The sequence below is a fragment of the Schistosoma mansoni genome, chromosome 2 (assembly GCF_000237925.1).
Source record: "Schistosoma mansoni strain Puerto Rico chromosome 2, complete genome".
NCBI lineage: Eukaryota > Metazoa > Platyhelminthes > Trematoda > Strigeidida > Schistosomatidae > Schistosoma > Schistosoma mansoni.
Window position 1 is genome coordinate 20,380,744 of NC_031496.1, and position 144,179 is coordinate 20,524,922.

The 144,179-nt window shown below is 34.9% G+C and overlaps 5 protein-coding genes and 1 non-coding gene across 6 annotated transcripts in view; 3 read left to right on the forward strand and 3 right to left on the reverse strand.

The window, feature by feature from the left end:
* Smp_046740 (dihydrolipoamide dehydrogenase) overlaps nucleotides 1-1,313 on the forward strand; it is an 11,157-nt gene extending 9,844 nt beyond the window's left edge. Inside the window, exon 10 of the mRNA XM_018796032.1 lies at nucleotides 912-1,313. Coding sequence (XP_018650285.1) covers nucleotides 912-980 — 69 coding nt within the window. The 3' untranslated portion in view covers nucleotides 981-1,313. The remainder of the gene's footprint in view (nucleotides 1-911) is intronic.
* On the forward strand, nucleotides 304-370 carry Smp_tRNA_02162_Gln_TTG.1.1. The gene has a single exon. It is a non-coding gene (tRNA).
* Nucleotides 1,314-9,195: 7,882 nt separating the features above from the next.
* Smp_147240 (putative wd40 protein) lies at nucleotides 9,196-101,731 on the reverse strand (the record flags this gene model as incomplete). Its single annotated transcript, XM_018796033.1, has 26 exons — nucleotides 101,687-101,731; nucleotides 101,038-101,136; nucleotides 98,265-98,368; nucleotides 96,505-96,625; nucleotides 87,259-87,468; nucleotides 72,230-72,325; nucleotides 66,897-67,063; nucleotides 62,092-62,187; nucleotides 57,642-57,993; nucleotides 55,485-55,551; nucleotides 53,043-53,069; nucleotides 46,834-47,131; nucleotides 37,508-37,599; nucleotides 36,383-36,585; nucleotides 34,905-35,193; nucleotides 33,246-33,551; nucleotides 32,750-32,846; nucleotides 31,568-31,793; nucleotides 28,669-28,887; nucleotides 25,156-25,614; nucleotides 23,698-23,873; nucleotides 17,040-17,214; nucleotides 16,185-16,242; nucleotides 12,441-12,571; nucleotides 10,074-10,628; nucleotides 9,196-9,201 (listed from the first exon to the last, which is right to left on the reverse strand). Exons 2-26 carry the CDS (start codon nucleotides 101,089-101,091, stop codon nucleotides 9,196-9,198), a joined length of 4,584 nt encoding a protein of 1,527 aa, XP_018650286.1. The 5' UTR covers nucleotides 101,092-101,136; nucleotides 101,687-101,731.
* Nucleotides 68,979-69,338, reverse strand: Smp_188290 (hypothetical protein; the record flags this gene model as incomplete). Its single annotated transcript, XM_018796034.1, has 1 exon — nucleotides 68,979-69,338. The coding sequence occupies one exon, from the start codon at nucleotides 69,336-69,338 to the stop codon at nucleotides 68,979-68,981; it is 360 nt and encodes a 119-aa protein (XP_018650287.1).
* Nucleotides 101,732-109,503: 7,772 nt separating the features above from the next.
* Nucleotides 109,504-109,770, reverse strand: Smp_201800 (uncharacterized protein; the record flags this gene model as incomplete). The annotated part of the gene is made up of 1 exon (XM_018796035.1): nucleotides 109,504-109,770. One exon carries the CDS (start codon nucleotides 109,768-109,770, stop codon nucleotides 109,504-109,506), a length of 267 nt encoding a protein of 88 aa, XP_018650288.1.
* A 30,445-nt stretch (nucleotides 109,771-140,215) lies between these two features.
* Nucleotides 140,216-144,179, forward strand: part of Smp_147230 (hypothetical protein) — a gene marked incomplete at both ends in the record, with an annotated part of 17,210 nt that continues 13,246 nt past the window's right edge. Inside the window, 3 exons of the mRNA XM_018796036.1 lie at nucleotides 140,216-140,726; nucleotides 142,400-142,657; nucleotides 143,509-143,903. Of these exons, the coding sequence (XP_018650289.1) occupies nucleotides 140,216-140,726; nucleotides 142,400-142,657; nucleotides 143,509-143,903 (1,164 nt within the window). The remainder of the gene's footprint in view (nucleotides 140,727-142,399; nucleotides 142,658-143,508; nucleotides 143,904-144,179) is intronic.

Consider the following 144,179-nt stretch of genomic DNA (forward strand, 5'->3'; position numbering starts at 1 on the left):
TAAGAATATTTATTTCAGTTATAGTTATTAAAATTACAGTACATGTTTAATAATTAACGAATAATAATGGCGATGATAGTTTTGATAAGAATCGTTCACCCGTTTTTAGTATAATCATTAATTTATTAAGACTTGTATGTGTTTATGGAATGGTGAAGAATGAGTTTTGTCGTATATGTGAGAAAATGATAGAATTAGAGACTGACCAGTCGCAGTCCTAACACATCGATGGGAAGATTCAAACAAAAAATACTAAATGAATTTAAACTTCACCACATCGCACAAGCAAGTGGCTATCAGGACTCAGTGGCCGAGTGGATAACGCGATGGCGTTTGAAGCGAAAGGTACTGGGTTCGAGTCCCAGAGTGAACACGAACTCTACATCCAGCTGACGAGTCCCAAATAGGACGAAACGCGCGTCTTGGATTCCACTGCTAGTCACTATCCATCTTTGCTTAAAATGATAGAATAGTTGTTAACTACCTAAAATACACGAAAAAAAGTCAAACTAAAATCAGAGCTAATATTAGCACTAATAAAAATAAAAAATAATAAAGATGAAATCATGACATTAGTATCCACTCCTATTCCATCTGAGTGGAACAAAGAATAACTATTATGACCCCAGTTTAGGGAATGAGATTGAACAAATATTTTTGATGGTGCATAAATTTGATCGTAAAGTTCTAATCTCTGTTTCATTTGATACGTTTAGTAAACAAAAACATGCAAATTATCATAAATAAATGTTCGCTCAAACTGTTTTCTAATCTATTCATACTTTGATCCAAATGTTCTAAAATCATAACAAGTAGTAACAATAATGTTTTAATTATTATTCTCAATCTGACTTCTGCAGTTATAATGTGTAGTCAATTAATGTTTCTGCTGTTTTTATTTTCTCGATTAGACGGTGTCTGAAGCTCTGCGTGAATCTTGTCTCTCTGCATTCTGTGGCAAAGCTATCAATTTCTCATAACATCCAATAGGCAATTAATCAACCTATCGTATATATATAGGTTATTACAATTTAGAAGATGGTTGTTTTTTTACCACATAATACTCTTTTTACTGATAAATTTCATTACAAATGGCTTTTATATCTTAAAGTCAGGGTGGCAACTACTATTCTCATGTGACTTTTCTATAAACACCTCATTTTTTCTGTTATTTTTGTTTGTTTGCTTGTCTATCCCTTTCTTTTAACTGATAGTTTATTTGATTAGATTCATTTTCTTTAGCATGTTTGTAAAGCAGAATTTTCTTCTTTCGAGGAAAAATAAATTAGTTATTATAATGAATGTACTTGAGTATCAATTATTATTCGTCTTTAAATTCATAATATAACCACAAAATTATTTATTAAAAACACTAGTGTATGTGCAGTATTTTACGAAACAGATAGGCCAAAACAACAATCTGAAATCTCACACATTCTTAACATTTTTTATTTAATAAACATAATTTTTTGTACAACTGGCCAACAAATAGAGTATGAGCCACACAGATGGAAATAACATCGTGAAGAAGTGAAGAACGATGGAGGTGTGCAGTCTAAGACAGGTGAGAAAAATAGTATACAACAATTGACTCATGATCTCAACTCTATAAAATTACTAAAATCTCCACCAAACCCCTTCTGATAATGATCATGTGCTCACTAGTGACTTATTATCTTTTTGTTTGATAGATGTGTTAGATAGATATGTGTGCACACGCAATGAGAAAACTGTTATTTTTATCATAGTTGTTAAAAGTGTAAAATGGATTTACTTCAATTTCTTGAGGTTTTCACCTTTTATGGTTATAATTTAAAGTCAACTACTCATAAATCTTATCACATTCAGTTCTAATTTGATCGGTTTCTATTGTAATGTAAGCCTGCTGAACTGATGCCTCGATATTGCCTGCATTTATATAACGAAATTGTAAATCAAACTAATACCAAGTCAGTCATAATCAACATAAAGTCTAGTATAAGCATGAGTTAGACCAACTTGCCATATTTCATCAGTACAATGGAATGAAATTAATTAAAGGAATAGCAAAAGAGTCGAGTTGATAGTAGTATAACTAATAGTGGGAAAAACGAAACTGAGGAGTATTTTTCGAAAATGTCAAGGCTTTATTCCATTGTATTTTCTATGGAACCTTATTATAATCAGTCGAGTAAAAATAAATCAAACGTTTACACTTTGCTCAATTAAAATTCATTTAAGAAGCGAAAATTCCGACAAATAAATGCTTATATTCTTTAAGTATTTGCCCCCAAATGCCCTGGTACGGCCGAGAGTGGGGAGAGTCCGCTCTCCCTCTGGAAATGCTCTCACATGGCCACGCGTATATAGCCCCTGCCAGGGAAGTCCTACTCACTGCCTTCTCGTGGCACCAGTGTTGTTTACGAAAGTGAGAGAACGAAAAGCGAATGTCTGGCGCTTTAACCGGGTTGGTGGATATGAAGGATCCACCTAGGGGAGTTGGAAAGCCCTGATTCCGAACCAATGGTGCACATGGGCTCCAGTATCCTGAAGGAACGAATGGTGAATGAACCAATTATTGGTCACCGGCTACCATGGGACTACATCTCTTCACGATGCTCCACTGCCTTATGGGTTAGACCTCTAGGTCAAAGGCTCGGGGTGTGGCCCCCTAAGAAAACCACCTGCTTCGGTTTGAGCACCTGGGCAGTATCACAGCCCTCTCGCAAATAAATGAAATAAAACATTCAACTGACAATTATATTCTCGTTCATACTAGAAACAAAACAATTTGCATTATTACTATTATTATTATTATTGTTATTATTATTATTTTTTACCATATCGCTAATTCACCCCCTTTTATCCCCAATTTGTGTAACCTTACTTTTCAACTTACGCAGCAGCTCGCTCTTGGTGGAAAATCTGTCCTATCTAAACGATCTCCAGTCACTGTCTGGTTGAAAGTGAATGCTTCCACCGATTACGAATACTGAAGCAGTCTTTCTGAAACCACGTACGCCGTTCAAGCTGGCTTCCTTCAACGTTCACACACTAATGCAGATCAGACAACAGATAGGGCTGGCTATGTCTTTAGAAAGTCTTAATGTTGATGTTTGCTGTCTATCCGAGACCCGTATTCAAGACTCTAGTGAAGTACTACAAATTCGCTCTCCATCTGTCGCCTCGAAAAGCTTGTTTCACGTGCGCTTATCCGGGGACTCTATGGCATCTTCGTCTGGTCTTGCAGGCGTTGGTGTTGCACTAAGCGCTAGGGCTGAGGCAGCACTAATCGATTGGATCCCCATTAACAGTCAGTTATGTGCTGTTAGATTAGAAAGTTCCATCAAAGTGAGAAGAAATCGGCGTGAGAAACGGTGTCTTTTCGTCATCTCCGCCTATGCGCCGACAGATTGCAGCCCGGATGCAATCAAGGATGAGTTTTACCATCAGTTAACAGTTCTTCTCCAGAAAGCGCGTTCGACAGATATTGTAGTATTAGCCGGAGACTTGAATGCTCAGGTCGGGCGTCTGGGCACAGAAGAGAGTCGTTTAGGTGGCCGATGGGGACTTGTTGGTCGCAGGACAGATAACGGGGACCGTTTGCTGCAACTGTGCACAGACCACAACCTGTTTCTAGACAGCACTAACTTCCGGCACAGTCATCGCCGGTGTGCCACCTGGCGTCCTCCCTCTGCATCCCAAGCCTGGACCCAGATTGATCACATCGCGATCAGCTACCGCTGGCGTGGTTGTGTACAGGACTGCCGCTCCTTTTGGAGTACCTATCTGGAGTCTGATCATGCCCTGATCTGCGCCAATCTCACCTTACTTTTCAGTGGCCGAAGGATTAACCGCCATCAACGGATCGATGTTAGTAAACTGGCTGCAACTTCTGTTGCAAGTAAGTATCGAGCGGAGCTAGCTTCTAGGCTAGCTACCATCCCACCGAAAAGTATAGATGAGCATTGGTTGCATCTTCACGACGCCATGAAAATGGCGAGTAAAGCCGCTTGCGGCTGGTGTGAGTGAAACAATCTACGAGGATGACGGGATGCCAATCACTAACATCTCTCGACGTCTTGGACGATGGGCGGAATTTTTCGAAGGGCAGTTCAACTGGCCTGCTGCTCCGGCAACATCAACCAGTTTGTCCTGCCCCCCATGGCCGGTGACGACTGATCCACCAAACGAGGCGGAAGTCCGCAAGGAACTCCAACTCTTGAAACGTTACAAATCACCGGGCCCAGATGACTTACCTCCAGCTCTTTTTAAAGATGGTGGTGACTTTCTGACTAAGGAATTGACTGTGTTGTTTGGAAAGGTTTGGGAGCAAGAAAGTGTTCCAACATCATGGAATGAGTCGGTAGTCGTCCCTATCTTTAAAAAGGGTTCACGTTGTTCCTGTAACAACTATCGGGGGATAAGTCTACTTCCGATTGCGTTAAAACTATTGGCTTCTATCATTCTTCGTAGGTTGTTTAAAACCCGAGAACGATTGACTCGCGAGGAGCAGGCTGGTTTTCGTTCTGGTCGAGGATGCATTGATCACATCTTCACCCTCCGCCAAATGTTAGAACACCGTCATACTTATCGCGTGCCAACAATCGTAGTGTTTCTTGATATCAGGGCTGCCTTCGATTCGTTGGACAGGACTGTTCTCTGGGATTGTCTATTGAAGAAGGGTGTGCCTGAGAAGTTCATGAACATCTTAAAGGCCCTGTATACGAACACCTCAGGCAGAGTGAGGGCATACAACCACCTTTCTCCCTTGTTCCATTCGAGCAGTGGGGTTAGGCAGGGTTGCCCAATCTCACCATTCCTCTTCAACTTTGCCATCGATGACATCCTGGAAACAGCTCTGATGGATGTAAGTAATGGCGGTGTGGATCTGTTGCCTGGAGAACGACTCCTCGACCTCGAGTATGCGGATGATATTGTCTTACTGTGCGATAATGCCCAAGGCATGCAATCCGCACTTAATCAGTTGTCAATCAGTGTCCGCAGGCACGGCATGTGCTTTTTACCCTCCAAGTGCAAGGTACTCCTACAAGACTGGCACGATTCTCATCCTGTACTCACCCTGGATGGTGAGCAGATTGAAGTAGTTGAGAAGTTCGTGTATCTAGGTAGCTACATAAGTGCTGGTGGTGGCGTGAGTGATGAGATTGATGCACGTATAATGAAAGCCAGAGCGGCTTATGCCAATCTGGGCCATCTTTGGCGCCTTCGTGATGTTAGTCTGGCTGTAAAAGGTCGGATCTACAACGCGTCGGTGAGAGCAGTTTTGCTCTATGCTTGTGAAACCTGGCCTCTCCGAGTTGAGGATGTTAGACGACTCTCTGTGTTCGATCATCGTTGTCTCCGAAGGATTGCTGACATACAGTGGCAACACCATGTTAGTAATGCAGAGGTTCGGCATCGTGTGTTCGGGCGCAGAGACGATAATTCAATTGGTGTCACCATCTTGAAACACCGACTTCGGTGGCTTGGACATGTTTTACGAATGTCGTCCCAGAGACTTCCACGTCGTGCATTATTTGCCGACTCTGGGATTGGTTGGAAAAAGCGGAGAGGAGGTCAGTGTATGACATGGTGTCGTGGCATGAAAGAAAGCTGCACAGGGCTAGCTTCTGTTGGTCCTTCACGACTCCCTTGCTGGGGTCCGAGAGATGGTGCAACACAGTGGCTAGAGACGTTATCAGATATGGCTCAGAATAGAAGCCAGTGGCGATCCTGCTGTAACCTTCTACTTTCTTCATAAAGAGTGGCTATAACTTTCCTAACTGAGAGACCTCTTCTGGTTGTACATTTCAGTTCCCCCCATCATTACTCTTCTCATTTTCTTTTTTTCCTTCTTTTATATATACGCATCTTCTTCCTTCTCCTCCCATTCTCATTATTTTGTGTGGCGCATATGTATCCGGTGCCCTTTGTACCAATATATATGTGATTAAATAAATAAAAAATTTAGCCTCAGGACAAAATCGTCGTAGAATTCGATACGACCAGTACAAGAAGTGATTAGTACTGTTTACTTTCATTCGATTTTATTCACCTTTGAAGACATTCAGTCTCAACTGCTAGTAAATAGTTCATGTTCGCTTTTGATTAACCCTTTCGCATAAAAGCGACGGTTTCATTCTATGAACAAATTCTTAAGTAAATCTGTACAAACTTCTTTCATCACTCACAAAGTATTACTGTAATTTTATGCGTGCTTATAATTGATATACGATAGTGAGCAGTAGGTTTAACGAGTTCTTGAGAGCTAAGAATAGATTACTAATGAACTGAAAAGAACACTGTCAGTGTTTTCCATTTAATGAAACAACTGGCTGATAAAATGAACGAATTCTGTTCAAAATCTCACACGACTAAAGTGGCTTAAGTAATAATCCGTTAAAGAATCATAGTCCGGAATCATAATCAATACCGGATGTGAAGATCACTAAGGTAATACGAATAATTGATTTGAAAACACTAATCATTTTGTGTCCATATGTCACGATGCATCACCATCTATTCAATAAGACTAATCACTGTTGATTAATATTTCGAAATTTTACCAAGCAAACATCAGTAAAATAGCTGTATCAAATGTTCGATCAAAGAGTATGCAATATATGAAATGTATTAAGTAGGAGGTCAGTACAAATTAGAGTTCTCTAACATATATACAAACAAAAGCAGTTAATTCAGATAAATTCGAGTTAAAGAAACATAGGGAAGGGGAATATGCACGTTAGATGTATATAGGGTAGTAGAGCCAACTATCGCTTTGAACCAGGCCAATGTTAAATAAGTAATAGAATCTGCTTTTTTGGATTCTACCACATATATGTTACCAGACGAAAACTAACTCCATGAACTTTATACTCTTCTGACTTAAATGTAGCACTACTTTATATTTCATTAAGTTCAAGTAAACAAGTAATGATATAATACGTTTATTTTTCAACTTTCTGTAAATCTGTTCAGTTTACTTTTCTACCAGTCAATCAATTTATATGTAGTTGGATTAGTGTAATTTTATATTGTTATAAAATTATTTATCTTACTTAAATTTGTCTTTTCATTGATATGCTACATTCACTTATATATTTGCAAACATTTCAAATATATAAACTCACATATCTTAAATTTATGTAGTGAAAATTGTGAAAACTAAACTGTTATATCCGGACAAAGAATTAATGAGTTGTAACCGCTAGGATCTGTTTGTGAACTATTATTTTATACATTCTTATTATATAAGCATTAAGTAACTATATTATGTATATTCATATTTCTTTTATTTGACCTATTGACTATTATTATTATACGATTTACTATTCTTAAGATATTTCTAATTTATTAGCAACAGTTTTTCACAATCACAGCCACTTTTGGCTTGATCTTGTAAAATTGTTACTTTTTATTTTATGGCACGATGAGGTCTAGTTTGTTGAAATATATGATTCACATAAGGGAGGCTGAAATTTGCGTTCTGGACTGAACCGGCTGGTTTAGGAGAGAAACTACTATCTCAAAGAACCAATAAGAAATCTAGGCTGCTCATACAGATTTACGCGTCATTGGTTTGGTCGCATAAGTCCGTGTCTCTAAATGGCGATATTATCTCGTGATACATTAACAGGCCATAAGCCATATAACAGTACTACTTAATTCCTCAGAGCAAAAACAATAAATTCAAGTCAATAAAGATGATTTGAACAGACTGACTAGCCAACTGATTTAAATTCAGGGTAGCTCATTCATTGATCACAGCTTTTTGCATTTGGCTTTAAAATTAAACTGACCTAGATCAAATCAAAATCGGTGTTCAAAACTCACGTACTTTTGTAACTAGATCATCTAATCTTCAACTAAATAACTAGTGTTGAAATCATAATTTCATATGAGAAATTGAGACTACCTTTTAATAGCCTAAATGCCAAACTTTGAATAACTGAATCTCTGATTCTAGCTATTTGAATTATTACTTGTAACCTAAAATCCAGTAAGTGAAGCATGTACTCAGTTACTGAGTTATTTTAACCTCTAACTGAACTCAATAATGTATATCGCTTCGAATACTATCTCAGGTGTACCAGATTTTATGTTGGAGTCTTGAGTGCGAGGTCGTGGATGAGCACTGCCGTCCAGTACTTCAAAGTTTTCAATGATGGTTTAGCTTAGATCCATTCCTGATTTCAATTGTGAAAATAAAATGAATCAGGTAAATAAATAAATGTATTTGTCTGACAATTTCTTTCCAAAAATGTTCATTTCAATAATCATAATAATGTGTGTTAGATGAAATTGTTGGGGCGATCCTGAAAATTTCTCACAATAGACATGACAAGCTCATGAAACATTATAAAGCATTTTATCCAATAAGCGTTTGATTAGAAGTTTTACTAGAAATATCGCGAAAATGAAAAATCACATGTAAAGGTTCTGATTGGCTGATTACTACACTGCCACTATGTTTAGTAGTATTCTAAAATTTTCAGGTAAACCCAAGTATTTCTAAAATACTATAAAAACCCTTTATTTCCCGTACATAAATGAACATTTGGAGTAAATTGCTTCCCGCATATTTTGTACCTTTTCTCTCGTGTTCAAGTTGCTGTGTAGTTCTAGCTTGGGAGTACAAGACTAGCTTAAGATCCGAATATAGCGTTCAATCAACAAGACGTATCAGAAATCCAGGACGTTGGCGAAGATTATACACTTAGTAATATTCAAATAGAGGAAATTGTTTCTATACATATATATTTATTATCATTACTATGATTTTCACGAAATAAAACATATCTCCTATTATAATATGTTTTTTTTCCTTTTTAATGTATAATTATAAAATTACTAACGTATACGTATACATTAGTAAATTTTTTTTCGCTACAAATTTTTTGATAAATAAAAAAACAAATCAATTATCATTGAGAAATAAATCCCCAATAATTTCAATGAATAGATAGTTATTATTAAGTAATTAAATCAGAAACAATGAAGAATGGATAGAGTAAGCAGTGGAAGGAGGTTTCAATATGTATATGCGATTACATATAGTCAACTTACACATATACACAGATACAAATACGAAACGGTAGTGTACTGAAAAAAAAGTTACTAAATATATACATACACAACAGTATTCAGTTCGGTTGAAAGTTTAGGTAAAGAAAACTCTTTAAAAAGAGATAATAAATAAATAAAAATAATCATTTAGAACTAAACAAAATATAAGAGAAATATACATATATGTATACATAACAGAAATAATGGCAGGGTATATTTAACATTTTGTCTAGTTGATTAAACCGACGGATGTAAGTTGGTAAACATGCAAAGATAAAGATTATTTGTTAACTGTGTACATAATGTACTTTATCAATTCACAATAAAATGCATCCAAAAACAACTAAGAATAAACATAGTGAGCATTACAGGAAGAAAATTAAAGGCTTTTTTTGACGACAAGTTGAGAAAATAGTAAGCGTAACATTGTGTGCATATATATATATATATATATATATATATATATATATGAACATGTCAATGAATAGGTAAAAGGATTGTGGATTTTGTTATTATCATTAATATTATCAGTAGTAGTAGTATGGCCAATCAACAGTTATCCAGTGAAACGCGATATTATAGGTAAGACTATACTTACATACCAAAACAGCTTATATTCACTATTCACAAATTACGCTGAATAAGATTTTGAAAAAAGGCGCTAAATGCATATATGTAGTATCCGCTATATTATATTTCTAAAAGTGTTTGTTTCCGTTTGTTCAATATTTGATAATTAGAAAAAATTCAAATGGTGAAAAGTTTATTGAATTCAATAATAAAATGAAAAATAAGTAGTATATACACACCATAAATAGAGTTGTTATTTCATTAAAAAAAAAACGTCGAATAAAAACAATAAATACAAAATTAACAGAAAAAAAACAAGTACAGAAAGACCGAAGTATGGTAACTTTTTTTCAGATAGTTTCGAGAGTCTTATTTTCTTGTATAAATGTTTCATGAATATCATCATTGTCGTCACCATCAGCATTATCATCATCATGTTCTTTATAATGAGTTACGTTCTTCATTTTCCCGTCCCTCGCTTTATTATTATTATTGTCAATATAACCATCGCGATTAATAATATTCACAGTTTTATGATTGGTGATAGTTGAATTGTCATTCATTTCGGCCATCTTATATCCAGAAGTATCGGACAAATTCATTGCTTTTTGGAATTGTGATTTATTTTCAATGTTTACTTGATTATCTGGATTATCAATATCTACATTGTCAATATTAGTACTGTTGTTTAAAGCGTCTGCACTGTCTAGCATTGAAGAAGCTGATTTTAACTCTGGAATTAAGCGTTCTACAATATCTGCAATTAATACACGAGCCACTGGTGCTTCAACACAAACTGGTGATAGACCAAGCATAGCGCGTAAACGTGAAAATCTCCATTCAAGTTGTTCAGTAACAATTTGACATAGATTTGTGTGTTCTTCACTTTTATGATTATAACAAGATAATTTAGCTAATCGACTAATAGCCAAATCCAAGGCTACACGTAGGGCATGAAGTGATTCGACAGCTGACCTACTTGAATCCAATTCCTCTGATTGAAACTGAGACTAAAATTTTAAAAAAGTCATAAGATAAAAAGTCAATATTGCCACCAAATTTCTTTTTTAAAAAAGGTAACGAAGAAAAATATCAAATTTTGATATATTTGATACGTAGCTCGCAGTGAAATCCATGGTGTGCATGTCATCTTACATGGGACCAGTTAGCTGGATGAATCTATAATAATCGATGTGTCAAAGTTCTTTTTCACTAGAACTGTGAGAAACCGTTCCTAGTATATGGAATTCGAAATGACTGAACACTTACATAGAATACACAAGACATAATACTAAGAAATATTTGATTATATATTGATCTGCACGGACATATTTTATACACAAGTTCTAGTCAAATCTAATCAACAACGACTTTAATAACAAAATGATTTGAACAAGATCAACATATATGAATTAAGTTGTATGGAGTTAAGTGATGAGGGATAAATACTTCACTTGATCGAATAAAGTAAATCTGGCTTACGCGATAACCCCGATTAGTGGTTGGTGAAGGCAAATGACACAATGTCCCAGATGCATTCCCTGTTTATATTTTTCTAGATTTTCAGTTCCAGTATTCTTATACAGATACCGTTTCATTGTCTTTTCGAATCATATGTTTAGCCTTTCCCACTATCATTTCTGATATATTGTTTTTTCTATTTGTTTCCTATTTATATTGTCGTGCTAATGTGATATGCCAACTTAGACCGACGTGTATGTATCCCAGGCTCTATGTAGATTATGACAAGTTGACTATTTAATCGGCATTAGTTCACTTTCAACTACGATAAAAAATGTGCCTACTTAGACAAATTGAATGCTAAAATTTATCCTCTACAGATTACTTTTAAGAATTGGTCAAGAAATGAAAAACGAAGAAAAACGTAATTACTTGAAATCCAATCCACGTAGTATATACATTTTCCTCACTTAAAATCATGGGTCAACACAATTAATCTAATTCAGGTAAAAACAGGTCAACAAATTTCATGTAGAGGATGAGTTAGCAAACTAAGGACTAAGTAAATTGAATTCGGGGAACCAAATAACAAAAACTACAACCCACTGCCTAATTCGCACTACTGAAGAGATCAAAAGACTTGATATTCGACTATGCATATGTTTGAAAAGATACACTATTGAAAAGTAGTCTAAAACAAAAACAAAACAGCTGTCCAGTGCTCTGTGATTCTATATAATTCCTCAGTGATGGAACGAGGGAAGTTATCTTTTAATCATTTTTATGAGTTTCAAACAGAGAACATATATGAGTAAACAAGAAAAAACTGTAGTTTAAAATATTATCAAATCATATTGAGCACTTTTAGGTTGATACATAAAACACGGAATGAATGGATATCTACATCCGACTATGAGGTGACAGATCAACAATTAGTTTTTTATAATGATCAATACGCAAATGCTATTTACAGTGATTTTCATGTTTGTTGCATTACATCATGATACGGTCTAAATAGTTGCAACTAATTTAAAGCCTGGAAAAAATATATCAGTCGAAGCCATCATTTTGTGAATCAACATAACCGGAGAGAAAAGAGATATGGGAAATCAACAGGGTATAAAGCAAAAATGTTGGAAAATCAAACAGAGCAAAGAACAGTAAGAAGTAGTATTAGAAGAATGTTGACATGAAGCATTTGAAGTCTTAAGTTTACCTATACTTATACTGTTAATTATAAATAAACATAGATGAAGTTATTTAAATTTTTATAACCGCTGACTACGAAAAACTAATTGATATGAATAAGATTATTATTGTTTATATTTTTATAATTGTGGAAAAAAACTATTGTGATTTACCAAAGTTGAGTTTAGATTATGTGTTGAGCTCCTGGGCACAGATTCACTGTTCATTCTGGAATTTGTCTCTTGCACGTTGGTAAGATATTGCGAAGAATATTTTTTGACAGCAAGTAAACGATTCTTCGAATCTGAATAGCAAAAAAGCAGTAATAATGACTAAAATTTACATATATATATATATATATATATATATATATATATATATAAGTGGTGCAAAGGTTATATGATAAAAAAAATTTGGGCTATCTTTTTTTATTGAAATCATGGACCGATTAATGTTAGACCATCGCTGAAAACCTGGAAGCACTGAACGACAGTTTTGCTCTACTATGGGACTTCTCAGAAAAGGATATCCACCATCCTGAACGCGGTATAGCACTCAAACATTTAACCTATAAAACAGTGAGTTGGGATACAACAGTGTTAACTACCAAATTCAATTAATCCTCAACATTGTATGGTCATCTTCTACGGTCTTCTGTGGGTGAATGCTTCTATCTTTTAAGTGTGCAAATATTACAATTAACGCATGTTTTAAATTTATTTGAACAGAATAGTTATGGTTGTTAACCGGGTGTAGACATGTTTTAACATAAAAGGTCTACAGTCACTGTGATGCTAGAAACCAGAAAACTCAAACGTAGACACTAAAGTTGTCTATCTTCTGAAGAAGCGAAAGACGAAACTACAATGAGATCCATAAATCTTGTATGAAAGACGAAAAAATAGTTGTAGCAACTGAACTGATAGAAAATTTCGGAAATTTTTAACAGTTAGTAGGTATTGAATATTAAAAAAAATCAATGTGAAAAATATTTTAGTATAACTACAATTTCAATTTATGTTAAACTTGAAATTAGTTGCAATATTGGACAATTGAAGAAATTTGCTTACTCTATTGAATTACGTTGTCATTATGCAACGATTAGGTCACGAGTGAAAAATTGAAAATTACTCAAATAAATAATGTTGTCACAGAAAATGAAAATAACGAGTCTACATATTTTAAATAATCTGTTACAGCGCTAAAAACGTTTCATCACTAAAATGAAAATGTGTCTTTGAGTTAAGTGAATATTCCATGAATTAGGATAAAATACATAGCTACATCATATGTAATTGAAGAAATAATTAAGATTTCAAGACAGATCACTCAGTGCTCCTTTCTTCAATGATATGTTAGTTGAACAAATCAGATCGTAATAAAAAGTTATGTAGATATTTGAAAGTAACTAAAAGTTTTCTGTGTAACGAAATTGAACGACAATCGAAATACAAAAGAATTATATGTGGGAAAATGAACTAACACAGTGCAATAGTAGGATAATGGAAAAAACATTTTGAAACAGGACGATCTGCAAGCGCAGAAATGATTGAACATAGACCTAACTACTTATTGTTCGTAATAAGTAACATGAAGCAATAGACGAAAAAAAGCAGGGAATGAAATTACGGGGCATGCACTCATAGAAAGTCGATAATAATATTTTTTAATGAGATACTCTGGTTTGAGTTACAAACATGCTGTGTAAACCCTGAAGACACTAAGCAACAGTAAGAACCGAGGTAAGAAAAGCATGAATGTCACGCTTAATCCAGGTTGGTACTTTCAGACTACAGACATTTGTGCAATATGAAGACTGAAAAATATTTTGTTATATTTAAACAAGAGTACAAAATACAGTCTTAGTTAAATCTCTATTGCATATATTCATCTGTCAGAAATTCGAAAAACGCACAAAACAATTAATTTAACTGTCTTGTCACATTGATTAATGCAGTGGCCTAATATCTACAATAACAATTGAGAGCCAAAAACGAAACATCAAATAATCAATACTATTTATCAAGAACGGAGAGAATTATAATGTTAATAAGACGATGAATGTAGCGTGCATTAAAATGTGTGCTAATCTGAGTTATTAAGAAATTCTTTACAAACAAAAACCTAATCGAGACCAGGGACATCTGAAATACCTTTTTAAAGAAGTTATCGATAAAATGTCAATGTGTGTAGCGTAGCTTAACAATAAATATCAGTATACTCTATAATGTCATAATATACAACATATAAATATAACCAATCGCAGTTGTTTTCTTGATGTGGTTATCAGGATTGTGTATCGTGAGAACTCAATCGAGCTATGTTGGTTGAAACACATGTATCTATCAAACTAAGCATTTCTGTTGGAGAACGGTTAAACAAAAGAAACAGTAGACGTCAGGTCTAAAAGAGAAGTGATACTGCCGGATGAGTACAGATGTAGTGGCAGTAAAAATTTTTTTAAAAACAATCAACGTCTCCAGTAATACTTTTTTGCCACAACGGAGAGAGGAGTTAGGAAAGGTCAAACTTAAAAATAAAACCTCACTTTGCCACAAAAATGTCCGAAACTGGTAGTAAAGTTGGAAATTATGTATAAAAAGGCTTCAAACGACTGGGCTCAAGCATCTACCTCCTAAATACTGTGGATATCATCTCAAGCCCACAAGACTACCATCAATCCAGTTTCCTTTCCACACTTCAAGAAGAACCGTACTTCTACGATGTAGACACCCTGGAAGTGATATATCACCACACACAGTCAACAGCATTTGAAACCATCTTGTTCAAATTACATGAATGGAGTGGTGCCTTATATTATTAAAGCTATGTAGTACCAAATGGTACAAGGGTTATCATATTACCGGTTGATGGAGAAACTCTAGAAGAAATGGAAAATTTACGTATCTGGGTAACATCATCGATGAACAATGAGGATCTAATGCAGATGTAAATGGTAAGGATTGGCAAAGCTACGACAGCATTCCTACAGTCGATAAACATATGGAACTAAAAACAACTTTCTGCCAACCAACATCAAAGTGAGAATCTTCAATACGAACGTCAACACAATTCTATTGTACGGAGCTGAAACTTGAAGAACTATTACGACCATCATCATAAAGGTACAAGTATTTGTAAACAACTATCTACACAACATACTCAATATCTATTGGTCGGATACCATCAGAAACATCCTACTGTGAGAGAGAACAAACAAGTTTCCAGATGAAGAAGAAATTAGAAAAAGACGTTGGAAGTGGATAGGAAATACACTGTATCACAAGATAAGCGCTAACATGGAATGCTCAAGAGAAAGACCAAAGAACGCACTACGTCGGAAATTGGAAGCGTACATGAAAAGGATGAATAGCAACTGGAAAGAGTTTTCCAGGACAGAGTTGGATGGAGAATGTTGGTGGGTGGCCTATGCTCCTCCACGAGGGTAACAGGCATAAGTAAGTAGTAATTGCCAGAACTATAAATGTATGCGCAATATTTTGGATCGGTTGAATTTGGACATTAACACGGAAGGTACTGGATTTGATACTTGCGTGAGGAGTCATGCTTAGTAGTTCCATACTAAAACGAAATGGCCTTTCAGTGTCGCCAGGTAGTCAAAGGTGGTTTAACTTAGGCCGTTTCATGACCTGAATGAAACATTGATTTTCACAGCCCTATACTTATAAATGTATAGGAAGTTCTGTATAATTTAGTATTGTAAAATTCTAGTCTAGAATGAAACCTTATATTAAAGGTTAGAATTTGACCAATCGATCTCAAGATGGCGTTTGTGTTTGAATTTAATATACCAATTAAAAAAGCATGCACAGCATCTATTTATTTGCATACACCTACACAACAAATCAGTGTTTATTTTTCTTAAAAAGTGCTTAAAAGAAAAAAAAGAAACTTACCATGATAACTTGATGATGATTTTGATGACATCAATAACGCCTTTGAAGTTATATCCACCTAGGTTAGTGAAGAATATTAAAAAAGAAAAAACAACGGAGGAACTAGAAACGTTTTGAAAAAAATTCTTTTTCCATTGAATAATGTGATCGTCTACAAAATAAGTATCACAAATATGAATATATAATGTTGTTAAGTTCTAGTAAGAAACCGTACGCAAACCAATCCAGTTTGGTCTAGCGACATTGTATACACTCCTTTCCCTCAAATATTGTCCTTACTTAAGAGTAGTTGAATACAAAAAATAAAGACATATAAGAGGTATGTTACTTTTTAATATTTCATTGTTTGAAATTAAACGGCAAAAACCAGTGTGCAGTATTAAAAATAAAAAAAACAATAAGACATAGTAGCCAAATACAAGTATTCTTGTGCTTAGTTTAACATCATGTTTACTAAGACAGCCACATATGAAATACTTTGTTGCCTGAACCGAAACAGAATATGACAAATGGTTCGAAATAATTGATTTAACTGTAGAAGAATTAATATTGGAATTACATAACCATACGTAGTATTCAAGCACATTTACTCTGTTTTACACTTTTATGCATCACAACTAGATCAAAACACTAATTATTCTACAGTGAACTGTTCAAAATGTTTAGATTGTTAGTAAATTCAACGACATTGTTAGCCATGCGACCCGCAGTTATCACATAAACATATCCAAATAAATCATTTTGACAACCACTAACAGTATTCAACTCATTATTTAGCCAAACAAATAAGGGACATAACTAATCAAAACTCGTTGATCTGTGATAATAATAATAATAAGTAACACAAAAACCTACAGAAGCACGTAAATCCTTCGACTGATTACGCTGTTGACAACGATCACCATAATTGTAATTCAAAGCACAATTTGCATTTGTATCATCAAGAAAATGATGTAAACTATTTGTTGAATATAGACTAACAGAATCATCAACAATTTTAGAAGGAGGAGGATTATGTTGTGTAGGAGAACTGTAATTTAGAAGGAAAAAATGTGAAAAATATCTATATTTATACAAAAGACAAGAGACTATGTGATGAATTTGACTTAATCTTTATAATAAAAATGAAAAAAAAACAAGTGAAAAATGAACAGAAAAGTTTTCAAAGTACAAAAAAGGGGAAGGGAAATGCAATAAGTAAAGTTTCAACGATATTAACTTCTCTTTATCTGTTAATTTTTCAGCACAAATAACTGAAACACCTAACTAAAAAACTGAGCTTGTAGAAATGAAAACAGAAAAGATTACAATAAAAATTAAATTAAAACACTGAGACAATGGTTAATTAATGAATTCCATTTATTGACTCATCATTGAAAATAGAAATGAAGGTAGATTGGTTAGAAGTATAGTAGTATACAAATACTAAGAGAGAGAACACGAAAGAGAAATGATTAGGTTATGTAACCCAGAATGAGATGAATAAAAAAATAGGATATCGTTCATCATTAACTGATTATCACTTCCGACAAATGATAAAATCCCAGTCGATTTAATTTAGTCAAACAACAGAAAAATGTGAAAGTTATCATAAAGATTCCTATTTATCTAAGAAATGTTTGTTACTATAACAAATCAACAGGTTGCTGTTGAATAGTACACACACATACACACACAAAAATAGTCTCCCTCTATCACCATTGTTGTGGAAAAAAAGACAAACTAACTCTATAGAGTTGAGATCATGAGTCAATTGAAGCTAGACCACCATGCAAAACCCTGAAGCACTGGACGGCCGTTTCGTCCTATTGTGGGACTCCTCAGCAGTGTTCATCCACGATACCGACTCGCGAGATTCGAACCCAGGATCTACTAGTCTCGCGCCAGAGCACTTAACCTCTAGACCACTGGGCCGACCGGCATCCAACGGTGTTAATGTCTAACTTCAATCAATCTACGAAATCGAGCAACCATTCACTAATGTCATCAGTGAGTTGATATCTCCCAACAGACCTGGTTGAACTCCACTGATTACTGCTTCTCACTAGAACTCCAGGAAATACCTCATGGAGCCAGTCACTAGTGAACACATGATTATTATCAGAACGGGGTTTTGTGGAGATTTTAGTAATTTTATATAGTTGAGATCATAAGTCAATTGAGGAGTTCCACAATAGGACGAAACAGCCGTCCAGTGTTTCCAGGTTTTCCATGGTGGTCTAGCTTCAATTAACTCATGATCTCAACTCTATAAAATTACTAAAATCTCCACAAAACGCCTTCTGATATATCATTCACTTTTTTAAAGTCATTATTTAATACATAAGTATATATAAACAACTATTATGCAACAAAATCATATGTACGTTTGTAATAGTACAGTTTGAATGGAGCTAATACACATACGATAAAATTGTTAATTATCGGAAGAAGTGTTTATTCATTCTAAAATTGTATTCAGGTAGTTGAGTTGATTTGTGGAATTTATGTTAAGTTTCAAATTAGATTTCTTCATAAACTAACATCAGATGAAAAAGATAAAGGATATCAGGCAGTTGGTTAACCCTAGTTTTGGACGCCTCAATAACATGCACAAATGATCCCATAAGAGTCTGAAACCGGGATCAAAAGATGGAGTGGAGAACAAGATGAACTTCAACACTTTTTGGTATGTGCGTGTGATTGTCACTTCTCGATTGTCCACACTGCATGAGGGTATTTTTTCTGGAGAAATCTGAAAAGGAAACAGGGTTTTCTGATCTAAACGACCGCAAAGCCTTGTGACCGATTGATGTGGGTAGTCACAAACGTCCTTTTTGCAAATTGTCTTAGATATATTGGCTCCGTACTGTCTACATTTTACCAACAGAATCGCAAATCTATGTAGTGAAATGGGATGTTATTTTTCAGGGTCAATCTTTGCTAGCTTCCCTCCTTCCATTTTGGGAAGGCAACATCACTGAAAACGCCAAAGTCAGAAAACAGTTAAATTTCATTATTCTCATCCATATAATTAGATATTAGTGGTCAATCCTGTCAAAGAGATGTATCAGAATAGTTAAAGCTAATTAGTCGTCAACTACTGTATACAACATTAACTCAACAAAAAGCAAAAACGCATCAATAATCCTTCCATCACTACCACAAGTACAGATATTCATTAATTGTGTTAATTTTTACATGGATTGAAAAATCAAAGTCCTACAATCTCATATTTCAACTATAAAAACAGAGATTAGATTAGTTTTCGATAGTATTTTCACTTAATGAGAAGAAAATTACACAATAAATCAATAGGTACTCTAAAATAACGAAATCGTATTCTCAATCAGTTTGCCAGTTAGTTATAAGCAATGTAGAATCTGATAAATATTTGCATCAGTTCATTTTATCAAACTATATCAGAACCAAGAGAAGAAATAACTTTGAAATAAGTCCTAGAGTGTTAAAGGCAGGAAGAGTATCACCAGTAGTAGGAATGATTAGATACAAATAATTTGATTTGAAAAGAAAGAATAAATTCATGGGATAAAAAGAATAGAATAGTTTTAAAACTCAAGATTTATAGCAAGACAGAGTGAATATGTGTGCGCCAATGCAATCTGTCCTAGGCCAGGTCACTTAACATCTTCAACTATTGGTAACAATAATCGTGCAGATGAACCAACAAGAATCAGCTTAACTCGCAATGACTCTATGAACTGATGCCATGTCATATTCTTGATTTATACTGTATATTGAATAATTAAGGAAAAAACACAATAATTCAAAAGCACAAAGATAAAAACATCTAATGATATTTTAGAACTTCCAAAATAGAATTGTTTTAGTATTCCAATGGTTATGAGTTACAAAAGATAAATTATAAACTGATGAATACACAACTGACAAACTCACTCCCCATTATTATTATTATTAAAATCAGTTATAAACAAATCAAAAATAGTGAACCAATCCATTGATAATAACAATAAAATAAGGTTAGTTAAATTGGTATATTAATGTATGTATGTGCGGTTACTGCATGAACACACAAACACAAATTCCAACAATCAGTATCAGAATATACCTAACGGGAAACCAACTGGCACGGGATCGAACATGACGTCGTTCTTGAAGTTTGACTTTATTTCTACAAGATATTTGGATAATATAGGATAAGAAAAATTGAGATCTTGAGATATGTTTACAGGCATTATTTGATTCAATATAATGGGAAAGTGACGGTATCATTTAGTAATTGAAAATCTAATCAGTTCGGATATTGAAACTTAATCAACTTTTCTTTGATCATTTTTCATGTTATTCGTAAATATGTGAAAATGGAGGTGGTGAATAAATAAAGAAACAAAAGTACTTCGATACTCCGTGAGTTTCAACGACAACTATTCAACTGGCATCAACACGTCAAAGAATTCATCTTTGAAAGTATCAGTATCCCTAGCTTCCGAGTGGGTATGTAATGAACGAAGACTTGGTTGGAGTAGACCAATTTACTGTATTATGAAAAAGCATACACCATATTTCTAAAATATGAGAACAACACAGTGAATAGACCATTTACTCATCTTTCTCAAATTGTCTCTTACAAAATCCATTGTTCTTTCATTCCTGTTGACATTTTGGTTGTTTTCTGTTTTTCTTCCACTTTTCATTTTCCTCTTCTGTCTACAGGAATCTTACTTCCGATTCCTGATACATAATATCTATATCTGTCTGTATAAGTAACAAAGAAAACAGTTATATAGCCTACCCACAAAAATCAGTTCAATGATTTTTTTTTTCAGGAAAGATGTAGACAGAAAGCCTCTTTCCTTTTCTGTTTCTTCATTTTAAACTTTAAAAAACTTAGAAAAGTTAAACTGATAGACATTTAGTGATGATAAGGTTTTTGATGATAAGATATTATTATGTACATTTAAACTGATTAGAAAATGAAAACTCTAATCGATTAATCAACGGAACTATAAATTATGAACAAATAAATATCTAATGTTTAGAAAACACAATGTTGTCACCGAATATGAATAATCCTTTAAAGAAAAAGACAAAGGAAAGCAGAAAATCATCATCAAACATCTTTTACTTCAAAGAGACCGATTTTAACAAGCGAAAAGCAAAACTGCCTCCACCAATGTATTGTACAACAAACTTTTCACAGTTAGACTAACCGTTAGGACAATATTAAGGTTGCAGGATACAAAATAACAAAAGTATGATGAAACCCTGTTTGGTAGTAGAGTTTAATATCATTCTTAAATTAACAAGAGCCATGAATTAGTCAACCAACTGACCAGATAAATTCGAATTAAATTAAAATTGTACTCACTACCCCCTCCCATATATATACGAAGAACTTGACTACAAATGATAACATTATATAAATTAACTAATAATTTTACTAATAAATGTCCCAGAAAACTGGGTAACAATCGCAAAATCTTGATATATTTATTCACCAAATAAAAAGTGCGACTGATAGCTATGACTATTCAGGTCATTGAAAGTAACACCTGAGATTTATAAGCTTGATACTATGTGAAACAATGCTACAGAATTCCAAAACAAAGCGAAAAGACTGCTAAGTACTCTGATTAGCTGAACAGTATTCCCTAGTTTTCCAATATTCTTTATTCATCAGGTTCATAATTTGAGTAAATTAAACATTTAAAACAGATGGGTGACGATGTTGAATGATGACTTATATTAATAAACAGTGAATAATCAAGAATGAAGATAAAGATCAAAATAAAAACCACAGATTCCTTACATCTTTTTGTTGTATAACATTAACTTGTAATATTTAGCCATCGTTATGATTATGCATTCGTGAATTAGGAAAACCTTCAATTACAATTGATTGTCATATAGTTCAGATGATAAATATCATCGAATTATAAACAAAGTAAAAAAAACTATTGCTTTCCATACATATACACGAAAAAATGGTCATTGTAGGAAGATATCCATGCACTGCATGATGTTTGAAACAGTTAAACCTAATTACGCTAGAAAAAAGTTATTACCGCTCAACAAAAGGTGATGCTGAATATTATGAAATACAGTAGCAGAAAAACAAAAAGAATAGGAGAGATGTAATGAAAGGAAAAGAACCAACGAAGGTACTATAAAAAAAGAACAAAAATGTGTGAACACAAGAAAAGAACTAAAAGTAATGTTTCTAAACAGAAAATAGGAAAGTTGGAAACTGAGTTGTTGGCTCAACAAAACAAAATAGAGGTAGTTAATTCCAAATATTAAAAGAAACTTTAATTTGTTAGAAAATAAAAACTATAAAATTCTGGATAATTAGAAATAACCACAATGAAAAGTAGCATAATTTAGTAAAGGTTTGAAATCTATTTAGCATCAGTTGTCTGTACATGTAATAGATGTATTCAAGTAAAGTTTGATTGATGCTACTACGTGGTCTGAATAATCCTATTAGGTAATTTATGATGTTATTGGACCAATCAGCATAAATCATTTGACGAGATTCACTCATTATAATTTAGATTAGTTAAAAATGTACATAGAACTATACTTTAAATAACTACCCTTCCCGATTACAGACCAGATGTTGTTTTCTGATATTTATGCAGCTCAGACACGCTGTGCTGATGATTAATTTATTCTTTATTATCAAAACAAGTCATTCGGTCATATCAATAAAGAGAAAATTCAGATTAGTCAAGATATCTCACTTATTCACATTTGTTGTTGATCAAGATGAATTCAAAGTGTACAAAAGTAACCAGTTCTTGAAAAAAATATTACATAAAATATAAGAAACAAATAAAAAACTACTTTGATCAATAAAGTGGGAATTTAAGAAAAAGTATTCACAGTCGCCTGTACCAAATATAAACCTGTGTGAATGAAGCTCCAAAAAAGTGTAAATATCATACATCTAGTACTTTTAAGGGATAAATCAAAGTGATTCTGTAATATGTACCTCATTCTTTTCACTATTGGTTCGATTACACTTCCTTTTTATCTGAAACTAGAATAGTATCGGCTAAGTTAGTTAATCATACGTGAGTGTCCTATACTAGTTTGTTTAAATATTGACTATTCGTAAACTACTCAGGTGTAAAATCGATTCAACAGTACAAAAAGTCAATCACAAAAAAGTTATATCGATAACAACGTCACTAACTACAATTGAGTTAAGTGTATTTGTCAATAGATGAAACAAGTTTTCTAAAGGTTCGACAAGAACCTAGCAGACTGAACGCTAACGAGAATAAAACGCAGAACATGCAATACTTTCTGCTGATTTCATTCAACCATCAATGTTAGTAGAATATATTCTAATGATATTGAGTGTAAATGGTTATATTGAAAGCTGGTATGTTTTACTGATCCCGTTTGTTGTTGAATGTGATTTTGTATTTTCCGTTAGGTGAAACCCAACAGATTGAAGCAGACTCAATATACTTATGAATGGTGAATCTGAGTATTAACTTTTTTTGAGAATATTTTTACTTGACAAAAAAACATGATCTCATACCTTGAGGGAATTAGTTGTGTAGCCGAGTAAGACCGTTGTTGAGATGATTTATTTTTAGGTCTGTTAAATAATGGCAATGCGTTCGGACAATCTCCACCAGCAATCGACTCATTTATTAATAATCGATTAGCACAAACTTCATAGGTATGTGTTGGTGGTGTGAACTGTTCTAAAGCCTAAATACAGATGAAAAAAAGAGACATTGAAAGAAGAAAGTTAACCTATTTCCAAATACTTTACAATTGATCTAATTGATGGGAACATTATTTACATTGTTTGATAAAACCGTTTTAATTTGAAATAGAGTAAACAACCTTGTGGGAAACTAGAACTCAATGATCAGGTAGAGATTTATGTCATCAGCTTAAAGCTACACTTTCTATATAAGCACAAGTGATGTTATAATATTGGTCGAAGTATAATATTTGAAAAATGACAACACTAAACATCAAGCACTTGTTCCCAAATTTTTTTTACTACGCCTTATACAGATTTTAAATCCAGAATAGAACGAAAAAATATATATATATATACATTACATTTGGTGGGTTTACGTACAGCCAGAGGGATTTATGAAGGCCGCAAAAAGTGTACTATCGAAAAGACACTTTGATTGAATAAAACTTTAGTTTTTACAAAATTTTTCGGTTAATTATAGATATTGATATGGTGATACTACCCCACCACACTTAATAAACAGTGCCAGACAGAAGGAACCAAACAAGCGTAAGAAACAACTAGGAAATGTTTTTGCGAAAAAATGGTTATGCTTAAGATAGTGGAGAAAATTAGTAGCTTAGGAGGATGGTGTTGATGAAGATGTATTAGTTGAGTTGAGTGGTTTAATCGTACAGCGTTATTCATCTTCCTAGACAACACCAGCAAAAACTTCAAAAAGAAGTAAGCTATTAGAATTTAACCATACATGACTAACAGCCGGTTTTGTCGACAATGAATACGACTGGTTGTTGCCAATACTTGTCATAATATTGTCTCCACCTTTATGAAAATATTTACTAGGCCGAGCCAGTTATTTATTGGTGTATGAACATTGACTTCTTCAACCTTTCGACTGTTACGTAATACCACACTAATAAGAACATAATCGAATATTTCTATGATAAATTAAAATCGATTTGTTTTCTACGTTTATTTTTTAGAATTACAATTTACTAGTTGAAAAGAATATAAGAGACTTTACGGATTATACTTCATTTATTATTACTTACAAATTAAGTTCGACATTTCTGAAAACAAAAATATCGCCAATAAACAGTGATGTTTATTTTGAGTAAATGAGCCACGTTTGCTTAAAGATCGCCTGCTGAAAATCCAGCCCTTATATAGTTTTATTGCTGTTTTTAGTATCTATTTTACATTAGTAGTAAAAACACTAATCATATACACAACAATCCTGAATCACTACACGTGGAATCAAATATTCGTTTAAAAACTAACCAAATCCTTAGGTCTATTTTGCGTAGAGACTCGATTGATGGAAGATGCTTCCACAGTTCTTTGAGTAGGATAAAGTTTTTTGGCAGAACTGTCAATTATCTTCCGTGTTCTTATAGTAGTAGTCGTTGTTGCTGATGTCACTGGTGTTGTCGTTAATCCTGTTGTTACAATATTTCGTTTATTATCTACGCTATAAGCATCCTTTTTCCAAGAACGAGGTGTGTCCGGAGCGGAAACAGCACGCGTAAACCAATTGTTTTTTCTTTCATGAGTTATTTGTTCGTTAGAATTGATTTCATCATTCGGATGAAAATGAAAATATTCTCTAGTGTTGTATTCTGATCGAGACATTTGTGAATGAAGTGTATGATTATGGTTATTGGTTGAGATTGTCGATTGTGAAACAGATGATGATACAACAGTAGTAGTGGTAGCACAAAACACTGGTGTTAATATATCCTTTTAGTAAAATAAAATGTGCATAAAAATAGGAAACTAGTCTTGAGAAAATAAAATTGAAAAATAACTCTTGCGATATTAATATAAGTGTAGAGGAAATACAATGATTATTGTCCAATAAATATTAACCATGATACAACGATTCTGTGTTACAATCACTAAGTTAGCAAACCTAATTTCAAAAACATTAATCCGTAAACTTACTATTACTTAATGTACAACTCACTAGTGACATTATTCAGAACAAAAAATTTAAATCATTCAGCATAGAGTAACTCAAAATCATTGAAAGCATCTATTTGGACTACAAATCGTCATCATCAACATTAGTTCATGTTTATAATACGAAGAAAATTGTGAAATTTCCTAATCATCTGAAACAGTTACTTATAATAATGAGAAATCCAAATCAATCCATCAAGGAACATTCAAATGATATTTTAATCCCAAATATACTTGATATATATATATATATATTAAAGTAAATAATGTTGTGTGAATATCAATACCAATGATTGACTTGACCAGTTCAAATGACTGAATTGAATATCAATGAAATATTCTGATGTGTTTGTAAGATCCTAATGAGTTGTAAAGTGAATTTTCAATATTTTATAACTCAGTGTAAGTCGTTCCTTCATAGAATAAATAAATAATCGAATTAAATTAACACAAGTTTAAATAGTACAAAAGAACAAAGAAAAACACATAGTACAATCACAATAAACCTGATCAACTCAATTCCATGTTACTCGGTCAAGGTGATCCTATGTAAGACATACTTGTATACTTGTATGTATGGTAGTGGGTGTGAAAAATGTGGTATTTGTAATATGAAAGAATAGGGTTAAATTTGTCTGTGTATGAGGTGTGAATAGAAGTAAATATGGTTCTTTGAATAAATAGTCCAAGTCTTCTATTTTTTATTGAGCTTAGTACAGTTTAGCAATAAACGAAAAGCTTCAGCGACTCGCCTTTCTTTGTAGTTGGGAAAAGCTTTTTGATATTTTGCATATGAATTAATTGATTACTAAAGAAAAATATGTACCACTATGGACGGTTTATTTGGAGCCTCTTATGTTCTATGTGATTATTAGGTCTTTTTTGTGTAGTTTAAATGTTTCTTGGTTGAAGTCAAAGTTTCACAAGACTATCCAATAAATGTGTCACAATCCGCACAATCTAATAAACAGACAAAATTCTGTGTTGAAAAGACTTGATTAAGCTTTTTTTGGTTGTACTATGTATTTTGTGGTGTTAATTCAATTCGACTATTTATTTAGTCTCTGAAGATATAACCTACACTAAGTCACGAAACATGACAAATTCAAATTTTTACTTATTAGGCCATTACAAATATCTTATGATTTTTCATTACATTCTTATGTATGATAAAAATCTTCAAATAATCAAATAATTCTTGATAATTCAATCAAACAAGTATGTATGATGGTAAAGTAATTCACAACAAAATGTATCAATTTTTGAGTCATTTCTAAGAGTTGTTGGTGTTATGAATTGTATCAGATTAGTCTCTTTTGGCATATGGGTGTAATCGATATCAATCCGAGCCACTAAAAAGCTCTGCTCAACAATCACTGTGACTTAATGATAGTATCAAGGCAATCCGCTAAGATTGCATATATGTTAAAATGATTGATCAATTACAATCCTTAATATAAACAACAGGAAGACTTAAATTCTCAGAAATGAGTAACAAATTCATGTCTGTTGCACAAGCTACTGGTTATCTAGACTCAATAGCTAAGTAGATAACGAGTTAGGTGCTTGGAGTCAAGGATACTGAGTTAAAGTCTCGATTACCACTAAGTGCAGACATATTCATCTGATGAGCTCCAAGCAGGATGGGACGCAAGTCGTAGATTCCGCTGCTAGAAACTATCAAACTCTGTTGAAAAACTGCATCAACATCTAATTAGAAGTCATAACATCAAGTGATACAAATATTTAAAATTTACCATGTTAATAACCACTTTCAAAAATATTCCATTTCACGAGTGAAACAAATTACTTTCAAATCAGGAAAGTTGGTTATTGTAATCTACTGTAAGTACTCCAGGAATCCAAACTATACTGGATCATAATTATGATTTTTAATAGCCAATAACAAAGAATTTGAAACCTCTTAGCAAATAAACAGACTAGATTGTGTTGAAAAAGGATTTATTTCTTAACAATTTCTCCAAAATCACTTGGTAAAACTTAACTGTCAAATAAGTCATGTTGGAATTTGTATGTCACATGAGAAAACTTTATTTGGCTCTCTAGTTACTTTATTGCTGTTAGATGATTGTCAAAGTCATGATAAAATATACCGATAAACTTTCTATTGTGTCATCAGATGTAACGACAACACATATTTTCCTCAGTGTTAATTTATCATTTCAACGTTTAGGCAAATTGGAGTAGAGAATAATACAGAGCAGTGTGAGCCTGAATTGTTGTTTATTGAAATACTCAATCGAATGAAATAGCGGTAGTACCATCGTATAAGAGATTCGTTAGTCAGTACTTTCAATAAAACCATCCGTCAAAACAATGTTACCGAGTGATAAATTATTTTTACAAGCACAAAATATCTCCTTATAAGGCTCTTAGAGGAGTGGTTTAATGATTCAGGTGTACGATTTTTAACCACTAAGTTCAACGTTCAAAACCCGCCCGAACTACTTCAGTTTGGGTAATCGGATAGTATCATAAACCTTCATACTCCAGTACTAGGCTTTGAATGTGAGCATTGAAAATATTATCCAACTGTCCAATAACCAAAATTATTAAAGTAAGTCGAATGTTTACCCAGCTACAAACCTACAATCTAAGTTCATATGTGGTTCAGGAATTCCTCTGAAAAGTTAAGCTTCAGTATAGAAAATCAAAAAGAACATATTACTAACTCGACCCGATTCCTAATACCAAGAGTAGCTACGACTCACAAAATTTAGTGGGAATCTACTGTTTATTGACCTTCATTTTAAAAAAAATTGACTAGAAATAATTATGCAGTGAAATAATAACGTCATTAAACCGACTAACTCTTTTAGAAATGTCGTCAGTTGATGTTTTGCCACGAACACGAGTAAATTTTGATTTTCTGTTTGCTGCTGTGACTGATGATGACAATGGATAAACATAGTTAGGTATTGTTTCATGGGAACCAGAACATCTAGTCGATACAGGCAATATTGGACCACTTCCTACAGAGGTTTGACTAGCTGAATCTGATCCATTCACGTCAAATTCACTATTCAAAACCTAAATAATAAAAAGAAGCTACTATACAGATAGATAGACCCAAATTTGAGAGAAAAAAACAAACAGTTTAAAATTAAGTCAATAAGGATTTACAAAAACGAATTTAAAAAATATAAAAAATTTTGTCATATGTGTAATTCGTAATCAAGTTAATGTACAAATTGATGTATAGCAACAACTAGAGAAAGCTTGTACAAAAAAAAACAGTACATGATCATAAAATTAACCTGTAAATAATTAGTAACTTTCTAAACTATGGGTAAGTAATATGTTGCTTAACCAAACAATATATTTACACTTTGTTATGGTCTGTGCTGAAAATGAGGCAAAATGAATAACCGATGCTTATACAAGTACAAATTTAATTGAACTTATTGTATATTAAAACAAACAACGATAATAATTATAACATTCCAATAATCATCAATAACGAACACGGAATGAAAAAGACTTTTTTGCAAAACAGAGCTTTTCATGCTGAATGTAATGTGTAGATGAACACTAAAAAGGATTGAAGGAAACTGTGATAGTAAGTGCATTTTTTATAATTTGCTAATCATAATGAGCTTTGTAAAGACAGGGTAATAATTTGGTTTCTAACAACGATAATAATATGATAGTTGAAGTTGGTTTGCATACGTACATGCACCATTTAATCGTAAGCATTAATAACGTAGTGTAAGTCTTATTGTTATTCTTATGCAGTTAAATTACCAGAAACAAAAAGTGGGAACAGTGAAGAAATATCTCAATAAACATGCAGAAAACAAACAATCTATATACTTCTATGCAACATGGGTCAAATCATTCAGTTAGTAACAAAACTACAAATAAGCAAACAATCCAAATATGTGTAACAAAGATCTCGGTTTGGTTACATAAACCCAACTGCAGAAGAAGAACGATAAAATGTCACATGATTGAAATGGACAACACAAAGCAAAAGAAACATAAAGATATGTTTATCACCTGTGTCAAAGAGGTTGGGGTAATGGTCACTGATTCACGACGACTCAGCTAAAGATATATATATTCAATGAATCGATAAAAGTTAAACGGTAATAGATTAAAATATGAAAGGCCTATATATATATATATATATATATATATATATATATATATATATATATATATATACAATATACTAATTAAATGAATTCAACAATAACATACACTGATAAGAGTTAAATATTAGCACCGTCGGATCCCGGCCCAGTGTTCTAAAGATTAGGAGTGCGTGCGCTAGGCTGAAGGTATTGAGTTCGAGTCCTGTGTTCGGGGTCCTGGCTGCGAACCGTTGAATAGTCCCACACTAAGATGAAACTGCCGTGTCATTTAAAGTCTCTAAGCATTAATTAAGATAATCACGCAGACGCCAACCAGGTTGTCTCCACTTATCAACACGGTCAATGTCTTCATTGACTGATGCTATGCCTTGGTTTGGTTACCCGTATCTTTCTCCCAACCTAATTCTACACCAACCAACACCGCGCTCGGAGGCAGTCGTTGAATGGGTATACTTGATATATGTCCTTATCATTTCAGTTGGTAAAGATTCACTTTCTCGTCGATTGACTAGCTATATTTATATAATACTGTGTCTAACCTCAGAATTGCTAACTCGATGACCCGAAAGAATACAAACAGCGCTTCGAAAACATCTATGATCGGATAATAGTAATCTACGAATATCTATTTCTAAGGACTATATTCCACAGCCATAAAGCAGAACAGAGAGAGCAACTAGGCAGTAAACTGGTCGTTTAGTTAGCAAACGGATTTCTCGCAAGTTGACAAAAGCTAAATAAGCTCTCTAATCTCGTGTTTAGATGACGTTTTTATCGAAATTAAATCTACTGTTCCCATATAGAATAGCAACAATAATACTGATTACATGTATTTATAAGCTAAAAAGTAAATGTTTACAATCATACACTCATATGATGTATTTTATATGAACTTAAAACCTTAAAATAGTTACAAGAGAATGATAGTTTCTAATTTTAATCCATCCAAAATGTCAACTTCAAGAATAACTTGAAAAAAACACCGTTAAAAAATTGATTAGTGGCTACAACTAGGAGATTTCCAAACTCTCTGGGTTATAAATATAGTGAATTTTACTGACTTGAAACGACCGATTAGAAGTTAGTTTTCACAACGAATTGACATCAACTGAGGAAAAAGATGGAGAATAAACACTATACGACAAATGCTTTATCCCAGTTTTGAACCTCTCAGATGTGAACAATCACGACTCCATATGTGGGTTTCAGCTTTAAGTCATCAAGTATGGTATATCGTTTGCTGCTTCTGTCATTATATTTCGGGGGAATTTCGGAAGAAAAAATTATGATGCAAGTTTATTGTAAGTTTCCCATTCCAATTCAGGTGCTACCACATAGCTGTAAGTTTACAGCCTTTAACAGGCTATTTCCATAAAGCTGAGAGAGCGGAAGCTAATAGCCAGCGACTGCATCAGATTAACGGATACACAGAGTTGAAAAACTCGAATCCGAGATCAATTGTTTTCGTAACATGATACATAGAATATTGATCTAGATTCTTTTGTTAAAACTTGCATTGTCTCTAAAAGTATGTCCATAAAACCTCAGTACCTAGACGATAAATATTGATTATAATTCAAAAAAATTATCATCATAAACACCATTTATATTACCTTTCTACGTGCCCAAGCTGGAAGTGCGCTAACACTAAAATAGAATTCCGGCTTCTTTCCCGCATTACGATTACTACTACTGCCATTAATATCATTGTCATTACTATTTTGATTGACGGAATTTGTAGCTGCACTACTACCAACACTACAATTAGTAGTAGTAGTGGAAGAGGAAACTTGAGATTTAATCAAGTGATTGGCAGACAAAATATTCTTATTATTATTGCTACAGCAATGTAAGAAAAAGAAACAAAAAGATGAAATATTTTAACGAAGTAAAATAAAATGAACATACAAAAGGGAAAAAACAAATTCATAATATACAACACAAAGAGTACCGACTAAATCACACTTGGTGAAGAAGTTCTGAGAGAAGTGGAAAGTTTTACATGCTTGGGCAGCATCATTGATAAACAAGGGGGGAGGTACTGAATTTGAACCTTCAACCTATTGTGACAGGAAATCATATATGTGTCAATGGTTAAAACTTCCTTATTAGATTCACAAGATCAATTTAAAAAACTACTGGTTAAATATTAAGCAACGGGAAAAAGTATGATTTTATTTAATTATTAAAACTTATAAATTAGCGTTGTTGATTTGTTCAAAATTAAGTTAATTAGTTACCATTAATAAAATGATCGTCTTTGACGAACAATCTTTTTGCGTGAATCCTAGTGATACTTTCTCTCTTTGTTGCCTTAACTGGATTAGTTGGAATGAGACTGGAAAATTGTGACCTCATAGTTAACAGTCAAGTGGTTAACCAGTAAACCAATATAAGTATTTTTTTTTTTAAATACTGATGAAGGAAGTAGTATGATTATAAAGTGATTACTGAAGAAGTTAAGCATAGAGTATTGAGTAGAGATGGTATATTAGTTACACAGGGAACTAGTGAGTTGACTTGCTGTTCGCGTATTTAACGGACATCTAAACTTGTGAGTTATTAGGATTAGGATAGAAATGAATCGCTAAAAATCTGAAGCTGCCAAAACAAGATACGATATCAGTTTGTAAAGTTACTTTTAGATCACAAAACTAGTAATTTGACGGATTCTTAGTATCGAGCCAATCAAAAAGCACTTTATCCTACACGGAAAATAATACAATAGAAGAGATCCAAAATAATAATTCCTTTGAAAAAATGATAATCAAAGAAAGTTATGAAAAATTACTTACTCGACAACAGATTTATGTTTCATTACAATACGCTTATTCATCAAATGATTCATTTGAAAAGTAACAGGATTTGTAACATTAACTGATAATACATCGTCTAAAGGAAACGCGTCAAATTCATTATCTTCCCCATGATTATCATCATCGGCATTCTCATCATCATCATCATCATCCAAGTTCTCAATTTTATCATATTCTGCGAGTGATTCATTCCATTCAGATGGAGGCATTGTTTGACTAAATGATGTTACCTCATCATCATCATCATCACCATAATTATCGAGATCATTATCATCGTCAACATCATTCTCATATTCATTCATTTCACTGTTGTATAACATACTGTTACAATCATTTAGAACACCGTCATCATTATTATTACTGTTGTTGTGTTTACTAGTATATTTTCGAGATGTCATATTTCGTTTAGTGTCAACATCAACATTATCATCATTAAGAATATGAGAATAATCGGAACAATTAATATTTAACAAACCATGACTATCTTCTCTACCACTTTTTAGTCTTGTATTCGTCATTTCTAATGGAATTCCATCTAATTGAGGATAACTAATGGAATTGCCCAATATATTTTTCAACATACATGATGTAGTGATACGTTCATGTAAATATTGTGCTAAATTTGTTGATAAACGCCAAACAAATATACAACTATCAGCGCTAACCGATATTAAATAACGTAAATTAGGCAGAAATTTTAAGCCTAAACACATTTCTGAATGACCGTATAATGTAGCGATTGATTCACCCGTGAGTAAATGAAATATATTCAACTGTTTATCTGAACCTATAATTTAAATAATAATAAAATTAAGTGGAAGTAAGATGCAATCAATAATTATGTTGATCAAATATATGTAAGGGAAAATGATTATAAATACAACATCACTTTTGAAAAATGACCACAGTTAACGAACAAACATACATGTTTGAATCATGAGCTGATGTTAGTTAGGTTAATGAATATTGCCAGAACACTGCATGGCTATTTCATTATAGCTCGATAACGGTGATGGTTTAATGTCCAAAGCGTTCGATTTTTGGTTACTAAGACCCATGTTTGAACTCCTGTCTACCTATTTCGGTTCGGGCAACCAGGCAGTTTTATAACCTTCGAAACTGGTACTTGGTGAATGATTCAATTTAGTTCAAGAATCCATGACAGTATATTCCATCGAAATCATATGAAATGGAACTCAAGGTCTTCCGTTAGTGTGATAAACCTAATTAGTATCCGAACTATTACTATTGTATGCATAGACAGTCAATCAATAATATACCATGACTAGAGTCTAATGATGTGAATTTATTGTATCATTCTCAATTTGTCTGACAATAACAATCAACGTTTCTTATTTGAACCTTGAAAAATTCATTTAAAAAACCAATCACCCTTTTACACGAATATTATCAAAACTAAGTACATTTTGTGTGGGCATCGTATAGTTTGAAGATAAGTTTTAGTTAGCGATGATTTATTTGAAAGCATAGGTTTTTTTCACTATGAATACACCCCAAGAAAAAAAGTAATAGGAACCGAACAAGTAATGAACAGTCTTTCTTGTACTACAAATACATGAGGTTCCCTAATGTAGAACTTGAGAACCTTCGGATTTGTAAACAAACTGTTAACTCCATCTTGAAATATGATCAGCTTTGAGTATTACCACAAACATTTCATGAATTAATCTGATATTATAATACCGAAATAAAACCAGCTAAATATTTATCACCACTGATCCAAACTAGTAAAATTTATTCGTCAGCAGGTAACTGAAAATAGTTAAAGTAACACCCAAGGATCGTATCCTTTGAAAAACAAATTTTTTTAAACTCTATCACTACAAAATTGGAGAGTGAAAGTTTAAATTTTAATATGTACAAAAGTTTTCAGCTGCTGTAACGATCCATTATTGTTAAATGAGAAAGAGAATAATATTTTAGGCTCAAACTAACAATTTAAAACCTCATTTCTTGTGAAATAAATATGATTATCATCAAAAACTGTTTATCACAGAAAGTTAAGATGATCTTTTTCGTTTCGCCAAACACAAACATTTGAAACAATATATTTACCAAAAAATCCTGGGGTGAAAAAAGTTAGTTTGAACGGACATGCCCTTGAAAAATTTACCTGAAGTTGCAATAAGTGATCCAGTTGGGTCAATTGAACAACGAACTAGAAAACCATCTTCAGTATAACTTCCACGATAACATCGTATAGGACGTGCAGTGATAACATTATAAATTCGTAACCTTCTATCTTGACATGCAACGGCTAAATAACGTTTTCGATTCGTGGAATTTATTCGATTTTCTATTGAACTAGGTAACATTGGTGTAATAGCAGCGTCTAATTGAGAATGACGTCCAACTAAATGATGTTCAAGTGCAAAATGTGCTGTTTGACCGGATTCATCAGGCTTTAATTTAGGAAAAAAGTTCAAAATAAATAAAAGATCAAATAATAAATGTTATATCCTAATGAAGACGTAAGTACAGTTAACTTCCAGGACCTAATAATGGACTGTTATTCTATATATATTCTTATTGTTTAACTATTGAGTAATTAGATTGTGTATATCTATATTCATCTTAATACAAGCTTCATTTTGACCTCTGGATTAATATTATACGAATTACTGTTCCTAAATTATACTCAGTTTATTGATTACTGTTTCCCACGTCCACAGCCACATTCGGCTTGATCTTGTACAAATATTATTTTCTATTTTATGGTGTAATGCGGTCTGTCTGTCTGGTATATAAACCCAGTATGCTTGAAATAAATGATTCGCATAGCAGAAGCTGTAATTGGTGTTCTGGACTCAATTGAAAGGCTAAGCGAATAAGGGACTAATAAGAACGCCAGACTGCTCATACCAGTTGAACGTCATTGATTTGTCACATTGTTAAGATTGGAAAAGTCGTATTTCGATTAGTGGATAATTCACCTGATAAAAGCCGGACACAAAATCATAACAATAAATATATATTCTTGATAATACTACTTTCATAATCAACTATGTGATATATTTTACCATTTCACATTAATTGTAACTATATTGTAATCACAAGACATTAAATATTCAGTTAAAATTATGTTATTCACTAAAAAGATCCATTTAGTTGTTCCTTTTTTACCGTACACTTAGTGTATATTAATTAAAATTTCGTAACACATACAGAATGGATGAAGTGAAGAACACAGTTCGAATTTTTTTCCACCTGTACATTGAATTTATTGATTGAGAAGCAATATAAATCTATATAATACAACAAAGATATAACTCAATGTAGATTAGATAAATAGGCACTTGGAAAGTAAATTACATCATTTTACTATTATTTCATAAAATATGAAATATCCCATTTTCAGTTACTCAGAAGAAATAAACGGGTTTTTTTCTACTGCATAGAATACTAAAGCTATAGCCCTATCTACTTCAAATCTTTTTCTAAATTCAATTATAAGTTTATAATCGAATTCACTATACAATAGAAATGTATTATCAACAGTTAGAAAAAAACACACTCAAATTGGCTGTATTTAGACATTACAATGTAGTTACATTTTACCGCCAGAATGCATGAATATATATGTATACTTACTTCAAGTATTCTAAATAATAATGATTTATCCATACCACAAGAGATTAAACGAATTTCACCATCATCTGTTTCAATAATTTTTGCAGAAAATATAGCACCTGAGTGATCAGATATTGTTTGTACACGAGAATATTCTTTATTCGGATCAAATATATGAATCATACGATCACGTGATGCAGAGCATAACAATAAAAGTTGAGGTACTAAAAAAAAGAAAGGACGATTGGGAGAGAAAAAAAACTACACAGTAATATCAAAGCATGTACACAATAGGAAAGGAAAGAATTAACAATGGAATGGTCTAAAACAGGTAATTCATTCACTATTGATTTTATCATATACAGTAGGTCAACAGTAATGAAAGGCTAAGTTTAGCTGAAAGTAATTATTTATTACTGGTTTTTCAAATACTATGTAACTGCAGAAGTCCATCTACAGAACAAATAAGTCACTTTACTATTGAAAAGTGAAATATTGTTTATTTTTGTGAACTAGTGTTACATTTGAAGAGATTACGATATCACCTAAACTGGCGAATGGAACAAGAGTCAGCAAGACAAAAGACAAGATAAATTATTCCACTGAGTCCCAGAAACCCTCCCCAAGGGAACATATATTCCATAAGCAGTCGGAAGCACAAACTAAGAAGCAAACGACCCATGTGTATATTTAGTACAAAAATGTCCTAGGAAAACACCCGAAATAGCATACAAAAAGAGGAAACGAACCAATGACACGTGAGGTCTTTTCAAATGGCAAATACAAACTGAAGGTAAAAGTGGTTTTTGGCGCGAAAATGAGGAACTCAAATTTCCAAGATAAAATTTAAAACACGGGACGTTTACGTGGTGGTTTCTGAAGATCTAGCATCCTTAACAACTAGTCATACTGATGATAGATAACCTTAATTAATAATAAAGTATCACTATGAAAAATAATAGGATGAATGCGTGGTAGCTAAATAACTAACTGATAAATAAGTATGCACAAAACTTTCAAATCTTATTGAGAATCAAATTGAATATTAAGGGAAAACAAAATGGAACAACATGTTCAAGAGAATAGTATTATTTTGGTAAATACAAAACAATTTAGAAAAGAAAATAACTCAAAATGATAACTTACCTGAATATGATTGAAAGAAATTCAACGATAGAATTTCATTGTCATGAGCAGGTATTTGATAACATAATTTCAATGTCTCCAAAGAGTAAACTCTAAAAAAACATTATACATATATATATATATATAAAACTTTATGAATCGATTAATAGGTTAATTAATAGTAATAGTAACAGTATTTATTTTAAGTTTGGAAACCTCTTTAATTCAAGTATCATATGACTTATTTATACAGTAAAATTAATAACGGTTAATAAATAGAAGATATATATGTAAGTACTACAATTATATGTTCATTCAGGCATAACTTTATTAATTATGTACATAGGTTTGTGTAGAAAGACGGTCAGTCATAATCAATATGGAGCCTGGAATATATATTGGTTGACCGTAGGTTGGCGCATTCCAACGAATTTAGATGAATGAGTATCAAGATAACCGAAGTAATAATGTATTACGAGTGATAATGAGAATGACTTGAAAACACAGAATAAAAAGGTATGTTTGAAGAAACACCTGAATTAAAAATCGACAGGAGAATAACAAGTGAATGTATCTGACTCATTGTGAATGATTCTAAATCGCCAACCACTGATCTCAGTTATCGCGCAGACCTCAACCTACTATTCTGTATTTACGAATATTGCTCAATTACTTCACAGACTCATCTCATGTCTTGTTTTGGCGGACCCTAGATTTTTTCAAACTCACTTCTACAACAGCGAGAATCCCCCATCAAAGTATGAGGTTTTAGGTGCACGTGAAGAAGACTGTTTGACCTAGACCTTAAAATCAGAAAAAGTTGACAGATCACTCAAAAATCTAGAAGACGGAGAGAAAATTTTAAATTATTTATAGTTTCCATAACTAACAGGTAAGTAGCCTTATTCAGAAAACCAAAGTTTAAAAACTTTTCGAATTAAACGTGAACACGTTAAATGTAGATTAAAAAGCAAAGATTTAACTGTGTAAATACTGGTTATAATAACCACTCTTTCAAATCAAATTTTTCGGAATTGAATTTCATAAAAGATTATACGAATTACAAAGTATTGTATGACTTTAGGAGAATGAAATCCAGTTCGGTAAGTTAAAGATTCAAATACATTTCTTACATGCCTTGAGCATGATAAGTAGGGGACTTAGGGCTATTCGAGGTTTTGTAGTTGTTGGATGAAATTGTAAGACAGATAACTTGTAACTTAGAAAAAAAACTGCGAAAAAACAAATCAGCCTTCAGGAATTGAAGAAGATATGGTAACTAAATATTCACCTTTAATAAAATTCCGTGACATAGATACACCAATGTACATCTAATCCAGACTCATCCTTCTATAAGAGGAAAAATCAATTAAAAAAGATCAAATACTATGCTTTAATATGTCGAACAGGAGTAGAGACAGCCAAGGCGCAGAGCGAATACATAGTAGTAAATAAGAAATCGAAGAGGAGCATCAGAGACGACAAGCATAAAAAATTCGGAGATCTAGCAAGGGCAGTGGAAAAAGCTACGAGAGAAGGAAATATGACACAACGTAGAAGCTTGCGGAAAAATATTGTGAACCAGAGTGACCACTCAAAGATAAATACGGCCAGTAGATCACTGAGATTCAAGAACAGAGGAATAGGTACGTAGAGCACTTCGCAGAACTCTTGAATAGACCATCCACACTGAACCCACCGGACATCGAAGCAGCACACACTGACCTTCTAATAGCTACTACTCCACCAATGATCGAAGGAATCAGCATTGCCGTCAGACAAATCAAGAGTGAAAAAGTAGAAGGTTGACTGGATTATAATGATCTCTACATCTCAGAGAAAACATGGAATACAATGAACAGCTTTGATGCAACTAGACGATATGAATTTCGCAAAAGACTTAGCTCTTCTATCCCATTTACACCAACAAATGTAAACTGAGACAGCCAGTGAAGCAGCAGTTTCTAAAGAATTAGGCCTCAACATACACAAAGGAAAAACCAAGATGCTCAAATGCAACACGGAGAACACCAACTCAATAACGCTTGATGGCGAAACTCTGGAAGAAATGGAAAATTTACGTATCTGGGTAACATCATCGATGAACAATGAGGATCTAATGCAGATGTAAATGGTAAGGATTGGCAAAGCTACGACAGCATTCCTACAGTCGATAAACATATGGAACTAAAAACAACTTTCTGCCAACCAACATCAAAGTGAGAATCTTCAATACGAACGTCAACACAATTCTATTGTACGGAGCTGAAACTTGAAGAACTATTACGACCATCATCATAAAGGTACAAGTATTTGTAAACAACTATCTACACAACATACTCAATATCTATTGGTCGGATACCATCAGAAACATCCTACTGTGAGAGAGAACAAACAAGTTTCCAGATGAAGAAGAAATTAGAAAAAGACGTTGGAAGTGGATAGGAAATACACTGTATCACAAGATAAGCGTTAACATGGAATGCTCAAGAGAAAGACCAAAGAACGCACTACGTCGGAAATTGGAAGCGTACATGAAAAGGATGAATAGCAACTGGAAAGAGTTTTCCAGGACAGAGTTGGACGGAGAATACTGATGGGAGACCTACGTTCATTCACGAGGGATAACAAGTGTAAGCAAAAAGGTATGTATGTAAGTAACTATGTTTTAATCAAAAGCCTTTTTCAAATCACAGCTTTAAAACCCAAGTAGCTGAATAAAGTAATATTTCACATATTAGATGATAATCACAGGAGTTAAATTACGTTATTATGCATCAAACAGTTTCACAAAAGAACCGACATTCTACGCATACATTTAAAACGTTACTTCAAAGTCCTCTTTTATGTCCAAAGTAAGGTGGACCCCAACAACGTAAAGAAATATATTTATACAAGTTATATCATGTAGTGTGTGACTGTTTCGATAAGGCTTGAGTCACTTGTGCCTGAATCTCATTTGGACAAGTGTAGATTGTGGCTAAGTGATTATCATGAGTAACAACAAAGATTAACTGAGACCACTGATGGTACCTAAAATAAGAGGTTAAAGTTATTATCGGTGCAACATTTATTTTCTATCACTGGTCCTGTCTTTGTGAAGAATATAAAATATCTATTACAGAACAAGATACATATTTGGGAAGCCCTGAAACGAATCTTTAGCTAATGCTAGAGCAAGAGTTCCAAATTCATATAATAAGATTGATTGTTGAGTCCAGAGAATATTGACAATACCATTAATTGAATGAAATTATTTTGTATTAACTTGCATTACTAAATTTTTATTTCAGTAATTAAAATATATAACATGAAAGTATACTGAAGTGAGAAAAAGTAGATCCTAACAAACAGTTAAGTTTAAAACTGACCCAAGCACTTATAAATGTATTAAAGTTGTAAATTTTCTTCGAAAACATTTGATTTATGGTGAGTATTGATATTTTAGACCTATTCTATAAATAATAATAACTAAATGACAGTCCGTCCTATAGCTTACGTTAATAGAATTCATGTGTTTCTTACTTAATTTCAGTTAACGGATATTACTTAACCGATTATCTAAAATTATCTAAGAGATTCAAATAATTTATTAATACAATGGGCTGATATTTTATGCCTAGGACAATGATTTTGGAAACAATAAGAAATTTTCAAATATTTATTATTAGTTTTATTAATTCCTAATGAAACACATTTCGAGATGTTGTGATTACATTAGCTTCATCGAACGTCCATATCGAACAAAACGACAGTGATTTTTAAATTTCTTTTATATTCTATTAATTTTACTGATGCTGATAGTTTGTAAAATCGAGCAGATAAAGAGTATTCTGAAACAGAGAGTTGCTCATACAAATATCCAATGATGGATGCCAATTAGTTGAATATATTCGCGATGTTCACCAGAAAATTATACTTATAACAACTAGACAGAGAGAGAAACCATGAAAAACATACCACAGGCGGTCAGTCACAACCCCCTTCCAAAATACCCTGGTATAAATGAGTGTGGGGAAAGTACACTCTACCCCTCAAAAATGTTCTCTCACATGGCCATGAGTATACAAAACTGCCAGGGAAGTCCTGCTCACTGCCTTCTCACAACAGAGGTTTTGTTGAAGAAATTGAGTGGATTTTCGGCGCTTTAACTGAGTTGGTGGGTATGGAGGATCCACCTAGGGGAGTTGAAGAACCCTGATTCGAAATCAGTGGTGCGCATAGGTTACATGATGCTGAGGAAGCAAATGGCATATAAGCCAATTGTTGGTTAACTGCTACCATGAGACTGCATCTCCTAACATCCCTCTATTGCCTTGTGGATTAGACCTGTATGTCGAGGGCTCGAGCACTGGCCTCCTAAAAAACCACATTCTTGGTTTAAGCTCCCGGGAAGTATTACAGCCCTCACACAAATCGAATGATAAAGTATGGCGTATATATATGTGGCGCCTCCTTGTACCAATTGCTCATGTTTTTAAATAAATAAAGCAATCACAATCCGAATAGTTCAATGGTAACACCTACGAATGGGAAGCTCAACATACTGGGTTAAAGTCTCGTAAGAAACCTTGTGCCCACAAATGCCCTGGTACGGACGAGAGTGGGGAGAGTCCACTCTCCCTCTCGAAATGCTCTCACATGGCCAGCGAATATATAGCCTCTGACAGGGAAGTCCTACTCACTGCCTTCTCGTGGCACCAGTGTTGTTTACGAAAGTGAGAGGACGAAAAGTGAATGCCCGGCGCTTTAACCGGGTTGGTGGACACGGAGGGTCCACCTAGGGGAGTTGGAAAACCCTGATTCCAAACCAATGGTGCACATGGGCTCCAGTATCCTGATGGAACGAATGGCGAATGAACCTATTGTTGGTCACCGGCTACCATGGGACTGCATCTCCTCACGATGCTCCACTGCCTTGTGGATCAGACCTTTAGGTCAAAGGTTCGGAGTGTGGCCCCCTAAGAAAACCACCTGCTTCGGTTTGGGCACCCGGGCACTATCACAGCCCACACACAAATAAATGAAATGATGAATTCTATTGACGATACTATTCTCGCTCATATTAGAAGCAAGACAATTTACACTATTATTATTATTACCATTATTATTATTATTATTATTATTTACTATGTCGCTTTTTCACTCCCTTTATTCCCAAATTGTGTATCCTTCCTTTCCAACTTATGCAGTAGCCCACCCATGGTGGAAACTCTGTCCTATCTAAACGATCTCCAGTCACTGTCTGGTTGAAAGTGAATGCTTCCACCGATTATGAATACTGAAGCAGTCTTTCTGAAACCACGTACGCCGTTCAAGCTGGCTTCCTTCAACGTTCGCACACTAATGCAGATCGGACAACAGATAGGGCTGGCTATGTCTTTGGAAGGTCTTAATGTTGACGTTTGTTGTCTATCCGAGACCCGTATTCAAGACTCTAGTGAAGTACTACAAATCCGCTCTCCATCTGTCGCCTTGAAAAGCTTGTTCCACGTGCGCTTATCCGGGGACCCTGTGGCATCTTCGTCTGGTCTTGCTGGCGTTAGTGTCGCACTAAGCGCTAGGGCTGAGGCAGCACTAATCGATTGGATCCCCATTAACAGTCGGTTATGTGCTGTTAGATTAGAAAGTTCCATCAAAGTGAGAAGAAATCGGCGTGAGAAACGGTGTCTTTTCGTCATCTCCACCTATGCACCGACAGATTGCAGCCCGGATGCAATCAAGGATGAGTTTTACCATCAGTTAACAGTTCTTCTCCAGAAAGCGCGTTCGACAGATATTGTAGTACTAGCCGGAGACTTGAATGCACAGGTCGGGCGTCTAGGCACAGAAGAGAGTCGTCTAGGTGGCCGATGGGGACTTGTTGGTCGCAGGACAGATAACGGGGACCGTTTGCTGCAACTGTGCACAGACCACAACCTGTTTCTGGCCAGCACTAACTTCCGGCACAGTCATCGCCGGTGTGCCACCTGGCGTCCTCCCTCTGCATCTCAAGCCTGGACTCAGATTGATCACATCGCGATCAGCTACCGCTGGCGTGGTTGTGTACAGGACTGCCGCTCCTTTTGGAGTACCTATCTGGAGTCTGATCATGCCCTGGTCTGCGCCAATCTCACCTTACTTTTCAGTGGCCGAAGGATTAACCGCCATCAACGGATCGATGTTAGTAAACTGGCTGCAACTTCTGTTGCAAGTAAGTATCGAGCGGAGCTAGCTTCTAGGCTAGCTACCATCCCACCGAAAAGTATAGATGAGCATTGGTTGCATCTTCACGACGCCATGAAAATGGCGAGTAAAGCCGCTTGCGGCTTCGCGAAACGTCCCGCTTACAAGCACTGGGTTTCTTCTGGCTCCTTACAACTGATGGAAGCCCGTCGGTCTACTCCAGGTGACCGTGAGTTTGACCACAAACGAAGGCTGTTACGTAATGAAATCGGGCAAAGCTTGCGTAAGGACCGAGAAGCCTGGTGGTCGAAGCGTGCTAATGAGATGGAAGCAGCAGCTGCATCTGGTAACTGCCGGAAGCTCTTCCAACTCATCCGAGCCACTGGCAGCAAGAAGTCTGGTGTGAGTGAAACAATCTACGAGGATGATGGGATGCTAATCACTAACATCTCAACGTCTTGGACGATGGGCGGAATTTTTCGAAGGGCAGTTCAACTGGCCTGCTGCTCCGGCAACATCAACCAGTTTGTCCTGCCCCCCATGGCGGGTGACGACTGATCCACTAAACGAGGCGGAAGTCTGCAAGGAACTCCAACTCTTCAAGCGCTACAAATCACCTGGCCCAGATGACTTACCTCCGGCTCTTTTTAAAGATGGTGGTGACTTTCTGGCTATGGAACTGACGGTGTTGTTTGCAAAGGTTTGGGAGCAAGAAAGTGTTCCAACATCATGGAATGAGTCGATAGTCGTCCCTATCTTTAAAAAGGGTTCACGTTGTTCCTGTAATAACTATCGGGGGATAAGTCTACTTCCGATTGCGTCAAAACTATTGGCTTCTATCATTCTTCGTAGGCTGTTTAAAACCCGAGAACGATTGACTCGCGAGGAGCAGGCTGGTTTTCGTTCTGGTCGAGGATGCATTGATCACATCTTCACCCTCCGCCAAATGTTAGAACACCGTCATACTTATCGCAGGCCAACAATCGTAGTGTTTCTTGATATCAGGGCTGCCTTCGATTCGTTGGACAGGACTGTTCTCTGGGATTGTCTATTGAAGAAGGGTGTGCCTGAGAAGTTCATGAACATCTTAAAGGCCCTGTATACGAACACCTCAGGCAGAGTGAGGGCATACAACCACTTTTCTCCCTTGTTCCATTCGAGCAGTGGGGTTAGGCAGGGTTGCCCAATCTCACCATTCCTCTTCAACTTTGCCATCAACGACATCCTAGAAACAGCTCTGATGGATGTAAGTAATGGCGGTGTGGATATGTTGCCTGGAGAACGACTTCTCGACCTCGAGTATGCGGATGATATTGTCTTACTGTGCGATAATGCCCAAGGCATGCAATCCGCACTTAATCAGTTGGCAATCAGTGTCCGCAGGTATGGCATGTGCTTTGCACCCTCCAAGTGCAAGGTACTCCTACAAGACTGGCAGGATTCTCATCCTGTACTCACCCTGGATGGTGAGCAGATTGAAGTAGTTGAGAAGTTCGTGTATCTAGGTAGCTACATAAGTGCTGGTGGTGGCGTGAGTGATGAGATTGATGCACGTATAATGAAAGCCAGAGCGGCTTATGCCAATCTGGGCCATCTTTGGCGCCTTCGTGACCGACTCCGGTGGCTTGGACATGTTTTACGGATGTCGTCCCAGAGACTTCCACGTCGTGCATTATTTGCCGACTCTGGGACTGGTTGGAAAAAGCGGAGAGGAGGTCGGTGTATGACATGATGTCGTGGCATGAAAGAAAGCTGCAAAGGGCTAGTTTCTGTTGGTCCTTCACGACTCCCTTGCTGGGGTCCGAGAGATGGTACAACACAGTGGCTAGAGACGTTATCAGATATGGCTCAGAATAGAAGCCAGTGGCGATCCTGCTGCAACCTTCTTTTACTTTCTACATAAAGAGTGGTTCTAACTTTCTTAACTGAAAGAGTCTTCTGGTTGTACATTTCAGTCCGCCTTATCTTTTCATCCCTTCTCTTCCTACTTTCATTATTTTGTGTGGCGCATATGTATCTGGTGCCCTTTTGTACCAATATATATGTGTTTAAATAAATAAATAAATAAGAAACCTTGTCGATAAGTGTCAGCTAGCAAGAAACCTAGGTCAACGGCTCTCTGCCAACCACCTCCGACCATCTAACATTATGTAAGTATGTCAACGTACAACTATCGACAATCTTTTCAGTTATATACGAACAAAAGGAACAGGCATAATAAGAACAAAATAGACCCAATACATATATAAGGGATTGCTTGTCTCACATAAAATTTTTAGATTTTTTTTCCTTTTTCAAAATGATGGATTAGTACGAAAAGAATATTCTAAAAAAACATTTTTGTAAAGTCTACACAAATTACAGTAAAATGTTTAAGAGGTGGATGACTATAAACTAGTTTTCATCTGTTTAACAAAAGAATTATACGTATACAAACAGACGCTTAAACATATATTAGTAGCAAGTAAAGAAGAATAAGAGTAACAAACGAGAAAAAATAAACGAAAACAGTGAAATCCAAAGTCAATTAATCTTTTTTTATATACTACCAGCAACTAAACCCGGTGAAGCTTTAGTTATTTCGAATAAAATATCCGGCAACTCGTACATTTCTGCATCGGTAAAACTATACTGACAATTCTCAACGACTTATTAGACATTCGGAAAAGTGTCTAGTTATATAACAATTTATCATTGTAAAAATAAAATTACACTGATTAAATAGTTTTGACATGATAAATGATCCTTTACATGTTGAATTATTTACCATAGTACACAAGAAAGCAATCGAACTTCATGTGAAAATTCCAAAGCCACAAACCTAAATCTGATTGAATCCTCAACAACACTATTAATTCACAAGCACAGTATCTGAGTATCGGTGTGAAAATCAACACTGGCACGAAGATACACTCGCTCGACGAGTCACAAATAGAACGAAAAGTGCGTCCTGTATCTTACAGCTAACCACTATCTAACACTCCTTTCAATACTTGTGACGTAACGAAAATATCAAGGCGATCCGCACAGAACGCACATACTTCAAAAGCGACTGACACTTGAAGTTCATTAGATCAACGGTAGGATTAAAATAACTAATATAAATTATGAAACACTCCTAGAAAATTAATCACAATAACCAAATAGAAAAGCTAAAAATATCACCATTATATCACACGTACCGTAGACTCCCATCACGATCACCAGCTGCTAAATGACGACCATCAGGACTAATACAAATGGTACGAACACCAGTTGATCCGATAGTGGTAGTAGCAGTAGTACTGCTACTACTATTAGTAGTAGTAGTATTACAAGAACCAACAGTATTAGATGAAGACGTTAAACTAGAAATCAACTGAAAATGTTCACTGATTGATGGACGTGATGGTGATGCAGGTGATTGAAGTGCAGAATCAATCTGTCCCAGATCATTTGTACCAGGTACAAAACCTGGTCCACCTAACAGGCCTATCCCACCTAAGAAAGAAAAGCAATAAGAGATTTTCTTTTCACTGTCTTTATCAAGTGAATTTATTTCAAATATATGAATTGTTAAATAGTAACTAATTGAGCAATGTTTCAACTAGCAAGTTTCAAGTTTAAACTTATCTTGGCCTACTTTAGTTTGAATGCAGTTAGATATTGTGTTATTAGTTTACATACAAACACTGTGCCAAAAAGTTGAGTAAATAAACGGGACCATGGTAACTACCACTCAGAGACAATCATGAAGTAAAGAAATTGACATACTTCAAAATTATCTTTTTTTTAAAGATAGTCAATATAGAAATATTTAATCACGAATATTATTTGCGAAAAAAGTTTTCAGAAATAACTAACTTCTAATTATACATTTATGATAGACTGGTTTTGTTTGCAAGAACATTGAAAACATTAGGAAATTAAACAGCTGTATCTACCCTTAGGTCATGACTCTTTACATAAGTGTGTAACTGAAAATATTAACTTAGTGCAATATTGTATGTTTGTGTGTAGTTATGTACATGCTCAAATGTTTTTATTACAAAGATAATTCAGGTATTTTTGATTCAGTGAACTATGCTATTATGCAAACGTTTTGACTATTGTTAAAAATTCTCTTACTATCACCCAGCTATTCCTATTTCTTAGTATTCTTGGACACCAATTCACTCGATAAGTCCGCAAATCAGAACACAACTGAACGGGAACGTAATCATATTCCAAATAACAAAGTTGGATGGAAGTGGGAATTGCAATAAGAAAAACGTTAGTATATTTATAATTTTCACATACGATTCTGGAGTCTTCTCCAAGTATCCACTAGCACTGATTGGTTGGAAAATAGTCAGTCAGTCAGTCAGCAACAACGTAGGAAAATAGCCAATAAGTGTACCCCAACACAATTCTGTATGAAAAATACCTTAATGTCATCTATGCCCCACTATCAACTATCTGTGATCAATCATTGGGATATTAACATAAAGCTGCGGAGTCCAGTGTAATGATTGCTAGGTCCCAGCCCACCACTTTGAAAAATACTACTAAGCACAAGATCTATGTCATTCACAACTTCAACGCAGGCTAATCGATCTCAGAAAATGGTAAACCTGAGAAGACCAAACTCAAACTGGAACAATACTTTATTTAATTTCTAGAATCTCCAATGTAATACTTTTTTCGTATAAGTAGTCATAGAACAAAATATGAAAAATCAAAAGTACACAGACCTTCACAAAAGCTATCGAAGAGAGGACATGCAAATAAATTCAATGAGTAGAATATAGACTTTATAATTATAATATATACACATACATATTTATATACTTTCAACCCGAAATATTCATTAGTATGATAACACTACATTCCACATGTTATAAGGTGAAAGATTGTGTTAAACCATGCTATGAAAAGAGGAATCCAAAGTAACGAAAAAGCGAAGGTAGAATCACACTTTAAAGTTAATAATGATTATGAGAAATAAAGAATGTTTAATTTAGGTAAGTAGTATGCGAGAATCATCGATGATTTCAGTCAATTAATGACTGCTATGTAACGAATGGAAAGCAAAGAATTATGAACAAACTCCTCGTCATATTTTACGACTTTTTGAAAAAAAAACTACTTTAGATTTAATACAACACTAGATTCACAGCTAATGTAACTTCAAGGACTATCATACAATTTGACTATTGATTGCAATTGGTGGCATAAAAATTCAACAACGTTGACAATAAAGCAACGAGTGTAATGATTTACGGGAAATGACTACAGTTTGAATATTTTCGAAAACTGTTTGATTTATAATAGGGAGCCTAATTAAAACATCCTAAATTTCAATTCTGTAAGGAGCTGACAGTAATAGTTGATGACTAGTTGTCTTTAGATTTTTCAAGAAAAACACTTTCTCACATCAACCACAGAACGAATCTTAATGTGTTAAAGATGGCGATTATAACAAATTTACTGCATCAAACGGACTTTTGAAATATAAAACGAAACTGTTGGTGAGCAGTAAATCAAAGTTAGTTTAAATACAGTTGTTTATAATCTAAATTGAGAAAGACAAAACAAATGATAAATCCAAATTCATAATATGTATATTCTCTTCTTCCACATCATCTGTCTCCTTGAACAAAGTGAAAATTACGGTTGTAAGTTTCAAAGAAAATTATTCTTAGTTAAGAATGTTTACTTATCTAATATAAATTATCAGTAATTCATAAAATCAATATTCTTGTTGGCTTTTAAAGAGATAAATGTATTCTGATGCGAAGATTTTTAGGAACACTTGTGTGGCGTAGGTCTTTTATAAGATAAACGTCAATGCTGTGATAAAAGTAAAGTTTTTTTAAAGTATAAACGTCAAGATTTCATATTAAAGTCTTTCAGATGACTCAAAGAGATTGTAGGATAATAAAAATCGGTGACAGTCAAATATGCGTATCATAATAGTCAAAAACAACTGTTTCTCATGATCACCTAGCAAAGAATTAGGAAAAATTAGTGAGTATTTCATTGTAGATCTGCTATATGAGATTGAACACAAGAACTTTAAATCATCTAACAGAACCATAGGTACAAATAAATTGTTTTTTTTAATCAGTGAATTTCAATGAGTTGAACGATTCACACTACAATAAAGTATTTTAGTTTTTGGCCAGTTAAGTCTCATTTTTCTATCTTTCCCTCTCGCTCACATGTAATTATTCATACTTTATAGTTGTTCGCATAACAGAATACATTTTAGCTACAGAGAGTTTGTATCATTTTAACTGTAAAACAAGATAGATAAGGTTAGTGACAAACACCCATGAATCAGTACCCAAATGCACACACATGAATATAAATAAATTGATGATTCATATAATTTTTTAAGGAGAAACCGAACACTACTGTTAACCCCAAATTCAAAACGTGGAGATTTATGGGAATGGCCAACCATAAATCTGATAAAAGTATGGATATGTGCAAATGTTTAAATGTTAGTTGAAATGTACACAAACAAACAAACACTGATACTTGATGACAATGAGAATGAAACACAGAGATGGTACAGTAATAATGGTGAAGGATTTGTTTTCAAAACTGAGATAACTAAAAGGAAGTTAATTACAACCAAAACAGACCACATAAAGATGGAATTTAAGGAAAACTTTATGCTTGCTCAAGCAAGACTCCTTTCGATACTTTTACATTGAATGATATTAGACTTGGTAATAAAATTGACTGTAGTTCGATAGCTTTATTGATAAAGTTTCGTCAGTCCCAGTTTAGTTACGCATCATAATTAATAGAGATTAATGGAAAACAGGTGGATAAGAAGACAAATGGAATGTGAAAAAAATCAGCTAGAATAAGTAAGTTATATAGTATGGTAGCAACTTAAATTGAAGATAAACTTGACTACGAAAGGAAAACTTGTGAAGTAAAGAAATAAGAGAAAAATCAACTTACTTTAATGTGAACTTCACTCAGGCTGTGTTAATAAGATTGTTGATTCGAGGGTTATCTCCGCATTATAACTGAACTAAGAAAATAGCCTACGGGAATTAATTGGTACTAGGCATGACCGCTTTGGTACTGTTAAATTATCTGGAATATTTGTTAGGGAATGGTTCAGTTTCGCAACTGCATACATTATAAAAAACTTAACGTTTGTGTTATGTGTATATTGATGCTATCGATTAATGACTTACACAAATGTTAAGAAGACCCACCATTACAAAAGGACGGTTCATGCTATCCTGATCATTTACATATTCATAAATCTATTGGTTTGGATGTAGTTATGAGTAAGAGCTGTGTATTGAGCAATTTACCTGAAGGTTTCGATGAAACTGATCGCGTAATGAATTAGAACAAAAGTCAAGATAACTGTGTGACGTGCTACAAAATGCAGAAAGCTTCAAAGTCGTGACAGATGTGAATAACAAAAGTCTATACCATTCAGAAATTAATCTCGCGGTTAACTATGGTGTCGAAATATACATACTACACTTTGATTGTATCAGAAGTGATTATAAGTGTGATCTAGTCAAACTAAATGGAAGTGTGGCTAAAATCTTTTTGTGCCATTTATTGTTGAAATATAAAACCAATTTAGGTTAAATTGAAGAACATCACTGAGTTAACTATATTCCAAGCTAGATGCATTTCACGACCAAACTTTCTATGGAATTCGACATATCGTCCGACTAGCTGAATATAGCTGTGGTATCAAACAACTGGATCTTTTGTAAATACTATGAGTAGTGATTGGACTTTAAGATATACAAACTCATATTGGATTCTGCTTTACGGATGAAATTCAAAGTCTATTTCATAAAGTATATGAGGATGATGATAATCAATCTGACAATGTCAACACTTAGATCGATGAGAACGTATTGTCAAATTGAGTACACTCATCCAATCTATCTTGACAGGGAAGGACAAGCGAAAAAAAATAATTTGAGGGTTAAAGTAGTATTGAGTTGATGACTGTGGTGAAACAAGTATATTTATTCATTGTTTGGTATGGAAAGGAACTTCACATCACTTTATGCATAAATTTGTATAAAATTTTAAATATTATGGACTACTTTATACAGTGGTTAGTAACTCAGTTGATTTTACTGGTAATGTTGATGTTAAGATTACCCAATGAATATTGTACGTAGAGATGCATTGTAGTAGTACGCTAGGATGATAAAGCGTTACACAACTTTCCTACTTGGTAATCATACTCTTTAAGTTGGTGATGGGGTACAACGACACGGGTTTGAAAATTTAGTTCGTGAGATTGGGAGAGACTGTTGAATCAGATTTGTTGAATATGGGAAACACGATTTCTTTGCATTTGAATATCTTTTGACACCCTAGCATCAAGGGACTATACATGCATACTATGGTAAGTCCTACACCCTCCAATGATATCGGCAAGTTAGCTAGGGGGCATAACTGAAAGTGACCAGGGTGTTTTCGTGGACGCCCGTGTAGAATCTTTTTGCAAGTATGTGTGTCTCCTCCTGTCAGATAATCCCACCATGTGTGTGGTCAAAGAGACCGTTTTTTTATTTCACATTGCACATAACGTTATTCCTCTAAGTCTTTGTATTAATGTGTACTATGGTCATCTTTTGGTTCAACTTGAAATCACTTTTATTTTGTCCTAGATTTTTAAACCTTGATCGTTTCTTTGATTCTATTTCACATTTTTTTGCTGAATGCACCAGTTTTTTTTGCTTTACTTGATCCTATATTCTGACGATTGATATATTGGGCGATCAAATTCTTGATTGATTTAATCTATCCACAAAACGCTTATAATTGATATTAACAAACACTTTGTCGTATGATTTAAATATAAAGGACTGTGGATCACATCGTTTTGATACCCTAAGATTAATAAGACGAAATAAAAGTGCTCAGTGATCTTTGATTATTAACGGTTATTAAGTTGATGATATCCATCAGAGATAATAACTAAATTGAGGTTTCGATGTCAGTGTGAAAAAAGGGTGATATTCAAATGGAAGTATCTATACAGATATTCATCTGATGAATCGCAAGAAAATAGGAAGTCACAAGTTTCCCTACGAGTAAGTACCTCAACCTAAAAATGATATCAAATGAATACAAAAACAAAGGTAGTCAATGTCTCATTAACTTGACATTCCAATCAATGCATATGTGCAAATGACCATGGTGATGAGTTAGCCAGATATATATATCAGACATGCTTTGGAAAAAAAGCGATGAAAATATAAATTAGCTCAATATCATGCAAAATGAAATGAGATTGCAAAAGTAAAACAAATCGATGTACATAGGGATACATTTTTACACATACAAACATACACACAGAAGTATGTATACGTAAATAAAATTTCACACATATATATGCATAAATATTTATTTGATTTACCTTCTAATTTAGACAAGGTAATTTCAACTGGAGGATTATAAAAAATGGAACAGGTGTATGGGTGGATGAGTGAGTGATTAAGTAGAGAGAAAGGAAGGGAGAAAAAACACAAACAAAAGGGAAAATAGTCAAGATTATCTGTCTCTGGGACGAAACTAGCAATAGACGAGCAAGTTGTCGTAACAAAAGATTCAATTCATTCACTTTACATCTTAAACAAAATTACGTCAAACAGGCTTACAAGACTAGAGATACACCTTACCTACTGAAACTACATATTACCTTGAGCAGTCGAAGCAAGTGTTCCTAATATTCATCAGGACCGACTACACGCTAGTGTCCTTAATAAAAAACCATATGTAATGGGACCTGGGAATTTCATTGCCATTAGTGTAAGTAACTTTGAGACAATTACAAAGCCAAGTGTGACAATACCGTAAGACCAGTAAGCAGGTATCTAACCGTTTATATAGTTCAAAATTCAACTAAATACTGATATACTGCGACTGTCATAACTAATGCCATCGGTGAGTAATCAATGACATAATTTCCAATTCGCCTGATATTATAACTAGATAATAGCTGTTAATGGAAACTTGAAGAAATTATTCTTAAAGCTAATTAATATTTTACAACTTATAAGCAATCGAGGATTCTGAATTTTAAAGAAAAAGAAGGTAGACATAAACTACTATAGGAAACTATTCTTGGGTGCTTTGATTAACAGAAAATAAAACAAGACTTTCAGAAAAACCCAAGTATACACGACGATTATATGCATGGGTATTTTTTCCTTAAATTTTAAACCAATATCCTTCGATACGATTTACAAAGGATTGCGCAAAAATTTTATCCATATGGCTAAAAAATTTCACTGATACACTGAAAAAACTTTATAAAATAGCAAACTGTCACTAGAGCAAAAAATTGTTTACAATAAGTTGATTATACAACTAACTTCAACGAAAACCACCTTATTCGGAAAAAAAGAAAAACAATCATCTCAAATCTGCAGAGAGATACTTTTATACTAAGAATGTTTCAAAATCTATTTGTCGAATAGCATGTAGTAAGTTGAGATTCAATAAATAATAACTGAAACAGTGTTTACTTTACACAAAATATAATCCAAACCTATTTTAAAGACATTTAGAAAAAAAGCCTTTTTCGATTATTTTCCTTTCGAATAGTTTACATAACAGTAATAAAAGGATATGCATGGTCTATACGCTGCCGAGTATTTTGTTGAAAATATTACAAACTATGAATCTTAATATAAAAAGAGATGAATGTTGGTTAGCAATGGAATTGAGGATGCGCGTTTCGTCCTAACTGAGATTCTCCGGCTGAACGTCCCTGAACCCCAAAGTTAACGAGTAACCAAATAGGACGGAATGTGTGTCCTGGATTCCACTCCTAGCCATCATCCATCTCTGCTCATGATGCTTATGACTTAATGACAATATCGAGACAAACCGCATAGGATGCACATATGCAAAAAGAGACTGATCAATTACGGTCTTAAATATCAACGGGAAGATTAAAACGACCAAAACAAATGTACAAATGTTAATGCTTTTATGTAACTTTTTCTGTACAAGAGATGTTAACAAACGCAAGAGATTTATCGGACAGCAGCAACGTTGAATAAAAATCGTTTTTAACTAAAACTGAATACGATTAGATCATCTATCATATATGTGTATATGCAATTGAAGTAAGCATTCAATCAATGTCATAAGCTCTTAGTAAATGCTTTTAGAAAGTATAGAATAATAATAGAAAGTAAGGGATATCCAATGACCTATATTTCCTAACTTCATTAAAATGAAGATATACTTTTTCAGAGTCAGGAAGTGGAAAAATAAATCACTTATGAAATGGGATGTAAATCGAACTATAAAGCAATCTGATTAAGTTAAAAGTGTAAATAAGTGAATTCCCTATTCAGTAGTTTGAAGTTAGAGCTAATCGTAAGACTTGATTAAGTTTAATATAACAAGAAAGGTCGAACTAGAATGAAACAGTTGTCTAGTTTTTTATAATATCAAACGGTTGAAGGTTGTTGGAAGAAAACCATGAACTTAGCCACTGTTATTTGATACTTGTCGACAAAGTGTACCCGTAAACTTGAGGCGACAGACGGTCCATATGGAATTCGAATCAGCGTCACCCAGCTTCAGAGTTTGAGGTGTTATCTCTGAGCTATTAGGGAAGCGAATAACCTTATACTGGACCGAAATGATATGTTATTATAAGATAGATTTGGAAGCAATCAAATATATATTCACTATGATGAAATACGTATTTCATTTTCTAAGATACACTGTCTCAATCTCCAACAAATTACTAAATTGAATCACTGAACAATTATTAAACAAAACCACGTAGCCTAGTTTTAAATACAAGAAACACAAATTTAGATTCATATGTGAAACTTACTTGAAGAACGATCACTAGTACATAGATATTTTAGACTTGGATCGGTGTATATAATGCCAGCAAGTTGCTAAAACAAATAGTAAAACAATGACCATTTATTCCCTAAACAATAAATTGAATTAATTAAGGAAGGTTTAGAACTTTACAGGTAGATCTTATGGCAGTTTGTATCGTTACATGAAGAAGTGAGCAGGTTTAATCAGGCTGTTCTGATGACCACGTGTCTATGAATGTTTGCATTTAAAGGGTTTATCAGCTTCGTTTGTCACTGTTTTACTATTTTGAGCAAAATTCACATACTTTCTTTTTCTTATTTAATTTTCAAAAGATCTTAACATTACGTAATGAAATTGCGTGAATACTTTTGTTATAAACGCATGTATGCCGTCGCCAATTGTTATAAACGTAGAGTGAGAGGGAGAGGATGCTGGTTATAACTTTAGGGGTTTCTGGTTATAACAGTCCTTTTACTTCTTACACGTATGTGGGACGTTAATTTATCTTAGACGAATATCTACACTAGATTTCCACCCAGTGTCTATTCTACAGGACTTCAACAGAACTCAGATCAAGAACACAATATTAGCCTGACTATAACGTCAATATATTTCACACCAAAACCCGACACATGGAACAGTCAATAAGTCTCAATAAGTCAATACATAATAAGGATAGGGAAATATATATATAACACATAACACCTGTCATCCCCTCTAATGTCTGACTCATCGAGACAACCAATCATTGACATTCTCGCCCACACATCAACTTTAGAATTATTACCTTGAGTAATTACAAAAAGCACCCTACACTCTTATCAAAACTTGAACTCTTAATTTCCTTCATATTACACACAATTTATTTAGCGTCGATTAACGATTGGTTTTCCAACACTATGTTAACGATCAGAAATAATCAAACCAATTAATTTCTATGTGGTTGAAGAGAAAGCAATGAATTACAATGAATTAGTTATATTCCGTAAACAATGTCATTCTTGCTTTGTATAAATCTCTATAAACTCTTTATCATCATAGACACCATTTAAAACACCAAGAACTTGTAACAGTAGACAGTATATCGAAAAATGAGATCATTGGAAATAGTTGATAAGAACCCTTAGACACCGATTCAGTGCTAGTTAGTAATCGTCTACAAAGTGTACCTGAAATCGTTAGGAAATCGATGCTCCCTGTGGAATTCAAACCCAAATCATCCAGCTTTACAAACTGAGACATGATCACTATTTATTACCTTTGAAAACGTATTGAAGCATCTCGATAAAAATTTATTTTAGTAACAGAAAATAAATAAATCTATTACTGAATAATCAAAAAACAGTGGGAAAATACAAATTATAACACTTAGTTATTTCTTCTTTGTATTTACCGTTCATGATTAAAGTCACGAAAGTTGATATTGATTGGGGGATTAATACCAATATTATATAATGTGACATAAATAGATACAAGTCATGCAAACCCTATAACTGTAACAATAATCGATAAAAATGTGTAAAACAATTAGCTGGTAGCTAATTTTTCGAAATAAAATATATATTCTAATGTTTCTTTTATTAACCTTTTAAACTATTTATTCAAACTCTTTGAACTCCTTTGCTTCATTTGCAAAATGTCGATCAATTATTTCAGACTTCATTGTTCTTTCGTTTCCACACCAATTATTCTTTGTTCTCGTTCCATTTTCTTTGAACTTAGCCTTTTGCCTCCAGGTATTTCACTTTCGATTGATGATGCATACTACTTATATCTATCGACATCAGTAGCACATAACACAATACTGGGACGAAACGTCTTTCCAGTGCTCTCAGATTTTGAATGGTGTTCTAGCTTAGACCGACTGGTGATTTGCATTGTGAAAAAAAACTTTACTTCAAAACTATCAGATGAATATTGAAATTCATTTATATGACCTATATGAACTGTTGTAATTTCTGCTAAAATATAACTTCAGTAAATGTGTTGACCTATTATTGTTCTGGACTGGAAAAAGATTGACCAGATTAGTTATTATCACCACTATAGATAAAAAAAATTTTGAAAAACATCATGAACACTTTTTTATTCGGTTAGAAAAGAAATTAAATGGTATTTTTTAGCTAAAAAAAAACATTTAAACATTCATACAATCACTCACTTCTGTACATTCGAACGTTGTAGATCCTATAAATTCTGAATTAGCTGGAACACTTGTTGACAATCTAATTCCATTATCAGTAAGACTATTTGTTGTCGACTGACAATTTGCAAGAAGATTCCAAAATCGAATAGTTCCATCATCAGAACATGTAACAAACATATCATTTGACCACCAAGATGGTAAATGATTTAATGGAATCGTATTATTAATATTATTAATATCATTGTTATCATTATTCTGTCGCCATTGTTCCGGTAAACAATCCACTGACCAAATACCTCGACTATGGTAATAATGCGACCGACATTTATTGATTGTTGTTAAGTCATGTATATCCCATACATGAATACTTTAATGAACAAAATAATGACAAAAATTCCGGAAGAAATATTAATTGTGCTCATTTGAACAGAATTTAAGAAACAAAGCAAAAGTGGTAATTTTTTCTTAAAGGTTTTCAAGAGATCAAAATGATTTTTTCCGTTTTTATAAAGTTATCATAGATAAAATTACTATTAGTATGGGTTGTTGAGTTTATATTGATATCATGAACGGACCAATGTCAGACCACCATTGAAAACTTGGAAGCTCTGGAAGGCCTTTTCACCCTAGTATGAGACTTCCTAACAGTGCGGACATACGTTCTTGTACGTGAGACTCCAAACCCAGAATCTTCTGTCTCGCGTGCGAACACTTAACCCCTAAACCACTGAGCCGGTATCCCACGGTGTTAATATCTAACTTCCATCGATCCATAAATGACTGTGCAACCTTTCGTTCATTGTTTGAGGTAGATACCTGTCATTTCCCGTGTTAGCGTAATATAAATTGGACTAAAGCATGTTCCGCGCAGGAGGTTGAAACAAAGTCAGTAACAGAGCATTGAATTTTTTTCAAAGTCCACTTATTGATCGATAAAAACAAGATTTATTTCACAAATCATGAAGTCAAATTTCAGTGGTACAGTCAATTGTTCTGCCCTTTTTTGTTGATATGACATACTATCACCAAACAGAAAGTTTTTACAATTTTTTTAAATATATTAATCATTTGTTATTAGATAAAAGTTAGTAAAAAGGGCGTTTAAATTTTCTAAAATTACATTTACTAATATGACAATAACCTAGAGATAGCGTGACGTGAGAGCAGAAAATAACACGTCAACATCGTATTCCATGCTCAATATACGTTACAAGATATGTAAAGACTACTGATATATTGAATAAAAAACCAATTATCGGATATTGCGTCATTCACTCTATCCTCTGAAATGTTTTAATTTAACAAAAGATATCTGAGAGAGAAAACCATTTATGTGATAGGAAAAAATAATCAAATATCTCAATGATATTATGACATAGTTACAATAAGATGCAACAATGTTAAGCGATTATAGATACTGGCAGTGAGCCGTAGATTTAGGTTCCATACTAGGTAACACCTATCATTAAGGCGTGTCTGTAATCTTAATAGAATTGAAGTAAAAAAATATAGAGCAGATTATAAGACGTGCAAAAGTTCCAACTTGACATGGCGCAGGTTAGTTAAGTGGATGACGCGATGGCGCTCGAAGTGCATGGTACTGGGTTCGCGTCCCGGAGTGAACATCAACTCTGAGATGCGGGTATATCCATATGGCGAGCCTCGAATAGGATGAAGAGCGTGTCCTGGGTTCCACTGCTAGCCACTACCCATCTTTGCTTATAATTCTATATCTATGTTTATGCTTAATTGGTAACGCAGTCAACATCCAACAATTATGCTTCAATATCACTTAGAGTGAATCAAATTCACTGAATTTATCCAGGCTATACAGAAAATCAACCGAAACTCTGGAAATTTCGCACGTTACATTGAGTATAATCAACTTATTATTTCAGTTACACAGTTTCAGTATGAGTTCAAAACATCTTCGTTAATATGAGCTTACATTCGGAAATTAGGTAATTGAAGTCGACCGTCAAGAAACAATGAAAGTAACTTTTGTGTTTATTATTAACAAGAGACCAACGTTGGTGAATGTAAATTTCGGAAAAAGTAGAGTATAGTGACCAATCAATAAGAACAGAGAAAACAACCTTTGACTTTTCACCCGAAACCTAAAAAAATGACTTTTACATGGTAATCACGTAATGAGATCAGCAGAATTAACTGATTATAGTCCTCAGAACATTTAAAACATTAATGAAAGACTAATATTTATTCAATTGCAAACAGAAAAACTTATGGAAAACTACAACAAATCTATTTTTAGTATATAATCTTTCTAATATTATTTTATTCCACATAAACCATTTATATTAGGTAGCCGATCCTTGATTGGTTAACTATGGGCTAAAATGCATCAGTTATTTTGAATTATTCAATGTCATCCTTATTCTACTCCTACCTAACTTTTGACATACAACTAAAAAAAAATTAGCCAGGAACAGTTGACTCAAAGCTTATTCAACAACTGTCATCAACTTGCGACAATAACACAAAAATATAAACGATACAATCAATAACAAACAACCAATCAAAGTACTAGGATTGCGTAAAATAACCACATTCGACGCTGCCTCCTGAATTCACAAATAATAGGAAAGAGTGAATTCAAATATTTTAACAGTTGACCAGTGGAGTCCAATCCGTATCGGGTAAAAACAGGTATCTACCTCAAACAATGAACGAAAGGTTGCACAGTCATTTATGGATCGATGGAAGTTAGATATTAACACCGTGGGATACCGGCTCAGTGGTTTAGGGGTTAAGTGTTCGCACGCGAGACAGAAGATTCTGGGTTTGGAGTCTCACGTACAAGAACGTATGTCCGCACTGTTAGGAAGTCTCATACTAGGGTGAAAAGGCCTTCCAGAGCTTCCAAGTTTTCAATGGTGGTCTAGCTTACATCGACTTATGAATTCGACCATCAAAATTACTACAATTTCCACAATCCCTACTCTGATCATAATTCAAATATTAACGATAAGTCAACAGTCAACCCTTGTTGCATTCATATCTAAGTCATATTCGGTTCTCGATACAAGGGATGACGTAAAAAATATATAATCAACCATCTGTTCAATTAATTGCAAAACGTGTAGCAAATGTACCACCTTATAACATAATTATAAGATAAAATAAAGTCTAGTTTATTTTCTCCCTACTCCTTCTGGTAGTTATTTTACTTCAGACGTCAATAAATTACACATTTTGAAAAGTAGTTAGTCAAAAAAACTACCATTCAATTTATTTATGTTTGATTGAATTAACTTTATGATTTAAATGATAATCAGCCAGAATACCCAGAATTCAGTCCTTTTGCTTTATGGATAAGCACTGATGAAGTGTCCAAAACTAGAACACTAGTTTAAAATAGTTAGCATCATTTGGTGTCAGTCCATGGCGAAAATTATCAGTGTAAATAAACAAAACTTCCTTATGAAATCACTACCAGTTTTCGAAGAATAATCCAACAAACCATAGAATCCAAAGCAAAAATAAAGAAAAAGGGTAGTTAATGACCAGTTGACACATAGAAATGTTATCAAACACACTATTATCAATTGTTAAGGTTGAAAGTGATACATCTAACTGAACGTTTGAGTCGGTTTCTTAAGCACTTCTAATAACCCCATGCTAAATCTACACGACAACTTGAACACGAGAGAAAAGGCGCATAATATGGAAAGAACGCTTTACTTCAAGGTTGGTTTATGTACAGAAAATTGAGGGTATCCATAGAATTTCAGATGGCTTTAGGCTTCTAGAGAGTTCTGGAGCTCCATTAGACAAGTAGTAGGATAGCCAATCATCCAATCAGAAATGCTGTACGTTACTCTTCACTTTCTAGATGTTTCTGAGAGGTTTATATTCAATGTTGATTAGACAAAGTGTTTCTCTACCTTTCCAGGGCCCCCCTCTGGGCTTTCTTTGAGGAATATTTTGGGTCTCCCCAACATAAAGCAAAACAAAGAAACACTGTAATCTTGAGTTTGAATCATTAGGTCTAAGTCCTACTGCATACGCCTATTTTGCATTCGGTTGTTAAGTACTTGAAAGATTTAACCCTGGAGTTAGAATAGTGCTTTTAAGGTATGTACACGTAGATGCACAAGATGATTTATAATATTGTTTAATTTGTGATCTAAACACTAATTAGATCACTTATAACTGAAAATGTTAGTCAGCAACTTTGAAAGATACTCATATGACTTAATCATGATGTTTATCAGATGATTTCAACATGAATAAGCCAACTGTAGTTGGATGAGCTGATTAATACTCTTTAACGATCAATATATATCATATTCAATTTAAAAATAACAACGAATTCTTACGAAACAAAATGACAAAACAAATACAGTCAAGCAGAGTTGTAGTCTTATCCGGTTAACAATAACAAAATAAGCGTATATATATATATATATATATATATATATATATATATATAAATCGTTCTTACCTATGATCATTATAAAAGCAAATTATACGATTACGTATACAATCCAATTTAATTGCAATAATATCAGGGTAAATAGATTCATTTACATTCAACCCGCTTGAGATAACGTCTGGAAAAAGCTGAAAGACAAGATCAAATTGTCAGTATTATTACTATCAGTAATACTAGTAACTCACAGGTATCCTCTACCCTTAACGTCCATGTTTCGCAGTCGTAAAATATAACAGAACGAACTGCCGCGCAGTATACTCGCCGTCTATTTGATATACGGATATCTCACCTTCTCCATAGGTGACGTAAGTTGGCAAAAGCCAAATGAACTTTTCGAATTCGTGTAGAAACTTCGTCAGACACCAACCCATTAGGCTGATCTAACTTCTAAGATAAATGAAGTTGTGGACTCATTCGACTACTTCATTCCCTATCCTTAGTTCAGGTGTTGACACAGGCCAGTCCTGAAGCAACAATTTGTATTTAGAGGGGAGATCGCATCCCAAACATCCTAGTACTGTTGCTCAGTGCTACCAAAAGACTCTGCATTTTATCAGCGTCTTCAACAAACAGTGGACCTCCTGGTAGAAGATCAATCCCATTGAAAAAAGATGAAACCAACTGTTTAATGCTTCCTATATTTTTGTTTTTCAAATGATTATCTAACTGAGACCAAACTTTCCAAAACAATTAACTATTTGAACAATGGAGAGCTATGGAAACTTTGTTTCACTGTGCCTTAACTTTCAATCACAAACAGTAGAAGAGCACATTTCTTGCAACTCTCAATTATTTCTGATTGGACAGACCTATTAAACTTCCTGTTTATAAACAACAAGTAATATATCAGACTAAAATGTACCATACAATTTGTAAATAGTAGTACGTTTATCAAACGAAGATATTTTTGCTCCATCAAAAACAAATTAACTCTACTTATACTTAAAAGATTATCGTTTTTGACGTTAGAAAAAAGCCAACATAATTCACGAGCCAAACAAGTTTACAACTGGAACTACATAGCAAAACATTTTTCTGAGAAAATCATCAGATAAGTACTCATGAGAAAATTACACATACTATTTCCACACAAAGAAAAAGTACTCAATCTTTATACTTCTAGTGTTTTTGTTTCCTCCGCCTTTTCTCTTAGCAACAGTTATAACATATAAAAGGACACAGATAGTTAACGTTAAGGAATTTCTTCCGACCTAATTGTTTACTTCTCATATACATGATTAAATCGATGCGACAAATAACTTTAAAGCTTTGTGTAAGTATATATATTTACACAGATTTTTCAAATCATTACGACTTGAGTCTATTTTCAGGAGAGTAAGTAATAGCATTAAATGCAACAAGAAATGAATGTTACTTTTCACTTTTTTAAAAAAAAATGAATCGACTGAATAATCAACTAACACTTTTGATTGGTGCTACAAGGAAGCGTAATTGTTTGTAACAATCCATAAATTGAAATATTCTGTGACGAATATAATCAGTTAGTATAATGGGAACACGTGTAAAAAAAATAATTTATGTAAAGAAAGAATTCTTGAGTATTTAAAACAAACACGTAGATTTATGGTAAACTGAACTCAACCAGAGAAGTACTAAAATAGGGTGTTTGATGATGAATTTATCTACTTCAATAGAGATTTCGAAATAAAATAGAAACATTCTAAACCTTTTAACAAAAAGGATATAATCATTAAGATGAAAAAGTAAGGATTTAATTCACAGAAAATTTCCGTTACCAGACAATTTGTAGGGAAAAAGCGTTATTTTTATTACGAGACAAAAAGGATTGTGTAACATGATAAGACAAAGTCCTGACATGACAATGACTTTGTAGTCCGGGTGGGTATGGAAACAAAATAAGTCAGTAGAGAATAAAGAAATCAATAGAGAAGAAAAAGGGGAGAGCAATAAATTTGGGAAACGAAAGGATAAGACTACGGAAGAAGAGGATATTGAATAAGTTTCCTTTATATATATATATATATATAGCTCTGGCTTTTCTACTATTATATGACTAGTTGATGAGTGAAGTTAATGTCTCCCGGAATAAAATCGCGGCGGACGACGACGATACATCTTCTCTTTACAGCAGGATTCCTCGTATCCTTTATGCTAACACTTAGTACAACAGTAGTTTTTATATGGACAAAACTTCGTGTAATTTTTGTCATTCACTGCATAACCAGCACGGGGATAGAGGCTATTTGTTTAGGCTGTCCTGCTTTCCCGTAAAACAATCTTTTCGTCAATTTATCGTCCGCGTGTATGGTGGCTGACCACTGTTTTACACCATAGAAGTGTCATTTTTCAAAATCATTAACCTCTGACATTTACTGATCACTTCTAACAGCGTTATCTTTGGACATTGTTCAATTTTACTCGAAATTCTGGTATCTCCAGGAGACGGCAAGCTACATACAAAAGCAAGACACTTAAACTGGTTTTCAGTCATTGCCGATCATTTGAAACGCTCACACTCACGATTTACTACGCCGACATATTGTACCCAGTCATGATCTCCGCCTTTCACTAACTTGAGACATTGGTAACGAATATTGAACAAAGATCACTATTCATCAAAGATTCGCAACAAAATTTCGTTCATCTTCAGCTGTGCCAAGTTTGCGTAGCAGTACACTGACTTTTGCGACACCATCGAATTTCTCTAAGTCGACCACGAACACAGCTTAATATTTCTTGAACTAGGATTCCAATGTCATACCGGCTAAACCACCAAACTCAAATTCGTGGATAGAAATAACGACGTATTCAACGTGGGATTTGAATGGATCGTCTGTAAACCCCTTTTGATTTAGGTTCACTTTCTGAGTCAAGCACATTTGGAGATGAACGCTACACAAACTTTATTCTTCCCAAGAATCTGAGAGACCTTTCCTATGTTGCGATTTCTACATGAAGCAAGTGCGCTATTCAAGATTCATAGTCGACGAAAAATTGAAGAAAACCTGATCCAGTAAACGTCGACGATATCAAGACCATGCATCCACCGATAGATGTATCAACCTCACGTTCCTTCTTGGGAATGGTTAGTCATTATGGTGTTTTTCTTCTAGATCTGCATTGTCTGTGTGCCCTGCTGAATTGTTTACTAACAAAGAATACCAAATGGATCTGATCAACAGAATGTCAAGAAGCATTCTTAACACTAAAACAGCTCCTACCGTCAAACCTTCTACTTACGCACCATGATCCAGTCCTTCTTATTGTGGTCGCAGCATATGCGTCAAATTATGGAATTGGAACAGTGATTTCACATGTCTACCAAGATGGATCTGAGGAAGAGATCGCCCACGTTGCACGATCACTGACAACGACAGAAAGGAACTGTAGTCAGATAGAGAAGGAAACCCTCTCCATTAATAACAATAATGATGATAACGATAATAATGCAAGTTAAATTGAACATCTAGAGCCAACGTAAGAAAAGAGTATAAATGTTTTCACAATCTACAGTGAAATTAATCTACAATCAAAATTGCTTGTAGATTAATTTCACTGTTAAAATCCTACAAGAATTCTTCGATAGTGTTTATCAACAGGAAAGTTTGTAAACATTTAGTCTAACCAGGAAGAACTGTGAATATTTTGAAAAAAATTGGGAGAATACGTGTCAAACACTAATTTGCTAATTAATTACATTGTTACTTAATTTAGTATGTTTCCAGAGTTCAAATGTTACTAATAAGTCCATAAATACTGTTGTTTTCTTTATTAATGAATTTACAAGTAAAGCTTTTATTCATACATTGTGCCAATCTTTCAATGTCCATCAATTCAATTTGAAAAGAAGTTCAAGGATCGAAAAAGCACACAGGATATCAGTATCAAGAGTTCGAGTGACAGACATATCAGTCAGAATTCTAGTAACCTGAAATAAATTATGTAATTAAATTATAAGAAGAAGAAGAAGAGAATATATCTATCATGTACTCAAATAAGATTTGTTTAAACTGATATTATTTCCAATTTCATTTTGTAAGAAAAATAGTATTGCATTTTTCTTAAAAAAAAACAGACTATATTACTTAGTTTAATAAACGTACAGTATTGACATGGAAACAAAAAGATGTACAAAAGCGAGTAAGTAAATAATGAACAATATTACGAAAATATGTAAAGAATGGAATGCAAAATTAATGATGAGAACATATACCTAAAATAAGGGAAACATATACATGGAGAATGAATTCCAGAATCTTTTATTGATATTTTTCAAATGTTCATGAAGAACTGAAATACCGATTAGTTTCTGTTCGTCTATTATATAATCTTAATAGTTGAATTCATGAGTTGATCTAAGCTAGACCACCATTGAAAACATGGAAGCACTGGACAGTCCTTTCGTCCTAGTATGGGACTCCTCAGGTGGAGATAGCCATCCACTTCAGACAATGGATGAAAGGTTGCCCAAGATTATGGATAGATTAAAATTAGTCATTAACACCATTGGATATCGTCTCAGTGGTCTAGAGGTTAAGTGTTCGCACGCGAGAAGATCCTGGGTTCGAGTCCCACGTACAAGATCGTATGTGCGCACTGTTAGGAAGTCTCATACTAGGGCGAAACGGTCTTCCAGAGCTTCCAAGTTTTCAATGGTGATCTAGCTTACATCGACTCGTGAATTCGACCATTAAAATTACTACAATCTCTACAAACCCCCATTCAGACATTATATAATTCTCACAACCTTGAACGATCGGATAGACAATACATTTTTCAACAAAATCAATACATACATATTTTCAGTTAAATTTTTAAAAAAATTACTGCACATCAGGAAGACATCACAACTTACATGCAAACTGGAACCCAACGTATGAGGTAAAGGAAGTTTAGCTATAAATTGTAAACTTTCAGCTTCAAATAATAGACAAACACCGGTAGTACAACCAACAGTTACCCATGAACCACTTGTTGAAATACAGTTTGCTCTAGAAGTCTAAGAAAGAAAATAAAAGAAATATGATAATCATAAATAATGACAGAAACCTAAACTACCATGTATGGAAATCAGTTTGTGACAAAGTGATGGCTGAAAGTGTCAAGTTTCAATAAATTTTTTAAATCTTCTGATAGAATATTTAAAAAATAAAGGAAATCCGAGAGGACGATTATTATCAAACCTTTGTTTCTGTAGGCTCTCTAGTTTATAACTATTCTATTACGATATCCAATTTAAATGGGATATACATTAGTGAAGTTATGATTTAATTTTATTGAAAATAATATTTTTTCGCAGCCTTACATAAATCTATTCTTATTCGTAATAGCAAATACGTGCCAGTTATAGTCTTATAATCCAATTTAATCAATTAGTAATCTTTTTACCTATTTACATATTGATTTATGTATGAATGTAGTTGTCTGTCTGTTTATCGATTTTTCATGATAAATTTATCCTCCATAGATAAACTGAGTCAACGATTGATTGTTCCCGTTAACACACAATCTCATACACGATTTGAATTAACAGACAAATAAATCCACACACAATAAGATTGATAGTTACAATAAACCACACCACGACGCATAATAAACAGTTAGTTTACAATCTCTTTGTTTCATACATGTAGTTTGTTGAACCGATTTGTGTGGAAATTTATCCATTCTTCAAAATTTTTCACGCTAAAAGTTCTTATCCGAATATTAAAAGGATTAAATTCATTTGGTATTGCTTGTTTGAATCATTCTATTGATGTTTAGGTCTGTAATTGATCAAGTTAAAAGTCGTGCATAATACGAAGAAATAAATTATATTATTTAATCTAGATTTGCGTACTGTTCACCAGTCTCTTTGTATAAAAATAAACATTGTGTGAAAAATTTATTTGGTATAGTATGTTTGAATCTTCCCATTGATGTTTAGGACTGCAGTCGATCAGTCCTCTTATTGGCATAAGTGCATCCTGCACGGATCGCCTCGACATTTCCTTAATTCACAAGCATTATAAGCAAAGATGGTTGGAAGCTAGCAGTGGAATCCAGGACGCGCGTTTCTTTCTATTTAGGACTCGTCAGCTGGATGTACTCACATCCCAGAGTCGATGTTCACTCTGAGGATTAAACGTCACCCCATTGACGATTCGTTCACCAATTTTCAATTTCGTACGACAACGTATAAAGATATTATTACTGAACAGTTTCAAACTATCAACAGTTTTTTTTTTAAGTTGACGTCAATTATTAACAAAAATCACACTTCAACTAAACAAATACCTACTATATCTTAATTTAAAATGATTGTCAATTAATATTGGCTAAGTTTAAACAGAGTATAAAACACTTAAATAACAAATGGATACAAATCAATAGTTTGGATCATTCATTAAATATTATAACGAAATAAGTTGCGCATACCATTGACTGTTGAATGTAGTGAAAATGAAGTAAAAAAACAGTCACAGTTACAGTCATTTGTCAATTGTACATTAGATAAACAACGAAATAACATAAATGACAAAGTTTTATAGATTAGTTTTAAAAAAAAGTGTCCATTCGTTACCTAGGTGAATAATAGTTTGAATTCTGCACCGACTAAGATGATTATCATTCAAATGTAATCGATAAAATAAAACAAACTATAAGTATACATAAAAGAAACAGGGGATGAAGTGTTAATTTTGTTATAAAAATAAAAAAAAGAATTATCTGACGTCATCTACAAATATTCATCAATAAAGCATAAAAATAAATTCATTGGTGTATTTTATATGTATTAAATGATAATTTAAGTTCTAAACAAATTAATTTACATACATTGGATAAATGAATTAAAAAGAACAACGTACACAGTAAACGAGTATAAAGTATGAGACATATAGGTAGATAGACAGAGAGAGATAAGGACGAACAATTCAATAACTCACTTTTAAATCAACCCATTTGTCTAAATCCCTTTGACCATTAAATTGTATTAAACGACCAGCTGTATTTACGACCAATGTCAAAGTAGTAGATGTTGTGGTTGTTGTAGAGGCGATACCTGGAGACGATGATGATGATGCTGATGCAACTTTACCACTGTTATTATTTGTTACATCTTCACGATCTTTTCCTTCGCTTCCTGTTGAAGATTTCAATTTAGCAGAATGAATTTGAGTAGAACCGGGATTAGAGGAAGACAAAGTACAGGATGATGATAAAGGAGGCGAAGAAGAAGACAACGACGACGAGGAATTAACACAGCATACATCAGTAAACACACTGTTGAACATATCACCTAAAATAGCATTTCTTCCATGAAGTGGTAGAGTTTCACGAATCTATAAGGTAGAATGAAAAAAGGTTTAGAAAAGTGGAGAACAATGGTAAACGTAAAGTTTGTATTGTCTCTGAGATTATAATGAGTGTTGATTTACCCCATCTTCGTACATATCATCTCACATTTCATTTTATTTGCTGTAATACTCGTTTAATGAAGACACTATGTTTATTTAAACGATATATTTCTACGACAGACGCATATGAATAACAAATGGAGACTATAGGTTTTTTGTCTTATCTGCAGTCAATGATAACAGTGGTCTAGATTACATAAATAAATATAAAAAGTGAAAAATACAAATTGGCAGTATGATGACAGGAGTACTAGTTGTGATAAGAATAATAAAGCCTCGAATCAATGTTTCATAATGGGAAACAGGTCAATGATTAGAAAATATAGACACTGAAATAACATTCGAAAGAAGTGTAAGATTACGTAATAGGAAGTTTTCGGATTATTGGACCGTGAAACATATATTTGAGAAAAGGGTGGGAGAGGGTGAAAAAAAATCTGGAAAATAATAATAAATAAAATCATTTGTTACGACCAAGGGAGAGATAAAGGTGTTACAAATTTTTTATGAAGATAAAGACTTGGATTGTTAGCTCGAATTCCCATAGCTTCTGACATATGTAAGAGACGAGATTGAACCTCATAAGGAAAACGAGTACGAATATGATAAATAACTTTAAATAACCTAATACTGTTTACTACATGACCGCTATCGATCAAGTGTGATAGAACAGAGCTGCGTATTGTCTTGACAGTGCCTTTTCCTAACCACGAAGGGAGGTGTTCACTAAATCTTTGGTTCGGTTGTATGGTAGTGCGCCCAATATAGCTTTCTTCATAGGAGCAGCTGAATTCGTAGATAAACATAAAAGTGGCATAACCAGGTAATTTATTGTTTAGTTGAGTAATCACCATAGATCGAGTCGTGTACGAAAGACAGAGGTTAGCTGCATTAAACGTTCTCTTAACTGCTCTAGTCAGTTTATCTCGTAGCAAATCACCAGCTACATCTCCATTAAATTGCAGCCTCAGAGAGAGGGGTTTCTTACTAGCCATTGATGTCACTGTTTTCTTGTTTGTTACATGCAAGTGTTTTTTCAGGAAACCTTGTGGATAACCCATTTCAATCAACATATTATGTATGAGCATTAATTCCTTGTTTATTGTATCGACTAGGCATATTTTCCGAGCTCTATTTGCAAGATATTTGACTGGGTTTCTATTATAATAAGAGGGTAAAAAGCTAGCTGAAGAACTTTTCCTATACAGACTTCTACTGATAGAACCATTTTCTTTCCTGTTCAACAAAACGTCGAGGAAGTTTAGTTTTTTATCAAGTTCCTCTTCAAATATAATTGATTGGTTTAATAATTTCACATACGCATATAAATATTACTATATATTAGAGTGCAACCTGATGAGGATCTAATCGAAAATAATATTGTTCGCTTATATATGTTGTTCTAAATCACAGTATGGGAATTTTCCAAATTCTAATCTGAAGTCATCAATGCGTACTGGTAAGGAGTACTAGAGAAAAATAGAAACGACAATCTAATATATCTTAATTCCTAATAGACATTCAAGCAATACCACTAAGTGGTATAAAGAACCATACATCCAAAAATTGGTTTAAAGGTAACATTATTCAAACTGCAATAAATCTAATGATTCAATGACAGTCACTCAATAAAGAAAAGCTGTATAAAAAGTGCGATAAGGCTGAAAAAATTCTATAGGTGCTTTACCATTACAAAAAATTCCTTACAACGTCAAAAATACAGAACATTTACAGTCAACTGTATTAAAATCATTTTGATGAAATTACCCGGGAAAAAATTAACTATTTTAGTTGTAATGAGGTTGATAAGACATCAAGAGAATGAGAGAAAGCTAAATAACTCGTTAAAACACTAAGAGGCACAATTATTATCTCAATGTATGTATAGGATTTGTGGAGCTCCTGGAATTTTCACCATTCAAATTACGAACTGATTTTTAGCTAGATCACGAGTTGAAATTCAGAAAGCAATGAACGGCCATCTCGTCCTACTATGGGACTCCTCAGAAGTGTACTTCCACAACTCTGCACTGGGGAATCGAACTATTCAAGCATATGAATTTCTAAGAACGTTCCTACTTCCGATTAATTATACATCTCACTAAGTAGTTTAGTTTAAGATTCTTCAAGGAGATCAGTATTCATGTAATGTTAGTGAATGAAAATTATTTCCAATAATTCAAAAAATCCATAATTATGTAATTGGTAAGTCAATATTTTTCGTGTAATTAGTGCCCTTTACAAATGTGAAATAAAACAAGATCCACGATATATCTAGACTACAATGAATTAATTAAATATTGTTGCTTTCTCTTCAGTTAAATACAAGTTAATAAGCTTAGTCAATTTGAAATATTAACACGAAGTTTTTAAGGAATGAGTTATCATGAAAGATCATCAAAATGTTCAAGTGAAACAGTAGTTTAATGACAAAAATGTGTGGCTCTCCATCAGGTAGGTTACAGGTAGGAATCTACAACTATCTAGTTCGGGGTTCGGATAACCGACAATCTCTAATTAAAAAGTAGCTCAACGCTCAATACATAAATCTATGCTTGGTACATCAGTTAATAAATTAAACAATTGAAATTCTCTAAAAGGTAACATTGAAATAACAATTTCTCAAATAAAGTTTTTTCAAAAAATGCCGGTTTACTTCTGATTATTTACGTTCAACTGACAATGTTTTTTTAGTAATACCATTGTTAAGCAATTTATACGAAAGTATATATAGTGACCAAAAAACAAAATTACACAAGAACACTTACTTTATTACGTTTATTTTCTAAATACCAAAAACGAACATAACGTACACCAACTGTAACAAAAAATTGTCCCGTTGGACTGAAAGCAACTCCATAGATCTATTAATAAGGAAGAAATAGACGAAAGCATTTATAAATCTTAGACAAAATTACATTCAAGTTTAAAAAAGATAACTTCACAAAATATTGAACTTGGTGTATACAAACGAATGGTGTACATTGCAGTGATATATACACATATATTCAATGTATATGAAGGCTTGCGGATTTCATGAATTTAAATTTAGAACTAACTTTTTACTGTTACTGCTTTTATTACTGTATTTTTTCCTAGTTTTTTTTTAATATATCCCTGTAAACAGTTAAAAATTGGTACAATGCAAAATCTTCCAGTTTTTATTTCAGAGTTACCAATCCTAAAGAATTCACAGAGAAAACACAAGCTAATTTGCGCTTTAAGATGTGCAATACAATAGATGGGTAGTTTAATGATTAGCGTAAACTTAACGATTCACAAAGCTAAGCTGAAAGTTCGAACGTTACTACTGCACAATGAAATAACAGCATAAGAGCAGTCTTTAAAGATTAGTGAAGTAACCTTGGGAAAGAAATGTCGACTTTTAAACAATAAAAATCCTGATGAAAAAACACACCCAGAAAGTTTATGAGTTAGGGGTAGGATTAGGAGTTAGAGCTAGGCTTAGAAATTACACTTAGAATAAGGCGTTAAAAGATAGAAGTAATAATAAAAAGTCAAGCAGGCAAATTCCTAGTATGGATGAATATTTATAAAGTTAGTTCTTTGACCTTAAATATTAGAAACCGTACAGGTTAACTTAAAAAATGTATGGATCATGGAACGTTATCCTTAAGCTTTCCCGTGTTTGTCCGTTTTAATCATTTTATTACCTAAATATTGGTTGTATTTGCTTAGACTTTGATAAAATACACACTATCCATCACTATGTTCTAAATCTCAGGCAAAATTCCGAGGGTCGCCATGTTAAACCTCAATGCCCAGACAGTAAAATAGTTTTACCAACTACATTAATATTAGTTTAAATAAGAACACACAAAACGTTTTGCTCAAAAAACGGGATCATATGAATTTATACTTCGCTATTGAGTTGCATTTATTTTTCAAGAGAAAAAAAAACACTTTGAAAGTTATAGTTGTTTAAATTACTACATTTATACTAATGGAATAAGTAAATAATCGAAGTTTAACGCTCTTCGCCAGTTTCAAACATTTTTTTATGTAGGGGAATGTATAACCGGAAAAAAAAATTTACAGAGTTCCATCGGACAAGATTTGAGTAGAAGAATTCATTGTTAAACAAAGGCTGAATAATTGTCAATTTACGAAACGATGCACAAAAATGAGGTCTGACAGTCAACTCTTAATTGATTGGGTAATGAGTGACCAACAAGCTGAATTCCTCTAATTGACTATGGTTGTGTGTGTTCTTATTCTGTAGGTAAGTGTGTTATTTTATTACATGAAGAACTATCCACATGTCTAGTGATCTTGTCTTTGAGTTCTAATCATTCATGGACATTAAGTCAATAATACGGTCTCTCGAGTAGCAATTACTCGGCAATATCGTATTGCTGTGTTCATTTATCGGTTAGCATTCTATAGATTGATTTTAACAAACGAAAATCTCATCCCATCAAATCATTAAACACCTCTCCATGACAGTTCGTGTACAAATAGCTGAAATAACACTTAAAGACTAAGTACCGATGAATTAAAATGTATGAGTTTTATCAGTAACAGTAATAAAATCCTAAATTACGTTAGAAATCAAAGTTATGTACAAAGCATGTGACCATATAAAAATATGCTTCATTTTAAGTTGCAAAACTTTACTCACCACAAATAGGAGAAAAGAAGTCGGAATAATAAGATAGATAGTAGAGAAAACTAATCATGGAAGATATAAATCAAAGAGGTAGGAATGAAAATAATAAATCAGAAATATGCACTAACATAAAAATTCAAGATTTAGAAAGATGATACAGAATGACAACACGGACAATCGATTTATTAAATAACTAAGTCTGACAACAGCACTGTTTATTTTTTGATGATTACACCAAAATTGAGCAGTGCTTCAAAAGTATTAATAGTCTGCGAAGGAATGAAAGTCGGGTTTTTTTTTTTAATTAGTATCTGTAATCGGAACCAAAATTATACCATACTATACTATCCTTTTCTCGCACCTTCAACCTCTTCAGAAATTTCGTGCAATTGGTAACATTTGAATAAGTCCAAAACAACAACTGAGGCTTAATAATGTGAGCTCATTATATTTCGTAAGATGGGATGTGAAACAATTGATTATTCTGGCTTATCCGCCTTCTTTCTACGTTTTTGGAATTCGATCTCCAAATGATCATACACCTGTTCTTTCACATTATATCTTACCCTAATGTTACATTTCAATACATATATAGTTGTATGCGGCTGATGAGAAACCTCAAAATATAATGAATTCATATTATTCAGCCTCATTTGTTATTTTGTCTTTACTCAGAAAAATAAAACGTAATTATAAACTTTCGACACAATCAACAGTCACCACTGAAATTATTCATAAATAAGTACATACTTATTGTTCAAGCAGTTTGTTGGCATTGATTTCATTAAGAAACATACACTGAAAAAAAATTTACATAAGTGGTTTGTAATTCATATTGTTTTTTTTAAAACAATTTCTGCTTATCAAATTTTTAGGACACTTTTATACCAAACAAAGATAGATAAAGGACAAACACATAGATAGAATAACAAATTGATTTTTAACAAAAACTCTATTTGAAAAGAAAATATAATGACACAAAACCATTGGGTTTGATTTTTTCCAGAATAAAAGTTCGATTATCATTCAGCCGAGTAAATTCACGTGATCTGACCGTAAAATATTATTTTCAGGGTTAAACTTATGTTTATTACAATTTTTTCATGAGATTATTGTGAAATGAAAAAATCAACTGTTTATTGAACTCGTTGACATCACAGTAATATTTTAACAAATTTGAAACGTTACTCTATTCATTTCAGGTTTCTACAACAAGACAGATAACCTTGAGTTTACGCTTGCAAATCACTGCACTTAGTCAATTGTAGCACGGTACTAGATATAAGTACATTTTGTGTCTATTGAGCTACCGGCTCATGTTTTCTTTATTCCTTTCTCTCTTTCAAATACAGTCGTTCACATCAACGTTACTGGTTAAACTCTACGACATTAATTCTTACGGTAAGATGCAAAACTATAGAACGTTACATTAAAACCTATAATTAATTGGTGGATGCATATGTGTATAAAGTTTAACTACATACATTTTTGCACAATATTCTTAGATAAAGTAACTGATCTGTTGCAAAACACTGACTACTTTTTCCATGTAACAAATAACAAAACCAAACGAATTGTTAGCTCAGTGATTAAGGTGTTTGAGTTCTGGCTAATAAATCATAGGTTCGAACTCTATTCCATCTACATTGATTTGCGTATCCGCGTAATATCACTATCTGTTACATCTAGAATGTGACTCTAAGTCAAGTACACGAATTCGTACTTAGTAAATGAATCGAATAGATAAATGCAATAGAAAATCGATGAAATTTTTATGAAACAAAGATTCAAAAATTAATCTTTTCTTAATACAATTTATTTTCGCACAAATACATACGTATATAAGTAAAAAATATGTCGCGTAAACCACTTTACCAAAATATTTCACATAAAATGTATGTGTATTAACAAACTTAAGTGGAAAACAAGAAAAAAGAAGTACTAAAGTCTCAATAAATATTGAACAAAAAATAAGCTTGTTACTTCTTATGTGCTGAATAATAGTAATACTCACACTACTAGCAGTAGTAATAATAATAACAATAATAAACTAACAATGAACTCAGACATACTCGATTGAAGTAAGTCGTTCTAACATTCGTTCATACAAATAACTTTCATAATAAGGTATAGAGTTTGTCATCATGTTACAAAAGTTCTTAAAACTAACACACATAAAGGCGAACACAAGAATGTTGAATTTTGAACAATAAAATATTGGCTCAAATACCATGTGACAATAGAGAAAAAATTATCAAAATAAATAGGAAAAATATAAATACAAGTGAATAGAAATTAATAAAATATACTAACAAAATGTGTAAGATTGAACTCATATTATTTTGGTCGATTTGGAATTGTTATTTGAATTATTCAAAACATGACATGTTTCACAAGGGGTTTATTAATTGGAGATGCTACGAATCTTAGTCATTTTAATTACTGAAGATTTCCATTCTAATTAACTTACCTTCCTCAATAGTGCTTAACTGATGCAAATCCGATTCAATGATATTCAGAGTAACTGATGCAAATCCGATTCAATGATATTCAGAGTAGGTAAATGAATTATATATATATATATATATATATATATATATATGTATTAACGTAACCTGAAAAAGTTTTCACAATTGATGGTTATCAATAGGTATGTCAATTTGTATTGCAAGTGCTTTTTTCAACTGACAGCTGAAATAAACAACCTAGTGTACGTAAATTAAGTCAAACCAAACGGACAAAACTTATTCAGTCTTATTACACAAGAATTCAAGAAACTAATTATGTCAACAATAATAAATATTTTTGTATTTCCAAATAAGTAGAAAATTGTATTCCTGATGTTTCGTGACTTAATGTGAGCCACTTCTTTGGAGTAAGTAACTGGATGTTTACGTAATATTTTATATAAGGACCCTATGTAAAATAAGAGTAAACAGCTCAAATTATTAGACTTCAATAGATATATAAATAGTTGTTATAGAATAAATGGAATTCGGCTAGGAGTTCGCGCGTTTCATCCTATTCAGGATGAGTGTCTTGGATTCCATTGTTAGCCACATTCGATCTATTCTATACGAACTTGTATCACAATGGCTATTTCGAGAAAATCTGCGTAGGATGCACATATACCAACTGAAAGTAATTGAATTTCAGTCAAACTATAAGCGACGGGATAATTCAATTCATTCCAAATTAAATTAAATACAAAGCTAGTTGCTTATTAACTCCGCCTGCAGTCCTACCAGGGGTTACTGCAGGTACCTAGCCCGGATAAATGAGAAGGGTTGGGCATGGGACTAGCGAACCTATCCCGTAGAAAACTAACTCGCTTAGGAAAAGCTAGCCAGAAAAAATTATTCAAACCATTCAAACTCTGTCCTGAGAGTCAGAAGGTCTTCATTTAGAACAGTTATGAAGCCTCATGGTGAAAGCCGAGTTCTTTTGGAAGTTAAGAGGCCGATGCCCCTTCTGACAACCAGATTAAGCATTTATCTAGGTACATGGAATGCTCGTACAATGTGGGAGACCGGGAGAGTCTTCCAAATTGCTGTGGAAATGAGGAAATATAAAATGGGGGTGCTTGGGATCAATTATCGTAAACCACAACGAACAGTGAAAAGCAAGGAAGGCAAAGTAATCACCAACATTGAAGAACAACGAAACAGGTGGGTAGAACACTTCAAAGAACTCTTGATTCGACCAGCTCCACTGAACCCACCCAACATCGAAGCAGAATCCACGGACCTCCCAATCGATATTGGCCCACCAACAATTGAGGAGACAAGCATGGCCATCAGACAAATCAAGAGCGGCAAAGGCACTGAAAGCAGAAACTGCAAAGATACTCCACATTCTCTTCAGTAAGATTTGGGATGAAGAACAAGTACCAACAGACTGGAAAGAAGGAATTCTGATAAGAATGCCAAAGAAAGGCGACCTCAGAAAGTGCGATAACTACAGGAAAATCACTTCTCTCTCAATACCAGGAAACGTCCTCAACAGGGTCTTGTTAGAAAAAATGAAGGACTCCGTAGACGCCCAACTTCCAGATCAACAGGCTGGATTCCGTGAGGATCGATCGTGTACGGACCAAGTAGCTACTCTACGGATCATTGTGGAACAATCAACTGAATGGAATTCATCACTCTACATCGACTTCATTGACTACGAGTAAGCATTTGATAGCGTGGACAGGACAACACTATGGAGGCTTCTTCGACACTACGGCGTACCTGAGAATATAGTCAATATCATACGGAACTCCTATGATGGATTAAACTGCAAAATCGTCCACGGAGGACAACTCACTGACTCGTTAGAAGTAGAGACCGGTGTTAGGCAAGGTTGCTTACTCTCACCCTTTCTCTTACTCCTGGTGATCGACTGGATCATGAAGACGACAACATCTGGAGGGAAGCATGGGATACAATGGACAGCTAGGATGCAGCTGGACGATTTAGACTTCGCAGATGATTTGGCTCTTCTATTACACAATCAGGAGAAGACGACCAGTGTAGCAGCAGCCTCAGCAACAGTAGGTCTCAGTATAAACAAAGGGAAAAGCAAGACTCTCCGATACAATACAGCATGCACTAATCAAATTACACTTGACGGAGAAGCTTTGGAGGATGTGGAAATCTTTACATATCTGGGCAGCATCATTGATGAACACGGTGGATCAGATGCAGATGTGAGGGCGAGGATCGGCAAAGCAAGAGCAGCATATTTACAACTGAAGAACACCTGGAACTCAAAACAATTGTCAACCAACGCCAAAGTCAGAATTTTCAATACAAATGTCAAGAGAGTTCTACTGTATGTAGCGGAAACTTGGAGAACTACGAAAGCCATCATTCAGAAGTTACAGGTGTTTATCAACAGTTGTCTACGCAAAATACTTCGGATCCGTTGGCTAGACACTATCAGCAACAACCTACTGTGGGGGAGAACAAACCAGATTCCAACAGAGGAAGAAATCAAGAAGAAGAGCTGGAAATGTCTAGGACACTCATTGAGGAAATCACCCAACTGTGCCACAAGGCAAGCCCTCACATGTAGTCCTGTAGGCCAAGGGGAAGAGGAAGACCAAAGAACACAGTACACCGAGAAATAGAGACAGATATGTGAAGAATGAACAAAAATTGGATAGAACTAGGAAGGAAGGCTCACGACAGAGTGGATTGGAGAATGCTGGTCGGCGGTCTATGCTTCATTGGGGGTAACAGGTGTAAATAAGTAGTTCCTTATTATCAAGTAAAGCGACAACTCCAGGTAAATAACATATTCTAACTGCCTTTTCTCCATACATTTTTCAATATCACTGGCTACTATAACTACAACTAATTCGGTACTACAAATTACAATCTGACGTTAATCTAATCGGAATTCTATTCGTTAAACGAATAAATCAAATACTATGCAAATAAACATCCCTACGTGTACAGACGTATCTATATGACAGGTATAAATAGTATTAATAAAACTTATCAATTATCCAGTAAATTATTCTATAATCTGTAAGTAAAAACATCTTATTACTAAAATGTTTCTATAATCCTATAGAGAGAAACAATAGAATGATAAGCATATAAATCAAGATGATAATTTCGAAACCAATCAATTAATAAAGAGGCTATATTCACTACAATTATTTAGGCATAAATTTAAAGACAATATTATATAAATTGATTAACTGTTATGCAACTTATACAAACAATTTTTAAATGGACTATCCTAATTTTTCTATCATCTGTAGAGAAAAAGAATATGAATGTTTGCTAGTTAAATACAACTGAATTATTATATTTCATTAACTCCTATTGAGCAATGATTAGAAACAGAAAATCAATTTTTCGAGATTATAAACCGATCAGTGTAAGACTACTATTAAAAACCTGGAAGCACTAGACGACCGTTTCACCCTAGTATGGGACTCGTCAGTAGTAGGCAGCCACGATCGCACACGCGGGACTCGAACCCAGGATCTTAGACCTAAAAAATATTTCCTATCACGATTTTCCGACAGTATACACCAAACTGACTAGATAGGAAATACTATCCACATAATTTTTGTGTAAAATTCCTTTTTTAAAAAAAGAATATATTAGTCAGTCATAAATAACGTAGAACCTGTTAAATGTGTGTATCAGTTCAACTTGTTAAATCTTATCAGCAAATTAAGACAAGATTATTCAGATGCATCTTAGGGCAGTAGAAGCAGAAATAGTATTAATGGTAGTACAAAAGATTAACAATACACAATATGTTTTGAGAAGAAATGAATTGACATTACAAAAAAGAGTGTGATTATAAGAGAAGTAAAAGATTGAATCCCAGAAAGTATCATATGAATTCAACAAGCTAAATACATTTATTGATGTAATTAGTTTCCAGATTGGATCCATCGTAAATTCAAGCAAGATCAGGCACACAGAACAAGATCTAAATTTATGATTTCAATGTAGAATACTTAACTTACGAAAAAATAACATCACGAAGCTCAACTTATAAACAGAAATAAAAAAGGTGTCACAGATTTGCGTATCCGAAACCAAATTATGTATGAGCAATGCTATTTAACATAGTGGATGGGAAATTGTGTTATCAGTAGTGTGAATCACTAATTTTCTTTAAAAAGAAAGTCACACATTCACATTTTAAGATAGATCTATTAAAGAAGCAAATGTTGAATGTATACAAGATTACACAGAGTGGTAAACGGATATCATATGATTTTTAAAAATAGTATACACATGTTAATCATCAATCGACGTAAAATAATCAATTGGAAGATACAACATTAATAAATTATACAAACTAGTATGCCTTTAATTATAAAATACAACACATGGTAAATAATTAACTAATCGTGACCGAGGTTGGAAAACGTGGACCATAAACCATACTGTCTCATCATAATAGAGTAGTTGAAAACCGGAGGTGGGTTTATATGACATTTATTTGTCTAGGAACCTGGATTACATACACATAAATTTTTGTGAACGAAGACTCAGGTGGGGGACAACCAAACTATTTTTTAATACAAAATTAGAGAGTTCTTTGATAAACTGTGAGAACCATACATACAATACTTCATTTGCCAATCCTTCATCAATTGTCTCAAGCTTCGTCGTTCCTTCTTTGCTATTGCAATTACTGTCTGTTCCTGTTCTCTCCGATTCGATCTTCCCAACCTTCTGCTGCCAGGCCTTCCACTTCTGATTGGTGTTATATATTACTTTTGTCGACATAAGTAGCAAATATTACAAAATGGTGCAATCGTTGTAAGGTAGTTTTACAGTACTCTAAACTATTTCCGATATACAACAAATTACAAAATTGTCAGTTTGAACTAGTTGTTAATACATCCATGGTATTGTCATACACTTTTGTACTGATAACCAAAGTCATTCTCATGAGAAAACACACTAATAACACTATTTTTCATCATTTTAATACTCAGTCTAAAAAAACATTCATCACATTGTAAAAGAAATTAGTAACATTTGAACAGAGTAGAATAATTACGAAAAAAATTGAACATTTGGCATGCATATAAATTCTGATAGTTTGTTCTTTCTCACGGTTGTAGCAGTGTAACATGATGGGGGCTTCATTGTCATGATATATATATATATATCAAAGGAAACAACAATTATGTCAATCCAATTTAAGAAATCTCATGGAAAATAATTAGGATTAATTTCAAGAGATGTGATCTGTTCGGATTGTATTGTTCGTAACAATAATTCAGCCAGGATACAAGACAATCATAAGCATAACAATAAGAAACTAACTATATATTGTAGCGGACAGAAAAACCAAGGTTTGAAATAATAAAAAACATTTATTTCTTAAACGTAGTTTTTCTTTCAATCTAACTGACTTTTCACTTTGCAAAAGAAATACGATTTATGCTCAATGCTAACTTAATACGAAAGTAAAACTACTCAGATGCATGTCTGAGAATGAGTATGCACGAATGCATAAATAGAAAGTGAAGACAACAACGACACCCTTATCAATGAGTATTGTCAAAATAAATCAGATATATGTAGTAATTTTAATTGAAATGATTGATTTCTTGGAAGTTTAGAGACTAGTCCCAGCATAAATCGATACCTGTTAAAAAGTTGCCAAGATGGCAGGTGTTACATGATTTGTTTCAGTCAGTTATGGAAAAAGCTCAAAAGACACATACAACCGCTTAGTTGAACACGGAGAATTCAAACTTAGCAGTAGGTGCACATGCTCAGGCTTATGAAAATAGGATCAGCACGCTAATGATGCTATCATCAATCAGTAATATTATCATTAATTGGTGGTGAGATATTTCGTTTGAACTAATAAAATATAAAAAGGACAAATCTATACAAACAAACAAACAGATAAGTATGTCATATTGCAAAACCACAATGTGAAATGTGAAACCATTAGTTTAAAAAAACCAACAGACTTTCTCCAGGTTTTCTGTCTAGTGTGTTATACATGTACAAACTGATCTTTGGAAAAAAAGTATCAGCTATTTATTCATAAAAATTGTACCACAAAAGTATACATTAAAAAATATATCGTATAGATCATATGTTCATGAAAAGAATAATAATTTTGATGCAATTTCGAAGAGTTGAGTAGTATAACGGATTGTACTACGACGAAACGGACGAGAGAGAAAAGTCCCAGAGTTCTAGTGAGAAGTTGGAACCCATGGAGTTCAATTGTGTTGTGTGAAGAAGTTATCCATCAAAGACAGTGGAAGATGGCTGCGCAATATCAAGGATTATTTAAAGTTATAGATTAAAACTGTTGGATCCTGGTTCAGTGGTCTAAAGGTAAAGGGTTCACACATGAGATAGAAAGTTGTGGGTTCGATTCGTGCGTGTGGGGTCATGGATACACATTTCTGGGATATCTCATACGAAAACGAGATGGCCGTTTAGTGTTTTCGGGTTTTCAATGGTGGTCTATCATTGATTGGTTCATGATTTAAGTAAAATTCGACAATCTCCACAACCCTATATTTCTACATTTCACATTTCACACAACATCTATCTCTATTCGTGCATTTTGTTGTATAGAGATAGATCTTATGGTGATGTCGTCCAGAAAGATAAAGAGAAATTCATGAATAAACCATCCAACTTAGATAGCACAACACCAACATCCTCATTCTTAGCTACAATTGCTTCCCCATCATCTCAATAACCTAGATAATGTCTAAGCGATGAACTACCGGATATTAAAGAGGCGGAAAGAATGGAAAAATTATTATTACAGAAAAACTAGAAATTTGCCAAAAAAACATGGATATACAGTTATTTTAAGTCATAAAACCGGTCGGTCATAAATAACTACAGCTAATAGTTGGTAACTTCAAGTGATGTAGCTTAAAAGTAGTCAACGTTGTGAAGATGTATTTATTCGTTACCTTTTGCCAAGTTTTGAACATAATGTACTAATTTATGATTTTCATTCGTCACTCCTATTTGTTTATTTTGCATTTTCATTTTCCAATTTTCAATCGATATCACTATTAATATTTATATGTCCAACTGTTCGATTTTACTATTATTAAATTCCTTTCACTGTGCTAATGTGAAGTATGGCAATTAGAACCAATGAGTTTTGTTTAAAATGACGAATAGGTACTGTTTTATAAGTTAGATGAACCGTACACTTCATCAATAGTTGCGTGTAACATTCTCGAGATATAAAAATGCTACCGCATCTGTAATGCACACAGCCCTGATTTATGCTTGACAACATGGAAGTTTCTTTTGATGTCAACTACCAATCACACATAATTCAGTTTTCACACCGACATGAGGATAAATTTTATCGCGGATTGACAACAGGTGACAGAACCATTGAGAACCACCTGATGCTAATAGGCGATAGAAACTAATTTTTGGATTTTATTGTTCATATCACAGACTGAACTCAGATTGACAACCTTAGGGAATCAGGAAGCCCCGGATGGCTGTTTCGTCCTAGTATAGGATTGCTCAGAGGTGTGCATCCATGATTCCACCTCAGGGAATTTTACTCAGGACATTCAGACATAGCGGCGAGAACTTAACCTTTAGACCACGGAGTTGGCGTCCAAAAGTGTACATGTCCAAATTGAATCAATCAATGATACTGCGCAACCATTTTCTAATCTTATTCGTGGGTAACTGCTTCACTTTGAAAGACAACTGAACTTCACTGATCATAGCTTCTCGTTAGAAATCCGGGAATAAGTCACTAGTAAGTACAAGAGCACATATTTTCGAAATGAATAACTCTTCGTTACAACAGACAAAACTATTAAAACCAGTAGTGATATCTGTGGTTTGCGTATATACTAACTAAAACTATCACATAAAATAATGACAAACAGTTAGTATGATAACATACTATAAAATGAGTGAATACAACTTCAAATGACAAGTAAACCTAATCAGTAGTTAATTTGCTTATCAAGATGAAAAAAGAGACAATCACAATTCCGCCAACATTAAATAATATTGAATTGTATCAAATTATACCCTGAACAAACTCCTCAATTTTACTAATTCTTTCATGATGGAAATTAAGAAAAAACAAAGACAAAAAAAAACAAACGAAATGCACTGAACGAAGTAGGTGGAGTGGGATTTTAAAATTTAACCCAATAGCTTAAAGTTGGATTGTTCATGCAGCAGATCACACTACCCAGAGCCTACATCCACTATCTTTTGTTATGAAATTTATCAAGTAGGACGTGTTATTTAATCCAATTTACTTGAAAAATTTTATTTTGAAGCTAGCCATGTTATCTGATTGACAAACCCTTGGTAAGCAGAACGTGGGTTCTGAACTGGCGATCTGTCCATTTGAAATTTTAAAAATGTCTGGACTAGTGAGACATCTCCAAATAGTTCGTAACTCTACACATCAGCTCTGTTTATTCCGAAACAGAACTAGTCTAAATGGATTTTTTCTTTACTTTTCTTTATTTATACAAATACATATACATTCATTGATTTGTCCATCTAAAACCATTACTATGACAACTAGTTGACGAGGTGAAGTATCATTTTCCCATCTAATATACACCAATTTGACTGTTTTGCATTAGTGATGAACTCCTAATCTAAAGCAGTTTAAACTGAAACAATTAACAAGACTGATTTATGAACTAAAAGATGTGATTAGTAAAAAAACGATTTCAGATATTAACAGAAATCAACATACGATTGATCATATTCAATGTTGACTATATGAGGAATGGATAAGTGTAGAAAACTAATGTGATTCCCTTTTCTTTTAGATTATTTGCCTAAATGAAAATATTTTAGCCCTCATCATATAAAAAGATAAAAAAGCTCTTTCTGTATAGATTCATCGTAGCACAAGAAAAGACTTGATACCGACTGAAACATCAAAAATTAACCGCATTAAACGAAATGACAGTACTTTTCTCTGGTAGGGAAATATAATAAGGAAGACAGTAAGCCATAATATTATGGGGGTGATGCACTAATAAAAAAGTTGGGAAAAAACTTCGAAAACTAGTTATACATACCGCGTACTAAATTTATTTCGCATACACTCCGAGTCTTGGAGAAGGGAAACAATATAGTCCTTTACAATATCGAAGGTCCTAAGCTCGATCCCTAGTGATAGGGTTGCGGATGAACGCTGCTGAGTCACATTCTAAAACGAAACGGCTGCCTACTGTTCCGTTCTTTTAGTGATGATCTAGCTTAAATCAGTTTCTGATTCAAACTATGAAATTTGACAGTATTTACTAAAATCCCGCACTCACTCATTTATGACTTTATTAAAACCTACATTAATGACCATCGAGTTAAATGAAAGGAATAGTCTTGCTGACACAAAGCGACTGAATGAATTATTCATTTTTCGGGGATTTCTAAGCTATTTATCGTTTGCGCATATATATCTGGTGCCCCCTTGAACCAACATTTATGTGTTCAAGATAAATAATAAATAGATCGACTTACTACCGACTAACTTTCAAATGCGTGAAGTGGTGGCTTAGTGGTTAAAATATTTAATTTTTAGTCGCTAGATTGTGGTTTCGAGTCTTGATTCACTTAGTTCGGATTGGGCAGTCGAGTAACATCATTAACCCTCAAACATATAATGTACCTCAAAGCTGTGTTTATGAATCTGTCTTTGGTGAGTTGCTACACATTAAATTAGAAGTTTCTTTGAAATGGTTTGCTACGAATCACTAGGGGACTGTTCAAATTTAATAAATCTTGACAAACTAAATAAACAATAAATAAATTATCTAACAAGTTAAAATTAATAAAACTTATGTGTATGCAAACCATAATTGGTTAGACTTAAACTGTATAAACACTTAAAGCTGTCATGAATTAACTCAAATGTGACAACAGTCCTAATCAGTGCAGAAGTTTCAGAAATTACAAAGTTATTTAATCAATTCTTAGGCGATCTCATTATTATTAACTGTTGGGGAGTTCCACAGTATTTCTCGGGAAAGTTCAAAGGGATTCAGAAAACGCTTGGAAACACTTTACCGATCAAGGGTTGAATAGAAACACATAGAAACTGGAAAGCCACGTGCCACGTTTCTAACTGAATATTTACCCATACCGTTACTATATGTAGTGTGGTTACAGAAATCTCCAGAAGCCAAAGGTCGTGTGTAACTCTATAAATACCCTCGTTTTTCTGTACATAAACTAACCTTGGAATAAAGTGTACTTTTTTGTACTTTGCATCTTTTCTCCTGTGCTCAATTTACCGTGTAGATCTAGCCTGAGGTAGCTAGAAAAGGCTACGAAATCGCATCGAGAGTTCACTTAACAGACTTATGAACAACTAATTTACTTACTGTTCAACTAGCAAAAACATTAAAAAGTACACTTTGATTTCCTTAAATATCTACTATTAAGATTTTAATATAAAAAAACAGGTTTACCATTGATTGTAAACTCAAAAATCATGATCACTTTAACCCATGAGGTCGCAGTTGTGTTTACTAATCGAAAGATGGACAAAACCATGTGTATGAAAAAAATGAAAAGAGACTATCTTCTTAAAAAAAATTATACACTAGCTTTGTCTTACAAAGTTTCAAATGGCTATGAATTAACAATCGATAGTAAAAAAACATCTATTTCAGGAACAAAAATCATTATTTACCCGACTTGTAACTTTTGCACTGGCTACTCGTTGTCCACTGTGTCTATCCCATACATATAGAGTATGATCTTCTTGACTGCCAACACTAACTAAATATTGATCGTTCGGGCTAAAACGTACGGCTGCTATACGAAAATGATGACCACCGAATTCAGCTAATTGACAATGATCTGACACATTCCATAGTCGAACCATTGGTTGATGACCTGACTAGAAATTATAATAATAATTTAGGGAAAAAATTACTATTAAGATTACGATTAAATGGGCAATGATCAACATAATGGAATAACCAATGAATACATCCTCTTATTAGTCAGCTATTCTGATAAAACACATTTAAACTAATAGGCTTTTATATTTAGTCCATTATAGAAATGGTTGAATTACTTTGCTTTCATCATTGAACAAAGTTTAAATACAGAAAATGACTTATGAAACACCGTGCACGGAAAAAAGCTTTAGTACAAACCACTTGTCCACTATAATGAACCTTATACTGTAAGTTAGAAGTAACTTGGAGGCATCTTAATTAGCCACTTAATAAAGACGAAATATCATATTGCCTAGGCCGTAATGCTGATCAAATCTATTCAGTCGAATTGTAATGTGACTAATTGATATAGCTGTGGTATATATTTGGTGTTACGTGGGCGTAGGTAGTCGATGGGGAACTTCAAATCTAGGTTTGGGAATAATTGATACTTGTCGTTAAAAATGTTATTAGCAATCCTGAGGAAATTGATATCCCCCCACAGGGAGGTAGCTTAGTGATTAAAGTACTCAGCCCTCAATCACTAAGTAAACAGTTCAAACAATTGCACGCCTACTTCGGTTTGCGCATTTGAGTAGTATCACTATCCCCAATACAATCAAATTAGCTACGAGTCGAATAGATGAATGAGTTATATTGTTCAATATTATATGATAATGATGTTCAAGAAAATTGACGCAACAATAGAACAATAAATCTTATTCAAATCGAATATGTCAATTGAATGACACAAGAAACTACAAATCGACTCAAACGGTAGGTTTGAACGATTGATTTTCGTAAACAGTAAATCATATAAAAATAAATAACTCGTTGCTTTTGTTGAGTAGAGTAACTAAGATTTATTTTTATTTATTTTATTTAAACACATATATAGTGGTACAAAAGGGCACCAGATACAAATGCGCCACACTAAGATGCTTGAAAGTGCAAAATTTCCTATATGTGACTGAAAATATTAATGACTGAAGTAGAACAAAATTCTCAGTAATGGGAAGATTAGAAGAAATTACAAATTGCTGACAAAAATTAAACCATTCTTTGTAAAAAAAATTCAGACTCTGTCAACCAAGATTACTTTAAAATAGTCTAATTTATAAGTTATGTATGCAGTTTTATTATTCTCAAAAGAATTATTTAGCGAAGAAAACAGCTATTTCTGTAGTATGTTTTTTTGTGTTATCAATCACACGATATTTATTGGTGAAATGAAACAGATGACTTGGCTATGACTATTACAACCTTTTTAATAGTTGAAGTTAATAAATACTATTAAAAATATTCCTGCATAATTTTAATTATCTTAACTAAGTAGAAACTTCAATGCAAGTAGTAATATTTTATCATTATGAATTTAGATGGATAAAATTATTAAAAAAAAGTTGATACACAAAAAGCAAAGTGTTTCTCTGGCAACATATGTACCTTTCAACGACAGACTTTGTTTTGTTTCCATTCTACCCCATTTTCCTATAAACTTTCCAACTCGTTATAGCTTCGCATTAATTTGAAATAAAGTATGGTATTTCTTTTCACACATGTATAAGACAATGCTTTGATAAAAGATTGCTTCAAATAAATAATACAAATTCTTCAAGTACAAATAATCTGTTCAGAAACTAACGGTAGAAATGTATAAATACATTATATGTGCAAGATTCTCGTCAGCTAGTTACAAACCTCATGCAAATTAAAGGATAACATAGTGATACACGAGCAATAAGTTACATTAACCTTCAGTCCAAATAAGATTTTCAAGTAGCTTTAAAAAAATACACCTAATTGTTATATCCCGTGGAGATTTATGAATGGTAACTCTGAGGACTATTTATGGAACAATATGATATGTATATTTCCTATTGTATAATTGTTAAGTAACTAAATTATTCGTATTCGTGTTCCTCTTTTCATAAGCTTTATTTTGACCCATAGACTATTATTATACGATTCACCATTCTTGAGTTATCCCCAGTCTATTGATTACTGTTCCTCCTATTCACAGCCATATTTGGCCAAATCTTGCACAAATGTTATTTTCTATTTTATGGTACGATGTGGTCAGTTTGTTTAGTACATAAACCCAGTATGTTTGAGAATAATGATTCATATTGCAGAGGCTGTTATTGATGTTCCGGACTTAACTGGCTGGGCTAGGCAGAAAGCAGGACTGATAAGTACTCAAGACTGCTCATACGGTTTTCGTGTATCATTGCTCTGATCGGTAATTCGCTCTTCTCTCTCATTGGCGGGAATCATTACCTCATATATAATAACAGGGCACGCACCCAATCGATATAACAACACTAATATAATAAGAGTTTATAATGTCCTGTTTTAAATGCCGTTCTTCCCTTATTCAAATTCATGAAGGGAATAAGTTGTATGGATTTAAGTTGTCTGCCACTCAAATAGAAAATATTTGAAAACGTTGAATGAGGTGCTTAATTTATAACTGAAAAAGTATGACTGTTAGTTATTTTCTTAGAATAGTATCTCTTTTTAAACGCTAGCGCGTTATTCATTGACTTACCGATACCAGATAACCAGTAAACTTGTCCAGTTGGTACGATGTTTAAATTATCCTGTTGTAAATGTTCAAAACTGAATTCCGATTTGTCTTTGTTGGCATATAATAACATCGACATTAGAATCCAGGCACATATAGCTGCCGAGTCTCAAGTGGGACGAAATCCCACCATGAATTTCACTACGACTTATAATACGTCTATTCTAAGAAAAGAACTTGTGAAAAACTGGGTGTATCTAAGAAATTCGCATAAAACAAACATCTACCAACAAAGACTGATTACAATTCCGTCTAGAATATCAATAACGGAACCATTTGAAGGATTACTAGGTGGCTAAAACATATAAGACATTCGTAATGTACTATCATTTTGTAACAGACATCATAATAGAAGTTTACTGATTTCGATTACATTCCAGTAGAACACTGTCATATTATTTACTACAGAATTAAATAATGAAAATTAACAATTTAATCAATCAAAATCCATGAAATAAGATTACAATGGTAGTCGATAACACTAACAACAACTATGTAAAAAAAAATATCATTTTAATCAATACAACACTGAAAAAAAAACAGGTAAAGAGATTTTCGACCTGCAAATGCTGCCTTAAATACGAAGAAAAAATAGTTGTGACAAAGAAAAATAGTCTATTAAAAGGAAATAACATGACTGTTAATTCTGAAATCAATCAATATAAGTTTTAACTTTGTACATTTTAACATTAAAGGAAAAGGGCTTTCCAAAAGACTTTCTTATCTCAAATAATTTTTAAAGAAAATGAAAAAAACAGCTTTCCATTTGCTGTTATACATTAGGATAAATTAGATTATTGTTGGAATATCAATGAAATAACTGTATTGATATTTAAGAGATGTCCCAATTTTTATGAAAAATGGTTAATTTTAAAATCTGGGGACTGATATCAACAGGAAGAATCACCGTAAAACCGATGAACAATAAGATACTTGTTCTACTCCAGTTTTCGACTATTAGGTATTGTGCGCTAACAGAGAAGTATGACATCGAATCCAGGAACTCCAGTCAGCTATGGTAAGATTGTAACTGTAAGCTATTGATGACAGTAGTTGAGGATAATATTATATTTCCAGATGACTCAGGTTAAAAGTATATACCAGTTGTATTTCAGTCTAGTACTTTCAGGACGTCGAATGAGACCTAAAATTCACACATGTCATCTGTTTGCAAGTGGTTCATTTCCATTAATAAAGAGTTCTAAACTGAGAACAAACAAGTCTACAGTCCTGCCATGCTTTGCATTGATCTTCTAGTTGACATAAAATTTAAAAGTTACCATCAAGATACACAAAATCACGACAATAAAAAAATAAGCATTTTCTCAACAACAAAAATAATTATAAATATATTTCTTATTTAATAAGATAAGATTATGGAAAAACCCAAAAATAAACAGAACAAAATGAAGTAGGAGCTCTGTGCAATAATCTAAAAACTAAATTTTTTTGAAAAAAAGATTAGCAATCTTACTAATGACTATTTATGACAACTAAATGCAATGAATTTGAACCTATGATCTAATTTTTTTTTCTATCAGTATAAGGGGTTATAGAGATTGATGAGTTGTTAGGTCTAATGTTTAATTCCACTGAATTACAAATTACATTTAATGTACATGAAATTAATTCAGTAATAATTGTATATGTTACCCGCATAAAATTTGCAAAACATTAAGACAATGAAGAATTAGAATAAAACAGTAGCCTGTATCAGACGGAAATTGATAGTCTAAAATTAAACTTATAAATGACCAGGTTAATTTATGTCATTATATTTAAACAATAGAAATTAATTATTTAAATATAATAGAAAAATATAATGCATGTTTACATTAAAAGTAAAAATCAAACCATAGTTAATCATCTGATTAAATGGACTGACGATAACATAGAAACAAATAAACGAATAAGTATGATTCACTAAAACAATGAGTTAGAATGATGATTAGTATCACTGATCATTACTACATATGACTATATTTAACAACGACTGGTTACGTTCGAATCAATGCACTGTGCACCATTAAATCCATCAAGGATTAAATATAAACTTATTTGGCGGTACATTGAAATTAATGAAATAAATACAAACACATATCTATACAGTATCCAGCATAAGAGAAAAGTGGTAGAACGATTGTAAACATAAGTTCATTGATTCATATAGGAGAAAATTACAAAAATAGAATAGTCTATACAATCCTATACAGGCGTTATTATAACAATCATATCTTGATATCATAAGGTTTTAATGATTAATAATTAAACTTTACAAACTACAACTCCAGATTTTGCTGTGTTGGCGATATGCAGATCATAATCTAGAAATATTTTCTTTTAAAGCTCTTTATGTTGATCTTTTATTATGTTATTTTTTACGTTCAATTCTCAAGAATATATACTGATACACAAGTGTATCTGTAATTGGATTTCTTTTTATCATGAGCCTAATAAACCTGTTAGCCAAGATTTCATTCCTTTCATTTAAATTAGTTAAGAATATAGAAAAAAAAGTTACTGATCATGATAATCCAGTTTAAGATTATCTGATTTCACTATCGATTATATATCACTCTGACTATACATGTTTCTCATCTTTTTAATCATTCGATCCAACAACTGGAGATCCTGAAAGGCAAAAGTTGAATAACTTTCATACTGACTGAGTGATAACTTTTTGATAAACTGCCATACAATGACAAAAGTATGAAAAAGATATATATGAATGAAAACACATATTTGTGAACTAAATTAAAAATGAAAGAAATCACTTCTGTGAGGAAAAAAACACAACTAAAGTTTGCTTACAGACAACAGTAAAGCAATATTTGAATAACTTCACACAATAATTAAGCTATAAAATGAAGAAATCCATTCGGACAAAGTAACTAGTTTTGTGAACATTCAAATATTATTTAATTTTTTACCTGACAAGAAATATTTGATTTCTTGACAACCGGGGTTATTTGAAACTAACAAATCACTATTTATGATGATATAACAAAGAGTACAGAGAGCAGTGGAAAACTGTCTGAAATATAACCCAAAAAGTAGGAATACATAATTAGGTGCAGTATAAATCCAGTTTTCATAATGTAATATTCTGAAAATCTAATAGCATACGAAGAAATATGGCGAATTACTAGACTTAAGTACAGTAAATGCTTCATTTGAGTTCATCTGTAACTTCAATATAAAACAATAATTTTAAAACCTGCAAAAAAATCTTTAAAACAACTCCTATAACAATATTCAGAAAATAAATCTTTAATAAAATGGAAACAAACAAATATAAAACGGAAATGAAAAAAGAATACTGTGTAGTAGCAATGTTCAAAAAGTATTGTTTTCGAGTTATTAACCAAATTCATTAAGAAATAACTTCATCAGTCTGATGAATTGGATCCAGTAAACTCATAATACTTTATGAAGGCGATGGTCACATGCTTGAATAACAGAACTATTCGTTATCAGACGTATACAACGCAGATTACAGATACTTTACTAACTGATTTAACATCATTTTTAAGACACTTAAAGTTTGATATAAGCATTGATCACCACATCATCCCATCAAAATGTAAGATTTCGAAGGCATTGATAGAAAGTTATGCACCAGAATGGTCATCAGTAACGGGTGCTCTTGATTATCAAGAAAACAGTAATAAACAATAGCGAATGTACGAGTAATTTTCATTATGCACTAGTGTCATCCTTCACTAAGACATCTTAACAGTGTTTACTCAAGACCATCAACTCTTACAGTCAACACAATACCATGTGTCAAGATACAATAGTCCGAATTTCTCAAGATAAAAATTATCTTGAAATCACGCAAAAACCTCTATTCAATATTGAAGAAAATATCTTAAGAGACGTATTATACAGAACAAAAAGATTTCTGAAGAGTAGAAATTATTGAAAAGTGATATGCATACGTATATTTATAATAACTGTTGTAAGTATTAGAAAGATCATTACTATGGTCAATAGCATTGAAGGAATAATTTTAGTTCAAGGTCATCTATCCATTATAATCTAAACTAGTGCGAAAAAAATGCAAAGTACAGATTTAAGGTTACAAAAGGAACACTAGAAATATGAAATAAAGTTCATTGATAATAAAACAAAAACCACGAAACAATTATCAGACATTCAATACTGAAATATACAGCCGCTAGAGTCAACTAAGCGGAAAAAAATAAGGGATTGTAAAAGGATGATGACTGTGTACTTTTTACAATTCAAAAAATATCTACACATATATCCGTGCATAGTATATAAGCATATATATGTATATATGATATTGTTGACAAGTTTGGGATTATCTTAGTAATTTTCATACTACGTAAAAAAATATATCATCTAAACTACGGGGAATGATATTTTGGGAACATAAATGCTGAAATGGTAATGTTCGCGTTGCACAAAGCAACGAATGAGAAATTCCACTTAATTTATATGAAAGTTAAACTGAACAAGATCGAAATCAATTTCAGTTGACCCTTAGCTAATGATGACTAATACCCCCATAATTAGAAACTCACTGAGTTTATAAGGACTGAGCTTTTAGAGTATAAGATCTTTCGTCTAAATTTGGACGAATAGTTTCACAGTAATTGGGCGCCGAGTTAATCTAAGACATAAAAGAGGAAAATTATAATCGTGAAAATCTCAGAGACTGAGTAAACCTAGCGTCTCACTCGGCAATCCGATCCAAGTTCTTTCAAGGAAATATAATCAAATATCAAAATTGACGAATATAAACAAACATGGTTCTCCGGTTAACTGTAAACTAAACGGGTCATCCAATTATATTAACAATGTTGAAAGATTTGCTGTAATGCGCACGAGACATTTGACGTTAAAAGTGGGGAAAAGTGTGTTGAGATAACAGTTGTGAGTGTACGCAAGTAGATCTGATGTGAGAAAAATCTCCATTGACTATATGTCGCCTGATTAGAGGTGTTTGATGAAATCAAATAATTTTATGGATGATATGAGTTGGACATGTCACAGCATGGATGAAATGACAAGTAGACAAAAATAAATGTTTGTTTTATTATGTTGATCAAGTTTATTGTTTATCACATATATTCAGATAAACCAACTCATGGGAACAAGTGAAATGAATTGTTACTGCTAACATAATAAGCGATAGATCAAATGGAGTAAAATGCAATAAGGAGTTTAGGTTTACTTATTAATTATTAATCGCCATAGGACAGTTAATCGTATTCAATTTCTCCAATTAACGCTGTGTGGATTTGTCCACACGTGTAGGGTTTCGGCTGTTAGCCTCTCTTTGTATGAACTAAAACCATTATGGAGGATTCTTGTGCCACTGAAATCAATTATGTACCCCAACTCTTTTGAGTGCAGTGCTATTGCTGACCTGTTCCCTGGTTTTTTCAGGTTTTCTGACGGTTTGGAAATATACTTCAAGCAAAGTTTGTATCCCTCCACCATTACATTCAGCTTCTGTGATGTTTCAACTACATATATAGCACTCCAGTCACTATATTTGATTGCATTGACACAATTTTAGTTCCCCCTTTAGCAATGAATCTTTGATTGTTACCAGTTTGGGTGACATAATGGTAATAATAGAAGGATAAAATAAGTAGCGATTGCACTGTACTTACAACTAGTTCAAATTATATAATAGATATAACTAGTCCAATTACCACCGACTAAAACAACTCAGACGTCAAAAATCACAGTGACAGGATATATAACAATAAAAAAACAGTTACTATTGCGTTTAGGGTTAACTTGATTTATTAATTAAATTAAATATCATATACAAGATAGATAGATATATTGTTGGTACAGGTACATTTAATGTTTATTTTCCTTTAAAACCTCAGTTTTTAAGCTATCTTATTAGTTTTACTACTATTCCACTAGTCTATATTTTCTTCTTGAATAGTATCTTTCAAGTTTTATTTTTTTTATTACCATCAATACTGCTACTATCTCTACTTGCCTTGTCAAATATATTGCAGTACGGTAATAAGGTGTAGCAACTGGAGCAGATGTAAGCATGTGTCAGATTCTACGTTGCGTATGACTGATTGACTAACTGGGAAATTTTGTAGAGTTTAAAAGCAACTTCTTATCACATTATGATACTGTTTTCTAAGAAACAATGACTTTTCAGTTGACATTAGTTTGTAATACAAAATACTATCAAATTATTAAACTCTTACAATTTTCTAACCGATAGTTATTATATCAATGAAATCCTCTACCGAACTTTACAAATGTAAACTTGATAGATAAACACATTACAAATTTACGAAGTCAAACAAAAAAACAGGATTGATTGAATTGTAAAATGTTAAGTACAACTACACAGAAAGTGTATGAATTTATTTTGATGCAAAACAAATTAACTAACCTCTCCTGTGGCTAAATATTTTCCATCTGAACTAAAATCCACTGCTGTGATAGCTTTACGACTTTGACTTTGTATAAATTGTTGTCGTTCATTTTCAAATGAATGAAGAACTGTCACACACCTATTTACAAATGCATACATTGTTATTATTAAATTAATAGTTTGAAAAACACAACTTTAAAAATCATTCATCTGAATAACATAATACTTTGATGTTTTATTCTGTCTGTTAGTATTAGTCTGCATAAATTTTCATATTAACTGATGCTATTATCCAACTACAGATGTATAAAGGGTGATTACATAAAAAACACTTCATTCATTATCATCTAATACATACAAAACATGATCACCAAAAGTAGATGTTTGTAAGCTGCATGTCACAGATTATAAGCGTTTTCAAAGTCCTGACAGTGTGTGATGGAAGAACAGAGTTAGTTTTCTTTGCGATTTCTTAGTGTTGATAGGACCGTAAACCAATTTCGAACAAGACAGTTGAGCTTACCCACGATCAGCTGATATTATATTAGTGTCCTAAGATGGTCATGTTATAATGGATAGGTTGATTCGATAAAATATTAAGATGAGTTCACCGGACCGAAATTCCACTTATGCGAAGGTTTCTAGAATCCTGGACAAATAAACTTACCAAAACAAAGCCATCAATTGACTAAACGAGTATTTGATTATGTATAACAGAATTACATCTGTTATTCATGTTTGAAAAATGTTAGACTACAATACTATATCTGAATTACTTACTAGATAATGATTAATCAATTATAAGTAAAAAACATAAAGTACTCAAAGGTCCTTCACTTCTTAAGATGATCGGTTAAAATGGAATCGGATTGAAAAAAAGACTACAAATGATTATACTTTTAGTAGTGTGAAATCTGACTCCAAAACGAACAAACAATAAATGAGCCATGAACATAAGTCTTACATTTAATTCTGTATATTCTACTTAGACTAACACCGTTTAGGCGACCGCGGTAATTTAAATCCAAATACGAACTAAGTTTGATTCGTTTATTTGATGTTCTTGTTTACTCAGACAGACATTACAATGAGAATCGAAGTGCAGTGGGGAAGGAAAACGTACCAGCTCCACTTTAAAGAGGGTGACTCACTATCTATAGTCAGAAAAATAAGGTAGAAACATGTGGTGAATGGAGTAAACCATAGACAAAATATGCTCAAGGCCAGGGTTGTAAACGGATAACTGACAAGGTTCAAATGTGTGGATGATGATGCAAGAAGAATTATTTAATTGGTCCCTTTAGACGTGATATAGTACTAAACACTAAAAATACGATGTAGTGTTAATCTGCAAGGTAACTGATCCTAAATCTGAAATTTATAAGGTAATCAAGGCTTATTTTCGCAGGATAGCAGCAATCGATGGTTGAAATTTGAAGCTCTTTTTTTTAATCGATCTCCAAACTCAAACGACTTGAAACAGAACAAAAGCTTTATTTTTACATACTGTCTCTGAAAATGCCATCAGAAAACAAGGGCGCATATTGGCAATGGAAACTAAAACAACTGACTGAACATAATTTTTAGCAAAGAGAATAAGATATTATGGCTTTTACTATATTTTATAAAAATAAAGTTGGTTTGAATATTACACTCACTAGTTAAGAAAACTATGAAATTTATTAACTACAGACAGTAAAATAAGTTGCGAACTTTTTGAAATCTTTGCTACAGAAAACATATTATATAAACGATAAAAGTACTAAAAAGCAACTCACCCAGCAGCATGAGCAATAAGACCAGTTTTATCAGAAAATGCAACTGCGCAGTTACTATTCAACGTAAAACCTATTACCCGTTCAAGTGTAACCTGAGTATTAGGCTAATTAAAATGAAGAAGTAATGAAATAAGAGTTCTGTTGAAATAAGTTTTAAAATATCTTCAACAGTTACGACCTGACATGAAACATAAAGATCCATCTCGATATGACGGATATGAACGAAAAAAATTAAGAACAAAGGTTCACAATACCAATAACCATCACTTAGCATATTTAAGCACGTGGTGATACTTGGCTACACCCATAAATAAAAATCCAAGACTACACCGATTGGTTTTCATAGTAATACGCGCTTTAAGTTCTTAAGCAAAAAACTATACTGAAAGCGTCTAAAATAACAGTCAGGTACAACCAAAATGAATTTTTGGCTCTACCAGGTATACTATTTTGTGGTGGGAATGGTTTGAAAAGCTGAGATTTCACTCATTATATTGATCGCATAAAAACCACAACGCAAAGTGCTAATCACAAAACAAAAAATTATTTAGCTCAAAAATGATGTTTGCCAACTGTAAAACAAAAAAACAATATTTTCCAATGAACATTATTTCTTTTGAAAACGTTACTTTCAGTGATTACTTGGACTCGAAAATCTCGAATATATATTTCCTGAATCTATTTACTTGATACAAAATTTAACAAGCACTATAAGCTTATGACACGCCACCTTCAAAGTAAAAAACCAGGAGGTAAATATCTGATCCGAAATTGATTTTTTTAACTAATAGTTGTTATGTGCTTAATTTTAAGGAAGTGATAAGACTAAAGTCCTTTTAATTTAATCTGTCTACTTTTCTGTTCATAAAATCACTAGCCTGAAGTAGTTTCTGTCACAAAACGATGTGTAAATATCAGGGATCTGTTTATGTCCTCTAATTCTTGTGAGAAATCCCCGTTATATAAAAAAGGAGACCTACACAACTCAACTACTTATTTATAAGAACTTTCGTCTAAATTAGAGTGAATAATTTCACAGTATTTGGGCGCCGAGTTGATATAAGACATCAAATAGGGATAATTATATATTATTTCTATTTAATGTCAACTATTTATTTATTTTTTATTTATTTAAACACAAACATTGGTACAAGGAGGCACCAAATAGACATAAACCACATATATCATTCGATTTGTGTGGGGGCTGGGATACTGCCCGGGTGCCTAGACCGAAGCAGGTGGTTTTTTTAGGGGCCACACCCGGAGCCTTCGACCTGAAGGTCTAGTCCACAAGGCAGTGGAGCAACATAAGGAAATGTAGTCACATGGTAGCCGGTGACCAACGATTGGTTCATACGTCATTTGTTCCTTCAGGATGCTAGGGCACATGTACACCATTGGTTTGGAATCAGGGTTTTCCAACTACTCTAGGTGGACTCACCGTGTCCACCAACCTGGTTAAAGCGCCGGGCATTCACTTTTCGTTCTCTCAATTTCGTAAACAACACCCCGCCACGAGAAGGCAATGAGTAGGAATTCCTTAGTAGTGGTTATATGCATGTGGCCATGTGAGAGCATTTGGAGAGGAAGAGTTGACTCTTCCCACTCTCGGCCGTACCAGGGCATTTGGGGACGACTGAAGTAAGCAAATAAATATATGAAAACAATGTGACAACAGCGAATCACCCCATATTCTATAGTTCATCATTTTGAGATACACGAGTTGGGTATTCAACCATAAACAGTGGCTACACGGATTTGAAAGCGAGTGCAATGTTTCGACAATATATTCAAAAACATGTGGTCAGGGATCATAGAGGTTATTTAACAAAATCTTTTGACTTATGTATATTTTAGGCAGGATGACATTTATACCATGCTAACGCCGAGGTTTATTGGAAGGAATAAGAGGTGGTCATTTTATGGGGTGGGTCAATACAGTGAAGGATAGTTTAGTTGTATTATTACTCATTAGCTGGTTAGGATCAGCTACTCTCATATTATTTTTACCAATTACACATGTAGATCATAAGATGATTGAGATAGGAAATCTGAGTAAACAGAATTGATCTGAGAGCGTCAAAGGCTAGTATAAACAAGTTTCCAAGCTCCTAGCTTAGTCCACGGTATACGTAGGTAATAATACATACAACTGGTAGGAAGGGTTTGTTAGTTTGTCTAATCAATCCCAATTAGGTTTAACACGGGAGGCTAGAACTTTTAGTGCTACATCTGAACATAACACCGATACGGGTACTTGTTAAGATGGAGGAAAAACTGTTACTTGCTACTTGTGACAACCAAATATGACTGATACAGCTTGATACAAAAGACAAAAAAAAGGTGCAGGTGAACATTTTCTATGCGAAAAATCAAAAAAAAACATCGAAATATGCCGAGATGCACATGTTTATTTATCTGATCAATTGTTGGGTATCAATACACTGAACATGGTAATACTTGGCTTAACATATGTATACAATTTAAAATATTAATAGGTTAAACTGCTTTGGCTGACAAATATTGCTGATCTGCCCAGTTACATATTTACCCCTTCCTAACAATTAGTAAAGTTTTTAATACTTTTGATCAAAGAATTGGTCTGTGCTTAGTTTCGGAAAATTAAAACTAATCAGATTAATAAACTAGTCACTAATCACTTGGAATCGAAGAATCTTCACATCAAAATACATCAACTTTAAGAACTAAACAACATGAGAATTAGAAACTATCTAAATGTACAAAGTTCACTATTGCCCTTTAAGGAACTTACTTGTATTTTGCATGATTTAGAAATCGTATGTGAGCGCACTGGGCGTTTAGACATATCTCAGTTATATTAGCCGAACATTCTACTAAACCTCTTGGTATTCTGTAATCAGAAAACAAAAACATGACATGGTCAAGATATCAAGGTATGGTAAAAACCGAAAAATATGGTTAAATAATAGTGGTTGGTGACCAAGGACTTTAAGAGTGACCTTTTATATTGAATTACTACTTTTCTAAAGTTTAAAGCAGAACACTGATGCAACCGAAAAATCCGTTTAGATAAAAATGCAGACAGAACGAATAAATAGAACACCAGTAAAATAATTAATACTTGAGAAAAAATCGACGGATCTTTAGTTGAGATCGATTTATGTACATTTCATATGGTGTCTTGAACCATACGGCACAGATGGTCACTTGTGCAAACATTCAAATAACACTCTTTCAGTTATCACAGAGACCTTATTTAATTCGACGGTCGAACAATGTACTTCCATTGCGAAGTCACCAATCGACCATAAACTAAATTGATATTTCGAGGACATAGTGCTTTAATTCTAGACAACAAGAAACGAAGACTCATAAATTGAAGCACGTAGAAATAAGAGGTTGATTATGATTATAGTAATCTATACCATTAAGAAAAGTACCCTACAGAGGAGTGGCTACTCAAAAGTAACGCAGTAGTTTAGTGCAAGCGGCGATTTAGTAACATCTACAAAGCCTTTTCCCATGGTATCCAATCTAACCAAAATCTAACTACACTTAGAACGCATCTAAAGCTTTTCATTGAGGTGAATAATCAACTACGAAATAGATTACTATTCAAAATCATCAGCATGAGATAATAGCAAAACACACTTGATTGATCCTATAAATAACCGTAGTCTGTCAAGGTCGAGATATCTTCAATTTTGGTCACTAAATGATTTTAACTTGACCACCACTGTAAATCGAAAAGCACTGGATATGAATTTCTTCCTATTATGGAATTTCTCCTAAAATTATCTATGATTTATGGATAACCATGATTCGTCTAATCAAAACTCGAGTCAACCGAAAATCTAATTTTCAACTGAGTGTTATAAAACAAGAAGTGGAGGTAAAATAAGAGTCACCTCCTGGTAAAAATATTCTTTTGGTACGGCCGTGAACAGCTGAAGTGGCAGTTGGCATTTTGGATTTTAGTAGCAGAAGATGATGTGAGGGCAGTGAAATGCCACTGAGCCCTAGCCAAATCATCCAGCAGTTGGGTCACTGAATATCGAACAGATCATCGATCCCTATCAAAGTCAAGGACAACCAACACGCATCAGTTAATCCTTTAACATGGACCGGCGCATGCGGTGGTGGTTTCATTATCTTCTCTGTACTCATTCTTACTAATATATTTCCGTAATAACGTCCTTTGTGTTATATAGTCTTCAAAACTGTCATTGTACTTTAATACGTCGAGGGGGTAATCCACAGTAGATGCTGACCACGAAGTGTGACTTCGAAGTTATCTGGTTGGTCACACCGTTCCCTTGTAACTCCTGTAGGCCTTCAATCATTAGACAGAGATCATCAACATTGATGGTCTACAGTGATTCACACTTTCATATACTATCATGCTTTTTCAGTATATGTATATTCGAACGTGCTGAATATTTTGAAAAATCATTCTTAATGATAGAGCACTTTCTTTGCCACTTATATGTTATATATGGAATTCAGATGAAACCTTGTCGTTATCTTTTGTTGTTTCCATCCATACCTAGTAATACTAGTACATCAAATAGTTTGACTACGACTCTTGTCAACCTAGACTTTCTTCAACAACAGCTGCTTTTTGGAGACTTCTAAAGTAAGTGATTATTGGCTATCTCAGAGGCATATTATGCGTAGTAGTTACATTCATTCACGGAAAGGTGGAAATCAGAGTGGGTGTTGGAAGTACTCACTGTTCGCCGTTAAATGCACATTTGGACATAAGGAGGAGACTACAAGTAGTTGGTCTTTCTGCGAAACCGTTGAAATAATTCCTAGTGTATGAACAGGTGGGTCTAAGTACATCGGTCGTCAGGCAGTGCTTCAAATATATTTACGTGACAGAGTATATGTTTAGATATCTCAAGGTGTCTCATAATTATGTGAGTTCTACAAGCTTTATGTTAAGAGGTCCGGTAGGCAGGGGGTTTTTCTTAGTGAAATAAGAACTTGGCTTCTGCATGTCAAAAAACACTCATATCGGATAATGTGGTCGAATATATGAAGGGTTTCTTTCGCAAAGAAATCATACTTAGTGACGCAAGCGATCTGAAATCTAGGCCCGCTAAAATTATATGATTAGGTACATGTGGTTAGCGACAATTTTCATAGGTACATGGAATGTCCTGACAGTGTGGTAGACCGGGAGAGTCTTCCAAATTGCTGCAAAAATGAGAAAACACAACCTGGAGGTGGTTGGAATCAGTGAAACACATTGGACGCAGGTTGGACAACAACGACTATCTTCAGGGGAACTTCTGTTATACTCCGGTCATGAAGAAGAAAATGCCCCACATACACAAGGAGTTGCATTGATGCTGTCCAGAAAAGCACAAAATGCACTTATTGGATGGGAATCTCATGGACCAAGGATCATCAAAGCCTCCTTCAAAACAAAGAGAGAGGGCATTACAATGAACGTCATCCAATGCTATGCGCCTACCAACGACTACGATGAAGACGCTAAAGACCAATTCTACGATAGGCTGCAGTCGGTCGTCGAGAAGTGCCCAACAAAGAACCTGACCATTCTGATGGGAGGTCTAAATGCCAAGGTTTGAAAGGACAACACTGGATACGAAGACGTCACGAGACAACATGGACTGGGAGAAAGGAACGAAAATGGTGGGAGATTTGCAAACCTATGTGCCTTCAATAAACTGGTCATAGGTGGCACCATGTTCCCACACAAAAACAAACACAAAGCCACTTGGATTTCACAGGATCACACTACACAGAATCAAATCGACCATATCTGCATCAACAAAAAGTTCAAGAGGACGATGGAGGATGTGAGAACCAGGAGAGGAGCTGATATAGCATCCGATCATCATTTGCTGGTCGCCAAGATGAAACTAAAACTCAAGAAGCACTGGACAACGGAGCGGACAACATCACAAAAGTTTAATACGGCATTTCTTCGAGATGCTGACAAACTCAACAAATTCAACATAGCCCTCAGCAACAGGTTCGAGGCCTTTCATGATCTACTCAATGGAGAGGGGACTACCATGGAGAACAACTGGAAATGGATAAAAGAGGCAATCAGTTCAACATGTCAGGAGGTTCTGAGCCACAAGAAGCACCATCACAAGGAATGGATCACTGTTGGTACACTGGATAAGATTGAAGAAAGGAGGAACAAGAAGGCAGCAATTAATATCAGCCGAACAAGAACAAGCTTAATACACAGAATTAAGCAAGCAAGTGAAGATGAGCATCAGAACCGACAAACGTAAATATGTGGAATACTTGGAAACGACGGCGGAAAGGGCTGTAAGAGATGGAAACATGAGACAATTGTATGGTACAACAAAGAAGCTCTCTGTAAATTACCGTAGGCCAGAAAGACCAGTGAAAAGCAAGGAAGGCATGGTAGTCACCAACATTGAAGATCAACGGAACAGATGGGTAGATCACTTCAAAGAACTCTTGAACCGACCAGCTCCACTGAACCCACCCAACATCGAAGTAGCACCCACGGACCTCCCAATCGATGTTGGCCCACCAACAATTGAAGAGATCAACATGGCCATCAAACAAATCAAGAGCGGCAAAGCAGCAGGACCAGAAGACATCCCAGCTGAGGCACTGAAAGCAGATGTAGCAGCAACTGCCAAGATACTCCACATTCTTTTCAGCAAGATTTGAGATGAAGAACAAGTACCAACAGACTGGAAAGAAGGACTTCTGATCAAAATATCAAAGAAAGGCGATCTCAGCAAGTGTGATAACTACAGGAAAATCACTCTTCTCTCAATTCCAGGTAAAGTCTTCAACAGCGTATTGTTAAACAGGATGAAGGACTCTGTAGACGCTCAACTTCCAGATCAACAGGCTGGATTCCATCAGCATCGACTGTGTACAGACCAAATCGCAACTCTACGGATCATTGTGGAACAATCAACTGAATGGAATTCATCACTGTACATCAACTTCATTGACTACAAGAAAGCATTTGATAGCGTGGACAGGACAACACTATGGAGTCTTCTTCGACACTACGGCGTACCTGAGAATATAGTCAATATCATACGAAATCCCTGTAATGAACTAAACTGCGAAATCGTCCACGGAGGACAACTCACTGACTCATTCGAGGTAAAGACCGGTGTTAGGCAAGGTTGCTTACTCTCACCCTTTCTCTTACTCCTGGTGATCGACTGGATCATGAAGACGACAACATCTGGAGGGAAGCATGGGATACAATGGACAGCTAGGATGCAGCTTGACGATTTAGACTTCGCAGGTGATTTGGCTTTTCTATTACACAATCAGGAGAAGACGACCAGTGTAGCAGCAGCCTCAGCAGCAGTAGGTCTCAGTATAAACAAAGGGAAAAGCAAGACTCTCCGACACAATACAACATGCACCAATCAAATCATACTTGACGGAGAAGCTTTGGAGGAGGTGGAAATCTTTACATATCTGGGCAGCATCATTGATGAACACGGTGGATCAGATGCAGATGTGAGGGCGAGGATCGGCAAAGCAAGAGCAGCACATTTACAACTGAAGAACATCTGGAGCTCAAAATAATTGTCAACCAACACCAAGGTTAGAATTTTCAATACAAATGTCTAGACAGTTCTACTCTATGGGGCGCAAACTTGCAGAACTACGAAAGCTACAGGTGTTTATTAACAGTTGTCTATGCAAAATACTTCGGATCCGATGGACAGACACTGTCAGCAACAACCTACTGTGAGAGAGGACAAACCAGATTTCATCCAGTGGAGGAAGAAACCAGGAAGAAGCGCTGGAAGTGGATTGGGCACATTTTGAGGAACTCACCCAACTGCGTCGCAAGACAAGTCCTCACATGCAATCCTGAAGGCCAAAGGAGAAGAGGAAGACCAAAGAACACATTACGCCGAGAAATAGAGGCTGACATGAGAAGAATGAGCAAAAAAATGGATAGAAATAGAAAGGAAGGCCCAGGACAGAATGGGTTGGAGAAAGCTGGTCGGCGGTCTATACTCCATTGGGAGTAACAGGCGTAAGTAAGTAAGGTACATGAGAGATGAGTGCTCTGTTAATGAGGCATTTACTTTGCTGCGTCAAAATGTCTTATCAGTTTTTATCCAGGAGGCGGAAATTTAGCTCGATTTTTTTCGCAAGCTAGCAAACTAAACTAGTTTGAAGTTATTCAAAATACAGTACAAATAACGAAATGTGAAGGACTACCTCTTAGATTTTTTTTATATATTCGTTGTTCCTAATAAAAACGTAAATTTACGAGTCGTCATATATCGTTGTACTTGTATTCAGACAGAAAAGTTAGGAGTCAGCATGCGGTTGGAGAGATCGCCGAATTTCGAATGAGATCGTGAGCCAACCAACGTCAGACCGCCACTAAAAATGTGAGAGCAGTGTATGTCTGTTTCGTCTTGATATGAGAATCATCAGCAGTGCCAGTCCATGATTACGCACGTAGTACTCGAACCCGTCATCCTCTGTCTCGCACACGAACGATCAACCCCCAGACTCCATTGGTGTAGATGTCTAACTTCAACCAATTCACGATGTTGTACGACCACCATCCATAGTCTTAGGTGAGTAACTGCCCCACGCCTGATATAATATCGTGGATTGGCTGAGGCCAGACGTTGACACTGTTGGCTGTCGGCTCGATGGTCTAGAGTCTAAGCGTCCGCGAACAAGACTGCAGGTCCTTGATTTCGAGTCATGTGCGCAGGATTGTGTATGCGGACTGTTGAGAATTTCCAGTGTCTTGAGGAACATAAATGTTCGAATCGCAAAACGACACCCAACTCAACTATGTGACCACAAGTTAGACTGACGATACGTTCTGCATAAAAAGTATACAAAGTAGACTAGTTATTAAATATTGGTCGCTTATTATCTTCGTATTAACAGCCATACGTAAAAACCAGATCGGTGGTGTCCGTAGCTCATCAAAAGACACTGACGATCTTAGAGCCTGGAAAAGAGGGAGGGTTCAGCATGAAGTCAGAAACCCGATTCCGTAGAAGACGACTGTCAATAAAGGCCACAGAGCATAAACAATTTGGGCCAATTTAGCTCTTCCCTGGGAGTTGGAGGATCTTCATTCAGAAGGATTATGACGCCTCATGGTGAAAGCCGAGATTCTTCGGAAGTCATGAGGTCGATGCCCCTTCTAACAACCACAACAACAATTAATATAGGTACATGGAATGTCCGGACAATGTGGGAGACTGAGAGGACCAGTCAAATAGCTACGGAAATGAGGAGATACAACTTGGAGGTGCTCGAAATCAGTGAAACCCATTTGGTCCAAGCTGAACAGAAAAGATTAGATTCGGGAGAGATGCTGTTGTACTCTTGTCAGGAGGAAGAAAATGCTCCACACGCTCGCGGAGTGGCTCCGATGCTGTCCAAAGAAGCATGGAAAACACTTATTGGGTGAGAACCTCTTGGATCCAGAATCATCAAAGTATCCTTCAAAACAAAGAAGAACGACATCACAACGAATCCTATCCAATGTTATGCATCCACCAATTATAGCAATGAAGACGGTAAAGGCCAGTTTTACGAGAGGACACAATCGGTCATAGTGAAGTGTCCAGGAAAGGACCTGACCATCCTGTTGGGAGACCTAAACGCCAAGGTCGGAATGGACAACACCGGGTATGAAGGTATCATGGGAAGACACGGACTGGGAGAAAGGAATGACAATGGTGAGAGATTTGCAGATTTACGTGCATCCAACGAAATGGTTATGGGTGGCACTATATTCCCACCTCACCTCCCACAATCGCATACACAAAGCACCATGGTGAACCTGGGAAGATCGTCAGCATCATGCGGAATTCATATGGCAGACTACACTGCAAAGTCGTGCATGTAGGACAGCTGACATGTCCATTCCAAGTGAAGACCGATGTCAGACAAGAATGATTACTCTCTCCCTTTCTGGTTCTTCTGGTGGTTGACTGGATTATGAAGACCTACACATCTCAGGGGAATCACGGAATACAATGGACAGGATGAATGCATTTAGACGATTTGGACTTCACAGATGATCTGACGTGCATAGGTAAATCTTTAAGACCAGTGTCATCAGTGAGTCTAGATGCCTACGACAGTTTAATATCAAGTTATCTTAATTTTCGCATTTTTAGTATTCCCACAGAACCCTATCGTGAAATCTGGTCACTCATGTTTCAAGTAACCTTAATTGCTGATTTCTTTCAGCATCTTGAGGATTACACAATAGACCAACCATAATCACTTTATCTACAGTTGCACTTGTTTGCATATATGACAGTGGAAATTAATGGGTAATCTGCCACCCATGTGATACTTCGAGCTAATTCACTTACTTCTTGGGTATTATAAATGCTTAGTACACCTTACTTAGTCCATAAATGCCTTAACTTACAAGTTTAAATGTTAACTTAGTCTCCACGGAAGAGTGCAAGCTAGATTCTGAATAGTGGTCTATTTTGAATAACTTTCATGGTAGCTGAGTGTTAATTTGATCTTGCCTGTAAAGCAGCATGCCTCATGTAACAAACTGTTATTTGAGAATAAATTATTATGATGATTTTGACGTGGGTTTGTTCTCTGAGCTGGATGGTTTGGTCGTGAAGCTTTCATCGTCCTTCTGAACGACATCATCAGCACAAACTTCGGGTAGAAGTGTAGTGTTTAAATTTCTCCACATGTGATTCACAGCTTGTCCTGTGCACCTCGATGTTGATTGGTTCTTATTGACCTTAAATCTGTCATTGTTTATTTCTTTGTTTTGGTTATATCTCCTATTGGTTTGATTTTTGCTCCTATGTTTCTGCATAATTTTCTTGATTGGTTGATAGATTGGATTGATTCCAATCAACATCGAGGTGCACAGGACAAGCTGTGAATCACATGTGGAGAAATTTAAACACTACACTTCTACCCGAAGTTTGTGCTGATGATGTCGTTCAAAAGGACGATGAAAGCTCCACGACCAAACCATCCAGCTCAGGGAACGAACCCACGTCAAAATCACCCACCTGAGCTACAAATCTTTTCCACTATTACGATTATTAGTAAATATAATGTCGAACATATCAGGATACCTAGTTCAACAACAATGAACAAGATGTTATGTCTTCATTCACAGAAGATTAGGTTACTAATCCGAGATTAACGTTTTCTACTGTCACGGGCTTTCGAGGAAAAGACTTTAATACGTGGTGCAAATATCAGAGAATCTCTTATTTTGTAGTTAGTTTCTGGTATTATTTGTATTTCTTGTGTTAATTTCCATACTTTGTACATTTACCACAAATGTTTGTAAAAGTTGTTTAAAATTGCATGACTTTGAACTCTTCCTCTTCTGTTTTGAGTAATTCATAGCACGAAATACGCCGTTAACCGCCCATAAATACATTGCTATCCACATACGTATCTCGCTCTCAATCGTCCGTTCGCGCGATAATTGAACTATGAAATATCTATTACCTATATTTACAGACTGCCGCCATATTTCCATTTTAAACTACGTCCGACTATATTTATGGAATTATATCAACCCTATTGGAATTATTAATTACCTATAATAGTGGATTATGGTACCAAATGCAACTGAAACACGCCAAAGCCTGCCGATTTATGTAACGTTTCATAACTTTTCTTTGTGTTAACAAACTATAATTGATTTATTATAACGTTAACTTTTGGATATAATAACTTTATTGTCATTTTTGAGTTCAGATGATTTTTGATCCACTACAAGTTTGCCAATATTTCAAATGATTTTAATACCGCCGAACTAGAAAGCAAAAAATAAAACTTCAGTAGACTGTACATTAAAATAAACAATCGTATGTATCCCAAACGTTGATTACAATAATGTCAATATCTTAAAAGTTTTAGCAATTCCAAGCCTCCAATTATTCACTAAACCATTATCAGCTTGCCTTTATGACCTGTTAGCATTTCTCAGAACAGAAAACTTGTGCAAATTGTGTGAATTTGAGTCTCCGTAGACATGAAATTCATTTGGCTTCATCCTCTGATACGACGTGAGCAGAGGTTAGCTCATATATGACTCCATGATAGTTAGCGAACACCTGATTCCATTCAATGAAATTTTGTGTTGGTTTAAGCTTACTACTCTGAAAGGTGAAAAGACCAAGAGATGTCATTCGCTAGTTTATTCACATGTAGTTTAAGATGAAAAGCATAACAGACACCTTAGTTTATTGTTATCCTAGATTGTCCAGTGACAATAATTCGATAGTGATAATATTTTAAAGAATCTTCAATAAGGTGAGTGAAAATTAGACTTCATAGTCTATCCCAATGAATTTTACACTGAGCCTTCATTGAGAAACGTACCACAAACACTGATACAAGTTAATAATTCTACTAGCCTATGTATACTGTTACATAAATCTACACGTATTTATCCGAGTGCCGTAAAGGTTTATTATTGTTGTTATTATTATTATTTTAAAATTATTCGTTCATCTCAAAAGTCTATATCAATTACACCATTATTATCATGGTTGAACCCTTTCACTATGTGTTCATTTATTTTCCCCCTTTTTTTCCTTCTAAATAAACATTATTCTTAAGATTACGAAGCTTTGGATTAAGACAATAACTTGTGTTACGCTGAATTCAACTTATCAGACTCGTTTTATCTTTACTGTGTATATAAACCCCATACATATTGATTATCTTTTGCACTTAATTGAGACTTTCATAGCATCACCCAAAACTATGACTGTGCTCGCACAAACACTTATTCTAACGTCATATCTTACCGCAATGATAAGTTATTTACTTATTAATTTATTCTGTTTTATTTTATTTTTTTTACTCGTTTTTGCTATACATACATAGTTGTTTATTCTTGTTCTGCGTTAAGATATTTACGTCTTCCGCGCTTCCTTTATTTCTATTTCCTTAGTTTCTTCCTTTCCTCCTTCAAAATCAATTCGAAATTCTTGCCAATTACGCAGAACCTGATTTATTATTACTATTCTATTATTAATATTTTATTTTTCCTTCCTTTCTCAAACGTGGCAAATGTAATGCTAACATTATTGAAAATTGTGTATTATTGCATTTTTTTAAGAAACCCGAAATGGTTTCTTCACAGCACTTATGTACTCATAAGGTGTTTGTGAATGATAATAATAATGAAAGTTGAGCTTCTAAGCGTGGTCTCAGTCCGAGGTATACAGATCAATCTTATAAAAAATAAAAGTACAACGTTATTCATCTTAAAATCCATTTCATATGTTAATTTTGGCATTGCCTTGAGGCTAGCATACAAAGCTGTTTCAGTCAGCATATTGCTGAAAGTAGTGCAGTTAAACATTAACTTATTAGGAGACTCTCAAACTAGAAGTTTCCACACAAGCAATTGATTTGGCGAGACTAAACTATATGGACGACCTTTGAACGAATCTTAAATGACCTTGGGAAATATTAGCCAATCAGAAGACAGTATACAGTGAAAATATATTATACAAAACTAAAAAATTAAAGGGGATACTGTTCTTTTACATGATTCAAAAACTTATCAAGGTTAGATATAGGTTCAGAAGTTCTAAAATCATAGTGCATCCGGTGCAGGAACTCATCCATGTGGCTCCATAGTAGTCGACCTCTGGAACCATGATAAGGTCTCAAAAAATTTTTTAGCATCGACCACATAGCTTCAATGTTGCTGGTATGGTTTAGGGTTTAGGGTTAGAGTTAAGGTTTAGGGTTATGGTTAAGGGTTAAGGATGAGACTATAAATTATGGACGACCTTTGGGCGACGCTAGAGTGACTCTGAGAGTGTCAACATAACTAAGGCTAAATGAGGGTTATAAACCTGGGCGAGGAATTCAAATTATGATTTATAGCTCATGGTTAAGGTTAGGAATTATACTTAGGGTTTTCATCACGAACTGACATCAGCTATAGTGCCAAAACTCTATTTATACAAATGGATAATTGAATTTCGCACCAAAATCTTATGATTACTTCTCTTGTAGACGCTGAATTATCACATCTTCTCTAAAATCCGTTGTAAACCGACCGTACGTAAGCATCAGGTACGGAACTTAGCGCCGTGACCTTGAAAACACGCGAAAGCCTCTGATCGGCTCGTCCATATAGTTTAGTCTCGCCATTGATTTCAGTTGGCATTTATCAAGAAATCATCTCTGGTAATATCATCATTTTGCTATTTCGTACAGTTAGTCGCCATAGAAAGGGTATAAATAAGCACATTTTGCAGAAGCACAGGTTTCAGTGTGTACATCGACTGCACTGCTCATTTCCAGCGATTTCAATGAACACAATGATAACAAAGGAATTCATCCCAACACCTAAAGATGGCTTTTAAGGCACACCTAAGAAGTACGTTTTATACTCTAAGGAAGGAGTATATATTTATTGTTGGGCGCTTATGAATTTAATTCTGTTGGCCCCGATAAACTTTCTTTGCAACTCCTAGTTTTTTCATTCAGTAACTGGTCAATGCTCGTATGTAGGGCATTTGTGCATCAGTATGAGACTGTGACACACGTTACATAGATTTATATTAATCTATCAGTTTTGATTTACTACACATGGCAGTCTAATGTGGCTCTTTAGCCTACGTCGAAGTCATTCTGTATGACCTCGCCTCCATGGCGTATCCATAGGTGGAAGGTTAACTATCCTGCTGATTCGAAATTCCTTGTGAACATAAGCAACCTTATCTGTAAGACAGCACACTGGTCATAAATATGGAAACTGCACGTGACATATGATCTGTATCGTAGGTATGTGTAAGATGTTTTCTGTGTTTTGTGTGAATGTGTATGAAAATCTTTTTATGTCATGTTTTGTGTGACTGTAACGCCGTCTTTTTGGCGCTGGCAGCTACCCTATAGTTTCGTATGCTGAAGAGTACAGACCAGTAGTTATAGCATGTTTTTATTCAGATTGTGGAACAGACCAGTTGTAATGCAAGCCTATATTTTCAAGCACAAAATATTCGACATTCAATGTAAGAAAACGGGAAATGTAGTGCCTATGCAAAATAATGGAGTAAATGAACGCTTGGGCAACAGTGTCATAACACTCCCATGGCTTTTCCTACCAACTCTCAACCACCCAACTCAAGTTGTTACATAGTCACTTGGATGTTTAGTTAACTGTTTCTGCTGCCTCTATTTGTGAGTTACTCACTGATTTTGTTTCACATGAGCTTAGAATCTTTTGGTTTATCCATGACCTTAGTCTTTGACTTGTCCTTCGCTATTAGATAGTTTATCGATGGCTATCATAGTTTTATTTCACTCAATAACTTTACTTGGTTGGTAGCCGAAGTGACTATACTCGTGATTGTCATCGCTCGATCCACTGAACTGGCTATCGCTGATGGAATGAGGGCATGTTTCTTGTTTGATAATACTGTGTACTATTGTTGTAAACACTGACCATTCACCTTCTGAGCTAACTAGCAATTAACTTTCAAGATTCTTGAGTTTTCATAACATTATTGTTTCGTAGATGGTTACTCGCCTTTAGACTAACCTGAACAAATGTATCCAGATTTTCGGAGCCTCACCGGCTGTATAGAATTGGTTAAAAAGTATTCAGATGTCTCACGCTTGTACTTGTAATGCGCAACCTTAATTTCATCTGTACTACTTGGTTATCGAGTTCTTGTGTTCTCAGCTGTTTGGCTCAGTGAACGTTAATTGTTACAGTAATGTCTATCCAGATCTTTGAGAGTCCCGAACATTGTATTCTGTGCCTATACGTGTAAAACTTCCCCCATACAAAAATTCCATGTGGTTACCTTTATATTATGTCTTTCACACTTGAGTCAAGTGTCACTCTCGGTGTTCATTTATAATATGTTTACCTTTTACGGCTTGTTCACACTTTTTATGTTGGCATATCGTCTATAGGTTCTGAATCTGATAAACACGTTGATATCATTAAAGCTTTTGTAGCTGTTCCTTTTTTTTGAACGATCGTGATTGCTGTCTTTTGATTACTTCCTTGTGAACTAACTTTATTTGGTTCTATCCTTCCGAAACTTAGAAACGTTTTTAGGAGCGTCTGTTGTTGTTGACTGGTAGTTTGCAGTATGATCACTACACTCTATGTAAAATCATTTTCTTTAGTAAAACTAATAAGGGCAGAATCAATTCCAAAGACTTAAAAACATATCTATTCTAGGGGTTTATATACCACTACACTTCCTTTCAGAGACCTCCTTTGTTCGAATGAACTAAGGGAGCTAATTTTAAAAATACTTTTTCAGGGACCTTTCAAATTAATAATAATGGTATGTTACATGAGGCATGCCAGTTTACAGGCAAGATCAGATTTTTACATGTGCTACAGACTTTGGCTAAATAAGTTGATATGTTAAAGGGCTCAGTGGTTATATAAACAGGGGAAGCATTTTTGTACATTAGAGTATTATTATTAGTAAAACTCTTATGTTCAGTGTGAGAGTTTGAGCACCTTGTGGAGATTGCGTTGTTGGTGGTCGAGAATGAATGGAATTACTATCAACTTTAACGTATTATTTTGTGCCTCTTGATAGTAGTCTCAGGTAAATTTCGAAGATATTTTTCACGACACAGAACGATGCTATATGTTTCAAATATGTTTTCTGAAGTGTAACTCGGTGGTGCTGAAAAAGAGGGAAAAGGGGGAGAGGAAGAAGCAGGACATACAGTATTCATGACTAGTGAGGTTTGGTTTTTTGTAATGAAATAATTGTAAGATATGACTACTAGGACTCATTCTCTTTATCGAGGCAATTTTCAAGCAAACATATTGCATCAAGCTAAAGAAAAAAGTCACAGTATATCGTTGAATGAATAAAAGACTGTGGAAATAATATTGATTTAAATTAACTAAAAGTCCAGGATAATGTCTTCTTAAAAGTTAATAAGAAAACAGTGTTCGAAAACCAACTGGATATTCTCATCAAAATTATCGTGACTCATTTTTATTGTTATTACTTTTTTATAGTCATCAGTGAACTTCTATTTAGCGTAATTGGCCAGTTTTGCTTGTAATACGATTTCCCGATAGGAAGTGAAACCGATTCAAGTTTACGAATATGAGTCAAATAGGTATTTGACATAAGAAATTATCATAAATACCATTGGTTCTTGACATTACACTAGAAAATAAGGAACCGTAATTTAAAAAATGTCCTGCTCTGCCAACGTAGGTAGATTGAAGTTATCCCTCAGCCATCATGTTTACCAGTCAGCAACTCACAGAATTTTTCACCCTTCATGAGAGTTCAATTTGCACTTTCAAACTAGCATTAATAGTCTGGAGAGTTAGTAAAACCGATGGAACATCTTTAATCGACGCAAAAATCAACATTGTTTGTTTCGTGTAAATTTCAATCTGATCGGCTCACTCTAACCGATGAAATCAGGGCCACCTCCAAAAGGCATTGTCAGTAATAAGGACCTTAGGTAGCGAGTAATGAGAGTTTTTCTGTTCCGTTCTTCCAATGTGTCGGAAGAAAGGAGACACCTGCTGAACCCAGTCTCAAAGCCAGGTCGATTTCTAGAATCAATAATATTAAGAAGCGGGATTTGACTACCCAAGTCGATTAATCACAACTTCAGCAACAACTGAGAACTGGATACAAGCAGACAGAAAATAGAGAAGAAACGCTTTTATATCACAGAGGAACAACAACACTCATTAATCATAGTTGTGAAATCAAAGGCTGATTATGGTGATGGGTAATTTGTCTTCCGTAGGGTTGTTGTCCTAACCACACAATCCTTAAAGCTGAACATGAGATAACTGGAAAATGCATTTTCAGCAATCAACACGAGGAGAGGGTCAACTATGGAGAAGGCGAGAAGAATTAATTCAATAAATCTGATGTCATGGTTTGGCCTCGCAGACGTCATTCTGTGCAACTTGTTCTTACACTAAATATATTGTCCTATCTTTAGCCTAAGCGTGTCCTTTAGAAACCCCAGACGTCGTGTTATTACTTGTTACGATACGGTGAGTCAGTGTGGACAATGATGTGAGTTCCACGCACGATCTTACAGATTAGGCGGTCACATCATGAAATATCTATAAATTTAGGATTGCATCTATTATTATAATAATACTAATAACGATGTAGACCATTATTCTATAGGGTCATGGGGAGCTGAAACTCAGTCTAGAACTCGCTTTACGCAAGAAAATGCTGGATAGACTAAACGGTTGGTGTCCCAAACGGTTGGAGTTTAATGCACGTCCTGAAGGCTACCGAAATATAAGGACAGAAATGTGAGAAAATTCTCTAACAAAAACTTGTGGGAGCGATTATTCCAAGCATCTCAGAGCAACACGTCAAAGCAGCAGTCAGATACAATTCAGTCTTTAAGTCGTCATTGTCAGACTCAAATTGACTCATCACAAGGATAATGTCACAAACCTCAGTTATTTGTATCCCCCAGGTTGCAATAGAAATCAAGTTTCACCTTGTGATCCCTATATTTTTTTTAACAGAGACGTGCCAGCTCGAGTCATAACAAATCTTTGGAAGACAAATATACAATAATCTGTGCCCATAGCATCCTCAGTAAACCTGACGGTAGTATAATATCCCCCCGTAGAAAATGCTTTGGAGGCATAAGGAATCTGTGACACCCCTTAAAATGTAATGACAGTATGTTTAATACCGATCTGTCTGCTTTTTTTCCCTCTGCAACATTGTGCTCTGTTATTAAGTTTTTTCAATTTCTTTTACTCCCCAAATGAACTGGCGTATCCTGTGAAGTGGACTAACAGAAATGGATAAAAGATGTTAAATAACTTACTATCATTTGAACAAAAATTTCCAATAATCAATTAGTGATTCTGATTAGAGTTTGTTGGATTAAGTTTCGTATGGTAGAACCTCTCCGTTAACTGTCTTTGAGTGTCATAGTAAAATGAACGAAATTTACTCAGGTGCAATTTACTAGTGGATACCTATATCTTATGTAAATACTATTGACTAATTGTCATGCACTTTACGAACGGGAAATTTAGTCCAAACACGGTTTGCGTTTCCTAAACTTTTGTCCTATCCTTGTGAAACAAAAGTATCATTTTTGATCCAACGAATCCATCCTCAGTTTAACGTTAGACAGATTACTTTTCTTTCTGAGTTTTACCTAGTTTAATAGTTAAATATGGTTTTGCCTCAGCTTACTATAAGCTTTCATGGTTTTTCACGTCAAGGCTAGTTTCGGTTTGTTTTAACCTTTTGTACCATCTGTTTTGTCTGTCTAAGGCGTATTGTTTTTCGCTATTTCGCGGTCGTAAACTCGCTGGGATCTATCCAACAGCTCATACATCACTATTATCATGAAGAACTCATGCATGCAACCTGGATGCCGTTTTTCTGTCACTTGAGATATGCAGTGTAACACATGAAAAGATTGTTTTCATGAAACATGTACAAATCTCACTGTAACTACTTACAACAAACCTAGTACGTCAGATCGCAGCTGTGTATGTGGCACAAGCAGCATGAACGCCGAGACATTTCTGGACGACATCATAATTCTCTTGACAGATCTAAAAAACAGTTGTCAGCAAATCTTAAAAAGGTAGTCCTGTGATGGATAAGCAAACAAAGACACACAGTGAGGTAAAGAAGAGGGTTTCGACAACATTACGATCGTTGGAACACTAATCGACACTTGCGAGGGTGTGCTGTACCCCAACTATATCATAAAATAGATTATTTTGGACTTTCTCAGCAAACTTGGGTATCCAGGGATAGGCCATCCTAATGAAACTGTGGTCTTCAAAATTTTAATAGAAGAATGAACCACCATCAACAGAGATAAAAGTGATTGAGTGTCGCCGTCAAAAAGGATGAATAGCCTAAGTCTTGTAGCAAACTCAGCTGGTGATTTGGGTGTGCGATCTACCCCAAAGATTTTCCAGCCAGTTAACAAAGAGCACGGGGATCATAAACGCATTTCAACTGCCAAACAAGGAGGTCTCCAACCTGAACGTATCCGAAGACCCGGGAAAACTATTAACTTTTGAGATGATTCTCTCACAATTATGAACCTAAAAGACAGCTCTGACCTTCCTCTCAGTCTGCGGAACAGAAATAGCAGGATGCTCTGGGAAGAGCTGAACAGGAATCTCAAACTTCCTAAAATAGGGCCACTGAAGGTCACATAGCCCATTCGGGAAAATGACTCCAAGCATCAAAATCAGCCAAGACTACTTCGTGTATCGTTCACTAATACTACCAACATAGAGGATGTTCTGATGGTTGGCCACTTACTAAAATCAGATAAGGATGTAAGAATCCTGCCTGATATACCATACCCTGAGCACAATCTCATCAGGAACATTACCAAGGAATCTCATGAAGCGTTTTTTCGCGGAAGTGATATCATTGCGCAAGGTGTGCCAAAAAACACGGACCACGACTATGCAGACTCAGACATTTGGGAGTGGAAATTCATCAAGCAGTCCCTGAAACTCAAAAACGCAATTACTCAACAAGTGATGAGACTAGCCAAGAGGGACTGGTACTCTAGACCTCGGCTGATGAAGATAACCTTTCCATCCTCCCATATCGTAGCCAGCACTCTCGGAGCATTTCTTGACAACAGACTCAGGTTGCCAACTAAAATCCATATGCTCCCGGACCGGCCACATGATGCCAAAATCAATCATAAAAGAAAATTGGAGCTGACCATTCCACTTGTGGGTTGTCAAGATCGTGAAAAAAAACTTAAAAAGGACAGGGGCTGCCAAATTGGAAAGCCAAATATTGGTAGATTGTCTGTCTATTCACATTAGGCTCATATAAATAAAAAGGACAGGGAAGATCATAAGCTCCAAAACGAGCGCCACGAGTTCACCGTATAAAATAGATGGGTTGCGTGAACTCTATAATGAAAGTAATACTCATCTGATAGGAATATCCAAAATATGGATATCCCTTCAAATTACGGACCAGGAGCTAACAACACTCGGGATGTTTTTGTTTCGCAACGACAAAAAAACAAGAATAGGGGAAGGAGCAGCTTTATACTTATGATCTTGCTTAGAAGTGCATCAAGTGCGCAATCAAGAGTTTATCAGCCCTAATGAATCTGTATGGTGATCAGTAAGACTATCTAACACTACGAAATGTCTAGCTGGAGTCATCTAAAAGAAGCCCACTGTAGACACCGAGTTTAACAATCGTATGCTAGAAAGATTACCCCCCTCTACTCGTCTCGGATTCACTCATATCCTGACTACGGGAGACTTAGATTTTCTTAAAGTCCATTTCGCTGAACATACATACATTAGAGGTAACAAATCTACTGAAGCTCGGTTCTTCAACCTCATAGGAGATCTGAGATTATTCGAAAATGTAAAGTCACTACCTCGGCGAAACAGTCAGACGCCATCGCGATTAAACCGGGTATTTACAAACGAAGCATTCCTAGTTAACAACCTCTCAATCTTGGCTCCTTTAGGAAAAAGCCGTTATGCCGCCATAACCCCCAATTCTATCAGCGAAATTCAGCTAATACACCCCACCGACGACAGGCACTGGAATTTCAAACGGCTGGATGTTTCAGCTCTACAGGACAGTCTACGGTAGGTGGATTGGAAAGTTCACCTTAAACTTGATGTGGATGCCTATTGGGATTTCTTACTGTACACGATCTTATGTGCTATAAGGCAGTGTGTTCGTCAAATGGTCCCCAAAAACTAGGAACAAACTCCTATCATCAAGAATCTTACCCTTCGCCTGCTAAGCCACATGAGGCATTACTGGGCAAAATACGCGCAAACTGGAAACAATGGCGCTTACAGGCAATTCAAACAAGCAAGGAACCAATGCACAATGGCAACAAGAGAAGATGGGCTCCAGTAACAGATAAAGCTTATCGAAAGATTTGTCTCCAATCCGAAAATCTGACTCCATCATGCAGCCTCTCTTTGAAAAATCAATACACGAGTTTCCCAACTGCTTGGTCCTAATAGCTCAACCAACAACGACGGTGACGCCACCGACCTAGCGGAATAGTACATTAGGACATTTCAACTAACCCACACCAACTACTTTGATAAGACAGATGAACAACCATCCTTGATTACAAGAGGAAGGTTGACGCCAAATACCTTGATTTATTATTATTATTCACAAACACCTTATGGGTACATAAGTGCTGTGAAGAAACCATTTCGGATTTCTTCAAAAATGCAATAATACACAATTTTCAATAATTTTAACAGTACATATGCCATGTTTGAGAAAGGAAGGAAAAGGAAAATAAAATATTAATAATAGAATAGTAATAATAAATGAGGTTCTGTGTAATTAGCAAGAATTTTGAATTGATTTTGAAGGAGGAAAGGAAGAAACTAAGGAAATAGAAATAAAGGAAGCGCGGAAGACGTAAATATCTTAACGCAGAACAAGAATAAACAACTATGTATGTATAGCAAAAACGAGTAATAAAAATAAAATAAAACAGAATAAATTAATAAGTAAATAACTTATCATTGCGGTAAGATATGACGTTAGAATAAGTGTTTGTGCGAGCACAGTCATAGTTTTGGGTGATGCTCTGAAAGTTTCAATTAAGTGCAAAAGATAATCAATGTGTATGAGGTGTATATACATAGTGAAGATAAAAAGAGACTGATAAGTTGAATTCAGCGTAACACAAGTTATTGCTTTAATCCAAAGCTTCGTAATCTTAAGAATATTTATTTAGAAGGAAAAAAAAATTATTTGTTTAAGTGGAACATAGAAGTTTTTTGTTTCTAATTGTAGACTTTGGATAAAATATGTTTAGATGGACAAGAAGAGATGAAATGAATATCTAATGTGTCGAAAGACCAATAATGATATTAATAACAGTAGTAATTATAAATACGAACATAAGCAGACTTTGTATAATCAGATAAATATAAAATAAAGTGAAATAGACGTGAAAAGTTTCAAAGGTTTCACTTTGCTTTTCAGTCAGTTAGATAGATGACGGACCATTTTTGTATAAATCGTTGTTAAGCACGCTAATATTCAAAAGGTGACACAATCCACTTTCGGAAAGAAAGTCATCAAGAAGACTTCGGAACCGGATTATAGTTTCACTGCATCGGAGGTTCATTGGTAGTCTATTCCAGATGGTTGAATAGCGAATAACGAAAAAATTCTGGCGTAAATTTGTGTGGGTTTCTGGAATCGCTAGAATATTTTCCTTATTGCGTAGATTGTGGGACGGTATCATAGAGTATGATGGGGTAGATAGAGAAGAGTAAGAAATACCGTTAAGAAGCCGGTAGAGAAAGATAAGATTTAGTTTGATACGCCTGATCCAGAGAGGTTCTAGTTTTAGTTGTTGACATCTTTGGTGATAGTCTTTGTTGTCCGAATACCCTAAAATAGCTTTGGTGAACCTTCTTTGAACACCTTCAATTTTATTCAGGTCATTATGCCTGCAGTTACTGTAAACTAAGATACCATATTCAAGAATTGGTAAGATACATTTTCTGTATAATAATAATCTCGATTCGGTATTATTGAAATTAATCATTATGAATCCGATGAGCTTTCTAGCTTTGGATACTTGAGATGCAATGTGTTCCGAAAAGTTCAAACTGTCGCTGTATCTTAAACCCAAGTCACGAACAGTGTTGAGAGGTTTCAGTGTATATTTGTGTATAGCCAGATTTAAGTTAAGGCAACGGCCAATGTTAATAAATCCACTTTTGTCAACATTAAGTGGCAAATTCCACGAAATAGTCCATTCGTACAACTTGTTTATTTCTTCTTGGATTACTGTTGAAATATAGCTTTCTTTGGTGGGAGATGAGAATGAATAAACCACTTTCAGATCATCGGCAAAAAGAAAAGGTTTACCATATTGAAAGAGGGAACAAACGTCGTTGATATAAAGGAGAAATAGTAATGGACCAATTACACTTCCTTGTATAACCCCACTGGTTACACTCACAGGTTTGGAGTAGCAAGATCTAAAGCGGACAATTTGGCTACGTTCTTCTAAAAATGACTTGAGCCAAGATAAAAGGGGATTCTGTATTCCATATGAAGAGAGTTTTAGAAGAAGAAGCTTGTGTGGGACGCTGTCGAAGGCCTTACTAAAGTCGAAGTACAAAATTATCACAGACTGACCAACATCTCTTCTCTGGGTAATTTGATCAAAAAATTCCAGATGCGATGTGAAGCAGGAGCGTTTGGTCATAAACCCGTGTTGGGATGGGCTGATCAGATTAGCCGAAAGCAAAAATGATAATAGCTGTTTGTGGACTATTTTTTCCATAGTTCTTGACAGCACGGATGTCAAATTAATTGGTCTGTAGTTAGCAATATCACTGCGTGATCCGGTTTTGAATCTGGGAGTGATAAGAGATGTTTTCCATGCAGATGGATAGGCCCCATATTCCATAGATAGGTTGAAAAGTTTTAAACAAAATAATGGGAATTCTCTACTACCATATTTCACAAATGATGAGGGAATCCCGTCAGGTCCACCGTCATAGGACTTTTTCAAGGCAGTTATGGCCTGCTTGATGTTGGAGTGTACAAAATCAATTTTCGACAGGTGTCTGCACGTCAGCATTGGAAATGTATTGATACAGCTTTCAGTTCTAGTGTTATAGCACTGCGAGAAATACTGACTGAATTCTTCGCAAATAATATCGGGGTCATCAATAATTCTTCCGTTAACTATCAAGAATTTGGTCACGCCAAGAGAATTTGACTTCACACGCGATTTGAAAAGCCGAAGTATTGATAATTCTGGGTTCTTATTACCTAGGGCTTTATTTTCTATATTTATAAAATACTTGCGTTTAGATGAAGCACTCTTGTCAATTAACTTAAGTATACTCTGTAGTGTATACAAGTCATTATGCTTGTGGTAACGGTGTTTTGATTTCCTCAGTTTTCTTTTAAAAGTTTTAAAATTATTCTGGCCCCTATTGGCGTTATAAGCCACATGGCTAACAATTGGAGCAGTGCAGTCGAGGCAGTGTATCAAGTTGTGGTATAGATCAGAGATCGCAATGTCAATATTATTTGTGGTAAAATAAGTTTCCCATGGCAGACAACGAATAAGACTTTCAGTCCGTTTCCAGGTTTGTTGATCAAAATGTCTACTCTTGTACATCATTCCAGCTTTAGAATTCAATTGTATGGCGTCGAAAGAATGAATGATACACAATATTACTCTGTGATCACTCTTAAAAAACTCCTGACCAATATGCACTGAGATAGAATCTATGTTGATTGTAAATAGTAAATCAAGTATATTATTCCTTCTAGTCGGTTGTCGGACCTGTTGGACCCATCCATAAAGTTCTAGTGTTTCAACTAACTTGTCATGTCGGCCTGAAACCGGAGTCGAATCCCATGTGATGTTTGGCAGATTAAAATCACCTCCGATGATTTTAAAAGTATGCGGTTGGTGCGAAGCAATGGAAAAGATGTTTGTTAGTAATCTGTCAAACCTAGAGTCTGCATGTGGTGGTCTGTATATGCATCCCACCAGTAGATAATTCCGAGATCTACAGTTTACAGTCACCCAGGTGGAGTCATCTATAGCATTAAGGGATTTATCCTCAAATTTGCAGGCCTGAATATCCGAACGGACATAGATAAGTGTACCGCCCCCTAATCCATTACATCTATCGGTTCTAAAGAAAACATAGTTATCTATATGCAGGGAGTGATCGGATACAGATGAATTGCACCACGTTTCCGTAATAAGTACAATAGTTGGATTTACAAGCAATAAAAGGGTTTTGAGGTGAGTAATTTTATTGGGCAGAGAGCGGGAATTGAACGAAAGAATAAGAAATTGAGATTTACCATGGTGAATCAGGTTGGAGTATAAATCACAATCGGTATTTACATGAATACTCGTAGGATTGGCTAAGGTGAGAGTTGTGTTGCGATCGGAAATAGATTCAACAACTTTGTCATCATTTGAAGTATGTGTATTGTTGCCGGCAGAAAAGCCGGCGGAAGTACAAAAAAAGTCTTCTCACTATTATTGGATATAACATTTGATAAAGGAATAGTATTAACATTGGGAGCCGGACCAAGAAGACTATCAGGTCTATGTGTGCGACCAAGTGGCCGTTTACAATTTAGATTGCTATTTATACCTGACGTATAGGGAACATGTTCTAAACTCTTATTTCCAAGGTTTGTGGTTGATTTTGGATCCTTCGTAATTTGAGGAGGGTCGTGTGTTGTTAAAGATGCTTGAGATGGTTTGCTAGGTTCGAGTATATCGACGTTAAGCGTGTGGTCAGGCAGATAACTTTTCTGACCAGTTTTCCAGTTATCCGTTGCACAGTCACTGTAACTGGTTGTTGCACTAACAGCGACTTGGACTTTGTTATCCCATTCGAAATCAGTACAACTACTTAGGGTTGAATCTAAGTCAACATTCTTAAAAGGATGGGCATCACCTACATTGGGACTACTTTCTTTTGGGCTTTGAACATTAGGAGATTCAGGAGAGTTTTCCGGTGGTTGCATATTCGTAAAGTTAGATGTCCGCTTAAGATCGAACTTAATTTTATGACCTTTAGGATTATGATACGCTTGGGTGTTTGATGCTGGTAGTCTGTGGTTGTCTCGGCCTGCTTTTCGTTGGCATGGTGTTCTATCTGGTAGAATCTTAATATCTTTGAAAATCTGTTTCTGTTTCAATGAATTGGAGGAATTTAAAAACTCACTAGCGTCTACAGATGAGTTGAATTTGAACAAGATCGGTGGGTGCATATCAGGGTGACTTCTTTTTAATCTTGAGCATACACATGGTACGTGTGTCATATTGCTAGCTCTAAGCAGACTAGTTTTGATATTTTTAAGGGCATATGAGTCCGGTATATTAAACACAATTGCATTGCTAGATCGCCTTATTCTTTCAAATACCTCTGATGCAACACGATCTAAGAAGTTATTGAAGTCATTCATTTGATCTGGAGTCTCTGTGAGGTTAGGGTTGATGAGATACTTGAGGGGATTGAGAATGTTCATGTCAACTTGCAGCCTTTTTATATCATTCGTATGGTTGCAGTTGTGATTATCATCATTATTTACCAACAGAGTCTTCAACACGTCTGGAATGGAGACAACTGGTAAAAGCTTGTCTGCTTCCGGATGAACGAAGTAGCTCGTCTCATTGAAACTGTCAGTAGCAATTTTAGATTGTGTAGTTTTCCTACGTTTGGCTGGACGCCTACAAGCAGGGGCCTTTATTTTCTTTTGTTGCATGATAAAAAAGTGACGTATAGCTGGCGGATTGAACAAAATATTGGAAATAGAGATGAAAGAAAGAAAAAATCAATGCCGAGGACTGAAGTCTAATCAAAACCTATGCTTAACACAAGGGTGGATGTATCGAGAGGATCGGTGAAAGTGTAGAAAAACAATGGATAAGAATAGCAGGAAGGTATTAGTGGTGACAAAATATACTGTCATAAAAAATAAATAAATAAACCTATGACAGACTCACCGAATTGGACAGGTGATTCCAGAAATTAAGTGAGTTATATTATCCAAATACGATTTTAATGAAAGTATATGGAATAATGAGTACAGTGCTTTGTCATACACGATTATATATACTTCTAGATATTAGGTAGAGATCCGAATAGATCCTGTAAATACATAAAGTACGTGTGTTGTAGCATACAAACACGATATAATGAATAGAATACAAATATGAAATTATATTCCTCGCCGAATATGATTATATACGGTTTTTGGAATGACAGAGGAAGGTTATATCGTATAGCCAAAATGAATATACAATTATTTGATTATGAGTTATTGTATGAATATGATCATATATACCATCAATAAGTTAAAATTAAGATCTTATCGTATAGCATAAAATTTGCAGCTTAAACGTGAACAGATCAGAATTGAGTTGTCTTCCGTAATTCCAAGGAAAGGTAATCCATCCAGCTCAGTGAGAATTCTAGAAAAAAGAAAAAATGCAGACCACGGCCAAAAAGTAACGGCCCCTTCATAGCGCGCGGTCAATCATATATGTCTTATCAATAAGCTCAAACGATCAGGTATCAAATCACCATTGATCAATTGGCTTACTTCATATCTAAATAATCGACCTTTTAAGGTCAGGGCTAACTTCACTTTTTCTCGAGCTACGGAATGTCCTAGCTTGGTCCCTCATAGTTCAGTACTAGAGAATATTTTTTAATTTACTTAAACAATCTTCCAAAGCAGATATCGTCGGAAGTATAACTTCTTGCCGATGATGGAAAACCCTAGAGAGAAGGTCGCAACAAAGACGACAATCTGGCACTTTAGTTGGATGTGACTCGACTTCAAAGTTGGGCAGACAACAACGGACTTACCTTTTAACACTTGAAAGTGTAAAGTGGTCCATCTGAGACGTGTTACAGACTACGAATGCAATATAAGTAACTACTCCCTAGAAAAATCTCACGTTGAAAAAGACCTAGGAGTATATAATGATAATAATAATAATATATTCTGAAAATAATATTTACAGAATTCACACCAGTTTACAGGCATGATCAGATTGTTATAAAAATCAACATTTAATGTAGAGAGCAAACATGAAATATAAGAAAGTTTTATGTTCGCCGGTTTAGCAATTGATAAATAGTTTATATATGGCAGGCCAATGCAACACCAGGGAACTTGTCATTTTTTCTTAAGTGGATAGCCTGATGTTCTGTAAGATTATTTCTAGTGCCAAAGCGAGTTGTTGATAATTATCTACAACTAGAGGAAGTAAGATTAAAGCAAAGAGCACGGAACAACGAAACAATGATAGAAAGTAAGAGGTTAAACATTTAAAGTTCCGATAATCTCACTTGTGGAGTAAGATACACTTACAGGCGCTAGAGCATTTAATGCATTTTCAGAGGAGCAAAAGGCATTAATTGAGTGAACAAACAATGGGAGAGAGTTTAACATACGGATAGTTTGAGGTAAATTATTCCAGAGCCTAGAAAACTTACAGGTAAAGTAATTCATATAGAGAGAAGATCTAGAATATGTTTGTTTCGCTAAAGACAAGGAGTTACGAATGTCGTAATGTGAGGCTTTAGCATATTGAATCGCCTGGCTGGATGTGAAGGAGAGTTTGTTAAGTATTTTGAAAAAGAAGATAAGGTTAAGTTTAAGTCTCCTCTTCCATAAAGGGTCAAGCCCTAGTTTACTACACCTCGAATTATATGTCAAGACACTATCAGTTCCAAGAGTACGAAGTGTAAATCGTCTCTGTATTGATTCCAGTCTTAATTTATCCTTTATGCTCGTGCTACTAAGGAGAAACGCGCAGTATTCGAGGAGTGGTCGAACACAGACTTCGTACATTAATATACGAGATTCGCTGTTATGAAGGTTTCGAGTTATGTAACCTATAAGGCGTTGAGACTTGGACGTTTGTTTCATTATCTGTTCAGTAAACGACAAGTCGTCGGAGTACCTAAGTCCTAGATCTACTACTGTGTGTAACCTAGATAACATTTCACCATTTATGGTAAGATCGAGGTTGAGTGATGTGTCACCGAAGCATAACCAACCACATTTAGCTGTATTAAGCTCCAGTTGCCATTTCGAGCACCACTGTGCTACATTGTTAAGCTCCGTGCTGATACAATTTTGAATATTGCTCAGCTCATGTGGAGAAAATGAGTACACCACCTTAAGATCGTCTGCAAACAAAAGGGACTTACCCACACTAAAACACTGGCAAATATCATTAATTAAAACTAAAAAGAGCAAAGGACCTAAGACACTACCCTGAATTACCCCACTTCTAACAGGGACGGCATTCGACAATGAAGAGTTGATTTTAACCATTTGATGTCGATTGTTGAGGAAGGAATCAAACCAGGCTAGTAACGGGTTTTGGACCCCATAAGATGCGAGTTTACCTATGAGAAGTTGGTGGTTGACCATGTCGAAGGTCTTAGAAATGTCCAGGTATAGCACTAATACTAGAGCCTGATTCCATAGAGAGAGTAAACAGCTTAAGGAGAAGAAGTGGAATATCTGGACCACCATATTTGCAGAGGAATGATGAAATCCCGTCTGCTCCGTGACCTTTCGAAACCTTGAGGTTATTTATAACCTTACTAATTTTCAGACATGTGAAGGAGATAGATTTAATTGAGTTACCAGTCATGCATATAACTCTAGAAACAGAGCCATTTATGGATTCTTTGCCATTTGCAAAATTACCACTGAAAAGGTCTGCTATAGTTTTTGGGTCATATATAAAACTATTATTATGCAGGATGCATGGTATATCAACATTTTGAGTTGATTTAGCACGTTTATTGTAAATGTGGATTAGGTTTTGCACTTTTGAGCTAGTATTTAGTGCTAATAGCTCTTCATTGATGGCTTTTAACCTATGTTTCTCTTTAATTTGGTTAAAAATTATTGTTATTTGTGTGACTGCCGTGAAGTCGTTAGATTTAAAATAACGTTTCTTTAGGCGTCTTAGTTTATTACGATATTTAGCTGCTATATATAATTCGTAATGTTTACTAATCCTGTAAGTCTTAATTGGTGCACAGGAGTCTAGACAAGAGCTAACAATCAAATAGAATATGTTGATGGCATCTGTCAGACCATTAAATGAGAAGAATTCATCCCAGTCTGAGAGTTTGATCAGTGAGCGCAAGAGGTCCCAGTCTGAATGCTTATAGTCTCTATAATTGCAGGTTCTTTGAATTGGTCGGTTGTAGGAGGGATAGATGGGGAGAGCACAAGCTACTATCTTATGATCACTGCTTTCAAACTCGTTGTGTACTTGTACAGATAGGGGAATGATATCTCTACTAAATATTAGATCAAGTGTATTATCACCCCTTGTTGGGGTACGAACCCACTGTGACCAGCAGTACAGATTAAGGATTGATAAAAATTCATCATTGCTAGACTGACAACTACCGGTACTCCAGTTAGTTCCAGGATAATTGAAATCGCCAATGATAATCTTAGCACTGAAGTTTAGAGTAGATGCGTGTATAAATGCATTGATAATAAGATCATTCAAATTATCAGTACTATCAGGAGCTCTATATATACAACCTAGGAGTAGACTATGATTCAGGGTGTTGATTGATATCCAGATCGATTCTGGTAAACTATTCAAGATACTATCTTCAACTTTGTTAGTTGTTAAGGTATCCAAAGCAAATATAAGACAACCGCCTCCTCGCTTAGTTTCTCTGTCACAGCGATAGAGTCGATAGTTATGATCTTAAGTCTTACGCTAACCAAGACAAAAATGATATCCGAGCGCGTCTTGCACTGGCTAAGTTGAGGAGCAGTTGGACTGTAGAATTTCCCGTTTAACTTTCAACAGTTTTATTCTACCCTATTTAGAGTAAGGAAACATAGTGTTTCCTCCTTCACTCTAAAAGGATAGGGACACACTGGAACGTATCCAACAGAGAGCCATGAAATCAGTTCGGGGACTCAAATTCAAGTCTCACGAAGAAGGTCTTTAATCACTGAACCTTCACCCATTAGATAACAGGCGTCTTAGAGGTGACCTTCTAGTAACTTACAGCATCCTAAACACTCATGGGCATCCCTTAAGCACTCACTTAAGCTTATTCCTAACAAAGACCTCAGGGGTGACACACAAAAACTGGAGACACAACAAAGCAGAACGGATCGTAGGCACATCTACTCCTTAAGAGTAGTCATACTGAAATTTGCTGCCTCCTTAGCTAGTAATAAGGACATCCCGGGGGTCCTTCAAGAAGAAACTTAAAATATTATTAAGGACCAATGACAGTATCTTGCTATGATTTACCAATTTTTCCTTATCTTTTATCTTTGAACCTACTTAGGGGACACTGGTAATGCATTGCTACTAGACACGGAAGCCCATTAGGCGAAAGCTTCTCCTATTCCGTCCAGAACTGTTTGAAACCATTTCTTCACTTTCACGTGAGCATTCGGTTATATCACACTTCCTCTAAACGCAGTCAAACTAACTGCACATTGGCTGTACAAATCCCTATCATTTAATCTAACCCTAAATAAATGGTACATATGAGCACTTGCATCACTACTCATTAATTTTCTTAGTATTATCCAGATGGTCTGACTGGACTAAATTATGAAGTTGGCGATAGTTGCTTGGTAAATCAAAGTAAGCCCTGTTTCCAAAACTAATACGAGACAAATCGGAGGACTATCGGCCCGTTAGCTTAACCAGAGCAATTTTTTAAGATTCTAGAGAAGATTATTTGCAAACACTTGTTTACGTATCTGAAGGAAAATGATACACCATCCGAAAGCACCATGGTTTCAGAATACGATATTCATTCCTCACAAACTTATTACTAGATCAAGAAGTTTGGTTTGCACTTAAAGCCAAAGGCTACACATAGATGAGTCTTTGATAGATTTCAGTAAAGATTCAGACAAAGTTTCACATCAAAAGACAGTTATTTTAGTTTATGGATGTCTGAATTTGAGGCGAATTATTTATAAAGATAAGGGATCTTCTTGTAAAACATCAACGAAGAGTACAGGTCAACACCAAGTTGTCTAGTTAAGAAACTGTGCTTAGTGGAGTGCTCCAGATTATAGTCTTTGGATGTGTTATCCCTCCCGTATGTAAATGACCTTCACAGTCTTCCATCGTTATTTGCGTTATATTTTTGTAATATCAGGACACGTAGAACTGCAGAAGACGGATGTGACAGTTTAGATTTTCAGATCATATGAATGGTCAGAGTTTTGCAGTTACCGATAAATATTTACAGGCGCATTATGCTGTATATTGGTCACCAAGAGACAGATGCATACATGTTGAATAACGTCGAACTACTTGCTTCTTAGTCACATACTGGCCTAAGAGTGATTGCAAGTCAGTATTTGAAAGTTACAGTACATCGCTGTTTAATAAATGCCAAAGATTTTAGAACTTTCCGACCAATCAGGAGAGGCCTTAGCCACATAGATGCTTAAACCATTTTGACTCGATGTACAGTGTTGATTCGTCATAGGCCTGTGTGTTGGGCACAAGTAACTCGCCATCACCCAAAAACAACACAGCAATTTGTTGTAAGAGGTCCAAAGAATCCCAAGTAGATCGATTTCCTAAATCTCATAGCTGACGCATGGCTAGAGACTGTCTAAAATAAACCTATTTCTCCTGTAATACAAAAAAAAACATGTAATATATTCACTTTAAAAGTCAGTTTCAAATCTCAAATGAAATAGTTTTTGATTTTATCCAAAGCTGAACGTTTATATGGACATTCCTAAAACACCCACAAGCTTATCAAATGCTAAACGTAAACTAACTGTTGACTTTCTCATCAAATCATTAACGGACTAAAATCCTTACCCCAACACTTGGCCGAAGACCTACCTATCGACACGGTTAAATGAAGTTGGGAATAGCTGGAAGATTCTCGTCGCTATTGTGATACTATGCTACCAAACCTCTTGTCTTTCCTAGGCTGAAAGGGATAAAGTTAGAAGTAGTCTTATCTCCGAAGTAAAATCTTCTGTCTCACTTATATAAGTTTCAGCTGCATATTGCGATATTTATTCTTGGTAGACCATACTTCAACATTCTTGTTACCTTTTCAAGCAACAGGGTTTTGTTTGTTTGTGTTGCGTGAGGATTGCACTTTCAAATGAACATATTTCAAATGCACCGCGAAATGTGTGGTAGTTTTTATTGTGCTACGAGACTCCAAATAATCTAGTCTTAGTTGGCTGATCAGTTCTACTTGATTAATTACACTCTTATCCATTTTCAAATCAGTTTAAAAGTGAAAACCAAGGGATTCACCAAACGACGCTACCTTCAATAATGGGTATGTGAAGATGTAGGGGATACATGCCCAATCCTACTTGTTTTAAGTTTGGAGCTGTGCACGCCAACGTGTACAGGTAGTATTGCCATTCTGTTTAGTGCTTTTCTGTTACCGTAATACTTCGTTTGTGTAGGACCATAATTTTTTCATGTTTATTTCCAGCATACCAGGGTCTTAACCTCATGTACCAACAAAAAAATAATGCAAACCCATTTTTCAGAAAAGCAGTCTTATCTTCAACGACACAATTATCCGAGCTAGTGAACCACACTAAGCTTCAGGCAACGAAATAAACACGAAAAAATTATGGTCCCACACCAATGAAATATTACGATAACAGAAAAGCACTAAACAGAATGGCAATACTACCTGTACACGTTGGCGTGCACAGCTCCAAACTTAAAACAAGTAGGATTGGGCATGTATCCCCTACATCTTCACATACCCATTATTGAAGGTAACGTCGTTTGGTGAATCCCTTGGTTTTCACTTTTAAACTGATTTGAAAATGGATAAGAGTGTAATTAATCAAGTGGAACTGACCGGTCAACCAAAACTAGATTATTTGGAGTTTTGTAGTGCCCTTGAAGATTTGACAACTTTGCCAGGAATGGGGTCTGCACTAGTTTTATGTTGGCACATAAGGTTAAGAGCCTGGTATGTTAGAAATCGGAAAAAGACATCCGGTACCATAGTTCATCTAAGCAACTGCTTGAACTAAAGAATAAACTTGGACAATTTCTGGCCATATTTCAGCCAGATAAAAACATTTAGTGAGGCATAACTAACTCGTTAGGTGACTATCGGGTGAACAGTGAGACTATAATTTATGGATGACTTTTGGGCAACGCCGGACTGACCTTGAGAGTGTCCACCTGAAAACCAGGACCAAATAAGGGTTATAAATCTGTGTAAGGAATTAGAATTATGATTCACAGTTGATGATTAAAGTCAGAAATTAGATTTAGGGTTTTCATCCCGAACTGACACCAGTTATAATACCAGAACTCTATTTAGCCAAATGGATTAGTGAATTTCGCACCAAGATCCGATACCTGTTATCTTAAATCTGATTGGTTCATCCATAAACTATGGTCTCGCTGACTGAATGATAAAGTGTTTTTTCTGGGGACTGATATGTGCATTTAAGATAAAATTATAAGAGACATGTACAATAAATAGAAATTAAAATATAGGAGGTAAGTAGTGTAATAGGAAACCTATTTATCTATCTAAACATATAAAAACACGCAAAAAGTCTCTTCTGTCCCTCGTATCAAAAATGGTGCCCAGAAGGGAACTTCCGGAAACCGAAACCGCAAGGCTCGATCGGTTTCCAGCGCGAAAGATGACCCAATCTCCCAAGCCGTCCTGAACCTTCCGGAATCCCACAGTACGCCTGACGCGACTGTGGTTACCACTCCAAAGAACGTTGGCGATTGGGTACGGGTCGTAAGAAAAAAACGCCAAAATGACGTAAAAGGAAATCATACCCCCACCAAAAGGGTCGACAAGCCGAGGTCTGATCACAGCAACAGATCAGTCATTCTCCATAGAGTCAAGGAGAGTGACAGCTTAGAACCGAAAGCTCGTTTTGAGCATGACATTGTGTTGATAAAACAACTACTCAACCAAGTTATGCCCAAAAACATCCCCGGAGTCACCTTGCTAAAGGTGTATAGACTAGGAAATCTAGCGCATCTGAAACCAAATCAATCTAGACTACTTAAAGTCGTTTTCAAATCCCCGAACGAACGCGACTTAATCTTAGAAAATGGACATAAATTAAAGGGTTCAGGAGTTTTTCTCCGTAAGGACTTACCGTTGGCGGACCGTGTTAAAAGACGGGAAGCCGAAAAGGAACTACAGCTCAGATTAGACGCTGGCGAAAAAGACCTGAAAATTGTAAATTTTCGGGTTGTGAGGCTTCGACAGAGGATGATGCCGAAGCCACTCTGGGTGAAGCACGAGGCCACCTAAATAGGCTTCGGATCTGTTATACCAACGCCCGGAGCTTACTAAATAAGCTACCGGAACTAGGTGTACAGATTGACTCAACTAGGCCAGACATAATCGCAGTCACAGAAACATGGCTGACGCCGTCTATAGATAGTAGGGAACTTGATTTCGAGGGTTTTACATTAGTAAGGGCCGACAGAACACAAACGCGTAAAGGAGGGGGAGTAGCTCTATTCATTAGGAATGCTATCCCATTCACCATTATCGACAGTGTATCCCATGAGAGTGGGACGTATGAATTAGTTAGCTGCCGCCTGAAATGCAGGGGACAAGAGTTGCTACTTAGTTTGATCTATCGCAGTCCAAGCTGTGAGGCAAACGAGGTCCTGCTAAGCAGTCTCAACACTTTATCACGAAGTGATCGATGTCTAATCCTAGGGGACTTCAATGCACCCATGGTGGACTGGGGAAATCTGCGGACTGAATCGTCAGCAAATTCCTTCGAACAGGAACTAGTTGATGCGGTAATCACATGTGCCCTAGTGCAACACGTGAAGGAAGCAACGAGGTACGACCCGGGTTCTGCATCATCCTTACTAGATCTTATATTGACTCATTATGAGGATGATGTTGCAAACCTGGATTACATGCCGCCCCTAGGCAAAAGTGATCATGCAGTTTTAACCTTTGACTTCCATATAACTGTCGATCACGAGTACGCTTCAGCTCAATCCAGACCTAACGTCTGGAAAGCAAACATACCAGACATCATGAAATCAGCATCATCAGTAGATTGGAAAATAGACCCAGAGTCATTAATCGAAACGGCTTGGGACATATTCCGGAATTTATACTTAGAAGTTACCGCCCCCCACATCCCTTGGACTACACCTAAGAGAACGAGAAACTCCCCACCGTGGTTCAGTAGGGAGGTTCGCATCCTTCTCCGTAAAAGAAGGAAAATGTGGGACAGATTTAGGTTACTGGGGACTGACGAGGCAAAATCTCAGTATCAAAAGGCTCGAAATACCTGTGCCTCAACCCTCCGTAAGGCCAGAAAGCTGTACGAAGAGAAAATCGTTAGGGAATCCATAGAATGCCCTAAACGCTTGTATTCGTATATAAACCAAAGGACAAAAAGAAGAAATGTTCCTTCACTATGGGGAGACAGTACTGCCACATCACTAGTGGAGGACGACTTTGGCAAAGCTCAAGTATTCTCTAAATACTTTAGCGATGTATACACCATAGAAACACCCTTCTCACCAGTCCATGAAAATCCCCCCACGCAAGCACTGGACAGCGTAACCATTAAAGAACTCGATGTCTTTGGTCTGCTAGTTAAGCTTGACATAGGTAAATCCACTGGACCCGATGAACTGCATCCTAGGTTACTAAAGGAATTAGCTAACTTTGTTGCGAACCCTTTAAGTGTATGTTTTAATCTATCCGTAACCCAGGGTCGTCTACCAAAAGACTGGAAGAACGCCATAGTAAGTCCAGTCTTCAAAACAGGTACAAAACATAAGCCTGAGAATTACCGACCAATTAGCCTAACTAGTGTGGTTGTTAAAATCTTAGAAAAGATTATTCGGAAGGAGCTGTTAAAGTATCTCGATGAAAACCGGCTCCTCTCCGAAAAGCAGCATGGTTTTAGAACAGGTTACTCTTGTCTCACAAACTTATTAGTCGCTCGTGAAAGCTGGTGCGCTCTTAAGGACCAAAAATTACCTATAGACGTAGCTTACATCGATTTCAGCAAAGCTTTCGACAAAGTTCCGCATAACCGGCTATTATATAAGCTAAGGAATGTCGGGATTGGAGGCAATCTATTGATGTGGATAAAAGACTTCCTGGTTGGGCGTCAACAAAGAGTAAGGGTGAACTCCAAGTTGTCTAGCTGGGAAACTGTGCTTAGTGGAGTCCCCCAGGGTACAGTTTTGGGGCCAGTGTTATTCCTCCTGTACGTAAATGATCTCCCTCGTCTACTATCGTCATCGGTCTTACTCTATGCTGATGATGTCAAGATATGGAGAGCGATACAAAGCAAGGGCGATAGCTTAGAACTTCAAAATGACCTGGAGAGATTATCTGAATGGTCCCAAACCTGGCAATTGCCGATAAACACTTCCAAGTGTATTGTGATGCATATTGGCCACCAGGGTACAGATACATACACGATGAATAACACTGAGTTACCTATTGTTCAGGCACACAATGACCTAGGCGTCATCGTTAGTCAAGACTTAAAGACTACTGCACACTGCCGTGCAATAGCCGCCAAAGGTTTTAGGACTTTATGGTCCATACGCAGGGCTTTTAGGCATCTTGACGCTAAAACGTTTCTGACTTTGTATACAGTGTTCGTACGCCCTAAACTTGAGTACTGCATACAAGCAGCTAGCCCCTGCCTAAAAAAAGACAGTGAACTCTTGGAAAGGGTTCAGAGAACAGCAACTAGGCTGATTCCCGGAATAGCGAAGCTCCCGTATGGTACTAGACTGACCAAGCTAAACCTATTCCCGCTGTCATATAGAAGAATCAGAGGCGACTTGATTACAGTTTTCAAATTGCTTAATGACAAATTTGCACCTGATATGCCCTCATTTTTCTTGTCTTCCAAAACAGAAAATCTACGAGGACACTCCAAAAAAGTTCACAAGCCCCGAACGAATTACTTGTCAGCTGACTACCAACTTTCCCATCGAATAATCAACGAGTGGAATTCATTACCTCAGCACGTGGTTGAGGCTCCATCCGTCGACTCCTTCAAAAGAAAGTTGGATCAGCTGAGAGACCATCATCGCCAGGACTAACACAGGCCATCAAGCCTCCTGTCCTTTCCAAACTGAAACTGAAACTGAAACTGATATAAACATTGGTACAAGGAGGCACCAAATAGATATGAACCACATAAATCATTCGATTTGTGTGGGGGCTGGGGTACTGCCCGGGTGCCTAGGCCGAAGCAGGTGGTTTTCTTAGGGGGCCACACCCGGAGCCTTTGACCTAAAGGTCTGATCCACAAGGCAGTGGAGGAACGTAAGGAGATGTAGTCACATGGTAGCCGGTGACCAATAATTGGTTCATACTCCATTCGTTCCCTCAGGATGCTGGGGCAAATGTACACCATTGGTTTGGAATCAGGGTTTTCCAACTACTCTAGGTGGACTCACCGTGTCCACCAACCTGGTTAAAGCGCCGGGCATTCACTTTTCGTTCTCTCAATTTCGTAAACAACACCCCGCCACGAGAAGGCAATGAGTAGGAATTCCTTAGTAGTGGTTATATGCATGTGGCCATGTGAGAGCATTTGGAGAGGAAGAGTTGACTCTTCCCACTCTCGGCCGTACCAGGGCATTTGGGGGCTTAAAGTGACGCAGGAGCGCAGTTTGGAAGTGCCGGAAACTACTTGGATAGAAATGTGTTAAAGTACATGAATCATCGTTTTTATCATTTTCCGCCTCTTAAAACGCCTAATGATAGTAAAGAACCACAATGCTTGTTATTAAAGTGTACTTATACATACTACAAAGTCAACATGTCTTTGGGGGACTTAATCTCAGTTTGTTAAGAACAAGAGCCTGCTTGGTTTGTGTTGCCCCTGTCGCTGGAGTCTCGGTTGACTTCTTTTGGATGGGTCAACTGGTGGAGCTTTAGTTACATGTTGAGGACGAGTCTCATGGTTCGACATTTTGGTGGGAAAGTCAGCTGACTGGTAATTAGTGCTGGGTTCGTGGACGTTTGTGGGATGTCTACCTCAATTTTCTGTTCCAGAGGACAAAACAATTATGCCGTCTCACATGTTAAATCAGTATTGAGCAGTTTGAGGACAATGAGTTAGTCATCTTGTCCTTTTATATGACAAAATGAATAGGTTTAGTTTAGCGGGTTTCATCATACGTAAGCCTAGAGACTCCAGTAGTCGGCTTAGTTTCTGTTCTTTGATCCTTTTCTAACAACTTAGTCACCTTACACTACAAATAAGTTTTTAAGATGCAAATAACTTATCATGTAATCGTAGTACTTTTTAGAAAGCCATGCTTTCATCTAGATACTCCACTTTACTAATAATCTTTTTATGATCTTGAAAGTACATTGATTAAACTTACGGGACGATATTCCTAAAACTTGTACCTCGTACCTTTTTGGAAGACAGAACTTACTATGGGGCCCCTCCAGTCGTTCGGTAATCTATTTCGGATTGCAGACAGATTAAAACACATTTGAAGGACTTGTTTTGAAGGGCGCTAGTTGCTTTAGTACCTTTCAATGCATTTCGTCTGGTCCCATAAATTTTCCTACATCTAGTTTGATTAGTATGGCAATGATATCAATTTCCTCGATGTTCACAATATCCAGAGTGTGAGTGGCAAGACATATCTGCCTTTAAGTGGTGTTTCTACTGTATGCTCGTTGCTAAAATAGTCCGAGAATACATGAGATTTTCTATAGTTGTCCTTCACTATCTCTGTCATAGTTTCACCTCTATACGCTGCTATTGTACGACTCCCTTCATCTGATTTGTGTAAGAGATTATCGTTTTAGCATTTTATGGAGTCCTTAGCAATCTTTTGTTTGTAATCCTAGACGTACATATGTCTAAGGCACAAATATTTCTAGCTTTCTGATATTCAGACTTAATCTCATCAGAAACCAATAACCTTCAGTATCCTTTCGTTTCTACGGAAAATGTTATGAACTTGTTTGTGAAACCATATGACGAGTTTCTTGGTTTACGTAGTGTCGTCTAAGATACTTGAGATGTGGTAACATTTGAGTACAACTTCCTAAAGATCTGAAACGTTTCTATGAGAAATCGGAGTTTAGTATCTCAACCTACTGGGAACTTTCCATGATTCCCTGTATATTTCAATGATGTAAACGTGATGGTCCCAACAGTCCACACACATAAAAGCCCTAATATACAGCGTTAAATACAGTTGCAAAAACAAAGTCATACTGTTTGGTGAATTTTTTACCGGCAATTTCTTTAGTTTCATGACAAAGTATTCAATAAAACATAGCATCCACCGAGCAGAACAATTTGGGGGACCTTATGATCAATTATTTAATAATAGGCAGGCTACATATATACCTCTCAACGATAACTAGGGAAAAGGTTGATGGAGACTGAGCTATTGGGTTGTTTTATCTACTTATTAAGCTGCACAAAATAATCATTCTCTGTGGTTGGAAAACTTGGCATTACATTCCAAAACACTCAGTGATCGAAAATAATATCGACTGTGTCACTTATCATTAACTTAAAAGTCTTATTTTCCATGCATTTGGCTTTTGATACCTGCTTATTTAGGCCTGTTACCCTTCATGGAGGAACATAGGCCACCGACCACCATTCTTTATTCAGCTCTGTCCTGGGTAACCCATTCCAGTCGCTACTGATCCTTTTCATGTCTGCTTCCATTTCCGAACGCAGTGTGCTCTTTTGTCTTTCTCTTCTCCTTTCCCCTTCAGGATTCCAAGTTAGGACTTGCCTCGTGATGCAATCTGATGATTTCCTCAATGTATGTCCTATCCATTTCCAACTTCTTTCTCTAATTTCCTCTTCAGCTGGAAGCTTGTTTGTTCTCTCCCACAGCAGGATGTTGTTGATAGTATCCAGCCAACAAATATTGAGTATCTTGTGTAGACAATTGTTTATAAATACTTGTATTTTTTGATGATGGTCGTAGTAGTTCTTCAAATTTCAGCTCTGTACAATAGAACTGTGTTGACATTCGTATTGAAGATTCTCACTTTGATGTTGGTTGACAGACAGTTGTTTTGAGTTCCATATGTTCATCAACTGTAGGAATACTGTCCTAGCTTTGCCAATCCTTGCCTTTACACCTGCATAAGATCTTTTTTTTCATCCATGGTGCTGCACAGATATGGCTTTTGATACACTATTGCCAAATAAATAGGAGGCAGTTGTATTTCACACTAAATTATTTCTCTACTGACAGTAATGTCTTAGGCGAATGGAAACATTTACCATTTAATCGGTTGTTTTAAAAAGTAATGAAAACCATAAAATAGTTTGTTTTTCGCTCTTAACTGTAATTTGGTTAGTTTTTAGGAGTTCAGTCTTTCCTCATTGGAAAATGTCCCTTTTTGTTTTAGTTCTCTTATGACTCTCTCTTTACGCTGCTCTGTTGTGATTGAAGAGTTAGCCTCTGACAAGTGTACCGTCAAACGTCGCACAGCACTTCGTGAGTCGCAAATTTCAGCAGTTAGAGATGACCTACAGCAAATTCTTATACGTATCACTCCTATGGACAATTCAGGTTGCAAAAAAATGGTGAAGAAAAGCATGGGTTATCCAGTCATTGAATTAGATCTTTACAAAACTTTTTTATCACAAGGCAAGGCCACTATATGTTTACCAGTTCATTCTGTAAGGATAATGATTAGTAACTGTCCACCAGATAAACTTCGTTTCTTCCTCGGGACTCTTCGTACCAAATGTAAGACACAAAAGAATCACATTCTAAAAAGACCAGTACCACCGGCTGCTCCTCCCACATCTATTTCACTTCTAGAAGAAGTAAGTCCACTACCTCTTCCAAAGAAAATCAACTCTCATCCAAAAGTCATAGAACCATTTTCTTGTGACATGTCTGTCATAAACTTTCAAGATGGTAAGTATAATGCATCCACAAGTTAGAGTAAAATAGGTTTGATGATTTTATACTAATGTTAACTGATTCATCATGAAGATAAAAACGAACTCCAGTTTCCCTGAGACCGTTCAAAATATCTAAATAATAATATCTTTTTTAAACGAATGCCTGCATCTTATCTCTAATTGGTTTACATGTCCAACATTCATTACCAAACATTTTGTGGTCGTTTATGGCTTTTGTTGGCTAAACCCTGGAATTTCCTCCTTCTATGTTTTAAGAGGACCACTGCGTCAATATAATTCACATCCTGTTGGGGGTATGTGATCTCAATTTACAATTTATGAGAATAAAATCAGTTTCAATTAGGTTCAAATCCTATTACAGTAAATTATTCAGTGTAAGCACTATTCGTATGGTCTCAGGACACTTCTACTCACTAAATATTGCTATATCCGAACGAAGAATAAGTGAATGGTAACTTTTAGGAATTATTTACGGACTATTATTACATATGTTCTCATTGGATAATTATTACCTAGATTATATATATATATATATATATATATATATATATATATATATTCGTATTGCTTTTATCAGAAGCTTTCATTTGACCCATTGACTATTATTATTATATGATTTACTATTCTTAGGTTGTTCTCAGTTTATTAGTTACAGCCTCTCACACTCACAGCCACTTTTGGTTTGATGGTATGATGCGGTCTGATTTGCTTGTACATAAACTACGTTTGTCTGGAATACATGATTCATACATTAAAAGCTGAGGTTGTGTTTTGGACTCAATGAGCAGTGCTAGGCGAGAATAACTAGTAAGGACTCAGAGTTGACTCTAGGCTGCTCGTGTTGTTTTGATGTGCCATTGGTCGGTGTTCTGATTGGCTATGTAGTCACATAATAATTAAGAGGACAAAAGACGTAACAAGCATAAGAACAAATCCTGATAAGATGAAAGTAGACACCAACGATATTAACCATTGTAGAGCAATACAAAACCGATAAATGAGTTAACGTTATCGTTTACCGTCCTTGTGCGAACAAGAAGACTAACAGTTGTTTATCCTGATTCTTTAGTGTAACACTTCTGGTTGTCTGTTTACTGGCAATGAGTCAATAAATATGATTGCCACTCAAAATGGTTCTGATTATCGTCATCTCAATATAACGGAGATCGAAGTGGAAGTTCTAAGTATTTCTGTATCTTTAGTTTTTAGTATCTAGACTAATCAGAGCACCAGTGAAATAAGTATTCTCATTCGTATCAAAGACTATCGGATATAAAGAGCTTCGGGTCACCTGAAAATCCCACAGCTTGTTCCAAGGTTTCTAGTTGTTTTTAAAAGACTTGTAATCAGTTGTGTGGTACAGAGTTAAGCAATCAAGTTAAATAGAGTGATTCAATGGTACCTTGTGAATTGCATCGTACTAACCTCTTGATTGCCTTTTTGTAATTACTAACATTTGGCTTTCATACTGTACCATCCATTTAGAATCTGATGCACTAAAACGTTTCATATCTGTATCAAGCGGAAGAGAGATTTGAGATACATTATATATCTACTTTCATACCAATGACGTATCGATTTGTTATCGTAAATCCTATAAATCCTGATTTCAAACTTCTCGGCTTGATGCTTCAATTTACTACTTTATCATAAACTTATTTATAGAAGTCCCAACTACCTGTTCACCAAGATGTGGATCCTTACGCTCAACTCCTCTTGTTTCCACTCCTGTACGAAAGGTCGCGGTAAAAAGTCGTGGAGACAATAATCGGTCATTTGGTCATATCTTTGATTTACGAGAATCTGATATTTCAAGTCAAACAGCTCACGACGAACAAATGACAGTTATAAATTTCGTAAAGCAAGGGCACAATGTTTTCTGTACTGGTGGTGCTGGGACAGGAAAATCTCATCTCATTCGTCGTGTAGTTGGCAAGTAACCTATATTCATATATATATATATATATATATTCTAGATAGTTTAAAAATTACTCTAGATAGTTTAAAAATTACAATATCTTGTCAAGACATCCGGCTGCCTGGTATTTTTGATGTTCCTTCGTGGAATTCCTCTCTTAAAAAGGCATTGGTTACTCTTCATAGCATCCGTCATATTGCTTAATAGCCTTTGATCAGTTATTTAAAATCACTTTCGCTTTACAAGACAACCATTTACTTTTACTCGTCAGTGTAGCCACACAGTGTTATAAAGGTCAATATTCCACTGTATGTTGTCATGTAGTTGTATCTATGTTTGAAGACTGTTGCAATTATGTGAGAAAATATTTACAGTCAGCGTATTAGATTGTGTGTTCCCATGGATGGGAATTATCTTTATGTATTTTGCTATATTTGTTCTGAATAATTCTATTGTAAAATGGGCTGGATTTTTTCTAATTGAATTTATAGGAGCACCATCAGCTCTAAGTAATGTATACGAAGAAATGTTGTCCGGATGTAAAAATAAAGTATCAATTTAAAATATGTGCTGTTAGTTTGTACATGGTAATGGTTAATATATTTATAAATGAAAGTTTTACTACTCATTATAAATAGTAGTTAAACATTGTGAGAATAAATATCACGTACCGAAGTGATTTTCACGAACTAAGGGCAGATCACTACTTAAAAAATATTATCGTCGCTGAGATTTTAAGTCTATAAATTCAGTATTTTGATATATATATATATATATATATATATGTATATATATATATATATATCTGTTTCTGTTTTTGCTGTCTATCAAGAAGTAGTGTTTCTTAAATATGCAGGTTTACTTCCACCGGAGTATACTGCTGTAACGGCTAGTACAGGATCAGCTGCTAATCTCATTGGTGGATTGACAGTACACACATTTTCTGGATTAGGAGGTTTACTTGAGTCGGATCTAAAAATGGATAAAGATAACATTTTGGTTTGGATGGAGCTTTTGCGTACTCGTTTAAAATCCCGTCCAGATATAGTAACTCGCTGGCAAAAACTGCGATATCTTGTTATTGATGAAATTAGCATGTTAAGTAGCAGAGTATTTACACGTTTAGAACTTATAGCCACTGAGTGTCGGCGTTCAATGAACAAAATTTCTGGACAAAAAGCTTTCGGTGGCATCCAGTTGGCTATCTTTGGAGACTTTTTCCAACTTCCACCTGTTGTTCATCCATCTGAGGTAGGTTCTAATAAATCCAAGTTTTACAAATCTATACGATTTACTTTTTTCTTGCGTTCATACAATATAAGAGTTCGAACAGTGTGTTTCGAACGTATTTTCCAGCAGTGGAAGGTAGAACTATATAAACTATGGGAAATAGTGCCACTACTGCTCTTCTTTTCTTTTTTTCAATAACTAATATGACAACCTGGCTTAACGTATGTTTACGCTAGATCGACGCTTTACATCATGGACTGAGTTTTTATTTGTCCGATTTGTCCAACTAGTGGACTA